This window comes from Lathyrus oleraceus, chromosome 5 (genome assembly GCF_024323335.1).
Source record: "Lathyrus oleraceus cultivar Zhongwan6 chromosome 5, CAAS_Psat_ZW6_1.0, whole genome shotgun sequence".
NCBI classification, from domain to species: Eukaryota; Viridiplantae; Streptophyta; class Magnoliopsida; order Fabales; family Fabaceae; genus Lathyrus; species Lathyrus oleraceus.
The window spans coordinates 535829504-535973682 of record NC_066583.1 but is presented as its reverse complement, the minus strand read 5'-3'; the positions used below and the strand labels follow the sequence as shown (position 1 = coordinate 535973682).

The 144179-nt window shown below is 37.7% G+C and overlaps 7 protein-coding genes and 2 long non-coding RNA genes across 11 annotated transcripts; 4 read left to right on the top strand and 5 right to left on the bottom strand.

Moving 5' to 3' along the window:
- Positions 1-40657: 40657 nt before the first annotated feature.
- Positions 40658-44307, bottom strand: LOC127086174 (protein GRAVITROPIC IN THE LIGHT 1). The gene is made up of 3 exons (XM_051026896.1): positions 44059-44307; positions 43498-43603; positions 40658-42390 (listed from the first exon to the last, which is right to left on the bottom strand). The coding sequence occupies exon 3, from the start codon at positions 42388-42390 to the stop codon at positions 40990-40992; it is 1401 nt and encodes a 466-aa protein (XP_050882853.1). The 5' UTR covers positions 43498-43603; positions 44059-44307; the 3' UTR covers positions 40658-40989.
- Positions 44308-63257: 18950 nt separating this feature from the next.
- Positions 63258-65774, bottom strand: LOC127086173 (uncharacterized). 2 transcript variants are annotated; one of them, XR_007789417.1, is made up of 6 exons: positions 65329-65774; positions 65121-65224; positions 64833-65013; positions 64038-64252; positions 63536-63938; positions 63258-63456 (listed from the first exon to the last, which is right to left on the bottom strand). It is a non-coding gene; the product is annotated as an uncharacterized LOC127086173 (long non-coding RNA). The 2 variants fall into 2 exon arrangements; XR_007789416.1 differs by having other exon boundaries at positions 63258-63938; positions 65329-65767.
- A 4208-nt stretch (positions 65775-69982) lies between these two features.
- LOC127081902 (uncharacterized) lies at positions 69983-71167 on the top strand. Its single transcript, XM_051022130.1, has one exon. The coding sequence runs from the start codon at positions 69983-69985 to the stop codon at positions 71165-71167; it is 1185 nt and encodes a 394-aa protein (XP_050878087.1).
- Positions 71168-71929: 762 nt separating this feature from the next.
- On the top strand, positions 71930-73163 carry LOC127081901 (uncharacterized). The gene is made up of 2 exons (XM_051022129.1): positions 71930-72163; positions 72549-73163. The coding sequence occupies exons 1-2, from the start codon at positions 71930-71932 to the stop codon at positions 73161-73163; spliced, it is 849 nt and encodes a 282-aa protein (XP_050878086.1).
- Positions 73164-83820: 10657 nt separating this feature from the next.
- Positions 83821-141112, top strand: LOC127086171 (uncharacterized). 2 transcript variants are annotated; one of them, XM_051026894.1, is made up of 7 exons: positions 83821-83877; positions 138514-138609; positions 139030-139149; positions 139272-139350; positions 139666-139752; positions 139966-140028; positions 140826-141112. In XM_051026894.1, exons 2-7 carry the CDS (start codon positions 138554-138556, stop codon positions 140901-140903), a joined length of 483 nt encoding a protein of 160 aa, XP_050882851.1. In that variant the 5' UTR covers positions 83821-83877; positions 138514-138553; the 3' UTR covers positions 140904-141112. The 2 variants fall into 2 exon arrangements, with proteins under 2 accessions (XP_050882851.1, XP_050882850.1); XM_051026893.1 differs by lacking the exon at positions 83821-83877 and adding an exon at positions 135394-135548.
- LOC127086172 (uncharacterized) lies at positions 95371-96123 on the bottom strand. Its single transcript, XR_007789415.1, has 3 exons — positions 96042-96123; positions 95640-95726; positions 95371-95440 (listed from the first exon to the last, which is right to left on the bottom strand). It is a non-coding gene; the product is annotated as an uncharacterized LOC127086172 (long non-coding RNA).
- LOC127081900 (guard cell S-type anion channel SLAC1) lies at positions 98435-99081 on the top strand. The gene is made up of 2 exons (XM_051022128.1): positions 98435-98813; positions 99043-99081. The coding sequence occupies exons 1-2, from the start codon at positions 98547-98549 to the stop codon at positions 99079-99081; spliced, it is 306 nt and encodes a 101-aa protein (XP_050878085.1). The 5' UTR covers positions 98435-98546.
- LOC127081899 (formate dehydrogenase 1, mitochondrial) lies at positions 99465-100247 on the bottom strand. The gene has a single exon (XM_051022127.1). The coding sequence runs from the start codon at positions 100245-100247 to the stop codon at positions 99465-99467; it is 783 nt and encodes a 260-aa protein (XP_050878084.1).
- LOC127081898 (pentatricopeptide repeat-containing protein At2g46050, mitochondrial) lies at positions 106613-108394 on the bottom strand. Its single transcript, XM_051022126.1, has 2 exons — positions 107207-108394; positions 106613-106918 (listed from the first exon to the last, which is right to left on the bottom strand). The coding sequence occupies exons 1-2, from the start codon at positions 108392-108394 to the stop codon at positions 106613-106615; spliced, it is 1494 nt and encodes a 497-aa protein (XP_050878083.1).
- Positions 141113-144179: the final 3067 nt, after the last annotated feature.

Here is a 144179-nt window from a genome sequence, read left to right as displayed (position 1 = left end):
ATTTTATAATAAACACATATATATATACTACCACGATTGGAATATATAACCATGTTGAAATGTTAAATTTATTCATGCTTTAATTAAATTGTTGTTGTTGGGTTTCGAACTCATGACCTATATATATCACAACGGTTGTTTAATATAATCGTTGTGATAGGTAGTGTGTTACATAGAATATTACAATACGCCCATGGTGGAAAAGGCCATACATACGATCACTCCTTATCTCACAACGGTTGGTTAGACGTGGTGGTATCTCTTTTCGAACCGTTGTGAGAGGGGTTTTCTATAGTAGTGTGTTCAATCAAAAATACCCTTGCAATGGAACGATGAACATGCATACCTTCACAAAAGGGCCCCACACTAGATCCAAATTACTTTTTCATCATTAGACATTTGATCCAATCTAACAGTCTTATGTATTTCGTGTTATGCCAACCTAGAGCGGTTAAAAGTGCCAACCAAATATAAGTTTAATTATGCATCGTAGCAAATACTTTTTCATCCGCTCTTGCAAAGTTTTCACCTCAATGACTTGGGCATTAGAGTGTTAACCTTGCAAACACATCCCCTTCTTACCGAATTGAGATCAGTATCGATGCATCGAAGCGCTTTGCAACCACATGTCATCAATTTCTCTTCCACGTTGTAATAGTGGCATTGGTTGTCGGAATCTTCTTCCGATTCTTACAATTTTCATAATGGATTCATCGGATCATTTTGTTGCATTGTGACAATCACTCTATCAATCAACTAACCTCTATTAACTCTCTCAACTGATATATGGTAGTTTCCAAGTTAGCTAGAATAGGCACACATTAAAAAAATATTTATAAAAAATATTTGTGTATTTAAAATTATTTTTGTAACACAAAATAAGATTTGTTATTAACCAACTTTAGTATTGTATTAACCACAAAAATATATGTTATTAACCAGATATTTTACTTATAATTCATTAAACAAGTTTATTATTTTATTAATCAATAAAGTACATAATCAATAAAATATGGAATAAAATATAAAATATAATATTAAAATATGAAATATAATAATCAATCTTTACACTCTATGAATCAATTTTATTTTTTATATTTCATATATTTTATAATTTAATATCACAATTTTATTTACTATATTTCATATATTTCATAATTTAATATTAGAACTTGGTTAATGAAGTGTGAAGACTGCTATTATATTTCATAATTTAATGTAATAAATTGATTAATATATTTTAGAGATTAATTACTATGCACTGTTGGTGTAAAATATTTTACACAATCGATTCATCAACATCACTCGTTTGCATTACTTTATAGATTTTTAAAATAAAAGTCAAACTTATTTCAACATCCAACGGTTATGATTAATTGATAGTGTAAAATCCTTTTATACTGTCAGTGTATTTCAATTAAATCCTATATTTTATTGGTTAACAAAGTAGTAAAATTAATTAGTGAGTTATAAATAAAATATGTGGTTAATAACAAATATTTTTGTTGTTAATACAACAATAAAATTGGTTGATAATAAATATATTTTCTATTACAAAAATATTTTATATAAATATTATTTTTTTTATTTTAAAAACTAGAAAATAAAACATTTTATATTAGTTAAATATTACTAAAATGCATTTTTAAATTATGTAATTCTACTAAAAATACTATTAAAAATATTAAAAACAACTGATAAAATTATATGATAACTAGTTGTCATTACTACTCATGTTTTTTTTTCTTTAATTGGTTATAAAACTCCATTGTTTTTTTTTCAAATCTATAATGATTTGATACTGTTAAACCCAGTTCTTAGACCAGAGTATTCATGTTAGTCGATGGATTTTTTTCTTTCAATTGATGGTGGTTTTTGATGTCATAATTTATCTTGAATTTGTCTTTTTTATTTACTTTTATATATTATATTTGTTTTTATAAAAAAAAAGTCATCAAAATTTTTACATTAACAAAGAAACTTAAAATCTCACATTAAATAAACTCTTTAGCAACTTAATTGATCTCTATTGTTAACATTATGGGTGGACAAGAACTGGTAACCCGGTCCAAACCACATAAACCCCAAAAAAGGGGAATAGGTGGTTTGAAATGGATAAACGAACCCACATGTGCAAAACTCAGTTTAGGGTGGTTTATAATGGGCAGGTCGGGTAAGAATAACTGAACCATGGGTACACGGACCCGCCCATACCCCATTAGTTGCACGATGTCATTTGGCAATCAGGGAAGGCAGTAGGTAATACCCTCAGTTTCACCTCACTCTTGTCTCTTTTGTCTCTCACTCTCGGTTATGAAACCCTAGCATTGTTCACCCTCTCTCTCACCAACCACTGTGACTCAACCTCACCGCCATCATCAGTCACTGTCTCTCTCATAAACCAATGTTTATGCTATTTTATCAACACGAAATCAAAGGTTGATACAATTGCATGGTAATCCTATTTTATCTATTTATCCTACTGATGTAACTAACCATGGAATCAACACGAAATCAACACGATTTTGTTGTAATATAACCTTTTTTATTCAATTTTTCATTTTTGTTTTGTTAGGGTTTGCTTAGGGTTTTGAATCTTGACCTTATGGTTTTGAATTCTAACTTAGTTGTTTTGATTCTAACTTTGTTTTCTTTATGATAGTTTAATCTTTTATTGAGTTCAAAAGTGATTTAATTTCTTCAAGAGTGATTAAGGTTAATATTTTCAACATAGGTTCATGATTTAAATCGCAGTTTTTTTTCTGATTTACATTACTTGTCCCATGATTTAAGTCACTTTTTTTTTCTAATTCATTGCCTCTTATCATAGGTTCATGATATGCATTCTAACTTCTATGGTCAGTCATAGGAAAGGTGTTATGCATTCCAAATATTGTCAAAACATAAGGTGTCCTTTTATGACATTCAAATCTTTTATGAGCTTAACTCTTACTTTTCAACAATGTTTTCTTTAGTTAACTATGTTTTCTTTAATTTGGCACAGATTAAAGGGTGATTTGGAGTTGGATATTGAAGTTAGCTCAAATATGCCCACCGAACACATTGCACACTTAAAGATACAACAGAGTCTCCACCAAACTTTATTTATCCCAAAAGGGGGAAGGGAAAATATCGATAAAACCCAAGGGGGATCAGAGAAACGGGTAAGGAAGTCGGTTATGCAAGGGGAATGTATTAGCACCCCTCACATTCATGGTACTCCATGGGAACCATTTTGAATGCTCTTGCTTGGATGGGTGTTGCTATCTGTGTATACCTGCAAAACAGAAAATGGGTTAGGAAAAGAGTGCTTGAAGAGGATTGTGGCTCTCATGCCTACGTATTCTCATGGTGCAATGAGAAAGTCAGAACCTTGTAGTTCGTGGAACTAGAGAAAGAAAAGGGGGAGAGGAAACAAGGATGGAGAAGGATGCTCGCCAAGGATTTACATCCTCGTGCCTACGTATCCTCATAGTGCAATAAGGAAGTCAGAGCTCCGTAGTTCGGAGGACAAGGACTGAGAAAAAAAGATGATTGAGGTGGTGTTTAAACCAAAGGAAAGGAAACTTGTCAAAGCCGAAGACTCACATAACAAGTGTCTTACCAAAGCACTAGGTCTAACATGGTAAGAAAGAAAAGCAGGAACTTGTCAAAGCCGAAGACTCACATGACAAGAGTCTTACCAAAGTATTGGGTCTAACATGGTAAGGAAGAAAAGCATAAACTTTTCAAAGTTGGAGACTCACATGAGAAAGGTCTTACCAAAGCACGGGGCTAATATGGTAAGGGAGAAAAATAGGAACTTGTCAAAGTTGGAGATTCACATGACAAAGGTCTTACCAAAGCACTAGGTCTAACATGGTAAGGGAGAAGTGTTTAAACTAAGAAAGGGTAATAACCGTGAAGGTGTCAACCCAAAAAAAGAGTGGGAATAACCATAAAGGTGTCAAACTAGGGAATAACCATAAAGGTGTCAACCCTAAAAGGAAAGTGATTGTAATGGTGTTTAAACAAAGAGGATAGATAAGATAACCACAAGGCAAGTTGCATGTTTGTCAGTGAATTGACTGGAATTGCATTAAAGTCTATGAATAAAAATGAATACTCTGAGAAGCTAGGGTATACATCATGTGCACAAAGATACTCTAGAGAAGGATAGGGAAGATCCCATCTCATCATTTTCTACTACTTAAGGCTCATGACATGCAAACCTAGTTAAGGACTGACAAGTTGTTAAGGCAGGTTCCCAAAGATGCTTGTGAGGATTAGTTATATCTACTGAAGAAATTTGTAGTCCAATGAAGTCTTAAACTTGTTGAGAGGTTGAAGCTCCCAAGTAACAAAGACAAGTCCCATCAAGTGACCAAGAGACTTATGGTCACTTGACAAAGACAAAGGGAAATATAGCAGATGAAGGGATCTAGTTTATCAAATGAGAATTTGATCAAGCCAAATCAAAGGAATAGGATCGATGAACAAACAAATTTGCATGATCATATAAAACTATCCTAAGGTCTCATTGTTAGGTAGACCAAGAGAAAGCCATGTATGTGCAAAGTGTATTGTCTTATGTCTCATTGTTAGGTAGCCCAAGAGAAAGTCATGTGTGTGTAGATATGTGTTAAACCTAAGCAAATGAATGCAATAACCAAGAGGCATAATAACCACAACTTCAAAAGTTCAACAGGAGCAAAGCAAGTTAAAGTATCCATAAGGTCCAAGGGTCCAAGGTCACTCCAAGTCAAGCAAATGGCCTAAATACTAAGTCAAAGTCCAAATTCCAAAGAGGCCTTCAACACTCCAAGTCAAGCATAGGGTTAAGATTAGGTCAAATTTACTTTATCATGTTTTAATTCATTAAGATTAACAAACAGATCAACCAAATAAGATAAGAAGCAACAGATGAATAAGGCAATATGAATAGAGTATAAAGTGAGATGATGATTAATGGGACATAAAATTAAGTGCATTAAGTAAATGACATAAACAAAATAACTTAAATTACATGGAAATAATTAAGTGGCAATAATGTAAAGAGCAAGAAGTAATGTTAGGAGTTAATGGTGAATTGATTATGTTGGGATAATTTAGCAATATGTTAAGCAGTCGTAAGTAGGCTTATGTAGAATCCATACCTATTTGAGGCCGGTCAATAACAACGTATGTGTCATACATGTTAGAGAGTTAACACAAAGTTAATCTCCTATAACATGTAACAATATGATCAAAGCAAAAGAAAGGAAGAGATGGGGATGGAAAGAGTGGAGAGAAGAGAATCAAGGCAATCATATAGGGATCATTCTATCCACAAATCAAAGGACTCAAAATATGGTGCATCGAGGGTTAACCTATCATTGATGCAAAGTATTTAAGATGATCCATGATCATCTATCAACAGTTTTGGATCAAAGAAGGTTAAATCAACCTCAAGTCCATCTATCAATTATTTGAGATGTGGAAGAAATCACCAACCAAACAATCAAATCAAGTCAAAACATCAAGTCAAAATCAAAAAGAAAAAAAAAATAAACATGATTAAATAATGACCAATAAAAGAAAATAAAAGAGAAAATGTCAAAGAGGTATAAAAACACAATAAAAGTCCAAGAAAAATGGAGAAATTCAACAAAATTATAAATGACTGGACCTCAAGAGTTGGGATGAAAAATGATTTAAAATGATTAAAATAAAAATATCAAAATAAAATTAAATGAAAAATAAGATAAAATATGAATTGAATGCAAAAAGAGTTTTAAAAATTATGGGAAACTTATATGTGGTAGATAATATTTTCATGAAAATATGAAAAAAAGTTGGACTAAAAAATAATAAAGTAGCTAATTAAAATGATTTTTAGAAGAAAAAGGAATTAAATGAAATAAAAAAAGAAAAGAAAATATTTGAATATAACAAATAAGTTAGGTGGCGTGTCCTAATTGGTCAGGGAATTTGAATTTGGCTACATTACGCGCGCAGGCTTCACCTTCAACCTCCGAAACTTTGATTGTGCAACTTCATGAACTTGAAGTTTTAAGCTCAAACATGCATCATGCAAGCTTCTACTTCACTCATCGTTCATGTCCCCATGCATCATAGCAATTGATTTTCTCTAAGCAAGGAGAATTTGCTCAAACTCGTGAAGAACCCTAGTTCTTATAAGTTAAATTAAATGACCAAATCAAAAGATAAATTAATGGTAGATGAGGACTTTCAAACAGTGGAACCACACGAAGAGAATGGTAACTTGCTTGAAGTGTGATTTTACTCGTAACTACCTTGTACAAATCGAAGCTCAAAGTCAATAATGGTGGAACTGGAAGCAAGGTTGCAGGAGGATTCAGACCTCGACAATGCTTCAGACAACTTTAGATGATGTTGATGAAGGATTATGGGCAAAGAAATGGAAGCAAAAGGACTCAAATCGAAAAAGAGAGTGACTAGTTTTCTAAGTTTTTGAGCTTCAGTGAGTAGTGGATTCTTTGGTTTTTCAAGCTTGGAAATGAAGGAAAATCACTCCTCTATTTATAGGAAATGAAATGGGATCATGGTTCGTGTGAAATTTAAGCTCAAACCTGTGAATCCATTCAAGAATTTTCAAATCCAAACAGTGTGAAAATTTGGTGCCAAACTCGTGATTTTTGTGCTTTAAAAGTCATTTTGTATTATGGTCAGATGCATTTGGTCATGGGAAACAATTTTGCACGCGTGAGAAGTGGTCCCAATTTGATTTAGGCATGTTTCTACAATATAAGTCACGGTGCAAAACAGAGTTCAGGTCATCATGTTCATGCTTTGGCCAATTCCAATCCCCTCGTATGTCTTCCAATTTTATTTGAGGCAAATGACCACTTCATGGAGTAGAACATGATTCAAAAATAATCAAATCCAAAAGAGATTTTAGGTTAAAGTTGCATGCTTGTGAATTTGAGGTCGTGACCTGAGTTTTAGGTTGGGCAATTAGTCAAGCAGTTTGGGGCATGTTTGGTCATTTTGAGGCCCCAAGTTGATGTCACCATAACTTTTGATTCCCTCGTGCATTTTTATCCAAACTTGGGCCAAATGATCTTTGACATAAGCTTAACAAGATTCAAAAAGAATGGGATCAAAAGAGTGCTTGAGATGAAATGGCAAGGGTGGAAAGTAGGGGTCATGGCAAGGTTTTGGCCTAGTTTAGCAACTTGGTCCTTTACACAAATGAGGTACTTAATGAATGAATTGATGTTTGACCCTTGAATCAAAGTTGTAGAGGGTACCAAAAGGCAGATTTGTCTAAAACAAGCTTAGAATTTGGATAAAAATTGAAGGAGTTATGGAGTTTGGACCAAAGGCATAGCATACTTGCAAATTAGGTCAAACCAACTTGTACCCATTTGTGCAAACTTGATGTTTTCTTCCATTTCAAGCCATAATGATGATGTAATAAGTATCTCTTGATGAAATCTTGATTAGGGCTTGAGTGATCTTGAAGATATCTTGAAGATTGAGTGATGTGGCATGGAAACAAACACCTGAACCACCTTTGAATCACATTGAGCAAATTTTCACTTCCCTTGATCAAAAGGCATTTGTCTTGCCTTGATTTGAAACATGATCACCTACATGAGTAAAAAGATAAAACAAGTACCATCTCTCAATGAAGTTTGGGTTAGTTGATAATAAAAACAAGATGAAACCATAGTGTTAAGATACAAGACACAATATGGCCATGCTTGTGATTCTATGACCAAATGCAATGGTCGTGCCTGATATGATTTAGTCTATGGGATATGCAAAAAGTAAAAAGGGAGGATAAATTTTAGGGTATGACAAATATATGGATCAAGGTCAAAGTGGAATGCAAAGAATGTTAGAGCAGGGACAATGTAATTGTAAGTGTATTCAAATGTTTTTCAATATTCTTTGTATTGTTTGTATGGTATGCATAAATGTTTGGCAATGAAAATGTCTTTTGAAATACATGTTTACATGTAGAACTGTCTTTTGAAATGAAAATGTGTTGTTGAAAATGTCTTTTTAGTTTGCTTATGTACCATTTTGGTGTTATGCTAGTTTTGAAAAGGTTGTTGTGTATGTTAGAGTCATGTAGAAGATTCTACTTAGAAAACAAAATGTTAATGTTAGTAACCAAGTTGAACAAACATGTCTTAGCTGTTTGTTACTCCATCTGCCTCATAAATTGTCTTGTTTTTAGGACTTTTTATATGTTTTTAAAAAAAATCACTTAAGAATATACCATGGTATTAGTTTTATTAGTTTACTTATGTATACTATGATATTTGAGTCACTTATAAGAAAATCGTGTCAATCATGATTGGTAAGACCTTATAAACTATCTATGATTAAGTAGTGTTTGAAATGTTAACTAGATTCCAAGAATGAAGTTTATTCTAGAGCAGTGTATTCTTGTTTATTGTTGGTTCTGAAAAAGGTTTTGAAAAGGTTGTTGTTGAAAAGATTATTACTTATGAACCCTTTAGTTTGATATGTTGTTGTTATTTCTTATGCTGGTTTTGAAAAGGTTATTGCTTGCATACCCCTTAGTTTGATATGTTAGTGTTGTTGCTTATGTCTTAGTCATGTATAAGACACTATTATTTGCACTCATTTCATCTGGTATTATTCTTGTTAATGAATAGGTGTATGTATAGTAATTGAATTATTGTGTAATTATGCAATGTGTTATGAAGTTGTGTTTCACGTGTTTGTTGGTGTTTAATATATAGTTGTAACAGGGCTTGTAAAGTGTAAAAAAATGTATATATTAATTAATAATATGTGAAAATAATAGATATTCTTAACAAGTGTTATGTGATTGAAATTATTATGTGTTAAAGTATGTTTGTAAAAAACTAGTGTGGATTGATATCAACGTGAATCAAGTGGTGTACTAAACACAATAATATGTGTTGAGTATGCATAGTACAATAATTTAAGATTAGTAAAATGATATGGAATATTAATAAATTAAGATGATTTACAATAAGTATGTGTAGTGATATGAAGTAGTGTTTCTTTTTTTAGTTGTGTATGTACACGGTTCCAATGGAATTTATTCTTGTGTGTGGTTCTAGAAGAGTTTGTTATGTTGTTGTTCTTGCTTAGTTTGCTATGTTGTTTTTGTTGCTACCTTATAATAGGCATAATGTGTGTGATTAAATTTGTAATTCTTGATTATGGCTCCTTCATTTTTTAGCGATGGGTCAACCTAATCAAATTTTACCTACTCAATCAGTCGTGAATGAAGTTGGTGGAAAGGGAACCTAATTTTGACATTCTTGTGTGGTGGAAACACAATTCAGCATAATATTCTATTTTATCTACAGTAGCTAATGATATTTTTGTCACACCAGTGTCTACTGTTGTATCAGAAAGTGCTTTCAACACGGAAGGGAAAGTCTTAGAAACTTATAGGAGCTCCCTAAAACCTGAAATGAAAGAGGCATAGGTTTTTTTCGTGTATGTTGTTGTTATGTTTCACATGATTTTCTTCTTGCTCGAGAGTTTATAGGTTTTTTTGTTGGTGTATATTGTTGCATGTTTTACATGATTTTCATATTGTTTACTTCGGCTTCACATGTTTTATTGTTGGTTTAGATATGCTTTAGGTTTAGGTTTTGAAAAAGGGTTTATCTTCCTTACGACCATTTTGACACCATTTTGACATATCCTTCTCTTAGATTTCAAATCCTTCTCTCAACATGAATCAAGATCAAGCTAGTGGGAGAAAACGTGTCCAAGATATTGAGGCTTCAAAGGAGGTTAGTAATATGTTGGAGTTATGGTTGAACAAAGCTAAGGAAGCTAAAGTTGTTAGGGATCATATTACTGTTGTTGAACTGTCTGGTGGAACAGGCTATAAGAAGATTCATATCATGAATCTTAACCCTGAAAAGATAAGGAAGGTAGGGGCTATTTTGAAGGACCTAATGAACATGGATGCAACTAATACTGAATCAGATGAAGACCTTGAGAACTACACGAGTTCAACTAGTCATGAAGGTTTAAGACTGCTCTTCATGTATCCAATAGATTGTAATGTGTCAAAGTATGATCATGCTAATAGGGGTGCATATATTCAATTGATTTTAAAATTTAAGTGTGGAACACGAAGCTATTACTAATTCAGGTATTATTACCGGTAAAAGTTTAGCATGATAAATCAATGTATCACCTAGTTAGCATGCCTTAATTTAGCAAGTGTTTGAGTCAATGTATCAATTGTGCATGCCAATTGTTTATGTTATTGTGTGAGTCAAAATAATACAATAATTATAGAATGCAATTATTTGGTTCAAGGCCATTGTGTTTAGTTAACTATATGATATTTTATATATGTTAATTATGAGTTAAACATTATCTTTGATGTAATACAATTTTTGGTATGATACGATTCACAAAAGCACAAATGTATATATAAAAAAGCAAGTGATTTCACCACGGTTGCTAAATCCAACTGTGTTTATTTGTTGGATGCTATCTAGAATAATTTAAATCTCAAAAATGGAGTTGATAGGAATCGAACCAAGGACCTTTAAACTTTTCACAACGGTTATTTAACACAAGTGTGGTGCTAGTGTAGCATCTTAAACCCCGAAACTTATATTTTAATAATTACACTACAATCTAAGGTGTCACCTGTCGCATTACGCGAAAAACCGACGGGAAACGAGAACAACAGAGCCGCCACCGTGCGTTATTTATCCCAAAGGAGGGAAAGGAAACGCTCGAAGTAAACCTGGAAAGAACATGGTCTCGCGACCAAAGAGAATGGGATCGGGAGTCGGTTATGCGAAGGGAAGGTATTAGCACCCCTACGCATCCGTAGTACTCTACGGGATCCACGCACAAAAGGAAGGAAAATGGTTGCTATAACACTGCTCACACACACACACACTGGCTGAAAGAGACACAAGAAACTGACTGAAACTGACTCGGCAGGATATCGCATCCTGGGCCTACTTAGTCTATCAGGCATAGACATCAGAGTCGAAGTAGTTCGGACTGGGGAAACGACACATGCTCGCTAGGATATCGCATCCTATGCATACGTATCTCCTTGGACGAAGGAGAATCAGAGCATTCGTAGCTCGGCTGACACGCACGCAAACAAACACAGGCACAGGCAAACGTGGAGCCCGAATGCCAATCACTGGACTTACATCAGCATCCGAACCAAAACACACACACACTGGAACCCAAATGCCACTCGATGGACTTACATCAGCTCCCAAGCACACAACAACACAACAAGTTAATAGGGAGTCGGGGACTCGAGCCTATAACTGTCAAGCACACACTCAAACAAACAGACAACAGATTGCTAAGGAGTCAGGCACTCGAGCCTAGCAACTGTCAAACAACACACACAAAAAAGAAAAAGGGCGCCCGGAGAGATCAGCTCATCTCCTGCCTACATACTTCATCTGGTATGAAGATCAGGGCGATGTAGTTCCCCTACGCAGGGACAAAGGACTAGCCTAACCAGATAACAGAGGGAGACACAACACTAGGGAGACTACGACTCGAGCCTAGATGTTGTCATGCAAAGTCGTCCCTAAGTTAAGGTTTCTAGCTAACTTGCACAGGAAGCAAGCCTATCCTAATCATGACTTGCACAGGAAGCAAGCCACACCAAACCTAACTTGCACAGGAAGCAAGGGTCTCGATTGCAACTAGGGCAAGAGAAAGGGGAGGTCTCAATCGCAACGAGGGCGAGAGAAGAGAATTAGTGTTAGTTGTTAGTCAAACTCGACAAGACATCGCATCTCGTGCCTACGTATCTCATCTGAACATGAGATTCAGAGTTGCCGTAGTTCGGCCGTTAGTCAAACTCGACAAGACATCGCATCTCGTGCCTACGTATCTCATCTGGACATGAGAATCAGAGTTGCCGTAGTTCGGCTAAACTATTCTTGTTGGTTTGTGTTTTTTAAGTGGACAACGTCACTGCACAATCTACCTGATGCTCGACCTTTGGAGACTTACTCACCTGTAGTAGAAGGAGTTAACGTATCTTTAAGAGGGGATAATGTGTTTGTGTTTTAAGAAAGCTCAAGCAAGAAAGGAAGTCCTATACGAAGGAACCGTGCTACCTTAATTGACATGCAAACGAGACTACGCGGAGTCTAGCAAACCTAGGGGATACAATCACACCACACAAGCACATACAGCGTAAAATAAACACACCAACAAGGGGGCTCAAACATCAAGGCTAGGTTTTAGTTGAGGGGTCATATCAACCTCAACAAACAAACCTCTGGAATTGGGTAGATGTTGCTCTTAACCTTGCCATTGAGGGGCTAAGGTGAAGCAGATGAAAGGTGAGTGAAGATAAGACTTCACAGCTCTTATCCCTGGCCTGGGAGAGCTCAAGACAAGAATGTGTGGGTTCAGAAAGTGGGAACCCTTCTACACATTTGATACTGACTCAACTGTACAATTGTACAAGATCTTGGGTTTGTATCTGCAATGCATCAACACAGTGGTGTGAGCAAAGCAGATGACACACAGAATAGCAGGGGATAGGTTGCATATCCCTTGGGTTCTGCCAATTGCCTCTTCACTTAGGAGGTCCTTGACTATGTACAGGGACAAGATTTAAACATACACAAACATTGCCTCTTAAGGAGGACTTCAGACAGTTGCCTGGCCAAGTAACAGACCAGGTCTTCCAGACTACATGAAGATTAGAAGTATACCTCAATGCAAATTGCTTAATAAGCAAAGCAAAGCAAAAGTTCACAAGGAACTGAGCAACTAAAAGCACCTGAAATAGTCAAGCAGACATTAGTATACAACTTCAAACAAAGCAAAAAGAAACAGACATCAACAGTTAATTAGAGGCAAATGGATGTGCAAGGCACAAGGCTTAAGGCATGTGAGCCAAGCCACCTACAAAACAAACAAGTTAAACAATGATATTCAAGCAAGCTCAATCAAAAAGAATTGGTCTCATTGGTCATTTGTTGGTCAACCTGAAAACATGAACTCAAAGGTGAGTAACAGGACCACTAGGGCAAGCCTAGGGTCAAAAAGGAATGAAAAAGTCAAAACAGCAAAGGGCAAGCATCCAAAATCATGTTCAAACAATCAAGAACCAATGCCAATTGGGTTCACATTCATATCAATCACTATCATCATTTCATGAACAATTTAGGTCAAGGTATAGCAAACAGAAGCTCATAGGAGTCAACAGAAAGACTTGAATTAAAAGCAAACTCAAACATTTCCAAAAATCAACAAATAAATCATGATCAAACACAACACATAGCATGGTAAACATGTCAAATTTCATCTCATTTGGACAAGAGGAAGGCAGTCAATGAAAATCAGAAAGGCAAAGCAATTTTGAACATGCTCAAAGAAGTCAACCAAACATGCATCAACTTGAAAAATTCATAAATCAGAGATGGCATATGATAAATGAATGGGACTAAAACCATGGCAAAGCTTAGTATGTCTAGTTATCTCATGAAAAATTTTATGTCCATCTAATAAAGTATGAGCATTTCACAAAACAAATGGGCACATGTATCACATAAGGTCAACATTTTGGTCAAACAGGGGAGAAAATCTCAAACAAATGGAAAATGCCATAAACAAATCCACAAAAAATCATATGCAAACTAGACATGTTCAAGCTCAATCATACAAAAAATCAATCCATTTGGAGGTCAATAGGCATGGCTATAAAAATCAACAAGTTACACATCAATGGTGTGACACAAATTGTCACACCCTACTTCAAAAATTCATAGCTCACAATCCAGATAAGATAAATTCATGATCTTTACACCAAAATCACCATTGAGATGTCTAGTTTGTGCTCAAAAAAATTCAAGGTCAAAGGTTAAAGCATGACCATTTCACAAAGGTTTTGGTAAAATGTGTACAATATGGATGCATGTTACAAATCAGTATGCCAAATAATATCCATTGATCATAAAAATCTGGAAAAAATATGACAATTAAGTAGAGATCATGATGAAGAGAATGCAAAAAATCCCATGAATTTTGGATAAAGCATGCTTGACTTATGATTTTTACAAGTTTGGTGATCAAAAAATGAAATTAACATGAAAAATAACAAAATCCAATGGGTCATGTGCCACGCCAGTGGCAATTTTGTAAATAGGTGAGCCACTTATCAAAACTCGGTCGTTTAGGGCAAGGCAAGGAAATAATTCTATTGGCCAATATGGATGTACAGTGGCATGCACGTGAATCTGGGCAAGGCAAAAACGAACTAGGGTTTCGCACATACAGTATGAAGCTTCATCATCTCAAATCGAGCTCAACAAAATTTTTTTCCAGAAATGGCAATTGAATATACACAAATGATCAGCAAAGCATGACAAACATGAATCCATCATCAATTTTCATTAAAACACAACATTACTCCAGAATCGAACACAAATGCAATTCATCATCAAACTTGAAAACAACATAACTTCATAAATATCCAACCATTTTCAAAAGTAAGACCATCACAAAGATCAGCATGGAGAAACCTTTCTAAAGCATGTATTGATTTGAAGAAATAAGGAGATCGAAAATTTACCAATTCTGAAGTGCAGTGTGATTCTGATGTTGTTGTGTGATGCCTTGCTAAAACAGATGTCCTGTGGCCCTCCAGATGATGAATGACGAAGATGGTTTGGCTCAATGAAGCTTGTTTTTGCTCGACACCAACTCTGCCATGGATGATGCTTTGAAGAACAGTCGAACAAATGGTGGTTTCAGTTGGCGAAATGAGGTTGCAATGAGCTCAAGATGCTGTTTGGATGATGAAACAACAATAGGTAGCTCGGGGCCTTTGGAGTTTTTGGAAGAAATTTGAAAGATGAAGAAAATGGATTTTTAAGAGCAAGAGTTTTTCTGTGATATTCAATAGCTGCTAGGGCTTCACAATGGTCAGAAAGATGGTATATATTGTCTGTTTAAGTTTAATCCATGTATGCTAATCACCTTTTAACTTAATGAAAGCAAATTGCTAAGTTGCCACATTTGTCCATGTGGGATGGTGCATAAGCAAAGGCCACGAATTTGGGCTTGCAACAAGTCAAAAATACTGTATCTGAACATATTTGGATGGCACAAGTGGTTGGAAATGCTTAAATCAAAAAGTCACTTTTCACCCTTACTTGAAATTTAAACATGATAGTGAAAAAATGCCATTTTGATCCATAGAGTTTTGGTGCATGAAAGTTACATTTTTGGAAAGAGGAGGTTAAATATGACTTGTTGGAAAAAACCTCACCAAAATTGGCCAAATGGTTTGAGAGATATGGCCTTTTGAAGTTCAAGAATTTTTGAAAATGATTTGATCATATCTTGCCAACCATACATGGGAATTGAGAGTTCTTGGACTTTTTGGAAATGGGAGAACAAGATCTTCAACTTTCATGTTGGGCAAAAATTCATTTGAAGCTTGTATCAGGATGTAAGTCTAGGATCAAGAAGTTTCCATTTTTGGCAAATTCCAATTACAGGTCAAGTTTCTATTTTTGGAAATTTCTTGTCTGGCTTCAAATTCTTCAATGCTGATGTTTGACATGATATATGAGGCCTATTTGGACATGGATAAGCTCTCTCAAACCAAATCCATCCATCAAAACCATAAAATCAATCACAATTGACCAAGTTTGACTTTTTAGGGTTTCTGACTGACTGTGCATTGACTGATGACTTCTGAACATCCAATCTTTGACCAAAACACTTCAAAAGGACCCCTAGGTCATGTGAACGTGTTGGACCAACCCTAGGGCCTTGGCTCAATGAAAAACACACTTGTTTGCTTGATTGACTGATCTCCTGATCAGTTTGACCTAATGCTTCTGACTGGCTTGCACTTGAGGCAAAGGGACAATGCAATGCTATGCAGTGGACCATGTTATGTTATGACCTAATATGAGAATGTATGTACAATGATAGGTGCAAATTTGAGGTGCTACAGCTGCCCCTATTCAATCAGCTGGGAACCCGAACGGATGATAGCAGCGGCTGTCAGACTTTCAGGGTAAACAGGGATTGAATACCAAAGAACCGTAGAATTTGCACAATGCAGGGATCCAATAATGGAAACGTCCACTGGGATCTGATACTTATTACTGGTTTTTTTTTTTTGGTTTTTTTTCAAAGGGTACGGCCACATCCAGACATCGCAACGACGATGAATGGGAAAAGAAAACACAACTAGATGCCAACGGACAACTAGGAAAAACTCAACGTTTACCAAGACCAACAGAGAGGTAACCAGACATTAATGAATAACTGGAAGGGATACAACCATCCGTCAACGGACGAAATGGGAAAAACTCAACGTTTACCAAGACTAACGGAGAGGTAACCAGACATTAATGAATGACTGGAAGGGATACAACCATACGTCAGCGGACGTAATGGGAAAAACTCAACGTTTACCAAGACCAACGGAGAGGTAAATCCACGTGGGGACAGGTACAACTAGACGTCATAGGACGAATAGGAAAAACTCGACGTTTATCGACACCAACGGAGAGGAGGACTACTGCTGGGGAGACAGAACACAACCAAATCATCAACGGATGATTGGGAAAAACTCAATGTTTATCGACACCAACGGAGAGGAGGAATACTTCATCGATCTGAAAATCGGAAATTGGCCTGAACGCCACTTCGGTCTGAATACCGGAAAATTGGCCTGAATGCCATAAGTACATCGACCTGATCGTCGGAAACTTCTTCGGTCTGAAAACCGGAAAAACATAAGTACATCGACCTGATCGTCGGAAACTTCTTCGGTCTGAATACCGGAAAAACATAAGTACATCGACCTGATCGTCGGAAACTTCTTCGGTCTGAATACCGGAAAAACACATAAGTACATCGACCTGATCGTCGGAAACTTCTTCGGTCTGAATACCGGGAAAACATAAGTACATCGACCTGATCGTCGGAAACTTCTTCGGTCTGAATACCGGAAAAAAGATAAGTACATCGACCTGATCGTCGGAAACTTCTTCGGTCTGAATACCGGAAAAAACATAAGTACATCGACCTGATCGTCGGAAACTTCTTCGGTCTGAATACCGGGAATTCATGAGACATATTATCTATAGCCGTCAAAACGTAGATAATACACTCGCATGGAAGATTATCCATAACCGGGTTGTAGGTTGTTAAATGAATAATCGACCGACAAGAAAGGCATCGGTACCAGGACTAGGTATGCAAAGATGACCAATCAAAAGAGGATAAAGTTGCTAACTCGGAGCAAATACCCAAAAAGAAGGGGAAGACCCAATGGGGACAATACTGCTTGATCAAGGCAAGTATCCAGAGGGAAAAAGAATATTAATGCCGCAAAGAGGGGATTACATCTACCGGTTTGTAGGCAGAAAACCACGGAAAAGTAACCAGTCATCGATAGGATGAGCACACAGGGTTAACTCCACCAAGGGGATGAAAGTGGGATTTTACAACTACCAGCTAGCGGGTAGAAAACCACAAAGATAGGACTTACAACTACCGGTTTGTAGGTAGAAGCCAACAAACAGAATGAACCACAAAGGTTACCTCTGCTAGGGGGTGAAAGTGGGATTTTACAACTACCAGCTTGTAGGTAGAAAACCACGACAATAGGACTTACAACTACCGGTTTGTAGGTAGAGGCCCACCAAACGATCTGCTGAGAGACAGAGTGAGAAAAAGGATTTACAACTACCGGGTAACGGGTAGAAGACCGACAAATTCCGCTGAGGATAAGATGAATGAGTGCCGGTTAGTGAGCGACTATTCATTTATGCCCCAGGGAAGCACAGGAGACAGCCAACAGGAAGCCAATTTAGAATCGATCCAAAAAGGCAGACTGAAACAAGACTCATCCTAATGAGGAAAGAACTCAATAGGGAAAACCCATCCCGTGTAGGGAGGGAACGGAAGCAACCGTCATCCACGAGGATGTATCTCAGTGGGGAAATGGCAGGAAAGGATAGACACTTTCTACTTAAGGGGTTGGCTCTACATGGAGAGATCAGACACACCCACATCTGCTAGGGAGGATCTACTGGAGAGATCTGTATCAACAAATAGCAGGAGACAACCATCAACAGATACACGGCAACAGCTGCAACATGAGTATCCAAATGCTATGATTATGCATGTATGCATTCTACCTAAAATGTATGATGAATGCTGACAAACAGACATGCTCAATACACAGATCCGGGAATCAACCATCCGGTACTACTCTTTTTCCATAGGGAAGGCCAAAAACACCAAAGTGCAAACGCGATCTGCTGGAAACCGGGATATCAGGGAACAACACCATCCTGCGGGGAGAGGAGAAGACTGCTCTGCTGGAGAGACGAACGCTAACGTCTTCAGTAAACACTCTGCTTTGGGAACTGCCCCACAAAACATTTCAAAAGCAACCTTGCTGGGAATGCCCCTCGGTAGGGCTCAAACAACCCTCTATTGGAGGTGCCCCACAATAGGGCTAACAGGGACTTGGAGGAAGAATGTTGTACTGCCGGGAACATGAAGATAAACAACTTCAACCAACACTGCACTGAGCAACTTTGCTGAGGAGAAACCAAAAGAGGTTCGACAGGAAAAAGATACAGTTATGCTCGAGATACGAACAAATGTCTTACCTGTTGGTAATCATACCACCCTCGGGAGAGCACTGCAGATCTCCTAAGTATCCCTCCATCATCGTGAATGTTCACTTTGTTTAAGAATAATTTTTGAAAAATTTGTTTATTTTGAAAATAATGATACTTTATCAATTAAAAAACATGCAAAACATTTGTTGAGTCGAAACAAATAAGAGTGCAAATAATTGGATAAAAGCTCAAATTGATGTGATGGGATGGTAGTCTGCAAAGGGCGAGACTCCATAGATCTGTACAAGTTTGAAATCGGTGATATATATTGGAGAGGGCTACATTGAACATAATGACCTTTCCTCTACCATTCCGAATTTTCGATGTATTCGGAGCTTCAGTCGATGACGAATCGAGAATTCCTGACGGATGAAAGATGTACAGCACAGTCTTGTCAAGATGCAGTTACTTGCCAAATCCCTAATTTTTGCCTAGATTGCCCCAGTGTGAGGTGCTCAATCTAGCGGGATGCGAATTCTCTTTTTTTCAATGTCTCTAACTTTTGCCTGGATCGCCCTTTCGGGTTTTCAATCCACCGAGACGCTCCTTTTTGCCTAAGTCGCCCTTTGGGGTGTTCGACTTAGCGAGCTTTTACTTTTTTTTTTTATTTGTAGGCGAAGTATTTCTTGACTGCATCGGGATTCACAGGACGAGTGAACTTCTTCATCCATTGTTGTAAGTGTCAGAACACTGCCTGAAAAGGCTCTCTTGAAAACATATGGACTTTCATAGCTTAGAGTTCACTTGCCCCTGGAATCGGGCACGAAAGACAAGACCTTCTTGAGCACAAGGTCACCTTCTCGGAACACACGAGGCTTGACCTTCTTATCGAATGCTTTCTTCATTCTCTGCTGATATAACTGACCATGACACATGGCAGTTGATCTCTTCTTTTCGATCGAATTCAGCATCAGTCAACTTGGGACTTTGAGGGTGCTATTTTTTTTGTTTCTTTTTTTTTTCTTTTGATTTCTTTTGATTTTGCACCCTCCTCTTTTCTTTTTTCCTTTTTTTTTTGTTTTGTTTTTTTTTTTATAATGCCCCAGTTGGCTGTTCTGCTGATTCTCGAGATGCAGCTGAGTGATCTTCTTTTCTTGCTCAAGAAGTCGGGAAATCTCGTCAGGAATCCCTTCAACATCATCTTCGTCCGCTTCAAATACAGGGAATTCAAAATTGGGAGATGACGTCCGATCATTATGTTCAATGGGTTTGAGAAACAACCTGCATAAAGATTTAGAGATGAAAAGCTTTTTGAAAAACAAACAAGACAATCGTTATGCAAATGAAAAGATTGCTTTTATTCCTGTTTTTAGGGTTTTTTGTGATCACCAATTTCATGCAAAAAGCAAAAAGGAAAAACAAATGGAAAAACAAATGTTCAAACATGAATTTATTTGAATGAAAATATCATTGCACAAAATGTTGCCAACAATGTCATCACTTCTCCTTTTGGCATGGGAGAAGGGTTTTTAAACAAAGTGATTATTTCTCTGACTTATGAACAACTGTAGGAAAGCCCACAGTGACCCAATTGTGATAGATCCCCCCGGGGATGACAACTATCAGTATCTCTTGCATCAGTGTCATGAACCGGGCCATGTTTGCCCTCATCTCAGCCAACTCTGCTTGAACCTGATCCATAATCTTCTAATGATTGAGTCTGGTTGAGTAACGATGCGGTCAGCGGTCAGCAATCCTGTCTCAGTCAAGACCCAAAGTGAGAAGTCGTGTCCCCAAACATGTCTGCAATGCAAGGATGATATGTGCATGATATGCATGATGCGGATGCTATTTTAATATGAATGATCCTGATAAAGGATATGCGTATGCGAGTTAACTTTTTTTCTTTTTTCATGCATTATTATTTTTTGAAAATAAATATGCTATGATGCAAATGATGTGAACATGACTGGTCAGGCTGTGCGTCTCAAGGCACAGGGTCAAAGCTTCGGCTTGAACTCTGATCACAAACATCTGAAACCCAAAGTCAATCTGATCAACTGGCATCTGAAACCAATCTGAGGAACCAAGTCACCATAAATCCGACTTGGGGAGTTCCGAAATAAACGAAACAGGAGATTGCATCACTATCATCACAGGAACATCCACTGAACGGATGACAGCCAGATCCTCTGAACAGGTACTCTCAAATTCAACCCGGGGATCCGAAATAAACGGAACCCGCTGATAAACCACGGACAGAACTCCGGCGTCCCAGAAATAAATGTCCATAAATTCGGCTGAACCAAAGTCACCATCACAGCATCACTGGCAGAAACCGTATCTATAGAGATCAAACCCTCCCCTCACTGGTAGGTTCTAAGAACAGAAGTTTGTCAGCTTCAGCCCTTCAGTCGAGAATAATACGTTTACCACTGAAGGTTTGGCATTATTACGGGATAAAAGACCTCTGCTGACTCCCCTCAACAGGATATCCTAAAGCAAGTTCCCAGTCTCGGGGTCCTCGGATTGAGCAGCGAGAATGCGCCCACCAGAGCTAACATAATCACGTCTCGGAGGAGAGGCCTCGACTGAGTTCTCGGGAAATGGTCACCAGAATCGACGATTTCTAAAGGAATATCTGTCGTTATGGAACACCCATAGGACAAAATATATCCAACAGAAACCTCGTCTGGAATGTGGGTCTCATGAACGACTTATCATAGCAACATGCCATGCAAGCCTCATGACTATCCACTCTAACACCTATGTGTACACTCAAGCCTGGGTAGTGGGCTTATTTCTCACAAAATATCCCATCCCACCAAACAGACAACCGGCAGATGAATATGAATGAATGCAAACATTAATGCAAACAATAAATGCAAACAGTAAATGCAAATACATACAAATGAATGCAATAAATAAAGCAACACAAAGCAACCAAAGCCCTAACCTAGAGAGCGCTAGGAGAGACTCGCTCGGGGAAGATGGACCAGCACAGGTCAACTTCTCTATATCCCCAGCAGAGTCGCCAGCTGTCGCATTACGCGAAAAACCGGCGGGAAACGAGAACAATAGAGCCGCCACCGTGCGTTATTTATCCCAAAGGAGGGAAAGGAAACGCTCGAAGTAAACCTGGAAAGAACATGGTCTCGCGACCAAAGAGAATGGGATCGGGAATCGGTTATGCGAAGGGAAGGTATTAGCACCCCTACGCATCCGTAGTACTCTACGGGATCCACGCACAAAAGGAAGGAAAATGGTTGCTATAACACTGCTCACACACACACACACTGGCTGAAAGAGACACAAGAAACTGACTGAAACTGACTCGGCAGGATATCGCATCCTGGGCCTACTTAGTCTATCAGGCATAGACATCAGAGTCGAAGTAGTTCGGACTGGGGAAACGACACATGCTCGCTAGGATATCGCATCCTATGCATACGTATCTCCTTGGACGAAGGAGAATCAGAGCATTCGTAGCTCGGCTGACACGCACGCAAACAAACACAGGCACAGGCAAACGTGGAGCCCGAATGCCAATCACTGGACTTACATCAGCATCCGAACCAAAACACACACACACTGGAACCCAAATGCCACTCGATGGACTTACATCAGCTCCCAAGCACACAACAACACAACAAGTTAATAGGGAGTCGGGGACTCGAGCCTATAACTGTCAAGCACACACTCAAACAAACAGACAACAGATTGCTAAGGAGTCAGGCACTCGAGCCTAGCAACTGTCAAACAACACACACAAAAAAGAAAAAGGGCGCCCGGAGAGATCAGCTCATCTCCTGCCTACATACTTCATCTGGTATGAAGATCAGGGCGATGTAGTTCCCCTACGCAGGGACAAAGGACTAGCCTAACCAGATAACAGAGGGAGACACAACACTAGGGAGACTACGACTCGAGCCTAGATGTTGTCATGCAAAGTCGTCCCTAAGTTAAGGTTTCTAGCTAACTTGCACAGGAAGCAAGCCTATCCTAATCATGACTTGCACAGGAAGCAAGCCACACCAAACCTAACTTGCACAGGAAGCAAGGGTCTCGATTGCAACTAGGGCAAGAGAAAGGGGAGGTCTCAATCGCAACGAGGGCGAGAGAAGAGAATTAGTGTTAGTTGTTAGTCAAACTCGACAAGACATCGCATCTCGTGCCTACGTATCTCATCTGAACATGAGAATCAGAGTTGCCGTAGTTCGGCCGTTAGTCAAACTCGACAAGACATCGCATCTCGTGCCTACGTATCTCATCTGGACATGAGAATCAGAGTTGCCGTAGTTCGGCTAAACTATTCTTGTTGGTTTGTGTTTTTTAAGTGGACAACGTCACTGCACAATCTACCTGATGCTCGACCTTTGGAGACTTACTCACCTGTAGTAGAAGGAGTTAACGTATCTTTAAGAGGGGATAATGTGTTTGTGTTTTAAGAAAGCTCAAGCAAGAAAGGAAGTCCTATACGAAGGAACCGTGCTACCTTAATTGACATGCAAACGAGACTACGCGGAGTCTAGCAAACCTAGGGGATACAATCACACCACACAAGCACATACAGCGTAAAATAAACACACCAACAAGGGGGCTCAAACATCAAGGCTAGGTTTTAGTTGAGGGGTCATATCAACCTCAACAAACAAACCTCTGGAATTGGGTAGATGTTGCTCTTAACCTTGCCATTGAGGGGATAAGGTGAAGCAGATGAAAGGTGAGTGAAGATAAGACTTCACAGCTCTTATCCCTGGCCTGGGAGAGCTCAAGACAAGAATGTGTGGGTTCAGAAAGTGGGAACCCTTCTACACATTTGATACTGACTCAACTGTACAATTGTACAAGATCTTGGGTTTGTATCTGCAATGCATCAACACAGTGGTGTGAGCAAAGCAGATGACACACAGAATAGCAGGGGATAGGTTGCATATCCCTTGGGTTCTGCCAATTGCCTCTTCACTTAGGAGGTCCTTGACTATGTACAGGGACAAGATTTAAACATACACAAACATTGCCTCTTAAGGAGGACTTCAGACAGTTGCCTGGCCAAGTAACAGACCAGGTCTTCCAGACTACATGAAGATTAGAAGTATACCTCAATGCAAATTGCTTAATAAGCAAAGCAAAGCAAAAGTTCACAAGGAACTGAGCAACTAAAAGCACCTGAAATAGTCAAGCAGACATTAGTATACAACTTCAAACAAAGCAAAAAGAAACAGACATCAACAGTTAATTAGAGGCAAATGGATGTGCAAGGCACAAGGCTTAAGGCATGTGAGCCAAGCCACCTACAAAACAAACAAGTTAAACAATGATATTCAAGCAAGCTCAATCAAAAAGAATTGGTCTCATTGGTCATTTGTTGGTCAACCTGAAAACATGAACTCAAAGGTGAGTAACAGGACCACTAGGGCAAGCCTAGGGTCAAAAAGGAATGAAAAAGTCAAAACAGCAAAGGGCAAGCATCCAAAATCATGTTCAAACAATCAAGAATCAATGCCAATTGGGTTCACATTCATATCAATCACTATCATCATTTCATGAACAATTTAGGTCAAGGTATACCAAACAGAAGCTCATAGGAGTCAACAGAAAGACTTGAATTAAAAGCAAACTCAAACATTTCCAAAAATCAACAAATAAATCATGATCAAACACAACACATAGCATGGTAAACATGTCAAATTTCATCTCATTTGGACAAGAGGAAGGCAGTCAATGAAAATCAGAAAGGCAAAGCAATTTTGAACATGCTCAAAGAAGTCAACCAAACATGCATCAACTTGAAAAATTCATAAATCAGAGATGGCATATGATAAATGAATGGGACTAAAACCATGGCAAAGCTTAGTATGTCTAGTTATCTCATGAAAAATTTTATGTCCATCTAATAAAGTATGAGCATTTCACAAAACAAATGGGCACATGTATCACATAAGGTCAACATTTTGGTCAAACAGGGGAGAAAATCTCAAACAAATGGAAAATGCCATAAACAAATCCACAAAAAATCATATGCAAACTAGACATGTTCAAGCTCAATCATACAAAAAATCAATCCATTTGGAGGTCAATAGGCATGGCTATAAAAATCAACAAGTTACACATCAATGGTGTGACACAAATTGTCACACCCTACTTCAAAAATTCATAGCTCACAATCCAGATAAGATAAATTCATGATCTTTACACCAAAATCACCATTGAGATGTCTAGTTTGTGCTCAAAAAAATTCAAGGTCAAAGGTTAAAGCATGACCATTTCACAAAGGTTTTGGTAAAATGTGTACAATATGGATGCATGTTACAAATCAGTATGCCAAATAATATCCATTGATCATAAAAATCTGGAAAAAATATGACAATTAAGTAGAGATCATGATGAAGAGAATGCAAAAAAATCCCATGAATTTTGGATAAAGCATGCTTGACTTATGATTTTTACAAGTTTGGTGATCAAAAAATGAAATTAACATGAAAAATAACAAAATCCAATGGGTCATGTGCCACGCCAGTGGCAATTTTGTAAATAGGTGAGCCACTTATCAAAACTCGGTCGTTTAGGGCAAGGCAAGGAAATAATTCTATTGGCCAATATGGATGTACAGTGGCATGCACGTGAATCTGGGCAAGGCAAAAACGAACTAGGGTTTCGCACATACAGTATGAAGCTTCATCATCTCAAATCGAGCTCAACAAAATTTTTTTCCAGAAATGGCAATTGAATATACACAAATGATCAGCAAAGCATGACAAACATGAATCCATCATCAATTTTCATTAAAACACAACATTACTCCAGAATCGAACACAAATGCAATTCATCATCAAACTTGAAAACAACATAACTTCATAAATATCCAACCATTTTCAAAAGTAAGACCATCACAAAGATCAGCATGGAGAAACCTTTCTAAAGCATGTATTGATTTGAAGAAATAAGGAGATCGAAAATTTACCAATTCTGAAGTGCAGTGTGATTCTGATGTTGTTGTGTGATGCCTTGCTAAAACAGATGTCCTGTGGCCCTCCAGATGATGAATGACGAAGATGGTTTGGCTCAATGAAGCTTGTTTTTGCTCGACACCAACTCTGCCATGGATGATGCTTTGAAGAACAGTCGAACAAATGGTGGTTTCAGTTGGCGAAATGAGGTTGCAATGAGCTCAAGATGCTGTTTGGATGATGAAACAACAATAGGTAGCTCGGGGCCTTTGGAGTTTTTGGAAGAAATTTGAAAGATGAAGAAAATGGATTTTTAAGAGCAAGAGTTTTTCTGTGATATTCAATAGCTGCTAGGGCTTCACAATGGTCAGAAAGATGGTATATATTGTCTGTTTAAGTTTAATCCATGTATGCTAATCACCTTTTAACTTAATGAAAGCAAATTGCTAAGTTGCCACATTTGTCCATGTGGGATGGTGCATAAGCAAAGGCCACGAATTTGGGCTTGCAACAAGTCAAAAATATTGTATCTGAACATATTTGGATGGCACAAGTGGTTGGAAATGCTTAAATCAAAAAGTCACTTTTCACCCTTACTTGAAATTTAAACATGATAGTGAAAAAATGCCATTTTGATCCATAGAGTTTTGGTGCATGAAAGTTACATTTTTGGAAAGAGGAGGTTAAATATGACTTGTTGGAAAAAACCTCACCAAAATTGGCCAAATGGTTTGAGAGATATGGCCTTTTGAAGTTCAAGAATTTTTGAAAATGATTTGATCATATCTTGCCAACCATACATGGGAATTGAGAGTTCTTGGACTTTTTGGAAATGGGAGAACAAGATCTTCAACTTTCATGTTGGGCAAAAATTCATTTGAAGCTTGTATCAGGATGTAAGTCTAGGATCAAGAAGTTTCCATTTTTGGCAAATTCCAATTACAGGTCAAGTTTCTATTTTTGGAAATTTCTTGTCTGGCTTCAAATTCTTCAATGCTGATGTTTGACATGATATATGAGGCCTATTTGGACATGGATAAGCTCTCTCAAACCAAATCCATCCATCAAAACCATAAAATCAAACACAATTGACCAAGTTTGACTTTTTAGGGTTTCTGACTGACTGTGCATTGATTGATGACTTCTGAACATCCAATCTTTGACCAAAACACTTCAAAAGGACCCCTAGGTCATGTGAACGTGTTGGACCAACCCTAGGGCCTTGGCTCAATGAAAAACACACTTGCTTGCTTGATTGACTGATCTCCTGATCAGTTTGACCTAATTCTTCTGACTGGCTTGCACTTGAGGCAAAGGGACAATGCAATGCTATGCAGTGGACCATGTTATGTTATGACCTAATATGAGAATGTATGTACAATGATAGGTGCAAATTTATCATTTAACAATGATAGGTACAACGATAAAAAACTCTAATCATTTAACAATTAACAAAACACTGCAGCAGAAATACTAACGTCAATCGATATTTATCATTGCACACTCACCTTCACTTAAGATATCATTTCGGTGGTATCTTTCCTATTTCGATTTAAATAAAACTATCACAACAAGACATTTAGTCTCAAACTTCCAATTAAAGAAAAATATTTCCAAAAACAAGATTTCTCATAAGCAACTCTCAACAATTCCAACACAAAACCAATTAAAGGTTTAAACTCCAACAAAGCATAATAATCAAATAGTGTTCTCGGCCCCTATGTTATAGAATAAGAGCAAGACTTATAACAACGAAAATTAAAGGAGTAACTCCTGGAGCTAACTTCCACTTACTGCAACAAACTTTACTCCTGAGTATCTGTAAGATGTTCATGATGGACAACATCAAAGCAAATGGAGTGAGAATACATTCAAATAAGAAATAATGCATAAACAATCAGAGTAGATTAACTACATCACAAATCATGCACATATCAATAATAGATCACCAAACATATATATTCAAAATTCACCTACATCACAATCTCATGCATATATGTACACAATGCAACTCATAACAACATCATTAACTCATATGCATGCGATATCGATCTCAATAATGGTTCTTCTTATGAATTGGGTTTCACTTGGCAACCGTCAAGCCCTAAAATCAAGCTCCAAACCTTAACATAAAGCTTGGGACAATTACGGTCCAAAGATCTGAACCTGCAGTTGCCTCTTTCACAACAACAACGATATATGATGCAAGTATGAAAGTATGCATCAGCATCACAACAACTCAACCAACAATCAATGACATTACATCAATCATATAATTTCTACCCAACATCAACAAGATAGTTTCACACAGAAACTATGAGCCTCTACTCAAATATGTCATCAACATATGACAATCACATAGCCTACGATCATGTTTGCACATTTAACAATCATCTCGTCATTGTGAAAACTCAACGGTTCGCTACATAACTCATACACATCATCACATAACTCACAATAGTAGACACATTATAACAACTCAACTATCCCACAACTAACTACCATTGTGTAGTTCAGCGTGTTAGTTTTCTAACACTTCAAACGACACATTATTTAGACTTACGAAACGAAAGTTACAGCCAAAATTGTCGGGGGATGCAATTTAAGTTAAAACAATAAATTTTCAAATTCTACCCGGCATGCATCTACCTTGAGGGAGCATGTGTCGACCTACGAGACTTATGCGTCAACCTATGGGATGTATATGTCGATGTCAAATGGATTAAAAGTCTATTTTTTGCAAACAACACAGTATGTGTCGTATGTGTCGACGCCAAAAGGATAACAAGTGTGTTTTTTTGCAATTTGTCAAACCAGTTTCAATTATCACACTCCAAATCACCTAATTCATATTTTAATAACACCAATACACTAATCATCTTATAATGAACATGAATCTACCAACGTTTTCATAAATTAATCATATAATTTCAGACTCTAAAACACCTAATTCTTCATCAAAACACCAAGAACACAACATCAACAACAATAATTCATACCACTCATGATGAACATAATTAAATCAACATACAACAACCAATTTATCATCATACTCATCAATAATCATTATAGATTCATAGATTCAATAAGTCCTATTGGAAGTTAGGGGTAACCTCTTTATCCCTTTAAGATTTAAGCATCCTTATGAGAATAATCCTCCTACCTTAGATTTCATAAGAAAAAAATCAACAAAAGCAAAGTTGATTTTGTTTATTCTTTCAAAATCTAACCGTCCTCTTCAAACTCTTCTCTTTAATTCTCTAACTCTCACGTTCTCATAAAATAAGTTTTATTCTCCTATTTTTATGAATTTATCATTTCTAAATATCTTCTCATAATCACATTTTTGGCCTAATTAATCAAATCTTTATTATTACTAACCTCACACTTCTATTATTCTCATCCTCCACCTCATTCTCATTATTTCTATAATTCTAATTAATTAATTAATTTCACTCAATTAACTAATTAGTTCTATTACTCACAAAAATATATTTAATTAAATAATTTCACACTCAATTAAACTAAATAAATAAATAAATAATTAAATGTATTTCTTTTTCTAATGATAGTTATTGAGTTTACAATAAATATGTATTTGTAATTGTAGTATTACATGGATTTCTGCTAGTGCTGAATTTTGTATTAATGCTAGATTTATGTTGAGCCTAATTAACATTATGTAAAATCACCCCTCTACATTTATACCTACCAACTTTTTTGTAAGTAGTTAGTAGCTACGTCATTGTTTTTAAGAGCTTGTCCTGTCACACCAAAATTATAGCCTCAATTCAATGCCCTTTGGCCCCCCCATCTGATCAAAAGGGTGCTTTGATAATGGTACACAAAGAGAAAAAGAAGACCAAGCCCCTTAAAATCTACCAAATAATAGCTTACATCTACCCTACCCCCTCCCTTTGCCACATCGATTAAACGTTAGCAACGGCCCTAAAAAATTGACCACTTTCCAAACTTTTAAAGACAACAACAATAGTGCTTAATCTATTTCAAACTAACCATCCTTTCAATTTTGTGAATACATATTCTAAAATAAAATAGTCAAATACACTTTATTTTTATTAAACTAATTTTTATTATAAATTTTCCACCGTCATAAATATAAAATATAGTATAATATTTTGACAATTATATATAAAATTGAGAATTACATTTATTTATTTATTTTAAATTTTGATATTAAATTATATTAGTTATATTTAGTAGGATTCAAATATGAGATCTCGAAGCTCATAAAAATGAATTTATTTGACTAGTTAAGTAGCAGTTCAAGATATATTTAATGGTTCATACCACTTTCCTTTTGAACCATGTGAGGCACAGACCAACATGTTTTCAATGACTACTTTTTGCATTGCATTAGTCTCAATCACTTGTTGAAATGCATAAAGCATTACATGAAGATGCATATCCATTGAGAATCACAAACTTTATGGTTTGCAAATATTGTCTTCAATGAAGTTGGCATCATGTGGGACCTAATTGGTTTTCCAATACATTTATTTACTGTGTTTTTGTAGTACATAACAAACAGTACTATGGATTTATGAAGTCCATTTATGATAGCATTTCTACTAGGGCAAAATTGTCATTTGGCTATTTATATTTATTTGTTTGTCGCCACACTAGAGATAGTGACACATTTTCTCATAGCTATAAGTCTATAACTATGAATGTGTTTGAATGAGTTTTCAGCATATCTCCTTAGGTGGGTTGACCAATCTTATTTAATCAGTTTGTTATAAATTTGTATATTAAGAGCTCGTTTATTTTAGTTTATTTTAATGATTTTTATAATTTATATATTTTATAAAAAATTATAAAGAATTCTAAAAAATATTAAATAAAAAATGGTATAAATAATTTTTTTATTATTTTAGATATTTTATCATTTTATTATAATTTTTTTATTATCAAAATTTTAAAAAGATTACTTAAATTTAAAATTATTTTGAATTTTTTTTCGTAAAATTTATTTTTAAGATGTATTTTTTTAAAATTATGTAGTTTTAATTATAATCTAATCTTTAATGAGGTAAATTTATATTAAAGCATTTAAAATTAATTTTTTAATTTATAAAAAAAGGGAATTAAAATATTATATTTTCATTAAAAATGATAAAAAATTATTTATAAAAATACAAAAAAAAAATATTCTTTTAAAGATAAAACAAACTGAATATTAATTAGTCTAATCTGTCTATAATTATTAATGAGTTGCAATACATTAGTTTAAGTTTTATATTAGAAATATGAATTTTGAATTCATTATTTTTAAAACTCAATAACAAAGTGAGTGAATCTTCTCATGTAACTAATCTTAACAACTTGAATTAACTAAACAGAAATAAGAAACAGTTACTTGCTTCAAATTGAAAGCTAAAATAAGTTAAATTTAATTAAGGTGACTAGAAAGTAACATTGAGTTTGTTTCAGAAATTCGGAAAAGCATTTGTTCACAATGTCTTGGTTAATGTATCTGCAATTTGATGTGCAACACAACAGGGTCATGTTGAATGCCCTTTTTCTTGGACATAACTCTTTCTCACAAAGTAAAGATCAAGTTCGATGTGCATTTTACAAGCATTCAACACAAAATTATGATATAAATGGAGGTCATTCAAATTATCACAAAGTAAATTTGGAGGGAAAAACGGATATATAGTTCCGATAATAGAGATTATAATCAAAGAAACTCATGTGTAGTGTGTGATAGAGTCCTATATTCAACTTATGCACTAGATCTAGCAACCAAAGACTACTTTTTCAAGCATCAAGCCACTAAATTGGGCCAAAGAAAATACAAGAATTGAATGTAGACATGCCATCATCAAGGTCACTAGTCTATTCACTATCATTATATGTCCTAAGAAAATTTTATGATATGCAATCAAACGCATAAACAAAATATCATGAGAAATTGTCCCACTTAAGTAACTCAAAAAATTTCTTGTATAAGTTGTATTGTCTACCAATGGTTTTGATGGTGACAATTGAACAAGAAAAAATATATTTAAAGTTTCGTTAGTAAAAAAGAAATCAGAAATGTCTTAAGTTCTAATTAAAAGTGTTAAGATAAAGTTTAAATCAAGTGTTAGATAAACTTTAATCAAACAAAAGAATTTGAAGTTGTGAATATGTGAACTTGAAGTTGTCGAGTTGTGATCTTGTCTGAAATTGCACTTAGTATTTTCTCTACTAATTTGATCAGTTAATTTAAAACGAAGCAAGACTAAATCTTGCGATACTAAAGCAATGCATACACACACAAAATATTTTAAATCTCTAATTTTTTTATAAAATTCTTTAAGTCAATCCATGTAAGTGTTTAAATGATTAAGAAACTTGTTTGATCAATTATGAATGCCAAAAACATTGTTAACCGATTAATACTTTCTTCTAATCAATTAAATCAAATTGTAAATCCTCTTAATCGATTAAGAAAGTTTATGCTGGACAAGTGACTCAGAACGCATAGAGGGTTAATTGTGTGGGTTTGAAAATGTTGTTCAAATAAAAAAACTTTGATAAAATTAATGTTTAAAACATATTTATAAAACAAATAGGAAATAAGCAGTTGAATAAAGAAAATCAAAGAGAAATATTGCAGAAGTAAATAGATAAATGAAATGTAGAGATATAAGGGAAGAGAAAGACACACTAGAGATTTATAGAGTTTCGGTCTAACCAATTGGCCTACTCCTCTCCCCAAAATTTTCTTCTTGAATTTCCACTATGATGTGAGCATTTTTTAGGTTTTGCCTGCGTACCTTCTTACAGACATACTAGAGTTTTGCAATGGTTATCCTACAAACTAAATAGGATGTTTAACCATTGTATGTGGGTGTGCGCGCGCGTGTGCGTGTGTGTGTGTGCGTGTGTGCGTGCGCGTGTGTATATGTGTGCATGTGTGTGTATGTGGGCGCACGTGCGTGTGTTTGTGTGTGTGTGTGTGTGTATGTGTGTGTGTGTGTGTGTGTGCACGTGTGTGTGTGTGTGTGTGTGTGTGTGCGCGTGTAAGTGTGAGTGTGAGTGTGTATGTGTGTGTGTGTATGGGCGCACGTGCGTGTGTGTGTGTGTGTGTGTACGTGTGTATGTGTGTGTGTGTGTGTGTGTGTGTGTGTGCGCGCGCGCGCGCGCGTGTGAGTGTGAGTGTGTGTGTGTGTGTGTGTGTGTGTGTGATTTTCCGTAATAAATTAACATCTAATTTTATACCTTAGCAGACACAGATCACGCGACACAGATAAGGAGAGCTTTCAAACTTTCTCTCTTTCACAACTTTGAAGCTTCATGTTCCTTGCTACATTATCTTAGACTTTATAGTGGAATCTTGAATCCTCTCTTTGATGAGGCTTGAGATAACTATAGGATAAGCGTCATCATTAGAGAGATTACTTGATCAGAGATATTCACTAACTCTATCGAACATCGCTTCACATTAGGTGTTTTCCTCAAAACTCAAAAGATAGGCTTTGACATGTTAATCTCCAAGCACCACAACTTAATCATAACAACAGATGAATCTTCATCTCATAATGTTATCATCATCAAAACCAAATAGGTCAACAGATTGTTCTAGTCATTGAACCTACAAGTACAAAGATCCATATTCTCCTTATTCTTATGAAGACAACGCATCTCTCAAGGGGGTGGACAAATAAGAAAACAAAGGTGATAGATTTGAGTCATTCAACTCCCCCTAAAAAATATAGAGAGTATACCCTGCTCCCAATGAGAGTATACTTCTTCCCCATTGGAATGACTAAAAAGGTAGAAAATATAATAAACAGATATGAAAGATATTTAAGCAATGATTTGGATGAAGTTATTTGATCCATAAGGCCCTTCGTAGGTTAAGGATTTACCAAAGTATGGTAACTCAAACCAGGGACGGAGCCAGAAAATTTGAGTAGTGGGGTCAATATAAATATAACATTTTATTTTTCAAAAATATAAATACAATTATAATTGTTCTCGACGGTTTTTCTTGTTATGAAAATATTGATTGATTTTCTAATTTTTAACATTAAAAAATATATATCTCAATGTAAGTAATTAAGCAATCATTTAACCATTTATCACCCATGCAATTTCACATTCGATTCTTGATAAAATTCATAGCAGAGAAAGCTCTTTCAGCTATTGTAGTTGTCACCAGTAATATCAGAGATAACTTTAAAAGCAAATATATCAATGGATACGCTACATGTTTTTTGTTGATGCACTTTGTAGTAAGAGAAAGAGAAGTAAGAGAAAGAGAAATATGGAAAGTGATTCTTTTGTCCTTTGAGAGAGTCGAAGAGAATTAATAGGAATAGAAAAAGAAAAAAATAATTTTTTTATTTTTATTTAAAGTATTTATTTTATTTATTATATAGAATCAATATTTTTTTTAAAGAAAAACAAACAATTGAATATTTTAAATGTAGTAGAATAATAGGTGTGTGTGTGAGAACTAAATTATTCAATATTATTTATTAAGTGGGGGTCATAATAAAATTTTCTTCTTAATTTTTAATACATTTAACATGTTAATATATTACTTATAATATTAAATATGGGATAAGTAATAATTGTGGTGGGGGCATGGGTTCACCCTTTCAATACACTAGCTTCGTCCCTGACTCAAACAATTTTCCAAAATTATCTCTACGAATGTGTATCTCAACACCCTTTACCAAAGATGTGTGTGTTGAGTCTTCGATCTTGATATTTGCATAGACCAATCTCACAAGCATTGGAAACATGTGATCTAAAACTTTGATGAAGAACTCTCTGAGTAAGCCTGGGATGATGTTATCATAGGGCCTGGAATCCCTAAGAAACTATGATTCCACGTGAAAGGGTTTGATCATCACCTATTTTGAGATATCTTTTTCTTATTGGTTCTTTGATGAAGATTATTCTAGGAGAGACTTGATTGAAGAAGGAAGTCCATAAGAAAAACTCTTTGTTGGAGGTATGATGATGATAATAATAGTGGCAAAAGGTAGAATCTCACACAAGAAGAGAAGAAAGATTATGAGGCAAAAGAAGGGATGAGTGAGAACCTTTGTATAGCAAAGTTTATGAAATTATTTTCGTGAGAAAGTCCATGAAATCAATGGAGATTTGGCCCATAAGAGAGAAAAATTAAAATCTTTCCAAAATGAGCTCTCTAATCAATAACAATTAGGATTTAATCAATTAGATATTCAAAAAGAATGAGATTTAGTGTGTTCCTTATAAATAAGTTGATTCGCTTGAGTTTTGGAAAAGATACATTCTGATTTCTCCTGAATATTTGAAGTAGAAGTAAACTATAATTGATTATCCATCTGGTCCAAACGAACATCATACTACTTTCAACCTTTCTTGTTTCTTTTACGCCTTGGTAGGATTTTGGGCTTGGTTGATTTCTTTGGCACCCTTAAACTTTAGCAATGCACCATTTTACCTAGATATTTCAATTTTTGTTTTGAACGCTTGCTAAAGGAATAAATAACTTAAACCAAAAATTTGTTATTGATAAAAAAATATTCACTATACATGAAGAATACCACTTGCCAGACAATTTCCTCAGAGTTTTCTGATTCAATTTCTACCAAGTATTTTACCTCTAAAATCTAAAAAATTCTTGAGAAAATTCCCCCTTTTAAGGGAACTACAAACCATTATCTACGGATTATTTAATACGAGAGTTGGATAAAAACACCATCATGAGTGTCGAGCACCACCATTAATGGCAACAAACATTAAGAGATTGTCATAATCAGTTATGGACGTGATTAGGCATATAATCTAATCGATTAGACAAGTTAAAAAATTGACCTAATCAAGCAAACAGTCCACTATGTGTGTGTGTGTGTGTGTGTGTGTTTCCGCGTGCGTGCATGGTTTTGAGTGGGGAGGATGTGAGTGTGCGTGCGTGCTTGCATGTGTGTGTCTGCGCGCTTGCATATGTGTGTGTTTGTATGCGTGTGTGAGGGGGGAGGGTGTATGTGCGTACGTGGGTGGTTGTGTGGGTGGGTGCATGCGCGTGTGTATAGGTGTACGTGCACGCTTGCGTGTATGTGTGTGTCTTTATGTATGCGCGTGCATGTGTGCTTGCGAGTTGGTGTTTGTGTGTGTGCGCGTGTGAAAAAATTATATTATTTTAATTAAAAAGTGTGTATGTGTGTGTGTGTATGTATGTATGTGTATGTTTGTGTGTGTGCGTGTATGTGTGTGTGTGTGTGTGTGTGTGTGTGTGTGCGCGTGTGTGCGTGTGTGAGGGGGGGGGGGGGTGCGTACGTGGATGGTTGTGGGTGGGTGGGTGCATGCGCGTGTGTATAGGTGTACGTTCACACTTATGTGCATGTGTGTGTCTCTGTGTATGTGTGCGCATGTATGCTTGCGAGTTGGTGTTTGTGTGTGTGCATGTGTGAAAAAATTATGTTATATTAATTAAAAAGAAAAGGGAAAGGCTTCTTTGTGTGTGTGTCTGTGCGTGTGTGTACTTGTGTGTGTGTGTGTGTGTGTGTGTGTGTGTGTGTGTGTGTGTGTGCGTGTGTGCGTGTGTGTGTGTGTGTATGAGTGTGTGCGTGTGTGCTTGGGTGCGTGAGTGTGTGCGTGCGTGCTGTGAGGGCAAAGATGCCTAGTTCGTATTTTAATGATGTCAAACTTTTCTAGTCGTCCATAACGTGTACTTTGGACGGTGTCATCATATCATAGAATGCATTCATCCCCTAACATGTTCAAAGTATAAGGTCAACGTGTCCAGCCATATAGGAGCATATCATAGATGTGAATCATGCACTTGATCATCTTCAATACTCTAGGTTCATAAGAGATTGGTTTAAATTGATCAAAATACATCTCAAAACTCATTTTTGACAATTTAAGAACTGTGAGTCGACTCATGACTCGGAGCGTAACTCTCGGGTCTGAACAGATCGAGTCACAAGTCGACTCAATCCTGGGAAAACTGAATGAGTCGACTCATCCACATGTTGCATCGACTCATTGCTTATTTCCATTTGAGCCATGTAGCCACGGGGTCTGAACAGGTCGAGTCATAGGTCGACTCAACCCTGGAAAAACTATGTTTGAGTCAACTGATCCCTTGTTTGAGTTGACTCATCGCCTGCTTCACTTGAATAATTTTGCCTCGGGTCTAAACAGGTCAAGTGATCTGTGTGAACAGGTCGAGTGGTTGCTGCTTGGACTCAATTTTATGTTGTGTAATTGTGCAAAATAATTTGGTTATGTCTGTTATTTGGTCCATGCATCATATAAATATTCTAGAGTCTCTTCTCCAAAAAAGTAACAAGAAAAGTGAAAGATATACACCAAAGTGCTCTTCATCTTCATTCTCCATTGCATTTCTCAACAAATACACATAACAATTTTTGTTGATCATTGTGCATTGCTGTGGTGATAACGTTCAAATAGGATTGTGTAATCTTAGTTTGGGTTGAGGCTTTGTGTGGGTTTTTCTTGAATAAAACCATTGGGATTTTGTCCTCCAAGAATTGGGGGTTTTTGCACTAACATTTGCTTCACATAATCAGTCGAGTGAAAAGTTTGAAGACCGGTGGGTGCAATCAAACAAGTAACGGTAACCGGAGTATTGTGAAGAAAGCGTTAGGTTCAAGCGACATGCGATCGAAATCAGTCGAGCTGAAGTTTTAGAGAACGTGGAGTTCTTGCAATAAGGTAATTGTAACTGGAGGTTTGTTCGAAGCGCTTGAAGGACTTGGTTCAACTCGAATCAATGGGAGAGAAGTGAATAGGATCTGCAACAACATTAGGGGTTGATTGATGGTGATCATTTATTCTCTTATATCAACTTTGCAACTTAATAATAAATATATCTCAATTCTAGTTTTAGAATTGAGGGCAGACGTATCCTAAGCGAGGACGGTAGGGGAACTGCCTAAACAAATCTGTTGCCATTCTCTCTTTCTCTTAACTCTTTAAATTCTGCATTTATTACGTTTTGTGTGAAATTAATAGTAAAATCAATCTCGCTTGATTGTTGTGCATAGTAGTTATTCGATAAATTGGTGCAATCACTTTGATTGCAACTAAGCAAAATTCTGCACATTCAATTTGAGTGAAATTGAGACTTGGTGAGGAGTGCTTACCAAGTGTTCGATAAAATTATTCTCACACAAATCTATTAATATTTTACTTGCTCTCTTATTGTGTTAACGCATTATTAGAGGTAACGATATCAAGGATTGTGGTAGTTAATCGATTGATTTAGATAGTGGTTGATTATCTTTATCTTAGTTATTCCATTCGGTTTCATGCATATCCGATCTTTCCATTAAAGGATCGTTTAGACGATTGTAATCTAGGGAGCTTTCACAACTGTTGAAAACAATTTTAAAAAATGCTAAATTTCAAATACTGATATATTCAACCCCCCTTCTAGATCGGTACTATCGTCTAACACGTTCGTGTGAATGTTTTTGCGTGCTTACGTGTGTGAGTGTGTGCTTGTGTGTGTGCGTGCGTGCGTGTGTGCTTGGGTGCGTGAGTGTGTGCGTGTGAACATTTTTGCGTGCTTGCGTGCGTCGTGTGAATGTTTTTGTGTGCTTGTGTGTGTGCATGTGTGCTTGTGTGTGTGTGTGTGTGTGTGTGTGCATGTGTGTGTGTGTGTGTGTGCGTTTATGGGTGTGGGTCCGTGTGTGCATGTGTGGGTATTTGTGTGTGTGGGACTGTGTGTGCATGTGTCGGTGTGGATGGGTGTGTGGGGGTCTGTGTGAGCGTGTGTGTGCGTGTGGGTGTTTGTGTGTGTGTGGGTCTGTGTGTGCATGTGTGGGTGTGGGTGTGCGTACGTGTGTGTTCGTGTGTTCGTGTGTGCGTGTGGTTGCGTGTGCGTGCGTGTGTGCATGCGTGTCTGTGTCTGTGTGTATGTGTGCGCGCGCAGGTGTGTGCTTGTGAATGAGTGTGTGAAAAAATTATGTTATTTTAATTTAAAAGAAAAGTAAGAGGTTTCTCTCTATGTGTGTGTGCGCGCGCGTGTGTGTGCTTGCGAATTAGTGTGTGAAAAAATTATGTTATTTTAATTTAAAAGAAAAGTAAGAGGTTTCTCTCTATGTGTGTGTGCGCGCGCGGGTGTGTGCTTGCGAATTAGTGTGTGAAAAAATTATGTTATTTTAATTTAAAAGAAAAGTAAGAGGTTTCTCTCTATGTGTGTGAGCGCGCGCGGGTGTGTGCTTGCGAATTAGTGTGTGAAAAAATTATGTTATTTTAATTTAAAAGAAAAGTAAGAGGTTTCTCTGTATGTGTGTGCACGTGTGAGAGATATTTATCCATACTATTTATGGAAACACCTTTGTGTCTATACAATAAATTGATCACTCAGACAAACACAATCATACGAGTTTTCACTCTTCCTCTCTTTCACACTCTTAAGCTATGTTTTGGTATTATCTTTAACTTTATCACCACACATGAACTTTGAGCCTTCTTGATGAGACTTAATATATTTTCGTATTAGTTGTCATCATTTGAGATGTTTTAAATCACTAGTGATTATAAAACCTAGTTTATCACTTGAACTCACTTTGGCTTGATTCAAAAAGATAACTTGATCTTGAACACCCATCTTGTGCATCTTTAACTGCTGGATCTTTTTTTAGTAGTTATTCGACTCAAGTGTTGTTATCATTAATACAACTTCAAATGTTGTCATCATTAAAATCATGTCATCATCAAAATTATGCCATCCTCAATATTAAGCAATTACTTTTTGAATCTTGCTATCCATGAATTTTATCATCTTGGATCACTTACCAGGAAGCATATAAATTATAAATCTGCATTCTCTCCATTTTATGATGACACATTAATCAAGTTCTAAAAAAGATCAAACTCATGTCGAAAAATAAGTATGGGTGGCAATTGGATCCATTTAGAGAAAATCCATCCAATCCATCCATCAAAAAATCCATCCAATCCATCCGGTACATAAAAAATTAAGTTAATGGATTGATCCAATCCATCCATTTATAAGCATGGATTATCCAATCCATCCAACACATTTTAATGATCCAATTGATTTTTTTATCTAATTTTAAAAAAATAATTTTTTTCAAATATTAATTTTTTTTTAAAATAAAAAATATTTTTTTTTTCTAAAAAAATCTTTTTTTTTGAAAAATAAAAATAAATTTATTTTTTCGAAAAAAAATATTTTTTTTGAAAATACAAAAAATCGTTTTTTTTTCCAAAAATTTAAAAATAATTTAAAAAATACCAAATTTTGATTTTATTTTCGAAAAATTTATTTTTTTACGAATATAAAAAAAATATTTTTTTTCAAAAAAAAAACAATTTTTAAATTTTTTTTTTCGGAAATAAAAAAATATTTTTTTAAAAAAAAATGATTTTTCTCAAAAAAAGCTGATATTGTTTTATTAAAAAAAATATAAAAAAATAAAAAAAATAAAATAAAAAAAGTGATTTTTTTCAAAAAAGAAAAATTTTAAAGGAAAAAGAAATGGATGGATGGATATCCATCCACTAAAAATATGATAATGGATGGATTGGATGGATTTTTATTCTTAATGGATGGATTGGATTGGATATTTTTAAAAAACTTTTAGTGGATTGTTAATGGATAATGGATTGTTTTGATCCATCCATTAACGATCCAATCCATATCCATCCAATCCATCCATTTTGCCACCCCTAAAAATAAGTATGTTGAAAATGAGAATGAACCTCTAGGATAGACAAGTCTATACTTGGATGACTTGCATTTAAATAGAATATTGTTGAATTCAAGCATAAATCACTACTAATAATATTTTGTTTCTACATATTCCGAGGGTCTAGCTTATTCTACTAATCACACCTCGTTGATGAGTCATATTTATTTCTAGATTTATAAACGCATGTACTTTAATGTCACACAAGATGCTAAAACCAAGCAAAGTTTTAGAATAAAGTAATAAACATTGCTAAAAGAAATTGCATAGAGCTGCTAGCACTTAAATATAACAACACCTATTCCAACATTTCATCAACAGACAAACATAACATTAAAATAACCTCAACTAAATTCAACAAAGGAGGAATAAGGCACAAAACAAGATTATAAATAATCAAAAACAAAAAGCAAAAGAGTATTATAAAATTCCTACCTATATATCATAATATTATTATATACATATTATATCATGCAATGTCTTCTACATATGCATAACAGCTAGACCACCCCTGTCACCGCCCTGATATCAACAAATTTTTGGGGGGATGTTTTTGATAAACATAAAATCTTCATAAATTAAAACAAAAAAACAAATAAAGATTCTAAAAGAAAAAGGTTGTTCCCAATACTATGGTCCACTAGCTTTTCTTTTTTCTAAAATAAACAAAACACAAAAGGACAAAAATGCCCTCGTCTTCCATGCCATGCCATGTCCTTCACCTTTGTTGTGGGGCCTATTACATGTCTTTTATTGAAAATATGAACTTTTCTTCTGCATGAGGTAAACTTGACACTGTAAAAAAGTTTTACCAATCCTAAAACCAGGAACAACAGTGAAACCAACCACAGGTTCTTCTTCTGGTTCAACAATTGTTGTTGTCTTGTCTGAATTTGCACACATGAACATTTCATCGTTCACACTTTCCATGTACACATCAGAAAATCTACACCCTTTTGAAACTTGGAAAATCTCAGCTTGTTCTTCAAAAGAGTATGCTAAACAATGTAATAGATAAACCCTTTTCGCCATTTCAGCAAACGATGTGAAAAAATCACTTTTTGGAAACTCTCCATTGCTTATAAAGTTCCTGTGATTCATGTTTCCGAAAAACGATGACTCCATTTTCGGATGAACGAGTCTCAAATACTTGTTCCTGCAGAATTTGGCAAACGATGATTGTGGTTTCACGGAGAGAAAGTCTTTAACTTTCCCTGATTTCAGCTCGTTGAAGCTCTGAAAGAACCAGTTTTGTTGATTGGATCTGTCATCCGGAAGCGACTCGTTTGGAAGATTGAAATTCGGGAAGTGAAATGCCTCGAACATTTCTTTGCAAACAAAGGATTCGATTGCGAAACACTTGTGATCTTCTATGAGGTAAACAACATTGTGTTCAATAGCATCGACAGCAGCATCGATATCCCATTTTGCAGATCTCATTTCATCGACAACTAACCTCACAAAGCTTCTAATCGATTTAACAGTATGACGAAGAATGCTAGCAAAATGGCTAGGACTTAACCCTGATATGTTAACATTATTATCTAGCGAAGATGAAGATAAAGATAACGATCCACTTTGATTCAATCTCTTCTCGATTAACTTGTTATGACTATTAGCTTCCACTAATTTCTCTTTAAGAAACATAATCTCAGAAGCTTTGAGCCTTACCTGTGACTCTAACTTCTTCGCTGTAATCTCATAGGTTTTTATAACACCTTTTGTCTCCTTCGATTCAGCTTCGAGTATCGCTTTCTCCGGCGAAGGATCATATTGTTTCTTCAAGTAACACTGCTTCAGCTCAGACAAATGCTTCAACTCAGAAACTAGTAGTTTATCAGAAGCTTCAATTCCATCAGGATCAAAAGGTGATTGAAAATGCTGTAGCTCAGCATACGCGCCTTTAACAGTCGAAACGCTGGCGAAAACCTTCGCGAGAAGTGCTTCTGTTGCAACTCTTTGTTCTTGAAGCTCTTCATCTTCATCAACCTTGTTGAACGATTCAGACCAATTAATTGGAGTTGTTTCATCCTTTGGATTTGTTTCAGATATAGTAACATTCTTCAAAAATGCTCTGAGATGAAGAACTTTGGCAAAATTTCTAGCTAGTTTCTTGCTTGGTGTTACCGCTAATGGTTTCACTGATTCCATCTGAAAAAGTAGAAAATGAAAACACAAGAAAATGAGAATTTATAATGTTTACTAGTAGATGACAATATCTTTGAAAAGGATTCACAATTTCAATAAAATAATAAAATAGTGATCATGAAGAGCATATTTAGACAAACTATTATTATTAAAAAAAAAGTAAAATGCTTTAACACATAGATCGAGGACTTTTAGTAGTTGCGGAATTTTCTTTTTATTTATAAATATATATTTACATTACCCAATAAAAAAATATATATGTATTAGTTTCAATAATATATATATATATATATATATATATATATATATATATATATATATATATATATATATATATATATATATATATATATATATATATATATATATATATATATATATTCTCTGATTATAACCCTTAGGATTCTCTGATTTATGCATATCCATTTCAGCATCTTTGAAGATCTAGCCATACAGTGACAAGCAGTGTTTGGAACATAAGCTAAAATTTAAAGTGAAATGTCTGACAGAGACTTGAAACTTTATAATCATGACAACAAAAAATGTTCCTCAAACAAACACAAAGGACGGTGTGTGTGACTGTGTCACATTACATTACACAACTAGTAAAAAAAAAGAAAAAGAAAAAGAAATTTTGGTTTATGTAAGTTAGTAGTAAGTGAGTGTAATGTCCAATGAGGGGCAAAAATGTCAAAAATATAAATATAAATGTTATTCAAGAAATGTAGGAATATTTTGTTAAGTGTAAGTGACTGTAACATATAACATCTTCCCAATGTTTATGTCATTTCAACATCCATTGTGTCAGAAGTTCACATGCCTCTTTATTTTTATTCAAAAAAAAGTCAAAAATCATACAACTTGAGATTCTCTGTCTTTGTGAAATTACCAAACAATTCACACTGCAAATTCCCAAATCCTCCTAAGATTACAATAATACTCCCAAGAAACATGTATTATTAGATATTGGTATACCTAAAATAAACATTGCAAATTTGTACTAGTATCCAACACTACCTAAAATGTAGTACTGTACTAATTGATCTTTATTTATTTATTTATAAAAAACACAAGAAAAAGGTTAAGAAACCAAAAAGGAATGAAACATACCTTGAGAAATATGAGGAGGTGAATCTGAAGGTTTCAAATGGTCATGGTGAAACGTAAATTTCAAGTTAACAGACAGAAAAATTTACTCCAACCAAATGTAACTTTCCTGCAACAAATATTCATAAGAAAATTAAAATGTTGAAATAAAGAAAAAGAAAAAAAAAGAAAAAAGACACTTCTCCAAACAAGAAAAACAACAACACACCCGAAAGGGGAAAAACACTGAACAAACACTATCAACAACAACAACAACGTTAACTAATAACAACCACATTCATAAGAATCATCGAAACACGTAATATCTAAAAAAAATTATAACATAAAAAAATTTCAGAAAATAAAATAAAATAAGAAAGGAATTTTATTTTTAAAGATGAAAACTTTTCTTCAGTGGATAACAAAAAAAACCACTTTCACCTTGAAGACAGATCAAAACAGAAACACCCCAAAAGCTACTGAATCAGCTTCTTTAAACTGCTATATGGTAAAAAAAAAATCTAAATTGAGAAAAAGAGAAAACATAAAAGGAAAAATTGGAAGGGTTATTGATATTAACTATACCTTTTGCTACAATGGTGAATGGGTGAAAAATAATTAGTTGGGGTAGGAGTGCAGGGTCTTCAATGGTGTGAGGTGTAGAAAGTAGAGATTTTGAAGTGTTGGGAAGAAAATAGTAGCGTGGGGTTTTGGTTTTACCCTTTGGCTGAAAGAGAGAGGAGAGAGAATAAAAGCTCGAGAGTAGAGAGAGAGAGAGAGAATATTTGGAATGACGAAAAACACACTAAGCGATAGCTGTCCGAACCTACTTGTGTTCTCTTGCCTTTGAAATTTTAAAACGTTACAAAAAAAATGTTTTTTAATCTCTTATCAACTTAATTCTTAAATTATTGAAATCAACTTTAAGAAATTAAACTATTATTTTATTCATCTAAAGGCTATATATAGTTGGATAATGGAATAATTTAAAAAATCTTTAAATTAATTTTAATATCTTAGATATTAAATTGGTACGAAAGTGGTAATTAAGAACGGTTAACTAAGGTTCGATTTTTTTTCGAAACATTTCTTTTTTAAGGATTAATTTTTTTTCCTTTTATAATGTTAACGAACTAAAATCTACTAGGATCTCTTAATTGTTGATTTTTGCTTTGTGATTATTTTGAATAACTTGTATTTGAAATATCAAGGTAATGTGGTGTTTTTATTTGTCAAAATTTATTAATATAGTCTTATGAGAAATTCATTAATTTTTCTCGAATAATCATTAACTCTATAATAAATTTGTTTTGTATCGGATAAAAGGTATAAGGATTCAGTGTTTTGCACCGATCAAAAGTTTAATAATATGAGATTCATCCATTTTTTCAATTTTATCAAATACACAATCTCTAATCTCCATTTTTATCGAGGTTATCTCAAATCCTAAATTGATTTGAGCATTTGAGTGTTAATCATACAGGTACCTCTCTTCTGAACTGTCGTATCGGAGATTAGTGAGTTGACTCAAGATCAACGTTTCTCATTCAATGAGCATCGTGATCACAACCTTTGATCAACGATGCCACATCGTAAAGTCGCATGCGAAGTTCCGTTCCACCATGATTTTCGCATCTCATCCATTTCACCAACTAGTGACATCTTAGTGACTCCAAATCAGTATCGCGTTCAACCTTCTGATCCGAACAAATTTTGTCGATTTGCACGTGTCGTTTGATTTCTTCGTTCACACCCTCCTAGATCTGGGAAGCAATGGGACTGGGAGTTAAGCGTAGAGGTTCGTCGGGGCCTACCCAAGCTCAACTCCATCGTCCAGATCTGCGATTTCCTCAAAAATCCCGCAGATAAGCAGGAATGATAATCTTAGGTCTGGATTTTGAATCACGCCAACTTCTGAAGGAAATCTCTAAAAAGACCAAGCATAAACCTTGTCGACCTCCAACCAGGAGAAGACGTCAGCATTTTCCACACGACTGGGAAGGTCGTAGAGACAACATCAGTCAGGTGTCACATGTTCATAGTTAATGGCACTCGGGTGTCGCAAGATCATAATTAATATCGGGCGTCGAACGAACATCGGGGAGCATCCCACGGATCTCGTAGGATTTTTGTTGGATGCATCAGGGCTTCCACCGACCAAAGAGAGAAGGAGAGGTCCACTAGCGGTGCCCGGTAAAAAATGTCACGAGCCTCTGTCGCTAAAAGACTTGTCGGCATCCATGTCTGATAGAATCTCTCAGACTTTGTTTCAGAAGGGAATTAACAAGTTGGAATACATCACCCCTAGCCTATCAAGTCAAGCAAGTATCCCGAATAAATCAAATAAGATCTGAGTCTAAAGATGTTGGCCTAATCCAACCCCGAAAAGTAGAGTCGAACGCATCAGAGGTCGGCCATTTCCCAAGCCAATAACTCAGTCCTCTAGATCAACTAACCATCAAGCCACCCGGACAACACATCAGAGGGAGAGCGATCTGAATACACTTTCGATCGACTACAAGATTTAATTTATGTTGTTGACACCAAATTTTGGATTCCAATGGTTCTCTCAAAGAGGTTTTTCCTGTTTTACTATAGCAATAAAATCCCCTCAGCGTCGAGCATGCATTTGAAGTTCAAAGATATTATCGAAGACGCTTTGCACGTACTACTAAAGCAATTAATTCCCCATAGTGCCATTGTGCGCCTCTAGAGTCCAGGGAAGTTGTCAGAGACATTTTGCACATCTGACTACAACAACAAATTCCTTCAGGGGTGCTATCAGAGACACTTTACACGTCTGAATACATCATATAAATACCCCATGTCAAAGACATAAACATAATTGTGTGTAGCTGGTGCAACCCCCCACCCCCCATCATTCGGATCTATCCAATCCATGAGACGTGAGTGATGAAGCTTAGAGAAGTTCACCTCGATCTGAGTTATACCTCGAGGAAAGGGAGGGGGATCGTCTACCCTTGGCCATAGAATGATCCTTTACGACGCGGAGCATTGTTCAAAAAGCATGGTCGCATCAAGTAGGTTTCATGTCCCTCGTTTGTAAGTATAATTCAAAATATAATCGCACTTAACTAGATTTGTGCCTCATCCATATGGATATGATTAAGGCATCGCCGCATCTAGCTGGTTTTGCACAAAATACTTACAGGTACAATTGAAAGCATGAATGCTTATAGTCGAGCTCGTATCTCATTAGTAAGAAGCCAACACGCGCATACATTAGATTGAATCATTACTTTGTATACACAACTACGTTCCAATCACGGCCATGTCTAACCAGCTCGACAGCTCATCCAGATAACACGTACATCTTAACACAACATACTCACAAACAATGCAACCATACATGGTCTTACTAAACACATGAGGTTATTTACACTTTAAGTGAATATTATTTGCTGCTCTCTATAGCACATAAATTATGCAAATTGCAGGGCTCAGAAGCAAAAAGAATAATGAGAGTAGGAACAAAAAAATCCTCCAACATCAGTGCTTGGCTTTGAAGCATTTGAACCACTTTTGGCGTTCTCTCTAGGAACCGCTATAAAAGGATCCAGTTGATCAATAATAACATTAAGGCCAGGATAAAACCCTCGCACCTGCCCTAACATTTGATCTTGGACCATATACACGACGTTCACAACCCACTAAAGGAATCTTGAGATTTTTTTCGAACAACGGCCATTTCCTCCTTGAGGCCTCTCAATGCATTGAATCGACCATCTTCTTCTACTGAAGAACTTTCTGACCCGCCTCGAATTCTCGACACACTTCTGCCACATCTTCAAAAGCCTTCGTTCAGCGTTTCTCTCCCTCAACAATAGAAGCATCCAATTTCGTTATCCGAGCAGGAAAAGTGGACGGAAGACCGTACCAATCAACCTTTTCTCGCAAAGAGTCAGTATATTTGGCCTTCGCCCGTAGTTCAACAAACTCCTTCTCAACTTCAGCATTTCCCCGCTCAAGGGCCTCAAATTTCTCCTTTAATCCATCTGGCTCCCTCAAAAGATCACCAGAGCCCAGTACATTGTTTTGGCCAGCAGCTGCTATAGAAACCAGAGATCCGACACTGAACAAGGTACAAAAATCATCTACAAAAAGAACCAGCCTATCAGTTACAAATAAGCTTCAGACAAAATCCAAATCCTCATTAGCCATAGCAACAGCAAATTTCTCCTGAGTGCTTGATATCAGGATGGAAGAATGGTAGGGAGTCGGAATAAAGAAGTAAGAGCCTCCTGATTTGCACCCTCCAACAAGTGAGCCTGTTTGGAAGAACCCTCTTCAGTAGGGGTAGATAAGATATCACCCTGACTCCTCTTGCCATGAGATGGGGACGAAGAAGGCTCGTGAATAGAAAAGTCAGTTGTCATAATAGTCAATTGTTCCACCTCGTTCATATGTTATACTCGGGGTAGCATCTGTAACTACCGTTGGGGAAGTTGTAACACCCTAACCCTGAAACTTATATAACAAGCATTATTCGCTGATTAAAATGTTATCAACTTCAAAACATCTCAACTTTATTTAAATAGCAACGGAAAATCAAATAAAAACACTCAACCAAATCATGTTTGTTCTCAACTTCAAAATAACGTCATAAAAACTCCTCAAAACAATATTTTGAATTCAACAACTAAACAAATGTCCTAGCCTCGAGGTCACATAATCGTAGCATAATCACTAACTAAACAACGAAAATAAATGGAAATAACTTCAAAAGTTATCTTCCAATCACAATAATAACTTCTAAATCCTGATAATATGTGAGGTGTCCATGATGGACAACATCAAAGCAAAGGGGGTGATAATTCCCGTCAATAAATTAACAGAATAAATTGCAAGGTAGAATTCAAACATCCACACGTTCAACAACAATCGCACATCATTCTCGCACTTAATCCATCAACACACACACACACAACAATCATATTTCATCATTTAATTATACAATGAGAATCTCAACTTCAACTGGACTCATATGCATGTGGTACCAATTAATGAAGGTTCTTCATACGAACCGGGTTCACCCTCTTAGACCTCGAACCCACCCTTCTAGATTTGGGACAAGTCATTAGTCCATCCTTCTAGACTTATAACTTGCCTCTTTCAATAATAACAAAGACACATTGGATGTGTGTCACAACACGTTAATGCAACAACAACATAATGTTTAAAGTCCCCTCATGACAATAACCATAACATGAATTGACCCAACGATCATAGTTCTCCTCCCGAACAATCATTCCACAACTACATACTTATCATTTCAACAACATAAATCATGCTCATACAACATTATATCATAATCATAATTCACATCAAGTAATACAATATCATCATTTATTGTGCACATTGTAAGACCTCAATTTTGACCCTAAGATCCCTCATGTAATTTCATCATAAGCATTAGCATTGAGATCATACCTTGGCATCCTCCTTACCCCTCTTTAATTGGGTTTATTTTGGGAGAGATCACCAAGCATTATGTGATTGTGTCATACTTGTATTTTATCATTTTACTAACCAAAATACCAAAAATATGTCTTTGTATTTGCCTAACTCTTTTGTAGGTAGGGCATGATCACCATTGATCTATCAAGTTCATATCTAGGGTTTGAGACCCTCATGACAAGGAGCATAGCCATAAATTTATCCAAGAATGTTTATGAGCATCATATATGAGTTCCATTGATTCCTACATGTTATATTTATCAAGTTTTCTTCAAGAGTTTGGAAGTGATTTGTTTTGGAAACCCTAGTTTGACTGGGTATCTTAAGTAACTTCTCCAAAAAGCTATCTCACCAATTGATCAAATTTCTCAAGGGAAACTTCAAAATTCATCATGTTATGCATATATGATCTACCAAGAGCCTATAAAGTCAATAGAATTGAAGGATAGCAAGTTGGTTAATGGTGGTTGGCTAGATGAATTCATCTGATCAAAATTGGGTCTCCCTAGACCATATCTCCTACAACTTTCACCATATGAAAATGATTCCAAGATCAACGCTGCTCTAAATAATATTCCAAACAACTTTTATGTTGAGACCTAGAGCTAGGTTTGCTTGGAAAATCATTTTCTATATTGAAACATTATAGGTCATTTTGTCTAAACCCTAATTTGAAAGTCAATTTCCCAAGGCCATAACTTGCTCAATTTTTATGAGATGAAATATTTCCAAGTTGAACAATCAAATTCAAAATGTCTAATTCAACTTTGATGTTTAGAGTGATAGCTAATTCAACTTTTATGAGCATGTGATATGAGGATACATTATAGGTCATTTTTGACCTATACCATTGAACAAGTGATTTTTCCAAACTTCAAAAATGCATAACTCTATCATTCCAAATCCAAATGACATGAAATTGGTGACCATTTTGAAGGTATTTAAAAGGTATACAACTTTGATGAAGACAATATTCTCATTTGAAGCTCATATAAAAAGTTAAGCAAGGTGGAATATTGAGATATATGGCTTGACACTTAGAAAAAATTTCCACATGTTGAAATTTCCAAACTTCCACCTCAAAATTCTCCATGTTCCAAGATCCAAATGAAAAAGTGTTGAACATAAAACTTGTTCCTCTTGATCTAACCTTTCTAAAAAGTCCAATTTCATCCTTTTTGGACAAAGATTGCTAGGTCTGTGCATGGCTTTAACAGGGTTGCATCATTGGAAAGAATCAATCACACAAACTTCAGTTCACAATGCCTTGCCATTCAAGCTTCATTCAGACTTCAATTGGAATCATTTTGTACCTTATTGAATGCATCATGGGCCTGTACATTCCCATGCACTCGTGCCATCCATATTGCCAATTTTGGACAGATTTTGAAGTGTGCAAATATCATTCCCTTTGGCTATAAATAGAAGGCCTTTGAGCTCATTTGAACAGGACTTTGCGCGCCAGCTTTGCCCCCCATTGAAACCCTCTCATTCTAAAGGAAAACTTGAGAAATTTCAATTTGAAATTTGAGTTTGAATCTCAACTGTTGGAGATCAAGAACTCCAGGATTAAAAGCCTTGCAACCTCTCTAATCACTTCCTGCTAGCTTCTCAATTGTGATAAGATCGTGTTTGGAGCAAGTAACATCAAGAACTGCATAGCATTGAAGGTGATTTTCAGAAAATTTCATCTCTTAGATTTTCACTTAATTCTCTTATATCTTTGGTTGTCTTAAGTCCTACAAATGTATGCAAGAAGATTGAGTTGCTTAGAGGTCAAATCGAAGCAACTCAATTGACACACCTCAAAATTCAACTAATCATATCTTTCTATATATGTGGAGTTAGTTAAAATTGAGGTTGGGTTCGTGCTCTACGCCATTTTTTCTTTCAGATCATGTCCTCCCTTTTTATTTTGGTGATGGTTGAGGGTGGACCAGTCCGGTGAGGTCCACCGGAGAAGAAGACCGGAGCTCTGGCTCCGGCGATGTGTTGGCATCTCTCCAAACCACATGATCCTTTTCAAATGTTTTAATCTCGTGCCTTGGCTTTGCATACCATCCCTGCAGGGTATTGACTAATGTCCATTGTAGAACGCGCACTGAGGACCACTTGATCTGCCACCTCAATTAATGAGGGAGATCAAGTGGTCCACGTTTTTTGCTATTTTCTGATTTTTATTTTAATTCTTTTATTTTCATTAATTCATATTAATTTTAATATTGATCCAAAAAAATATGAGAGTTATACCAAAAAAATTCAAATAATTTCCTCTTTCATATTTTGAATTAAAATTATTTTTTGGATCATTATTAATATTTTTCCTGATTTAATTGTTTTTGTGATTATTTTTAATTGTTTAAAAATACTTTTAAGTCTTTAAAAATTCTGAACTTTTTTCTCCAAAGTCCTTTGACCTTGTTTTACCTATGATAAATCTCACGGTCATTTCTTTGGTGTTTTGATGAGGTTTTAGGAATTTGACAAACCATATATAATTTAAATGCCTTATTTTAGTATTTTTAATTTGAATAAAGGCCAATTAATTATGTTGACCACTTGTAATGACTTGTTTGAGTTTGACTCTTGTTGTTGGGTCTTGGTCAAGGTTGACTTGACTTTGTCAAGTTAATATCATTGGATTTAGGGGATTGATAGAATGTACATTCCATCTCCCAAAATAAATGGATCATATTAATTTGGTAAAAGTCCTCCTTTGACTAATTTGAGTTTTGATCCATTCCCCTCCCTCTTCATCTCATTCCCCCTTCTTTATGCATTCATCTCATTTGGTCTATGATATCTGAAAGTCCTAAGGCTAGTTGATTGAAAAATCAACATAAGTATGAATGAGATTAGGCCACCTCTTTTGCATATTCTTTTTGTGTGTGGTATGTTTCATGAGCATAGTTCATTATACTATGTCTCTAACATGCATTAACACAAAAATTCTATTGCCCAATCTCAAATAGTTGTGATTTCTATATAAGTCCAATTACGATTGCTTAACATAGCGCTAAATTTGTGACATAAAAGGCATAGCATTCTAGTTAGTGAGATTGTAAGTCTTCCCTCTTTCATGGTATTGTGTGGAAACTTGGCCTTTTTTCCTTCCTTTGGAAGATGTCTTGGTTCAAGGATCCATGCTTGTGATAAGTGGGTTGAGTGTTCTCCAAAGAATGACTTAAAAATGAAAAGCAAAAGCAAAACAATACTAACTTCTAACTCATTAACAACTAACTTTTAATTTCAAGCCATTTACTTTAATGTCATTTAATTTTAGTCTTTATTCATTTGCCATTATTCATACCATTCTAATTGTTTATGTTAATGCAATTTTCACTTTGTCCATTTGGACCATATTGTGTGATATATCTTATTTGTGTATACTTTGCCTGTTTGTGTGGTCTTTGACCATTAATGTACATAATTACAACAAAGACCCTAAAAAAACATTTGTGTGGACTGTTGGCTTGATCTTGGACAAATGGACTTAGAACTTAGGCAACATTCCTATGCTAAAGGACTTGGCCAATGCCAACTTTCTGTGAAACCAAGGGCTTGCAATTTGAAACTTCATCTGATACATCATTCAAGATCCCTCAGAGTACATCTGCAACATGATCATTGTGAAGCTATTATTTTGAACCTGTAACTTGTGGAATTCATTTGTTACATGGGCTAATTTGAAGAAGATCATGGAGTTGCTAAGCTTGGATATGGCTATCTTTATTTGATGCCTTGCTCTTCAAGATAATATAATTGTGCATTTGTGTGTTGCTTGATTCTAAATGTCCAGGGGAATTTGGGTTTCTATTAACATTCTTGTTTATTGGATTGTTACCCATTGGTCAGATCTTTCCAACTCTTAACTTTTAATTTTGTGTATAGCATTAGTCTCTTCATCTTCTCCCCATTTATTTAATTTCAAAATCTATCCCTCCTTTTTAAAACTTTCTTTGTTTGAACTTATTTTGTTCTAAACTTTGACCACTTTGTAAAAAGATAGAAACTTTGGCCTTATGCCATTGCATTTCCAAACTTCTTTTCTTAAATCAAATTTGTAAATAAACTTAACTATACTTGACTTAAACTTTCAGAAAAGCCAAAAAGAACAAACTCATTCAAACCATTTTTAGGGCTTTGTGTCTTTCAAACTTAATTTTTGTTAAAAGCAATGCATCCACTTTAAAATTTATATCACGAACTACGAGGTTTTGATTCCTCATTTTTATGTTGGTGCGTAGGCATAAGTCTGAAGGTCTTGTCAAACACACAAAATATAATTAATGAATTCTCTTCTCATCCCCTCATTCTATTTGTTTGTAAATATCATTTTTGTACCAAATACATATGCACACAAAAAGGGCTCCCTAGGAGTACCTAGGACACTTTGGGTGCTAACACCTTCCCTCTGTGTAACCAACCCCCTTACTTGTAATCTCTGATATTTTATTAGTTTTGATTTATAAACTTCTTACTTTTGGGTTTTGTTCGTACTTTTTCCCTTTTCCCTTGGAAACAATAAAAGCGCGGTGGCGGCTCTGGTTATTTGATGTCTAGCTTATCCGTAGCTTGATGATCATGAATTTACTGCTACAAAAATTAAGTGGCGACTCTGCTGGGGAGTAGTCTCCAGTGGGTTTAGCCTACTTTTTGTGTGTATATATTTGTATATATGTGATGTTTGTATATATGTATGTGTGATATAATTTGCTTGTTGTGCTTGGTGATCTCTAAGTGGTGAGATAAGTTCTAACCCGAACTTGAGTGCAATTAAGATAGGAGGATGGTATAGTCATGTTCGACTTGTGTGGAGTAGTCCTTAGCAAGTTGGATTGAGATCCATCTACTTAATGGAGACTCTTTTGGATTTGGAAATGTCACACAAGTATTTGTGGTTAGGCATTACTATCTCTAATTTGGATCCGAGAAGGTGAAGACCGTAGAACATTTACCCCCTCTTGGCCTATTTAGGACGTAGTGCGGAGACTATTCAAGTGTATACTTGATAACAGTTGTTACATGATACTACACTCAGACGAGTTTCTCTTGAGAATATTATGGGTCCATGAGTCAGTCATCTTAACATGTAATATCCGATAGATGGAATTAAGACTCTGGGAACTTTTTAGAACATGATCTACAGGTTTTTATCCTTAGTTCACTTCTTTGGGATGGTTCTTACCCAGACTCCATGCTCGTGACTTACAACAAACCCTTGATTCTTGGTTGATCCAATCAAGTCTTGTCAATATCAATGGAACTTGGGTGTTGATAAGGTGTAAACCATAATCCACCAAAATGGATGATTGATCTTGACAATGACTTGATTCATCCCTTGACCTTTGTTTGCCTTGTGTGTGATCCCTTATTTGTGATTGTTGCATTCATGCATTCATGCGCATCATAACATTCATCACACGAAAATTTCAAGGAACTGAGGTATTATTTGCAAACGTTTTCAGACCATGGATTATGGACGAAGGAACACTAAGAAGTTCAGTTTCAGATGTCCCAACTTGAAAGAGTTAAGGAAGCTAGCATCTTTTGTATTAGATCCCTTGGACTTCAAACAACTTCATGGGAAGATTCTGTCCATCTTGTCAGCTGACGTGGTTGAAGGACTTTTGAGTGTATTGGTGCAGTTCTATGATCCTCTCTACCGTTGTTTCACTTTGCCAGATTTTCAGCTTGTGCCTACCTTGGAGGAGTATTTTCATCTTTTGGGGATACATGTTTCTAGTAGAGTACCTTTTAGTGGATTGGAGGAGATTCCCCGATCTAGTATTATTGCTGAAGCTCTTCACTTGAAGAAGTCTGAGATAGAGGCCCATTGGGTGAGGAAATGAGGATTGTTTCGGTTGCCATCTGATTTCCTCATCAAGGAAGCTACTACTTTTGCCCAAGCTGGTAGTGTGGACGCTTTTGAAGCTATCTCGGTGTTGCTCATTTATGGATTAGCTTTGTTCCCTAACATTGACGATTTTGTTGATGTTAACGCCATTAGACTCTTCTTGATTGGGAATCCTGTGCCTACTCTATTGGGTGATATGTATTTCTCTTTGCATCTAAGGAATTATAAGGGTGGTGGAACTATTAACATTGCATTCCTCTTCTGTACAAGTGGTTTATTTCGCACTTGCCTCAGACACCTGCTTATATGGAGAACAAACAATGTCTAAGGTGGTCTCAGAGACTTATGTCTCTCACTAATGATGATATAGTTTGGTATGATCCGTCTTTGAGCAGTTTGGATATTATTGATAGTTGTGGTGAATTCTCTAATGTGCCTCTCATTTGTACACAAGGAGGAATTAACTAGAACCTTGCTTTGGCTCGTCGACAACTTAGGTTCCCCTTGAAAGACAAGCCTAATAACACTTTGTTAGAAGGTCTTTTCTATCAAGAGGGTAACAATCCCCAACATTTGAAGTAGAAGATTGTGCATGCTTGGCATAATGTGCATAGGAAAGGAAGATCCAAGCTTGGACCGTGCAATTGTGTAGCTTTGGAAGCTTACACTCTTTGGGTGAAGAAGAGAGCTTTGAAGTTGAAGATGCCCTATCCTTGTGAAATACATATGTATATGGTTGTGGTTGAGCCATTAACTTTCCCTAACCAAGATGTAGAAGAGTTGGAAGACGCGCTCGTCAAGATGAAGCAAGAGAGGGATATGTGGGAAGAGCGTTTTCGTGCTTTGAGCAAGAAGTATGAAGAGTTGCAGTTGGAGTCTAAGGAAAAAGATGCACTTATTGAGCTACTTGAAGAATGAGTGACAAATAGACAGGGAGAGCCAGAGGTTTCATCTTCTAGCATGCCTCAGCCTTCCGTTGCTTAGAAGAAGATTGTTGATCAACTTGGCCTCGAGAAGACTCAGATGAAGGCTTCTTTTGAGACCGAGATCCGTCACATTCGAAGGAAGTACGCACCTTCAGCTAGGTCTTCTGACATTGTTGTTAGGGATCCTTAGGATGACTAGTCTCCTTTTCTCTTGTATTTTTCATTTGGTTTCTGAAATTATACTCAGTGTGATCCTTTCAATTATATAAATGAAAAGAGATTTTTGGTCATATAAAAATTATTGCAATTGTTGATATATATATATATATATATATATATATATATATATATATATATATATATATATATATATATATATATATATATATATATATATATATATATATATATATATATATATATATATATATATATATATATATATATATATATATATATGAAAATGATATAGTAAGTTCCTTGAAAATAAAAATAAATAAACAAGCATTGCATTTCATGCATCATGTGCATAAGCAGGTTTCTCTTTCGCCAGATGTCTCATTGGTGTTTCTTCTGTGCTTTAGCCAAGCTGACTCATTGGTACAACCCCCACGCCAATCATCTCAAAATTATGGAGCATCTAGAGCAAGAGAACAGAGAGCTGAAGGACGAGATCGCCCGCCTGACTGCCATGATGAAGTCAGTTCTTGGATCTCAGAGCCAAGCTTCTCCAACGCCTGCAACTCCTCCTCCTCAGAGGACAGATATTTCAGAGGTGGCTACCTCTACCATGCTTGCTGCTACCGCTCACTTTGTGCCCACTATGCCTGCCGGATTCCCATGGGGAATGCCATCCAACTTTATGCCTGAAGGCTTTGCGCCTACTTTTGCTTCCATGTCGGCATCTAGCCCGGTCATGTCTGTGCCACCTCCCATTGTGCATACCTTACCTTCTGTAAAGGACACCATTTATCACTCCGAACTGTCTGAGGGTCCGGATATTTACGAGAAAATGGATGAAATGAAAGATCAGTTTCTTGAGCTACGCAAGGAATTGAAGATGCTAAGGGGTAAGGACTTGTTTGGAAAGAGTACTGCTGAGTTGTGTTTAGTGCCCAATGTGAATATCCCGGTGAAGTTCAAAGTGCCTGACTTTGAAAAGTATAAAGGGAACACTTGTCCACTGAGTCATCTATTGATGTATGCTCACAAGATGTCTACTCAGACTGACAATGATCAACTGTTGATTTACTACTTCCAAGACAGTCTGACCGGTGTTGCGCTCAGATGGTATATGGGATTAGACAGTGCATGCATTCGTACTTTTAATGACTTGGGAGAGGCTTTTGTAAAGTAATATAAGTACAACATAGATATGGCACCTGATAGATACCAGTTGAGGTCTATGTCTCAGAAGGATAAGAAGACATTTAAAGAGTACGCACAGAGATGAATGGAATTGGCTGCCCAGATCACTCCTCCTTTGGAGGAAAAAGAGATGACAAAGATCTTTTTGAAAACTCTGAGTTTATTTTATTATGAATGAATGATTGCCAGTGCCCCCAGTGACTTTACCGAAATGGTAAACATGGGGATGAGGCTTGAGGAAGGAGCCCGAGAGGGACGTTTGTCGAAAGATGAAGCATCGTCGAGTAAGAGGTATGGCAACAATTTTGGGAAGAGAAAGGACAATGAAGCGAATGCAATAAGCAGTGGGAGGCAGAGGAGGCCTCAGATCAGAAGGAATCAACCATCCCGTCAACATCATCATCAAGTATCTTCAATTATCCCTGTGTTTTCTAATCAACAATCAACACCAGTTCAACAACCACAACATCAACAACCGCAACAACGAGCAAACACCTACAATAACAACAATACCAACAATTATCATCAACAAAACTTCGAGAGGAAGAAGGTCTCTTTCGACCCGATTCCTATGTCTTATACAGAATTATACCCGTCTTTGGTTCTCAAGAACCTAATCCAACCAAGAAACCCACCACAAATTCCAGAACCACTTCCATGGTGGTACAAGCCTGAGCTCAGTTGTGCTTTTCATCAAGGAGCACCCAGGCATGATATAGAGAATTGTTATCCGCTCAAGTATGTGGTTTAAAAGCTGATGAAGAGTGGAATGGTGTCCTTCGAGGACCGTGCGCCGAATGTGAAAGCAAATCTATTGCCCGCTCATGCGAACTCTTTTATGAATATGGTGGATGGTTGCCCTGGCGAGTTTAAGGTTTTTGATGTGCATTTTATCCGAAGATCCTTGGTGCAGATGCATAAGGACATTTGCTTGGTAAGTGATTATGAGCATGACCGTGATGGTTGTAATGTTTGCAGTATTAATTCACGGGGTTGCGAAGTTGTGAAAAGGGACATCCAACGACTGATGGATGAAGGCATGATTCAAATTGTTCAATCCCGTCATGTAGATGACGATGTAAATATCATAGTTCCCATTTTCAAGCAGCCATAGAGATTGGTAATTCAGTACGATAGCAGCAACAGTAACAATGTCAGCAATAGATCAGTATCGCCGTTGGTTATACGGTTAGCGGGCCCAATCCCGTATTCATCTGATAAACCTGTGCCGTATCAGTATAATGCTACAATGATAGAAGGTGGTCAAGAGGTCTCGTTGCCTATGACTAGCTCTATGGTGAGCATTGTTGATGTTACCAAGGTGACCCGCAGTGGTCGTGTGTTTGGGTCAGTGTTCCCAAAGGATAAGGAAGAATCAGTTGTTGGAAAGAAGGTGGAAGTGCCTGTTGTAGATCCAGTTGGTGCTTCAAAAGGTAAGTCTGGTGAATCCAGCGATTTGAAGGCTAACGATGATGATGAGATACTTCGGTTAATCAAGAGAAGTGAGTTTAATGTAGTGGAGCAGCTGCTCCAAACCCCCTCAAAAATCTCAGTGTTGTCTCTGCTCATGAATTCTAAAGCGCACAGAGAAGCACTACAAAGAGTTCTAGAACAAGATTTCGTAGAACATGATGTTACAGTGGATCAATTCGATCATATCATGGCTAACATCACTTCGTGCAATAATCTTAGCTTCTATGATGAAGAACTCCTTAAGGAGGGCAGAAATCATAATTTGGCTTTGCACATTTCTATGAATTGCAAAGAGGATGCTTTGCAAATGTGCTTGTTGACACCGGGTCGACACTGAATGTGTTTCCGAAGTCAACTCTATCAAAGCTATCATACCAAGGAACGCCTATGAGGTATAGCGGTATAATCGTCAAAGCTTTTGACGATTCGCGCAAAATAGTTATTGGTGAAGTGGACCTTCCAGTTAAGATAGGTCCGAGTGATTTTTAGATTACTTTTCAAGTAATGGATATCCACCCGACCTACAGTTGCTTGTTGGGAAGGCCATGGATCCATGAGGCAGGAGCTGTTACTTCCATATTACACCAGAAACTCAAATTTGTAAAGAGTGGGAAGCTTGTGATTGTTGATGGGGAGAAGGTGTTGTTGGTTAGCCACCTGTCATCTTTCTCTTATGTTGAAGCTAAGGATGAGGTTGGAACTCCGTTCCAAGCCTTGTCTATTGTTGTTGGAAAGAGAGTTAGGGGCACATATGTCCTCATTGAAAGATGCTAAGAAGATTGTAGAAGAAGGCAATGTTGATCAGTGGGGGCGCATGGTAGAGGTCTCCGACAACAAAGGCAGAACAAGTTTGGGGTTCCAAAAAGGTTCATCAACCGCAAGGTCTGAAGATATGCAACTTAGCTTCCGTAGCGGAGGGTTCATTCATGGCAATGAACAACACTTAGCTGTTGTGCTAGAGGATGACGAAGAGGAAGACTGCACCAATTTTATGACACATGGAAAGGCTTGCAACAATTGGATTGTTGTTGATATTCCTGTTATTTTGCATCGATCTAAGTAATTGCTTTTATATGTTTTCGAAATCCTTCTCCTATGCCTAAGGGAGAAGTGAACATTGTTTGGGCATTTTCAAATTGATCATTAATAAAATTAATTCTATTCATCCACATCTATGATGTTTGTTTTTACTTTTTGCTTTATTCTGAAAATGGTAATCACAAAAAACATAAATAAATAATATAATTGTCCATCTGCATAATACTTGGTCACAAATCCACTTCTCTAAAATCAAAATATCAAATCATTATGCAGGTTGGTTCCTAACCCCATTAAATACAATGATCTTTATCCTTCTCTAAATTTTGAATTCCCTGTGTTTGAGGCCAAGGAGGAAAGTGATGAAGAAATGAGTGATGAATTATCTCGTCTTCTTGAACAGGATGAAAAGACCATTCAGCCGTTCGAATAGCACATTGAGCTAGTCAACTTGGGTTCCGAGGAGGATGTGAAGGAAGTCAAGATTGGGTCTCGACTGTGTTCAAATGAAAGAAGGGGTTGATTAATCTTCTTCGAGAGTATTCATATGTGTTTGCTTCGTCCTATCAAGACATGCCTGGTTTGGATTCTGAGATTGTGGAGCATAGATTGTCGTTGAAGCCAGAATGCCCGCCAGTCAAGCAGAAGTTGAGAAGAACACATCTTTATATGGCTGTGAAGATCAAAGAGGAAGTGCATAAGCAGATTGACACCAGTTTCCTTGTGACCGCTAAGTATCCGCAATGGGTGGCCAATATTATGCTTGTGCCGAAGAAAGATGGAAAAGTCTGCATGTGTGTTGATTATAGAGATTTGAATAAAGCCAGTCTGAAAGATGATTTCCCTCTGCCACACATTGATATGTTGGTAGACATTACTGCTAAATTCAACGTCTTTTCGTTTATGGATGGATTTTCCGGATATAATCAAATCAAGATGGCACCCAAAGATATGGAGAAGACCACATTCATTACGCCTTGGGGAACATTCTATTATAGAGTGATGCCTTTCGGTCTAAAGAATGTTGGTGCAACTTACCAAAGAGCAATGATTACTCTTTTTCATGATATGATGCATAAAGAGATTGAAGTATATGTCGATGACATGATTGCTAAATCAATTGATGAAGAGGGACATGTTAAGCATTTGTTGAAGCTATTCCAGTGTTTGAGGAAATATAAACTCTGCTTGAATCCCAATAAGTGTGCTTTTGGTGTTCGTTCTGGTAAGTTGTTGGGCTTTATTATCAGCGAGAAGGGTATTGAAGTTGATCCTGCCAAGGTCAAAGTAATACAAGAGATGCCTGCGCCCAAAACTGAGAAGCAAGTCAGAGGTTTTCTCGGCCGCTTGAATTATATTTCCAGATTCATTTCCCATATGACTACCACATGTGCGCCTATATTCAAGCTTCTTCGGAAAGATCAGTCTTGTGATTGGACCGAAGACTTCCAGAAATCTTTTGACAGCATCAAGGAATATTTGCTTGAACCTCCGATTTTTGTCTCCACCTGTTGAAGGAAGACCTTTGATCATGTATTTGACTGTGCTTGAAGACAGTATGGGTTATGTTCTAGGTCAGCAAGATGAGACTGGAAAGAAAGAATTTGCAATTTACTACCTCAGTAAGAAGTTTACCGACTGTGAGACTCGGTATTCTATGCTTGAGAAGACTTGTTGCGCATTGGCTTGGGCTGCTAAGCGTTTGCGTCAATATATGCTGAATCATACCACTTGGTTGATATCCAAAATGGATCCGATCAAGTATATATTTGAGAAGCCTGCTTTAACTGGGAGGATTGCCCATTGGCAGATGTTGTTATCAGAGTATGATATCAAATACCGATCTCAAAAAGCAATCAAAGGTAGTATCTTGGCTGACCATTTGGCTCACCAACCGATTGAAGATTACCAGTCAGTGCAGTATGATTTTCCCGATGAATAGATTTTATACCTGAAAATGAAAGATTGTGATGAACCATTGCTTGAAGAAGGGCCAGAACCTGGTTCCCATTGGGGCATGGTATTTGATGGGGCTGTTAATTAGTATGGTAATAGCATTGGGGCAGTGATTATTACTCCTCAAGGCACGCATCTACCATTTACAGCTAGATTGACTTTCAAGTGTACGAACAACATGGCAGAATATGAAGCTTGCATTATGGGGCTTGAAGAGGCCATGAATCTCATAATCAAGTATTTGGATGTCTTTGGAGATTCTGCTTTGATTGTGAATCAGATCAAAGGTGATTGGGAGACAAATCAACCCGGTTTAATACCATATAGAGATTATGCAAGGAAGATTTCAACTTTCTTTACAAAGGTTGAATTTCATCATATCCCTCGAGATGAGAACTGGATGGCAGATACTCTTGCAACATTGGCGTCAATAATTGTAGTGAAGTATTAGAATGAAGTTCCCAATTTGTCTGTGATGCGTCTTGATAGGTCAGCTCATGTGTTTGTTGCTGAAGAGATCAAAGACGAGAAGTCGCGGTATTACGACATCAAGTGTTTCCTCCAAAGTCAGATTTACCCGTCTGGGGCATCTTTGAAAGATAAGAAGACTTTGAGAAGATTAGCCAGTAATTTCTACCTGAATGATGATGTTCTGTACAAGAGAAATTTCGATATGGTTTTGCTCAGATGCGTGGTGTTGTACCCCAAAATTTGCCCTCCCTGATCCATATTTTCATTCAATCCTCAATTGAAGAATAATCCCGCATATCTTCATGCTCCATGCATATACATTCATATCTGGTGATTGATCCTTTTGGATTCAAAGATATGGATTTATGAAACTAGGATTGTGGAGTGGATGAAACTCTAGACCCTAATGACCTGATCTATGAAAACTCAAGTTCTATCAAGATGGATCCAAACCATAAATTTCTAGTAGCGGTGAGTGAAGCTGCGTGTTCAGTTGCGCCGACCTTATTTGGACTTCTAATACCCTGGTTTGAGATCTACTTCCCACTTTGATCATTTGTCAACTTTTTGGTCAAAAAGTTGACCAAAGTCAGCCAACATCCATAGTCCATTGCATTTCGTTGTCAGGATGTTATGTTTGGCAGATTAATCCTACTACATTTATGATTTTATTTCCAATTAAATTTGGAAGCCGACTATTTTAAGTTTGAAGCTGATTTTATCAATCGAGTTCCGAAGTTGAGTTGAATTAATTCTAATTAATTCCAGTAAAATCTTGGAATTGATTTCAATTAAATTTTGAAGTTGACTTTAATTGGTCTTACTATATTTTAATTCCAATTAAATGTTGCATTGTTATTTCAATTGAATTTTGAAAATAATTGAATCCAAAATTCGGTTTTAAAATCGACCTTAATTAATCCCAATTAATTCTAGAGTTTATTTTAAGCAGGTTCAATTGATCCTAATTAATATTAATTTAAATTAATTTTTTATGCTTCATTGGAATTTGGTCTGTGATACTGTAGTTCCATAAGTGGAGTGTTATAATCCTGGAGGATATTTGTCCAAGTCTTGAAGCAGATAGTGGAATACACTCCGAATCACTATCGTGCCACTCTTCCTTTATCTTTTGGCCATATGTGGGTTTTTTTTGTTTCACAAGTGACACAAAATAAGCATGAAAATTTGATTAGAGACAATTGAAATGCTATTCCTTAATTGCAAAGAGCCTTCCATTTTGAAGCAAAGTGTTACGTGGTTGTTAGAATACATTTCAAACAATACAAGTTACAGTGCAATTCAATCATAATTATGTCTCTTTGCAGACCACGGTACGAATCCAACAACAGCTGGTATGGAGTTCGCAACGCGCCAAGCCATTTTGCTTTGCTTTGAAGACTCGGAATCCACGACCTGCATAATAAAATCGGTTCCATGGTAAGTTTCATGACAGCAGCAACCTGTAACATCCTGCAATGCGCCAGATGCATACCAACGACTTTGCTTTCCCAACAATTCGTGTCGTATATCACCTGCAAACATCTTACAAACCAGTTGGATAGAGAACTAGCGGTTCATTCCAATAGTTTGTTCACCAACATTTTGATTTAACACGAAATCGATTCATCATCGCAGAAGCTAACATTCATATAGCCGCATCTAATCATTCATTCCTTAGCTACCACATAACTACACATATTCATAACCATAATGACAAAATAAAGCCAGTCACCATCTACTTCTAGTGGGGAAGGCCAGAGTCGAGACAGTCCTGCAACAAACGCAACCGAGACACCAGTTCACAGCTATAACCTGCAGCCATCAAGCAGTTCAATGCCAATTTCAGCGCGTGAATTCCAGACCCGGCAACCATAACTCGCATATAAAATGTTAACCTACAACATAGCATCACATTTCACTCATACTCAGTTGCAATACAGATGGTTGATTCTGTTCATATACATTGGAAAGGAATTTGCCGAGATTGTTCTAACCTTCTTATGTTAGTCCATGTTGTGTCGCCATTGCATATAGACCATATGAGGAAGAAGTTTCAACTGTCATTACTTATATCTTCCAGAATATTAAGCACTCAGGAGGTGCGGTTGATCCATCAAAGTCAGAGCATTCTCATGCCATATGGAACATAGGATTAACATCATCGAGCACCGAACTTCACACGCGACGAACGCAGCATATCATGCAACGCCTACAAAAATCAATTTCAGAAGCCCGTCAATTTACAGTTGAACTAACAAACATTAACACACCTGTGTAAAGAAGAAAACTGTTATTAATTTCAATCTAACCTTTTAGCGGCTTAACCGTTTGCTAACTGAAAAAACTAACTTACTGAAGCTAACCAATTTTTTTCCCTAACAGAACTCAGCACAACTAACTTATAACAAGCTGAAATTAATTCTAACTGAGTTAACTAACTGAGTTATCAGTTAACTCAGTGAGTCATCCCTAACTAACTCCAAGCCACCCTCAACTAACTACATACCTAAATCAAAAGCTAAGAGATTCCCAAGCCTAAACTCTATTTAAGAGATTCATCACTCACACGTTGAGGCCCTTGCATTTTTTGGCTTGAACCTGCACTATCTCTCTCTTGCAACCTCTTCCCTCACCAGAGCTCACTCTATCTCAAAGAAGCCATTGAAGCTTCGCATAGAAGCTTCAATTCTCCTTGAGCTAGGCCACTTCAGTCTCTTTTCACCGTTCTCAAATTCAGAAGAAGAAGAAAGAAGAAGTTATAGAAATCACACAAAGAGAAGGAAAGTCACCTGTGAACGACATCGACGACACCGGAACCTCCGTGTCGCTTCATTCTGGTAACTTGCTTCAGTTTATCGTAACTCATATTCTTGGTGTCATGATTTCATTCCATTACTTGATGCAAATTGCTAGCCTCGTTCCCACGTTGTTCTTGATATCCGTTGAAGTTTCTTGGCCTTAAGTCCGTTACTTTGATGCGAAGGGAGTGGAATTAGGAATTAAAAAAAATGTCAGAATGTTTCACCAAATTCAGATTCACATTTTTCAAATGATGCGCCTCGATTCTGCAACTATACCTTACATCTCAACTCTGTAATTCGATCCCGCAAATGAATTCCACTGGATTCTATAACGAGAGTTGAACTCTGCATTTGGTTTTGCCATCCTGCAGCCAAAGCTCCTTCGCGCCGCGACCATACACATATCAAATTGAAAACAGAAGGAAGTAAATCAATAATGAATCGAAGAAGGAGAAAGGAGATTCGAGATCGTAGCATTCCTTACCTGAACCCCAGAGTTGCTCCGAGTTCATACGCCTTGAGTTTCGACCTGAACTTCTTAGGAGAAATCAAAGATCGCCATTATCAGATTCGTGTTCAGCGAGGACGCCAATTCTCACCAAACCGCCATCAGAAACTCGATCTGGTCTATCTTCAACATCGTTTATAGGCGGGCGATACGAGCCATCCCATGGAATCTTCCAAGCCAGGAGCCTACAAATCGCTACACGTCCAAACACAGACAAAATCACACAAACGAAGTGGATACGGCGATGATGATGACGGCACGACGATGTAAAGAACAGAGTGACGTGCCGTAGGATTTTACTCGTTTCCTCTGTTGTAGCTCGATGTGAAGAAGAAAGGATTGTATCCGCGAGGTCATGTTTGGACCGGGTTTGGACCGCCATCTGTGCAGACCCGTTCTCCCCACTACCATTCCTGCCTTGAGGCCCATTCTTTTGGGCTTGGGGTTTCTTTTAGGTTCTGGTTTGTTTAGAAACAGGCCCTTTTTTAGTTAAGATTTGAATCAGGATTAATTAGGGATTTAGGGTAATTAGATTAAGTTTTAGGATTTTATTAGAAATTTAGAATTGATTAGAATTATTAGTGATCAATCAGATTTAGATTAAATTTCAGATGATTAGACTCTTAAGATTTCATTAGAACTGATTAGATATATTGGAGATTAATTAGGATGTTGGGATTCTTTTAGAATTTTAGTTAGATAGAAGTAGAGTTGATTAGCTATTAGATTTTAATTAGAAATTAAATTTAGTTTTAATTAAAAATCAGGTAGGATTTAGGCCAATTTTCAATATTAGGTTAAACCCATTTTTAGGACTTAATCATTTTAGGTTTTAGTTAGATTTCGATTAGAATTGATGTATTTTGTTAATAACCATTTTACCCTTTAGGGGTGATTTTGATGTTTAACCATATAATAACATGTTCCCTTAGGATTTTTACATAGAATTTTTAATCAAGATTTGTGATTAACCATAACGTGCTCCACTAGAATTTAACATAGAATTTTCAATCGACTTTAATCAATCATAACATGTGTCCTTAGGTTAGTGTGACTTAATTTCTCACCATTAGATTAGGATTAACCTAGTTTCTTAAATCATTTCAAATCCCCCGATTAAATTGATCAAAAGAAATTTTGATCAATTAAATCCTTTGAACTTATATAATCCCACAGTCTCAATTGAGTGACCAAAAGACCCTTTGTCACTTAATAAGACTTTTCTTCCAAGTTGTTGAGCTCAAAGCATCAAGATAAGATCTTCAATCAAGGCATCCTCAGTCACACCAAGCAGTGGATTATACAAGATAAATCAAAGGTCAACACTTGGTAAACCCGATTCAAATTGTACGAAACGTGCCTTAAGTAACGAGGAATGATGAGAGGGAGTCTCTCCTACCCTTGTCTAGAGCGACTTTGCGTATGGGGCGTATGCCCCAAATATTCAAAGCGTTCACCCTTATTCATAGACTTTAGTACAATACGAATCGATTAAACTACGTGGTCTTCCTCTTCATACAAGTTCAACATCAACACAAGGATCAACAACAAAGGTTCTTCACCAGTAACTTGTCAGTCAAGAGAAGTATCATGCACTTCAAGTCTTAAGTAATGAGGAATGATGAGAGGGAGTCTCTCCTACCCTTGTCTAGAGCGACTTTGTGTATGGGGCGTATGCCCCAAATATTCAAAGCGTTCGCCCTTATTCATAGACTTTAGTGTGATTCCTATCAATCGACTATCGAGTCTCTTATCACTTCCCTCTCCACTCCATTCTAATCAATTCAATCTCTATCATACATTTCTTCTTGCCTCCAATCATTTTCTTTTCAGCCCTAGTAGGCTGAACTACGAAAGCTCTGATTTCCTCATTGCACAATGAGGGTACGTAGGTAGGAGAACCCTGTTTCTTCGTGAGCTATCTTATTTATCAATCTATCTTCTCTATCACATGGATCATTCTCCACTCATGCAATCTCACCATCTTTTTGAGATCAATCATCCTTCTCCTTGGATTCCATTCACATCCTTTTAGGACGCCTAGTGAATAGTCCGTCTTGTGAATCGAGAGTTGTTTGACTTGTACCCAGACGTTTAATTCCTTTGTTTTTGCTTATTCCGCTATAGTGATACCATGCCTTGGGCCCCTCACTTGTTGGTTTACCTTTACTCTTCGGTTCAGAGTTTATTCCTTCATGGACCCAAGATACTTCTTCTCTTTGATCTCAAATTGCTTGTTCCCCAACAAGTGATATATGTTTCCTTGTGCCAATCAATACTTCCTTTTGGATTCCATATTCACCCTTATAAGACGACCTAATGAAATGTTCATCTTAGTATCAAGAGTTGTTGGTTTATTGCCATACAGTTATTTCTCTTTGTTTCCAGTCATTCAACGATAAATATACCATGCCTCGCGCCCCTCACTCGTCGGTCTGTCTGTTTACTCTTTCATTCAAAGTCAGTTTGCCTTTATGGATTCCCATGTTACCATTCTATTGGTGCAAGTTATAATCTTCATCACTGTATATCTCCCTTCCTTTCTTTTCGTAGTTCTGAACTACGATTGCTCTGATTTTCTCATTGCATAATGAGAATACGTAGGCACGAGGATGCGAATCCTTGACGAGTCATCCATATCTTTCGCCTTAGGGCATCATCCATATCTTTCACTATCCATTATCTACCTTCAGTCATAAATCGTCCACCTAGTGACATATTATACCTTTGACATCGAAATACACTCTCTTTGGAATTCCATATATATACCCTTTTATGACGCCTAATGAATATTCCGCTTTAGTACCTAGAGTTGTTTGGCTTATTGTCAGACATTTAATTCCTTCTTTTTCGGCCAACCATATAGTGATACCATGTCTTAGACCACTCACTTGTGGTTCATGCCACCTTTCCCTCTATGGTACAAATTCCATTTCTCACGTGGATTCCGATATATCTGACTTTTGGTTTCAAACTATACCTTTTCAGTCACTTATCACCAGATACTCTATTATGTGACTTAGGTCACTTCACTCCATTCATCTCCATGATACCTTTGTAATCTACCTTCGCTCACTTCATGTGATATACCTTATTCTTTAAGTCAAATACATTATACCTTTGTGCTCCATCTTGTACCCCTTTTTGTGAACCAAGAGCCGATTTGTTTGTTTTGTTAGACCTTGTAGCTTAGACAAACATCTCCTTACGTACTTTGCAACCGTATTTAGGCAACCCTTTCTTTTCGGTTATTCCAATACAGTGACACCATGTCTCAGACTCCTCACCTGTTGGTTCATACCAGTTTTACTCTTGGGTTCACATTTTCACCCCTTGTTGGAGGTCAAATCATGAAATTCTTTGGCTTAAATCATACCTTCTATCACACTCCTTTCCACCTCCTGCCTCTAGTTCCTTGAACTACGAAGCTCTGAATTCCTCATTGCACTATGAGGATGTGTAGGCATGGGGGCCCTAATCCTCACCGAGCACTTTATCTATTTCCTTTCCTTCCCCTTCTTTTGAGAGTAATCTTTAGATAACACATATTCGAGCGAGAACAATCAAAACGGTTCCCATGGAGTACCATGGATGTTTGGGGTGCTAATACCTTCTCCTTGCATAACCGACTTCCTTACCCAGTATATCTATTCCCCGGGGTTTTTTCGATGTTTTCCCCTCCCTTTGGGGATAAATAAAGTTCGATGGCGACTCTGTTGTATGTTTGAGCGTGCGATACGTTCGGGTATATTTCCGCTAGCTTCAGCTGGCGACTCTGCTGGGGAACTTCGTTACTTGGAGTACTTCCTAGTCGTTAAGAGGAGTCGAGCCTAGTTTAGGTTATTTTCTCGCTAGTTTCTAGGTGTTCATCTTTATACCTTACTCGCTTTATTTTATTTGCTACTTACTTTATTATTGCATTCTGGCATCTTGGATATCTGTATGTGCTGTTTGGGTATGTCACACCTAGAGTAGATCTTTTTGGGAGTATCATTGTCTGACGAGTCATTCGTCCAAGACAATGGTATCTCAAATTGGGTCGTTGACTCTAGAGACCTTTTAGGACCACCCTTTGAGGATAGTACACACCTGTAAGGGGATAGGGGTATTTCTTGCAGGAAACCAAGACTATTCATACCCGTGTTCTTGTGTATACGTCGAACCTTTGAACCTGCAATAAATAGATTGTGCAGTTTATCCAACGCATGCCAGAATTCTGATTATATGACATCCTGCCATCATTGCATCACATAACATCATTACATTAACCATTACATGTTACATTTGCATTTTTCAGGGACCTACTGTGCCAGTTGCTAGTGTCAGTGCAGCCATGGATAAGACCAACCGAAGAAAAACCCATCATTACAAATTGAGAGACTCCAAGGTCGATGAGTTGAGGAAGCTCAGCGAGTGCCTTACCGAAGATTACCGAGTAGCCTTAAAGCAAGCTTACGGCAATCGGTTAGGGGTTTTAAACACCAAGGAAGATTCAGGGTTGATGTTCACTTTCGCACAGTTTTATGACCCCACTTTACACTGCTTCACGTTCCAGGACTTTCTTCTAGCTCCCACACTAGAGGAGTTTGCCCATCTACTACAGTTGCCAGTCAAGAACTAAGCTCCCTACATGATTGATGAAGACTTCCCAGATTCCGCATATATAGCTCAGGCCTTGTGCATGAAAAAGGATCTAGTCGAGGCCACTCTCCGAATCAAGGGTAACACGCAGGGTCTACCGTCCAAATTCCTATTCGAGAACGCCATTATGTTTGCCAACAGTGGAAGTTGGGACGCATTTTACGCCAGCTTTGCATTACTCGTCTATGGATTGGTGTTATTCCCGAATGTTGAAGGCTTCGTCAACAAGGCTGCCATCACCATATTCATCTCTCAGAATCTGGTCCCCACCTTACTAGCTGATGTATTCTTCTCCTTCCATTGGAGAAATATTAAGAAAGGGGGAACCATCAATTGTTGTATTCCTTTGCTGCAGAAATGGATTGTGTCCCATCTCCCGAAGAAAGGGCCATTTGTTGATAATGTGGGTGATCTGAAATGGTCACAAAGGTTAATGTCATTAGATGCTAAGGACGTCGTCTGGTTTATTCTCGATTACTTGAGAGTGGAGCGAATATTCCGATGTGGGGAGTTCCCAAACGTTCCTCTTGTCAGCACAAAAAGGGGTGTGATCAACTATAATCCCGTCCTCACATTACGTAATTTGGGATATCCGCTCAAAGAGAAACTCGATGATCGTATGTTGGAAGAGTTGCTTTTAGCCGAAAGGGTTGAGAGTCCAGAGATGATGAATAAAGTGCGTAGAGCATGGGGCAAAATACAGCGAGTGGGAAAGAAAGATCTAGGCAAGCAATTATGTACCGTGACTACCTCCTATGCTGATTGGGTGAAGCCAATGGCCAAGATGATCAAACTGTCGTACCCGTGGGAACCTTCCATGTGTATCAAAACCCCCAAGCCACCTGCCGCCATCACTTCTGAAGTGGATCGCCTCAAGGAAATCATCAAGAAGTTGGAAAAAGAGAATGTCGGTTTCCGTTCCAGCCTGATAAAAGTCACCTTAGAAAAGAACACCCTGAAGGCCATCCTCAGTCAGAAGAGGGAAAGGTTCAACAAAGCAGATACTGATATCCAGATTGAGCAAAACAAAAGGAGAAAGGTGGGAGATGCTCTGAAAGGGTCTTTTGAGACCATTGCGAACAAGAAGAAAGAGTTGGCCGAAGCCCAGAATCGAGCCTGCAAGCGAGAGATTGACTACCAAGGTCAAATCAAATCTCTACAAGACCTATTGTAGAAATCGTAGAAGGATTTGAAGGACGAGCAAGACCGCGCCAAGAAGCTAGAAACAACCCTCACACAACTCCAAAGTGACATCGACAAAAGGTTTGAAGAGATACGATCTTTGAATCGCCAGGCCCATCGAAACTTGGAGGAAAGGAAACAACTGCAAGAGGAAGCTACCCAATGGGAGATTCAGAGTCGTCACTTGCAAGTTCTCCTGGACCAGAAAGAAGAATTTGTGTAAGACATCTTGAATGGACCGAGTCTTTACTTGATACATAACCTCATCAGGGATGCCCAGTATTGGACTGATAGACATGCCCGCTTGGCCGAATTTGCTAGCCAATCACTTGAGAACCTTCCTGGGTTGTTGAATAAGGCCTATGCTGACATGTTTCCTCACAATACCCTGAAGACTGTTTTTCATTTCATTTATGTATGTAGGGTTGTTATGGAAAGGAACAAGTTTGATCTCCATGCTAGTGCATCAAAATGACCTCGAGTTGTAATAATTTGTACTGTTTGGCTTTCAAATAAATAAAAGAGATTTTGTTGAAATACTCCTGTTGTCTTATCCTTGTTCACAGTATGACTATGTATGCACACTGGCACACTGGCACCCTAGAAATAATATTTTTTCTACTTGGTAAACATGCATTTATTACATTCATAGCATAAAGCTGACAGAAAACAAAATGCTTACCTCCCCTGTTTTGCCGCAGCAACAACGACGACTCGTCATCCATACTACACAAGTTCCAGCAAATATAGAATCATGGCCAAATACGAAGCCGACAACGCTGTTGTCCGTGAATCCCTTGCCCAAGTGCAAGGAGAAATGAACTTGTTCAGGGGGAACATAAAGACCATCCTCGAGATCCTTCAGTCTCAGAGGAACCCTGCCTCTGCTACTGCCAACGTCACCCGTGATGCTGGGGTGACCGTTCCTGATACTGTTGTTGGCACTACCGTCGACCCTCCGGTAGAAACTGTGGTGCCTAACCGTCAGGTGGTCCCCATGGACCCTACTAGGCTTGTTGCTGCCTACCCCATGGGGAATGTCCCCACATCTTGCTGCTAGCCTCGCCAGTGGGGGGGGCTTTCTCCCCTCACCCGACTCTTGTTGCTGCTGCTGGAAATGCTGGTTTCCCTTGGGTTCTCCCCACTCTCCAAACTACCCTGGTTAATGTTGCTGATCCGGATGACAACCAGGGTCAGGTCCCTGACGACCTCCCTAATAATGAAGAAGATTACTGAGGCCCGCGCCTCCACTTTTAACTTCCTAATCAGACTGCTCGAGCTGCGAGCATTGGTCAGGTCCCGACGTTCCTTTCGGTTACCTAGAGGCAAGTTTTGTGCCCATGATGACGATCCTTTCACCCTAGTATGTGCAGACAGGGGCATCTCAGGCCCCCAATGCTCAACCTGGGATGCAATACTTTCAGCCTGCTACTGCCGCTCAGACCGTGCCACCAGGTTTTCTCTACCCGCCAATGTGGTTCAACCCGAATATGCCCGCACCAATCGCTCCCGAAACTTCTCGACCGGCCAGTCAGGTCGCTCCTCCCGCTGTTGATCCGGCTAGACCCGCGGATTACCAGCTTTTGGACGACAGAATAAGGGACATTGAGGGCTTCTCTTATTTTGGCATAGATGCTCGAGACCTCTGCCTGGTCCCGAACGTGGCGTTGCCCCAAAAATTCAAGGTGCCTGGCCTACCCAAATACAAAGGCCTTAGCTGTCCCCGCAGTCACCTCACTATGTACTGCATGAAGATGGCTTCGCATATTGATAACGACAACCTCTTGATTCATTGCTTCCAAGATAGCCTGACTGGGGCTTTCTTGGACTGGTACATGAGTCTAGAGCACTCGAAGATCCGATCATGGAGGGATCTCTCAGAGGCATTCTTGAAACAGTACAAGTACAACCTTGACATGGCTCTGACAAGGCTTCAAATACAGAACCAGTCGCAAAGATCTAATGAAACCTTCAAGGAATATGCTTAACGTTGGCGCAAAATGGCGTCTAGGGTTCGGCCAACATTATCTGACAATGAGTTAGTAGACATCTTCATGGGTACGCTGCAAGGACTATATTCCGAAAAGATGATTGACAGTTCATCGAGAAATTTTAAAGACATGGTTACTATTGGGGAACGTGTTGAGAGTGGGCTGAAATCTGGGAAAATAATAGACACGACCACACAACACACAATCAACAAGAGGCCGCATGGGGGCTTCGCTAAAAAGAAGGAGGGGGAGGCAAACACTATCATAGCGAAGGCTCGCCCCCGATATCAGGTTCCGATGGCCCCTATGTCGTATTATCCATATTTATATGTCACCGCAGCTCAATACCAACAACCGCCTTTCCAGTATCAACCACAGAGAAGCAATCAACAATCAACTCCTACTAAGAAAGATCAGAATCGACAATACAACCGTGACAATAGAGGGCAGAATAATAGAGGAAACTATGGCAGACGCGCTCAGTACGTTAAGATCCCAGTACCATATACTGACTTGGTACCATATTTGGTCCATGTGGGGCCATCGTGCCAAAAGAAATCCCTCAGGCCGTACCGCCTTACCATTATAAACATAACCCCAACGCCTCATGCGCCTACCACGCCGGCCACGTGGGACATTCCATCGAAGATTGTTGGCCTTTAAAGAACAAAATAAAAGACTTGATTGATAGGAAGATCTTGACCTTCTCGGAAGAAAAGCCTAATCTAAAGACGAACCCCCTGCCTAATCATGATGGTCCTACGGCCAGCGTCGTCATTGAAGAAGAATTCGCAGAACCTGTGAAGTGGGTTGATAAGGTGAAGACTTTGTTATCCGTCGTGTTGAGAAAACTTGAAGAGTTTGGGTTTTTAGAAGGAGTGCATAACGATTGCTCACTGTACAAGTCTGATCTGGATGGTTGCAAGCAATTGAGAAAATGCGTGCAAGAATTGATAAATCAAGGGTTAGTACAGTTCTCCAAGTCCAAAGCAGAAGAAGAGATGACAGTGATTGAACCGATAACAATTGTATATAGGAAGAAGAAGGTTGAAGCTCCTCCCAAGAGGATTCAACCGATTCATTTCCGTGTTCCAACTCTGTTTCCGTATCAGAATACCAAGGCAGTGCCTTGGAATTATGAGACCACAACGTATTTGGGAGGGAAAGAAATCCGCATTCCTGATACAGAAATAGTCAACATTGCTGGAGCGGGAGGCATGACTCGAAGCGGCCGTGTATTTGCTCCTAAATACACTCCTAGGGTGTCTCCAGCACCCACAATTGTCTCGCCTAAAGAGAAGGCAACTCCTACGCCGACTCTGCAGGCAGTGGCAACTTTACTCGCCACTCTGACCATGACGACTGCTCCAGTCTTGACGAAAGTTATTGACAATGATAAGGCTGCCGAGGCCGAAGCATCCAAGGGTAAAGGGCCGATGGTTGAGAAAGAACATTCTAATGATCACAAGAAGAGTATCACCTTTGAGGAAAGTCGGGAATTCCTCAAACTGATCAAAAAGAGTGACTTCAAGATTGTTGAACAGTTGAACTAAACGCCTTCCAAAATATCAATTTTGTCTTTGCTGATGAGTTCTAAGGCTCACCGCAAAGCATTACTGAAAGTTCTAAATATCGCTCACGTGATGCAAGATATCATGGTCGATCAATTTGACGACGTGGTTGCAAACATTACCACCAGTAGGTATCTGGGATTTAATGAAATAGAGTTACCTCCTGAGGGAAGGCCAACAACAAAGCACTACATATTTCGGTCACATGTACTGGCTCTCTCTTATCCTGAGTCCTTGTTGATATTGGATCCTCACTTAATGTACTACCAAAATCTACATTAAGCCAGTTACAGTTCAAGGGGCCTGAAATGAGAACTAGTGCATTGATTGTTAGAGCTTTCGACGGTTCCCGAAGGCAGGTAATTAGGGAGGTCAATTTTCCTATTTGTGTTAGACCACACTAGTTCGATATCACTTTCCAAGTCATGGACATCAGCCCAGCCTACAGTTGTCTGTTGGGTAGACCATGGATTCATGCCGCTGGGGCAGTCACTTTTACTTTGCACCAGAAGTTGAAGTACTTGATAGATGACAAATAGTTAATTGTGTGTGGGGAAGAAGATTTGTTGGTCAGTGAACTCTCCTCCTTCAGATATATTGAAACAGATGAGGGGATCGTCGAGGTTCCGCTCCACTGTCTAGAATTTGAAGATGTCAGTTCCGCCTCCACCAACAACAATCAATCATCCGCTACCATCTTATCCTCATCGAAGAGTGCCAAGTAGACATTGGAGAAAGGCTCGCTTCCCGGTTGGGGCAAGGTCGTTAATGTGGTAGAAAAGCGCGACAGGTTTGGTATCGATTATCACCCGGCAACATGCAAGGTGAGTCCGAAGAAAAAGCAATTCAACCCGGTCAAGTTCAGCAGCACCGACTATCAAAGTGAGCATACCGTGGCGGTCATTGGAGAGTCCAGTGGTAAGAAGCTAGGGGCACCCGACCTCGTTCGCAGATGTCCACCAGGATTCAAGCTTCCCAATTGGACGACCACCGTGATCCCTATGGTGTACTCGGAAAAAACGTAATGCACTTTGTTTTCTCTGTCCCTCGTCCCTTCCTGAGACGAGAGGATAGCTTGTAAGGACCCCCATGTTTAAAAGTATTATGTGAATAAATAAAAGTACTTTTTTGCATGCAAAACTCGTGTTCCTTTTCTTTCAGTTATTTTCCGTTTTCACTAAAAAACAACGAAATGGCAAAAGTTTTCTTTTCCTTTTTCCATTTTCTCAAAAATAAGCATACTAAAATAAGCTCATCATATGCAGAGCAAATAAAAACATTGATTACGACATGGCTAAAATCAACTATGAATTTGGACTTCCAATCAACCAAGCTGAAGACTACAGTGAGGAAGATTGTGAATTACCAACTGAACTAGCAGGACTCCTTGAGCACAAAGAGAAAGAGATTCACCCATACAAAGAACCAGTGGATGTCATTAACTTGAGTTCTGAAACTGAAAAAAAAGAGGTAAAAGTTGGGGCATCTCTTGCCAAGCATGTACACTTCGAGTTGGTAGATTTGTTACGTGAATATGTCGACGTCTTCGCTTGGTCATATCAAGATATGCCAGAATTAGACAACAGCATTGTCGAACATCACCTACTGCTCAAGCCCGAATGTCCCCCAGTCAAACAGAAGCTCAGAAGGACCAAACCCGATATGACACTCAAGATCAAGGAAGAGGTTAAAAAGCAGCTAGATGTTGGCTTCTTAGCCATTTTTGAGTATCCGCAACGGGTTGCTAATATCGTTCCAGTTCCTAAGAAAGATGGTAAAGTCAGAATGTGTGTAGACTATCGAGACCTCAATAGAACCAACCCAAAGGATGACTTCCCTTTGCCTCATATTGACGTTTTGGTCGACAGCACAGCTCAATTCTCATCTTTTCTTTCATGGATGGGTTCTCTGGATACAATCAGATAAAGATGTCACCAGACGATATGGAGAAGACAACCTTCATCATACCTTGGGGAACTTACTGCTACAAAGTCATGCCATTCGACTTGGAGAATGCAGGGGCAACATATCAGCACGCCATGATAACACTCTTTCACGACATGATTCATGAAGAGATTGAGGTTTATGTGGACGACATGATTGCCAAATCCAAAACTGAGGAAGATCACTTGGTAAATCTGAGAAAGTTATTTGTCAGACTCCGAAAGTTTAAACTGCGTCTGAATCCGGCTAAGTGTACTTTTGGAATTCGATCAGGTAAACTTTTGGGTTTCATAGTCAGTCAAAAAGGTATTGAGGTTGATCCCGACAAAGTTCGAGCCATCCAAGATATGTCAGCTCCCCGAACAGAAAAAGAGGCCCGAGGCTTCCTTGGGCGACTTAATTACATCTCCAAATTCATATCTCACCTGACAGCTACCTGCGAACCGATTTTCAAATTGTTGAGAAAGAACCAATCGATTGTGTGGAACAATGATTGACAAGGGGCATTTGATAAAATAAAAAAGTACTTGCAAGAACCACCAATCTTGGTACCACCGGTTCCAGGTAGGCCACTCATTATGTATCTCACAGTGCTGGATGAATCCATGGGTTGTGTTTTGGGTTAACACGACGACACAGGCAAGAAAGAACATGCTATATACTATCTCAGAAAGAAACTCACTGAATGTGAGACCCGATACTCACTTTTAGAAAAGACTTTTTGTGCTTTGACTTGGGCGGCTCGACGCCTGAGACAATATATGATTTGCCACACTACTTTATTGAGATCCAAGATGGATCCGATAAAGTATATATTTGAAAAGCCTGTTGTTACTGGTAGAATTGCCCGGTGGAAAATGTTGTTGACCGAGTATGATATACAGTATGTGACCCAGAAAGCAATAAAGGGGAGTATTCTGTCTGACTATCTCGCTCACCTGCCTGTTGAAGGTTACCAACCGTTGAGGTTTGACTTTCCAGACAAAGACATCATCTTTATCAGAGACTTTACTATGCCAGGCTTCGAGGTAAGCCCTGAGGAAGGCCCAGAACCAGGATTGCGATGGACGCTCGTGTTCGATGGTGCTTCCAATGCTCGAGGTCATGGTATAGGTTTTGTTATCACTTCTCCAACTGGTTTCCACATTCCCTTTACCGCTAGATTGTGTTTTGACTGCACCAACAACATGGCAGAATATGAAGCATGTATATACGGGTTAGAGGCGACAATCGACTTGAAAATCAAAATCCTTGAGGTATTCGGTGATTCAGCTCTGGTAATCAGTCAGGTGAAAGGCAATTGGGAAACTCGGGATAACAAGTTGATACCCTACAAATAGCACATCAGAAAACTGATACCCTATTTTGATGAAATCTCCTTTCATCATATTTCTAGGGAAGAAAATCAGTTAGCAGACGCTCTAGCCACGCTAGCATCTATGTTCAAAGTCAAATGGAAGAATGAAGCACCATCCATCCAAATTGACCACTTAGATGAACCAGCACATTGTCTAGCAATTGAGGTTGATCCTGACGATAAGCCTTGGTTTTACGACATAAAGACGTTTCTGGAGAAACAACAATACCCCAAGGGTATATCCATTACCGATAAGAAAGCTCTGAGAATATTCTCTTCCAAGTTCTTCCTAAATGGTGATGTACTATACAAGAGGAATTATGATTCCGTACTGCTCAGATGCGTGGATAGACACGAAGCTAGTACAATCATAAGATCCATACACGAGGACTGCAAGGGTGTACATGCAAAGGGTCCTGCTATGGCCAAGAAGATTCTTCGGGCTGGTTATTATTGGACGACAATGAAGGTTGATTGCTACAACTTAATGAAAATATGCCATAAGTGCCAGATATATGGTGATAAGATCTTTGTGCCACCAACTCCGTTGAATGTTCTAACTTCTCCATGACCTTTTTCTATGTGGGGCATCAATATGATTGGGATGATAGAGCCCAAAGCTTCCAATGGACATCGATTCATCCTAGTCGCTATTTATTACTTCATGAAATGGGTCGAGGCTGCTTCATATGCTAATGTCACTCGACAAGTGGTTACCCGGTTTATCAAGAAATAGATAATCTGCCGCTATGGAATACCTAGCAAGATCATCACTGACAACGCCAGTAACCTCAATAACACTATGATGAGGGAGTTGTGCAAAGAATTTAAGATCGAGCACCACAACTCTTCACCATACCGGCCCAAGATGAATGGCGCCATAGAAGCAGCTAACAAGAATATCAAGTGGATCGTCCAGAAGATGGTCAAGACATACAAGGATTGGCATGAGATGTTACCTTTCGCCTTGCATGGTTACAGAACCTCAGACTGCACATCCACTAGGGCAACTCCGTACTCTCTGGTTTATAGGATGGAGGTCGTCCTACCGATCGAAGTCGAGATTCCTTCACTCAGGGTCATCATGGAAACAAATCTGGATGAAGTTGAATGGGTTCGATCTCGGTATGACCTAATCGAAGAGAAGCGTTTGATGACCATCTGTCATGGTCAGTTATACCAAAGATGTCTCAAACAAGCTTTTGATAAGAAGGTTCTTCCTCGTGCATACCACGTTGGAGACCTCGTGCTCAAGAGGTATTCTGCTATTCACTCAGACCCGTGAGGCAAATGGACTCCTAACTATGAGGAACCTTTCGTAGTCAAAAAGGTCTTCTCAGTCGGGTCTCTAATCCTCACAACAGTGAATGCAGACATAGTCAAAAAATATTATGCCTAAAAAGAAATGATGAAAGCCCGCTAGATTAACCTCCGCAGGGTGAATCTAGGCAAAAATGGCTATCCCGATGGACCAAAAAATGATTTGTCCATGCAAAATTTAGGGAACACATATTAAGCTCGCTAAGCCGAAAACCCGAAAGGGAGGCTTAGGCAAAAAGGAGCATCCCGGTGGACAAAAAGAATTGAAAGATCCAGGCAAAAGTTAGGGATAAAGGCATTGACTCTGATCCTTGAGTCTACACGCTACAAGCTAGATATCAGAGGGTCAAGGACTGATCCAATCACCGTCAACTGAAGCAAGGTCTTGGGATTCATATTATATGGTAGACTAAGGCCAATGTCGTAATCAATGGAGAAAATCATACAAAAATATTTCCCATTGCCATTTCAATTATTATTTTTTCAATTTTTGCAACGTCCTCATTAAGGGCGTCTGCATCTTTGTACTCACAATATGTACAAATTCTATATCAATAAAACTCAGTTTATTCCACCAAATGTGTTTGTTCTGTGTTTTGTATGCAAAATAACTGGCTTGTCTTTCTCACATAATGCTTTAAAATTTTGGGGAACAATAAAAAGCTACATTAAAGAGAAACATTTTGCATTACCGTTGGAACCCGATAAACCTGGTAGGCGATCGGTGACTCAACAGTAATGTTACTTGAATACTTGTGACATTCAATCGACTGGGGCACCATGGGGACTCCAGCCTTTCAGTGTTCCTTAACAGGCAAGGGATTTCGTGATGGCAGCATTGACACCAATTAAAACTTCTCGGCAATCATGTTCTAATTCTCGATGACGAGTCGGAGTTCACACCACAATAAAGACTCATCCTTACATACGACAAGCAAGAAAAAACATGCATCATAAAAAAATAATAAGCATACATCATGCACTGCATAAAACATACCCTCCACACTGGTAATAAAGCCAATCACCTGGTCCGGCAAATTTCGGGCACGTAGGAATTTAATCCTCTTCTACCTTGAATACATGAAAAGCTTCCGCAATTCCTGTATTCAGGTCCAAGAAGATCAAATAGGGGCAGCTGTTGTACCCCAAAATTTGCCCTTCCTGGTCCATCTTTTCATTCAATCCTCAATTGAAGAATAATTCCGCATATCTTCATGCTCCATGCATATACATTCATATCTGGTGATTGATCCTTTTGGATTCAAAGATATTGATTTATGAAACTAGGACTGTGGAGTGGATGAAACCCTAGAGGTTCAGTTCGAGTATTCATTTAGTGGCAAGAGATGCAAGACCCTAATGACCTGATCTGTGAAAACTCAAGTCCTATCAAGATGGGTCCAAACCCTAAATTGCTAGTAACGGGGAGTGAAGCTACGTGTTCGGTTGCGCCGGCCTTATCTGGACTTTTAATACCCTGGTTTGAGACCTACTTCCCACTTTGATCATTTGTCGATTTTTTGGTCAAAAAGTTGACCAAAGTCGGCCAACATCCATAGTCCACCGCATTTCATTGTCAGGATGTTATGCTTGGCAGATTAATCCTACTACATTTATGATTCTATTTCCAATTAAATTTGGAAGCCAACTATTTTAAGTTTGAAACTGATTTTATGGATCGAGTTACGAAGTTGAGTTGAATTAATTCTAATTAATTCCAGTTAAATCTTGGAATTGATTTCAGTTAAAATTTGAAGTTGATTTTAATTGGTATTACTATATTTTAATTCCAATTAAATGTTGCATTGTTATTTCAATTGAATTTTGAAAATAATTGAATCCGGAATTCGGTTTTAAAATTGACCTTAATTAATCCCAATTAATTCTAGAGTTTATTTTAAGCAGGTTCAATTGATCCTAATTAATACTAATTTAAATTAATTGTTTGTGCTTCATTGGAATTTGGTCTGTTATACTGTAGTTCCATAAGTGGAGTGTTAAAATCCTGGAGGATATTTGTCCAATGTACTCACAAGCCGTCCAAACCTATTCTGCATTCAGTCTTGAAGCAGATAGCGAAATACACTCCGAATCACTAACGTGCCACTCTTCCTTTGTCTTTTGGCCATATGTGGAGTTTTTTTTTGTTTCACAAGTGACACAAAATAAGCATGAAAAATTGATTAGAGACAATTGAAATGCTATTACTTAATTGTAAAGAGCCTTCCATTTTGAAGCAAAGTGTTACATGGTTGTTAGAATACATTTCAAACAATACAAGTTACAGTGCAATTCAGTCACAATTATGTCTCTTTGCAGACCACGGTACGAATCCAACAACAGCTGGTATGGAGTTCGCAACGCGCCAAGCCATTTTGCTTTGCTTTGAAGACTCGGGATCCGCGACCTGCATAATAAAACCGGTTCCATGGTAAGTTTCATGACAACAACGACCTGTAACATCCTGCAACGCGTCAGATGCATACCAATGGATTTGCTTTCCCAACAATTCTTGACGTATATCACCTGCCGACATCTTCCAAACCAGTTGGATAGAGAACTAGCGGTTCATTCCAACAGTCCGTTCACCAACATTTTGATTTAACACGAAATCGATTCATCATCGCAGAAGCTAACATTCATATAGCCGCATCTAATCATTCATTCCTTAGCTACCACATAATTACACATATTCATAACCATAATGACAAAACAAAGCCAGTCACCATCTACCTCTAGTGGGGAAGGCCAGAGTCGAACAGATTGAATTGTTTTCAAACTTTTTGGCAAGGATCCTAATGATTTCCCTGTTGTTCTTCGATCACAGATCCTTAGCTGGTTATCTCACAGTCCGACAGAGATAGAGAGCCATATAAGGTCGGGCTGTATTATTTTAACTATATGTCTCCGCCTAGAAAATTCGGCATGGGATGAGCTATGCTATAATCTGGGATCTAGATTGAGAAAGCTTCTAGCTGCATCGAATGATTCACTTTGGAGAACAGGATTGATATATACAAGAGTACATAACTCTGTAGCTATTCTGTATAATGCTCAGGTGGTCTTGGATGTGCCATTGCGTCTTGGAAGCCCAGATAATTGTCAGATTTTGTGCGTTAAGCCCCTTGCTGTTTCTGCGAATGCAGATGTAAAATTTTCTGTGAAAGGGTTAAACCTTTTCCTGTCTAGTGCAAGGTTGCTCTGCGCACTCGAAGGAAAGTATTTGGTAGAGGAATAGTGTCATGATTTGATTGATGGTGCTGATGCAGCCACTGGACACCATGAGCTTCAGAATCTCAGCTTCTCTTGTCATATACCAAATATGACTGGAAGAGGGTTTATTGAGGTCGAAGATGATAGTCTCAGCAGTTGTTCCTTTCCATTCATAGTTGCAGAGCCTGAAATTTGTTCCGAGATATGTAATCTAGAAACTGTCATTGAAGCAGCAGAGACTGCTGATGACATCCAGATAAAAGCTAAATTAATGGAAGAAAAGACTCAGAGCAATGAATTTCATACAAGAAATGGGTTGGCTCCTTCATAGAATTCGTGTGAAATTTAGGCTAGGGCCAGCAACACCTGTTCAAGATCGCTTTCACTTTAATCAGTACACATGGCTTGTTGGCTTCTCAATGGATCATGATTGGTGTGCCGTGATGAAAAAACTCTTGGACATTATATTTGAAGGTGAAGTTGATACTGCAGAACATACCTCTCCCGAGCTTGAGTTGTTAAACATGGGTCTTCTACACAAAGCTGTAAAGAGAAATTGCAGGCCTATGGTAGAATTACTGTTGAACTTTATGCAAATTAATGCGTCGGATGGTGGAGACAATAAAGAGATGCAAGTCAATAAGCCCCCTGACAGATTCTTGTTTAGACCCGAATGTGTTGGGCCTGTTGGAGTGACGCCCCTTCATGTTGCAGCAAGTATGAGTGGTTATGAAACTGTATTGGATGCTTTGACCGATGATCCGGGAATGGTTGGAATTGAAGCATGGAAAAGTGCAAAGGACAATACAGGTTTAACACCCCGTGATTATGCATCCCTTAAGGGCCATTGACACCATTGAAGCCAATGCTGAAATCAGCAGACCTAACACATCATTTCCCTTGGATAATTCAGTATGACAGTATGCAGGTTTTGCTTGACGGTCGGATTCCCAATTGTATCAACCTGCTGAATTGCTACGAAATTAACAACAAGACCGAAACAGCTATCAACTACATCAACAATATGCACGCATAAACAGTCTGAGGTAGAGCTGTCAAATAAGCCCTATATTTAAAAGCCCCAATTATTAAGCCCTATTAAAGCCCCAATATAATAAGCCCCTTATCATTGAGATTTATTTTAGGCCCTTTATATAATGCATTTTTTTAGGCCCCATTGAGGGGCCTTATTTTATTCCCAAAATTTGGACGTTGAGTTTATCACTCCATTCATGTTCTGTGCAAAGCTTCCGCCACCGTCAACCAATTACACCGCCGTCGATTTTTCTCTATCACAGAAATAAAGGTACTCTTCTATCTCCATTTCTCTTTAATCTCTAGTTTTCTTAATATCAAATTTCATTTTTTTATCTCATTTGAATCAACATGTTTATAATACTGCTTAATATGTACACTCACAAGCTGTTTGTGGAAATGCCTCAATAACTTTATACATGATATAAATTTGATTAAAATGCAATTTTGATGGTAAAGTTTCGATGATTAATTTGCCGTGTTTTAATCTTAGTGGTACTTTGAGTCATTCTGTTGCAAATTTAGGTTCTTTAGTTGATATCAAATTGGAGGGTAATCATATCAATGGCGTAGTGCCTAGTAATTGGACCAGTTTGATGAATATGAAATTGTTTGATCTGAGTAGAGCATTTTTAACAAAATTTAAAACACAAACTACCATCTCTGATCTTCATGTTCTGATATCTACATCATTTCACCCTGCCTATGTTACTGCTGAAAGAGTTAAGAAAGCTAAGAATTTAGAGTTACTTTTGACTGCCGGAATTGGTTCTGATCACATTGATCTCAATGCTGCGGCTGCTTCTGGTTTAATTGTCGCAGAGGTCACAAGAAGCAACACAGTATCTGTTGCTGAGGATGAGCTCATGAGAATTCTCATTATGGTGAGGAATTTTGTGCCTGGTTACCATATCAGTCTATTACAGGAGAATGGGATGTTGCTGACATTGCACATAGAGCCTATGATCTTGAAGGAAAGACGATAGGAACGGTGGGTGCTGGACAAATCGGGAAGCTTTTACTCCAAAGGCTGAAACCTTTTAACTGTAACCTTTTATATCATGATAGACTTAAGATGGAGCCTGAATTGGAGAAAGAAATTGGAGCTAAGTTTGAAGAGGACCTCGATACAATGCTTCCAAAGTGCGATGTAATTGCTCCAACAAAGTTATTAAAGTACTATGTGGAATGGAAGAATCGTCATTTTTGGACCGAATGATTAGTCATCTTCGGGGAACTTGCAAGTATGTCCATGTTAACTACTGGTGTCATTTTCTCTTAATTGTAGCTTTATTAATCTTTACTACTGATTCTATTTTCTATCATTCTGTAGTAACTACAATAATTCTTTGTACAGCAATACTTATTTTTCTCTAGGCATTTTTTTCGTAAATTAAATATTAGAAACTAATTATTGTCATTTGATTGAAGAATTGTTTAGTCATATCGATAAGTCTATGGAATCTCATTTCAAATAATTGAATATTAACGACAAAGTTCAGTAACCCGTACTATGGTAGCATACTTTGCAATTTGCATGATATAATTTAGATGATAGATACTTTGCACAATTCCCTGGTGCATTTGTTGAAAGTATATTTCGTGTCGGGTTTTTGTTATCGTATCCACAGGGATTGTAAGATATCACCGCCGTTCGATGGTTGTATTAATCTTAGCTCAATGTAACAATAGGGTTTTGGTTTTAATCAAGTTATCTTGCATAAAAAGTAATAAATTGCGGTAAAAGTTTTGGTTTGAATAAATGAGAAAGATTGCCAAAGTTAGGTTTCAATGATCACTTTGCATGTATTTGCTCGGTCAACAATCTTATAAACTCCTTTAGATGATAGATCATTTCACAAAGTCCTCTCAATATGTTTCTCTCGAACACACATTGTGAGTTTTGCCATTTTGATCCATTGTTTCTCTCGAACACAATCTATCAAAATGATAACTTTTTGGTTCAACCTTATGGTGAACAAAATCATTCATTACTATCTCTAGCTAACAAACAAGTTTGGATGAAAACCTAGGTCAAGAGTCGGTAAACATCTCTCGATCATAAACCAACACAAAGAGTTTTAAATAGAAACAAAGTTTTCATCATATATTTACCATTAAAGAGTTTACATATGAGGATCCTTACATTTACACACAAAGCTAGTAATCACTTACATCTAACCTTGACAAATGGATGACTTAGCTACTCATTTTCATGGTAGCTTGGTCGGCAAGTAAGGAAAGAAGGTTGATCAACATCCAAGTCGGATAATCGAAGTTGGATGGGAATCCACCTTCTTTTTGTAGAAGATGATTCTAAGATGAAGAGAAATGAAAATTAGGGCATAAAAGATCCCCTAGAACAATGCTGTAAAATATCTCTCCAAAGTACAAAAGTGGAAAAAGTTGGTAAAAATGAGGTATGGTGCTCAAAAGTGGCACCTGCTACTTATAGACCTCTGCTGGGCTGTCATGCTCGCTAGGCGAGCAGAATGGCTCGCCTAGCGAGGGTCTAGTATGGGCACATAAGGCACCTGCGCCCAGAGAAACAGGGTCTGCAGAACTGTCATGTTCGCCTAGCGAACATACCTTCGCCTAGCGAAGGACACGCTTCAACCTTCGCCCCAGCGAGGTTGAGAGGTTTTGCTACTGGAATGCTCGCTGGGGACTCGCTAGAGCTTCGCCTAGCGAGTGAGTGCTGGCTGCGCTTTTCACCAAAACAGAACGAACTCGCTACCACCTTCGCTGTCAGCTCGCCTGGCGAATTTATTGACAATTTACTGGAGCTTTTCGCTTGGCGCTCGCCTAGCGAACCAGTGCTTCGCCACAGCCCTCGCCTAGCGAGCAGGCTGATGAATGCTTGTTTGCTTTGGTTCCTTTGCCAACTTTCTTGTGTCTTCAATTTCAATTATTTCATGCCTTCTTTCTGCACAATAACACACAAATCAAAGGCACCAAGCTTGTTTTATCAATGTAATGCATTTCATCAAAAACCAAGGTGATTTTGACAATTTTAGCAGGGAAATAGAGTGAAAGATGCCCACATATGATAGCTCAATTAAGCACTTTTGGGCATCTAACAACTCTCCCCAACTAGATTCTTGTTTGTCCTCAAGCAAAGTATGCCTCTTGAAGGACAAGAGGATTTGCATTAAGAAAATGGTTTCTCCGAAGTTGGATAAACGGCTCAAACACAAGCGAAATCAGCAAATACAAGTTTCCAACGGTTTGAATAAAATAATACACAAGAACTAAAACTTAAATAGCAATGCAAAATATTTATCTATCTACAACAGTACTATTCTGAATGAATCATCCTATCTCTCCTCTTCGAATAAGGAATGAAGATTTTACGCGTTTGCAACCGCGGGATTAATCTCACTCTCTAACAAACAATGAAGAAATCAAATAGATTCATACAATGTCTAACAATTATAAATGGTATTGTGGAAGCATAAAGATCACTAAGGGCTTTTCGGTTGAAGCTTGGTTAGGTTAACAAACAAGGGTCATTTCTAAGGCCATTGAAACGAAAGTGCCGATGCAAAAGAGACATTCACAGTATTATTCACACTACTCGACTTTGTTTCATTTGTTTCTTATTTGAAACCTTCACAACACATATTCCACAACTCAATTTTTATTTTTCAGTATTTTTCTTCCAAGCAAGCATTCATTTTCATTCTTTTTATTTTTGTTCTTTTCTTTCACATCATATATACAAAACAGATGTTTCTTTTCTATATTTTCTATACATATATTTTTCTATGCTTGCTCGGTTTTTCTTTTCTTTTTCAAGAGTTGTGGTACTTACCGATTCTTTTTCGTTCTCCCCAACTTATTTCTTACTCACCCTAAGTGAATGCTCTTAACTTTTTACGGCAAAAGAACAATAATCAAGATTTTCCGGGTTGTAAAAAAAAGATTTTTGAGATCTCGCTTTATTTCAAGCCGAGATTCAACTGTTTAAGCTCAAAGGGGTTAACAAATACTCTCTCTGCTCACAGGTAAGTTGTTTTTGGATGTAGTTGTGCTCAAAAGAAAACAAGTGCCTTGATCATTTCTAATTGCTTCCACAATTTCACAATAATAAAAGACAAAGCATGAATCTCATGAATCAACAAAACTTATTAGAATCCAGCATTTAAGTGTACAATGGAGGTTTCCTCACAATTTGTGGTTTTAAGTTCTAGATGAAACATTCATTCAATTATGTTGCAAAAAGACAATATTCAATTTACCAAAAAGAGTAAAGTTCCTAATGCATTCTAAAATTCTAGCCGAAGGTAACCATGTACCTTAGCTTCATTCACTTGTTTATTCTTATCATTGCCATCCAAGCTCGGATGCACCTTCATTGGGTACTTCTTGAGGAGCAACCAATCTAGAAGGGTTTGCCACTCAATCAACCAAAAATTTATTAAACACACAAAATTAAAAACATAAATAATTAACATTAACTGAAAATATAAATTTGTTCATGGGGGACAAAACACCCCAATAGTACAACACCAAAATCAAGATACAAAATCCGAAAATACAAATAGAAATGACATAAAAGCTGAAAAAATACAAAAACTTAACCCACTAAGGGCTCAGGACTCCTCCTCGCTACCGGCCTCAGAACCGGTAGCCTCATCATCAACATCATCATCATCATCAGCATCAGCGCTCACCCCCTCACTATAGACAGGCCTGTCCACAGGCCAGTTAGCGTTAAGCAGAAACTGCTCACGCGTCATCAAAGCATGAGCACCACATGCAAATGAGAGATTGTTGAGTGCTCTGTAAAAATTGTTCTCAGCAGGGTTGCAAGACAGCAAAGTTGAGTTAGGGCAAAAATGAGTGCCCTGCTGAGTTTTTAAATAAGTGCTGTCATGCAGCGCTCGCTGCTGCTTCGCCTAGCGAGCAGCTAGCGAATTAGCTCGCTACTGCCTCGCCTAGCGAGCAGCTAGCGAGCATGACAGCAAGTGCTTTTTCAAAAGCAGCAATTTCATGTTCATCCAGAATGGTTAGCACAAGGAAACCCTACACAACACAACACAAAAAACAGTAAATACTTACAATGTTGGGGTGCCTCCCAACTAGCGCTTGTTTAACGTCGGCTAAGCTCGACGGTGTGATGCTCACAGAGGAGCATCAAGCGGAAGTTGTGCAGCTTCCGCGATCCACTTTGTTGTTTGAGCTACCGGGATCCATTTTGTTGAGCAACTTTCTCAAGGGCTTTGTTGTCTTCACGAGGTTCTTGATGAACCTTCGATAAAATCTAATACCACCCTTTTTCGGAACTATTTGCACAACGCTCACCCATTCACCGTCGGCGATAGAACAATTCATCCCGGCCTCTACCAGTTTGACAACCTCTTTCTTCTTCAGCACCCGCATCAATTGATTCTCTTCATTTGTGGACAAATTATTGCTAATGATCACGTGTTTAGCACAGTTATCATCAAGGTACACATATTTCAAATGTGGCTCCAGTTTTGGCTCCTCCACTATATTAGTCATATCCACGCCTTCCCTTGTCTCTTTATGATAGACAAGTTCTCCACAAGCTTCTAATTCGTGCAACAATGCTTCCATGTTTTTTTCTTTATTTTTGGTTGAACCTTTGTATACTCCGATAAGAAATCTTTCGGAAGGATTAGAAACATGAACCTGGTTTGCGACCTCCACAAGTTTCTCCTCTGTGACATCAATTCGGAAAGAATCATGTTTATCATTGAGATGCTTTTTGGCTTCAAAAAGATGGAAGTCTACCTCTTCATTTTGGACCCTTACCTTCATCAAACCGTTATCTACGTCTATCATCATGCGCGCGGTTTTCATGAATGGTCGGCCCAGGATGAGCGGAGCATCATCATCCTCTTCCATATCAATAATAATAAAATCAACCGGGAAGAAGAATTTATCAACTTTGACTAACATGTCTTGAGCCACTCCATATGGTGCAGTGGTAGATTTATCAGCAAGTTGCAAAGTCATCTTCGCAGGTTTGATATCAACATTTCCCAATCTTTTGATAATGGACAGGGGAATTAGATTGATGCTAGATCCCAAGTCAATCAAGCCATTACCCATGTAGGTGTCTCCGATGGTTATTGGTAAAACAACTCGTCCCGGATCGGATTCCTTTCTTGGGAGAGTTTTCTGAATGATGGCACTACATCGTGCATCAAGCAAGATTGTCTCTGGTTCCGTGTATCTCCGTTTTTTTGTAAGTATGTCCTTCATGAATTTGGCATACTTTGGCATTTGCTCCAAGGCTTCAGCAAACGGAATGTTCACTTTCAATTGTTTAAAAATATCCATGAACCGGGCGTAATGCCGTTCATTCTCCCTTTTGGAAGGAGCATGAGGATAAGGAAGGTTTTGGATAGGAGTAGCGCTCACTACCTCCTTTCCCTTTGCAACTCTAGCACTCTTCCATCTCGGCTTTTTCACTACCTCCCTTATTACCTCATCACTTGTATTTTTCCCCATCTCCACACCTTTTTCTTTTTCAACTTCACCATTATTTTTATTCTTTTCACTTTCTTCACCCTCACTCCACTCTCCTACTTCACCATCAACATTCTCTTTCAATATTTCCTCCTCAATTTCTTTCTCTTTCTCTCTTTGTTCACTCTCAACTCCTTTTTTATTCTCACTACCCAACTCCCTCCCACTTCTCGTCATAATCGCCTTACAATGCTCCTTAGGATTTGTTTGCGTGTTTGCCGAAAAGGAAGGACCGGTTTGTTGTTCCGCGAGTTGCTTGGCAAGTTGCCCAACTTGAGTCTCGAGATTCTTTATGGCCGCGTCATTGCTCTTTTGATTGGCCATTGACATTTGCATGAATTGCGTCAATGTCTCTTCCAATTTAGAATTGACGACCGGCGGTTGTTGAGATTGATACGGATTTTGGGGAGGGTTTTGACGGCTAGAAGAACCACCTCCGTAACCTTGGTTATGATAATAGTTGCTTCTATGTTGGAACCCTTGGTTCCCTTGGAATTGTTGTTGTTGTTGTTGTTGTTGTTGAGGGTGCGGTTGATAAGGTTGTTGTCTCGGTTGATAGTCCCGTTGATTGGCCATGTAGTTTACTTCGTCAAAACCGGGAGGTGGACAAAATCCGGTGTCATGTTCACCTTTACAAAGTTCACAACAAGCTATTTGTTTAGCTTTTGACGGTTCTCTTAACTCTTTGATTTGTTGCGTTAAGAGTTCCACTTGTTGTGAGATGAGCTTGTTTTGGGCAAGGATGGCATCGTTCGTCCCTAGCTCAAGCACTCCCGCCTTCTTCAAAGAATTTCCTCGACTTTGACTCTGAAGATCATTCAAAGCCATTCGATTTATAATGTTCGTGGCTTCTTCGGCACTTTTTGACAATAAAGAGCCACCAGAGGTAGCATCCAACAACGTTTTGCAGTTTGGTTGAAGTCCATTTCTGAAGATATGGATTTGAGTCATTTCATCAAATCCATGCCCTTTACATTTCCGAAGCATGGACTTGAATCTTTCCCACGCTTCATTCAAAGATTCACTGGTTCCTTGTGAAAACACCGAGATGGCCGTCTTGGATTCCATGAACCGGTTATGGGAGAAGAACCTTTCTATGAATTTCTCTTCGAACACGTTCCAGTCTGTCATTACGGCTGGTGTTTGATCTAGGTACCAATCCTTTGCTTTACCGAGCAAAGCGTGGGGAAATAATCGTCTGAACAACGGAAGCTCCTGAGCCTGATCCACTCCGGCAGCCAATGCTATCTCATAAAATTTTGTGAGAAAAGCAAATGGGTCTTCATGGTCCATTCCTGTGAATGGACTTCCATATAATAGATTTAGAGTTCCCGTTTTCATCTCAGCTTGCCTTCCGGTGTGGTTGGCAAACTGAGTGGTGTTCCTTGGACTATTGATGCATGGAGTAGAAATAGGTGGTGGTGGTTGTGGCTCCATGTTTGGTATGAATGGTGGTGGATTTGTGGTTGAAGAACTTTCTCCTTGCTCTTGGCGTTGTCTAGCCTGTTGCCTCCTACGTCTCGTTTTGCTATTGAGCCTCCTTGCGGTTCTCTCGATCTCAGGATCAAAAAGAAGTTCGACCACAGGGATTTGCCCTCGCATAAAACGTAAGCTGCACACTAAACCAAACAAATTACAAGCACAAGTCAAAAATTCACAAGCTAAAACTTAAACAACCATTGCGATGCTCGCAATATCAATTTACAATCCCCGGCAACGGCGCCATTTTGTTGAAAGTATATTTCGTGTCGGGTTTTTGTTATCGTATCCACAAGGATTGTAAGATATCACCGCCATTCGATGGTTGTATTAATCTTAGATCAATGTAACAATATGGTTTTGGTTTTAATCAAGTTATCTTGCATAAAAAGTAATAAATTGCGGTAAAAGTTTTGGTTTGAATAAATGAGAAATATTGCCAAAGTTAGGTTTCAATGATCACTTTGCATGTATTTGCTCGGTCAACAATCTTATAAACTCCTTTAGATGATAAATCATTTCACAAAGTCCTCTCAATATGTTTCTCTCGAACACACATTGTGAGTTTTGCCATTTTGATCCATTGTTTCTCTCGAACACAATCTATCAAAATGACAACTTTTTGGTTCAACCTTATGGTGAACAAAATCATTCAGTACTATCTCTAGCTAACAAACAAGTTTGGATGAAAACCTAGGTCAAGAGTCGGTAAACATCTCTCGATCATAAACCAACACAAAGAGTTTTAAATAGAAACAAAGTTTTCATCATATATTTACCATTAAAGAGTTTACATATGAGGATCCTTACATTTACACACAAAGCTAGTAATCACTTACATCTAACCTTGACAAATGGATGACTTAGCTACTCATTTTCATGGTAGCTTGGTCGGCAAGTAAGGAAAGAAGGTTGATCAACATCCAAGTCGGATAATCGAAGTTGGATGGGAATCCACCTTCTTTTTGTAGAAGATGGTTCTAAGATGAAGAGAAATGAAAATTAGGGCATAAAAGATCCCCTAGAACAATGCTGTAAAATATCTCTCCAAAGTACAAAAGTGGAAAAAGTTGGTAAAAATGAGGTATGGTGCTCAAAAGTGGCACCTGCTACTTATAGACCTCTGCTGGGCTGTCATGCTCGCTAGGCGAGCAGAATGGCTCGCCTAGCGAGGGTCTAGTATGGGCACATAAGGCACCTGCGCACAGAGAAACAGGGTCTGCAGAACTGTCATGTTCGCCTAGCGAACATACCTTCGCCTAGCGAAGGACACGCTTCAACCTTCGCCCCAGCGAGGTTGAGAGGTTTTGCTACTGGAATGCTCGCTGGGGACTCGCTAGAGCTTCGCCTAGCGAGTGAGTGCTGGCTGCGCTTTTCACCAAAACAGAACGAACTCGCTACCACCTTCGCTGTCAGCTCGCCTGGCGAATTTATTGACAATTTACTGGAGCTTTTCGCTTGGCGCTCGCCTAGCGAACCAGTGCTTCGCCACAGCCCTCGCCTAGCGAGCAGGCTGATGAATGCTTGTTTGCTTTGGTTCCTTTGCCAACTTTCTTGTGTCTTCAATTTCAATTATTTCATGTCTTCTTTCTGCACAATAACACACAAATCAAAGGCACCAAGCTTGTTTTATCAATGTAATGCATTTCATCAAAAACCAAGGTGATTTTGACAATTTTAGCAGGGAAATAGAGTGAAAGATGCCCACATATGATAGCTCAATTAAGCACTTTTGGGCATCTAACAGCATTATTCTTGGAAATTCACCTCATCCCGTGCTGTCTATTAATGGGAAATATCAATTTGTTGGAATTGTTTTGATAATATTAGGTACTATACTGGTTATCCAAAGGATCTTGGACCATCATGGGTTGTTCATTTCACCTCCGAGCGTGAGTTTGTCAATCTCCTTCATGAAGGGTTTCCCGTGGTTGTTGCTTTTACTATCAGGTGATTCGGTTGCAGTCGGCTCTTGAATACTCTTACTCTAAAGCTTATTTAGGTGTGAATGAAAAAGAAAAGAAATAAAATGAATTAATTTAGTAATGACTTCTTATTATTCTATAATGCAGGGGGAATTACACAGAACATCTTGACAAAGTATTAGAAGAAGCTGCTTCTGAGTTTTATCCACATGTAAAATTTATGCGTGTAAATTATTTTATTAATGATCTCTTACTACTTGTTTGTGTTGGCACTTGGGAGTCATACCTATGTATATTTTTACTCACGATGAAGCATTGCAATCGTCTAGTCTGATAGAGTCACAAAAACATACACAAATGTGCTCATTACTTTGCAATGAGTTGGAGTTTACTAATAGGAAAGTAGGCACTAGGCTTACAGTAGAATTTATCTTTTATCGTGTTCCTTTTTCTGTACCTTTATTGCTTGTTATTGTCTACGCACTCTGCAGCGTTTCTATTCCACATTGATGATTACATGATAATTTTTTGTGCTTTGCAGGTTGAGTGTCCAAAGTATCCTGGGTTTTGTATAAGTCGGCAGAAAATGAGTACCCATTCATGGAAATATTTCATAGTCCAACACATGTATGGTATTCCTTTCTGTTTGCTAAGCCTCTTAACCTTAATGCCTAAATTGCTAATAGGATAAAATTATAATAAATTTTCTTCTGATGGCATGTTTAAGTAAACCCAAGAAGCACAAATTTTATGACAATAATTTGGTTTTTAGTAATTGGTTGATCTTTTCATTGACTAAATGGAAATGTAGTTACTTGAGACATGTGTTTCTTTTTACAGGTGGCTAACCAGGGTAGGGTAGCTGATCCAAATATTACTAAATACAATGTGAAAGTCATGCCTGTAAGTATCCTTCCTCCTGCTTTTCAGGAAAATTGTAAAGCATGTAATACCGGCCATGATTATTTTTATTTTGAACAATCCCCCTTAAGAAAATATCAAATACTGAAAATGTACCCTTCCCAGGTATTAAATCTAGTAATCAACCACTAAGATCAACTTAAGCACGTGTTTCTTTTGGATCAAGCGCTAACCACTAGGCTAAAAGCAATTGCTGTTAATGAGGGCGCAACTTTATTCTCTTATAGCATAGAGCCCTCAAGGGGCTGCGCCCAGCCCATACTAAACGCCATGGGTTGAGATGTTAAACCCATCGAATCCCTAAGGGTGATGCTGGATTAATAAATCCAACAGTTTCTTGATATGAAGCCATTTAGGTTTTTACCAATGAAATTTGTCTACTTTCCATGGAGGGTTCCTCAAAGTTAAGATTTCTTCCATTTCAGGCCAGTAGATGGCAAATCATATATTTAAGGGTTGAGACGTCAACAAAACAGGTAATTATAATTTGCCATCTACTGGCCTGAAATGGAAGAAATCTTAACTTTGAGGAACCCTCCATGGCAAGTAGACAAATTTCATTGGTAAAAACCTAAATGGCTTCATATCAAGAAACTGTTGGATTTATTAATCCAGCATCACCCTTAGGGATTCGATGGGTTTAACATCCCAACCCATGGCGTTTAGTATGGGTTGGGCGCAGCCCCTTGAGGGCTCTATGCTATAAGAAAATAAAGTTGCGCCCTTATTAACAGCAATTGCTTTTGGCCTAGTGGTTAGCGCTTGATCCAAAAGAAACATGTGCTTAAGTTGATCTTAGTGGTTGATTACTAGATTTAATACCTGGGAAGGGTACATTTTCAGTATTTGATATTTTCTTAAGGGGGATTGTTCAAAATACAAATAATCATGGCCGATATTACATGCTTTACAATTTTCCTGAAAAACAGGAGGAAGGATACTTACAGGCATGACTTTCACATTGTATTTAGTAATATTTGGATCAGCTACCCTACCCTGGTTAGCCACCTGTAAAAAGAAACACATGTCTCAAGTAACTACATTTCTATTGAGTCAATGAAAAGATCAACCAAATTATTGTCATAGAATTTGTGCTTCTTAGGTTTACTTAAACATGCCATCAGAAGAAAATTTATTATAATTTTATCCTATTAGCAATTTAGGCACTGAGGTTAAGAGGCTTAGAAAACAGAAAGGAATACCATACATGTGTTGGACTATGAAATATTTCCATGAATGGGTACTCCTTTTTCTGCCGACTTATACAAAACCCAGGATACTTTGGACACTCAACCTGCAAAGCACAAAAAATTATCATGTCATCATCATTGTGGAATAGAAACACTGCAGAGTGCGTAGACAATAACAAGCAATAAAGGTACAGAAAAAGGAACACGATAAAAGATAAATTCTACTGTAAGCCTAGTGCCTACTTTCCTATTAGTAAACTCCAACTCATTGCAAAGTAATGAGCACATTTGTGTATGTTTTTGTGACTCTATCAGACTAGACGATTGCAATGCTTCATCGTGAGTAAAAATATACATAGGTATGACTCCCAAGTGCCAACACAAACAAGTAGTAAGATATCATTAATAAAATAACTTACACGCATAAATTTTACATGTGGATAAAACTCAGAAGTAGCTTCTTCTAATACTTTGTCAAGATGTTCTGTGTAATTCCCCTTGCATTATAGAATAATAAGAAGTCATTCCTAAATTAATTCATTTTATTTCTTTTCTTTTTCATTCACACCTAAATAAGCTTTAGAGTAAGAGTATTCAAGAGCTGAATCCAACCGGATCACCTGATAGTAAAAGCAACAACCATGGGAAACCCTTCATGAAGGAGATTGACAAACTCACGCTCGAGGTGAAATGAACAACCTGTGATGGTCCAAGATCCTTTGGATAACCAGTATAGTACCTAATATTATCAAAATAATTCCAACAAATTGATATTTCCCATTAATAGACATCACGGGATGAGGTGAATTTCCAAGAATAATGCACCAGGGAATTGTGCAAAGTATCTGTCATCTAAATTATATCATGCAAATTGCAAAGTTTGCTACCATAGTACGGGTTACTGAACTTTGTCGTTAATATTCAATTATTTGAAATGAGATTCCATAGACTTATCGATATGACTAAACAATTCTTCAATCAAATGACAATAATTAGTTTCTAATATTTAATTAACGAAAAAAATGCCTAGAGAAAAATAAGTATTGCAGTACAAAGAATTATTATAGTTACTACAGAATGATAGAAAATAGAATTAGTAGTAAAGATTAATAAAGCTACAAATAAGAGAAAATGACACCAGTAGTTAACATGGACATACTTGCAAGTTCCCCGAAGATGACCAATCATTCGGTCCAAAAATGATGATTCTTCCATTCCACATAGTACTTTAATAGGTGAACTGTATATCTAGTACCTGCATCATGAACAAATTTTACTTCTAGGAGTTGATTACGATAATCTCATCTACTCTCTCATACATAGATAATAACCAACTAAACAGCAGGTAAAAATCTCACAATTTACTTTGCATCACTAGCTCAAAATCAAATAACCAATTAAGCAGGCAATAGTTATGACACTGCACTATCAATGTCACTAAAACCTATCTTGGTTCATTTTATCTATGACAAGTGTTTCCTATTCACAAAGTTCGGTTGAAGCATTTTATCAAACAGAAAACAAGCATTACACCATGAGACACAACAACAGCAAAATCATTCAGTTTTATCAACGGAAACATCTTAACAATGGAAGAATTCAAATCAAAGCTTTGTTACTAATTCAATATCAAGACAAACGAGAAGCACTTGGTTGAACACTTCATGGCAACAAACTAAAACAAATGAGAACTCAAATGGAAATAAGACAAATAAAAGCTTCATTATCATAATGAGGATTGAAACCCACTGTGGGGAAATTAAATTACCCTTAAGCCTTGGAACCGAGCTTCAATGGCGAAGGGAAAACAGAAAAGGAAGAAGAATGGATTCTGTGTTTTATGAGAAAAGGAAAGTGGAAAGGAATTGCATACGAGAGTGAACAAGACGGTTTTCAATACCCAATACCGGGTTTGTGGTTTGATCGAATTAGTTCGTTTGAACCGATTTGTTCTATTTTCTCCCGGTTTACTTTGTGATTAGGAGTAGGCATGATTAACGGTTCACGATTTTTAACTCACCAAATTCAAATTCAAATTCTAAAATAATCTATTTTTTTGTCCCAATTTCATCAAAAATAGAGAATTAAAACTCAAACAAATTGAGGTTGGGTATTTCCGCTCCGACATCATTTATTTAATAAAATTATTTTTTTAAAATTAAATTACATTATAAATAATAAAAATAAAATTTCATACATATATTTCAAATATTTTAAATAATAAATACAAATCAAAATATCAAAACATTAACAATATTTAATATTCTAAATTATCAAAACTAAAATAATAAAGTACATAATAAAATAAACAAAGTCGGTTCGAAGACGAGTTCAAGGTGGGTACTAGGGGTGTTCAAATTCAAACCGATCCAAATTTTAAACTGCAAATCGATAAAAAAAACTGAAAACCGCAAAAAAATTGAATAATATTGGATGTGTTTGGTTGTTATTTTATAAAAATTACTCGGTTCAGATCAGATTTCTGATTGATTTTTTAAAACCGATCTAAACCAAATCGAACCGCATGTATATATTTTTATACTTATTTGTTTTTTATTAGTATGATATATTGTGTTAATTTATTTTTAAATGATATTTATTTTTTCATAAATATAGTTTATGTTATATATTATATAAAAAAAATTGTTTATTAGTATTTTTATAATATTAATAAATAAAAAAATTGTAATTTGGATATCTAAAAACGGATCTAAATCAAACCGCGTGAAATTTGATCGAATCAGATCGAATTTTTTAAACTTATCATCCAAAACTGAACTGGAACATGTTTTGACTGGGTTTAAGTTCGGATTTCCCCATCAATGAATTAATGATTGGTGTTGAGAGTGCTGACCAGGATAGATGAGTCACAGCAGTGGTTGATGACCAATAGATGAGTCACAACAGTGGTTGATGACCAATAGATGAGTCACAGAAGTGGAACCAACTTAGGAGGTTTGAATCCTGCAAATAAGATTGGTTTGGAAGGACAGAAAAGAGATTTCAGTATCTTTAAGACGAAATCCACTCTCAGTAAACAGAATTCTTTGTTGCCGAGAAAAATCGAGAAGGAATTGGAGTCTCAGAAGATTAATGGCACTTCTGGTGTGGATGATGATTCTGTTAATGCAAGTGTTCCTGCTGGTAGATACTTTGCTGCTCTTAGAGGACCTGAGTTAGATGAAGTCAAGGTGAGAAATTGCTACCTAAGTTTTAAATTTTTACCTCAAAGTTGCATGAATGCATGCATGTTAGCTAGATATATGCTATATATCTTTCCAAAGACTCAATCACAATTAAAAATTATGGGATTTTAAAATGATGTTTAAGAGAATAGTTGATCAGATATTTTTATTTTTAAAATAGTTTTTAAATATGTATAAATGATCAATTATAATGTTGTGCATACATTTGACACAGGACTATGAGGACATCCTTCTCCCGACAGATGAGCAGTGACCGTTTCTCCTTCGATTTCCTATAGGATGTTTTGGTATCTGTCTCGGCCTAAGCAGTCAAGCGGTTTTATGGCATAATCTGGCAACAAGTCCTGCCACAAGGTTTCTTCATATTACACCAAATATCAGTTTTCTAATATGGTTGTTAGCCTTAGCAGTGTTGATAGCTGTTTCCATCACCTACATTCTGAAATGCATATTCTACTTTGAAGCAGTCAGAAGAGAGTATTTCCATCCGGTTCGTATCAACTTCTTCTTTGCCCCTTGGGTTGTCTGAATGTTTTTAGCAATCTCTGTACCCTCTAAACTAGCCCCACAACAAACCCTTCACCCTGCCATTTGGTGCACTTTCATAGCACCTTATTTTCTACTTGAACTCAAAATCTATGGCCAGTGGCTTTCTGGAGGCAAAAAGCGTCTATCTAAGGTTGCAAATCCCTCTAACCATCTCTCTGTATCTGGTAACTTTGTTGGAGCAATTACATCGCACTTTGGAAGCATTGTATCGAGGTCCTCTTCAAACTTAGCTCCAATTTCTTTCTCCAATTCAGGCTCCATCTTAAGTCTATCATGATATAAAAAGTTACAGTTAAAAGGTTTCAGCCTTTGGAGTAAAAGCTTCCCGATTCGTCCAGCACCCACCGTTCCTATCATCTTTCCTTCAAGATCATATGCTCTATGTGCAATGCCAGCAACATCCCATTCTCCTGTAATAGACTGATGGTAACCAGGCACAAAATTCCTCACCATAATGAGAATTCTCATGAGCTCATCCTCAACAACAAATATTGTGTTGCTTCCTGTGACCTCTGCGACGGTTAAACCAGCAGCAGCTGCAACATTGAGATCAATGTGATCAGAACCAATTCTGGCAGTCAAAAGTAGCTCTAAATTCTTAGCTTTCTTAATTCTTTCAGCAGTAACATAGGCAGGGTGAAATGGTGTAGATATCAGAACATGAAGATCAAGAATGGTAGTTTGTGTTTTAAATTTTGTTAAAAATGCTCTACTCACATCAAACAATTTCATATTCATCAAACTGGTCCAATTACTAGGCACTACGCCATTGATATGATTACCCTCCAATTTGATATCAACTAAAGAACCTAAATTTGCAATAGAATGACTCAAAGTACCAATAAGATTAAAACACGGAAAATTAATCATCGAAACTTTACCATCAGAATTGCATTTTAATCAAATTTATATCATGTATAAAGTTGTTGAGGCATTTCCACAAACAGCTTGTGAGTGTACATATTAAGCAGTATTATAAACATGTTGATTCAAATGAGATAAAAAATGAAATTTGATATTAAGAAAACTAGAGATTAAAGAGAAATGGAGATAGAAGAGTACCTTTATTTTTGTGATAGAGAAAAGTTGACGGCGGTGTAATTGGTTGACGGTGGCGGAAGCTTTGCACAGAACATGAATGGAGTGATAAACTCAACGTCCAAATTTTGGGAATAAAATAAGGCCCCTCAATGGGGCCTAAAAAATGCATTATATAAAGGGCCTAAAATTTTAGGGCCTAAAATAAATCTCAATGATAAGGGGCTTAATATATTGGGGCTTTAATAGGGCTTAATAATTAGGACTTTTAAATATAGGCTTATTTGACAGCTCTACTCTTACATTCATGATGATACTCATCCTCTTTTTTTTTTTAACTTGAATGATAAAATAAGATTACAATGGTAAAAATGATATGATTGGGATCTAAAAGAGGTGGAAAGAAGAAGATGAATTGACACATCCAAAAATCACGTGCATTATTTATTAGAATAAAATACACTTTTTTGTTGTTGCTTTAAACAAAGTCTTTTATTTTGTTTTAGTAATTTAATTACCAGAATTTTACTCTTTAAAAGTGAAAAAATAAAATGTTATGGGTTTGAAATCATGCTCAACATTTAGATATTAATAAATTATTATTTTAACGAGACTAATAAAGCCTTATATTTTAATTTCATCTTAATTAATGAAATAAATTTAGTTATACACTTGATTCCAATAAATAAATCATAATACATATATTGCTACTACTTTTTAATTATAGAATATAAAAATGTCACAAGTAGTTTGTCAACTATGCATTTTTGAAAAAATTCACTATATTAAAAATAAAAAGAAATCGGCGCTATAAAACTTAATATACATTTAAACCAATAAGATATGTTATTACTAATATTTATATTCAATACACATTTAAGAGACTAAAAGACTTAGAAATTGAACCCATGCGCAAAGAATATCCCTGTACATTTAAGAGTGTTAAATTACTTATAGGATAATACTAACTTGTGCCCTAGGGGTATCCTAGGGACACAAGTTAAGAACTAAATAAAGAAATATTATTTTTGGGAATTGTGTATTGGTTATATTAAAAATATAAAATTTAATTTTTTTCATTTTTGTTTTCAATACAAATTTTCTATAAATGAGTTTCTTAACTTGTGTCCCAGGGCACAAGTTAGCATTACCCTTAGTTATATATAAACAATAATATTATATATTTTTTCAATAAGAATTTTATAATTTACCTTTATATGAATTTTAATGTATAAATTATAAAACTAATAGTTTTATAGTTTTCTTCTTTCTAAAAGTTGATCATATATGTTGTTTAAGGTAATATTAAAAAATCTTATATATTGAAAATATGTTTGAAAAACTCTCATTTAGTAGGAGCAGAACATAAAATATGTTGAAAAATAATAAATCTTTAAAGTATTATATTTTAGAATTAGAAGTTGAATATAATTGTTCTATTTAAAAGTTTAATGATTTTGTTGTCTAGTAAAAGATTTAATATTATTGTAGGTTATTTTTGCATATTAAAAATGTGTTTGAAAAACTACTGTCGCAACCTGAAAAATACAGTGGTGCGAAAAAACAACCGGCGAAAGAAAAGAATGACAGAAGAGTCGCCACCGTGCGTTATTTATCCCAAAGGAGGGAAAGAAAACGCTCGAAGTAAACCTGAAGAGAGGAAAGGAAAAGACAAGGTCTCGCAACCAAATCTTGGGTTCGGGAGTCGATTATGCGAAGGGAAGGTATTAGCACCCCTACGCATCCGTAGTACTCTACGGGATCCACTTTTGTTGTTCTTGTCTAAAGGGTGTGTGTTTATCTAATGTACTATTTACTAAAAGGGTCAAGAGAAAAATGACTCGCACAGATATCGCATCCATTGCATACGTATCTCATCTGAATATGAGAATCAGAGTCTTCGTAGCTCGGGTACCTATGGGTGAAAGAGATGTGTGTGTGCTAAGACATCGCGTCTTATGCCTACGTATCTCATCTGGAATGAGAATCAGAGCAAAACGTAGTTCAGCTAACTAAGGGAACAAGGGTCTCGATTGCAACTAGGGCAAGAGAAAAGGAAAGTCTCGATCGCAACGAGGGCGAGAGAAAGGATCGCAACGAGGGCGAAAGCAAACAAGGATTAGTTGTTAGTTGTTAGTCAAACTCGGCAAGACATCGCATCTTGTGCCTACGTATCTCATCTGAACATGAGAATCAGAGTTGTCGTAGTTCGGCTACATAGGGGTTGCCATCTGAACATGGACTTACAAAGGAGGACACCAGTTGTGTCAAAGGAGAGTGGGCAATGTGTTCTCGTCCTAGCAGTAGGTGTCGCAGCTTGCTGAATCGAGTCTTAGGCAGTTACCTCTTTGCAATAGAACGGACTACATGCCACAAGATCGGAGACGCTCAGAAAGGTCTAGAAGTGGGGGAAGCTCTGCCCTAGAGTTGTCATGCAATATGTATTTAAGTGTTAGAATTTACAAATCTACACTCGGAAAAGCGTCATCTATCTCTACTCAACAATCGTGGCTGAAACAATGTTTTATATCTCTTAAGACAAGATATCTTTCATTTTAAAAGGTTTTTTGATTGGTCGCACGGCGGCGAGAAAAAGAGTTTGATTGGTTGGATGTGCTTCGAGTGATGGCGAGAACTAGGATTGGCGAGATATACATCTCGAATCCTAGCCTCAGGAGTGCATGGTATACACCATGTTCCATTTCCATCTTTATTTGCAAAAGTGTTTAATAGAGAATTAAGTGTTTTGAATTTGATTGAGAAAGGGTTTGGAGAAACCGCATTGACAATTTTAGACGATGGCGAGAGCTAAGATTGGCGAGATATACATCTCGAATCCTAATCTTAGGAGTGCATGGTATACACCATGTTCCATTTCCACCTTTATTGAAAAAAAAAGTATTAAATAAGAGTTAGGTATTTTGAGTTTTGTTGTGAAAATGACTTGACCTAGATCAAGTATTGATGGACGTTTGAGAAAGATTTGAATGAGTGTTTGATAGAGCAAAGTGGGTAAATTGGATGATGGCGAGAGCTAGGATTGGCGAGATATACATCTCGAATCCTAGTCTCAGGAGTGCGTGGTATACACCACGTTCCACTTCCATCTTTATTGAAAAAGTCTTGACTTATGAATTAATATTTTTTGAGTTTTTATTAGAGAAAATGGCTTGACGTTGAATCAAGCATTTGATGAAAGTTTGAAAGAAAGGGAATAGAATAGGAAGGCGAAATGAATTGATTTGTTTATTGAGAAAATACTCGACGTTGGATCGAGTCATATTTTTTGTATTTTTTCAGAAATGGTGGATTTTACTCTTGTGTTAGTGTCTAAAACAAATAGAGAAATAAAACAATACAACATTATATACACATTGGGGAAGTGGGGTACATTTTGTCAAATGGGGATTCAAAATCATGAAATAATTAGATCAGGCCCAAACAACAAATGATGCGAAATATGAGTGTAAGTGCAAGAGAACCGACTCATTGTAAGAAAGCCCAAGAGTAAGCTATGTGAGGTTGATGGCGACGCTTAAAAAGCAATCGACTTACAAGGGTATGGAAAATGGGCTCGACATTAAATCGAGAAAAATATGATTTTTATAGTTTTAAAATGGTTTTGAATGAATGATGAAATTAAAAGAAAACAAATCTATGTTATGATAATGAAACTATGAAAATAATAAAGCATAAACATAACAAAAAAAGTTAAAAAGAAAAGAAAATGCTACATATGGGTATTGAACTCACCCCACTAAAGACTATGATACTACCCTTCTCCACCAAACCACTCATGATTATTTATTATTTTGATGCTACTTTAAATATATAAACCAAAATAGATTAAACATTAGAATAAAAACTAAAATAAAAAAAAGTCTGTTGGACTACCAGTAGTTAAACCCAGCCGCTTGGCTGTTGGGTTTTTTAATGGGGATAAGTTGAAAACATAAAAACAATTATTAACTAAACCTAGGAATTCTAAGCAAAACCTTTAATGTTTTTAAAAAACCTATTCTGTTTAAAAATAAATCAAGGAAAAGATAAATTGGAATAGTAACAGACTCGTTCTCTCCCCATCTCACGCTCTCGGCAAGCTCGCTCTCTCCTCTCACGAACTCGCTCCCAAACTCGAAGAATCTCTCTCAATCGCTCTCGTCGCTTACCCTCAGCATCTCTCTCAATCGCTCTCGTCGCTTACCCTCAGCATCTCTCTCAATCGCTCTCGTCGCTTACCCTCAGCATCTCTCTCAATCGCTCTCGTCGCTTACCCTTCGCTTACCCATCGCTCAACCTCGTTAACCAGAGAGAGTGCAAACCCATGGTTTTAAAAAGAGAAGTCAAGCGGGAATCTCACCTTTGGCGTCGACAATGAATCAAGTGAGCTTGAATCTATCTCCTCTCTTCCAATACTGGCCTTTTACTTTGATTTCTGGGATTTAGGGTTTTTGTTTTGCTTTTAAGTTTCAATTCCGCCTCCAGTGTTTTTTTTTTGTTAATTCATCCCCCTTACTGATTCGTTCTCTATTTATGCTTTACAAATTAGGGTTTCAATTGGTGTCTTTGGTATTCCAGAAGAGTAATTCTGCAAAGCACTTTGGATGTTCAGAAATTGGATTGACCTCTTTGATGCTAGGTTCGAAAAACGGTAATATGGACTCATACTTTTCTTTGAATTTTGTTTCTATTCCAATTTGGGAATTTTCTGGATTTTCAACTGACTTGCCAATTGCTTTGTGTTTTGTTACTGCAGTAAAAAAATGAAAACATGAGGAGCTCAAACACGGTTCTTTTCACGTGGCCTTGGCTTTGCTTGGATTTGTTGCTACTTTTTCTCCTTTGTTTTTTGGATGATTTACCCTTCTTACTACCTTTCCCTTCTGGTTGTGTAGAAGATGACTCTTTATTCTGTGAGGTCTCGACAGGAATGCCTAGCTCTGAAAGTGAGCTCTCAAGTGCTGACTTAGATTGAAGTTTTGCCATCTGTTGGTCATCGAGAATATGTCCTTTAGACTGCTTAGTTTCGAGCATCTCAATCTGCTGCAACTTCTTCCTTATAGCTCGAACTACTTTGGAGATTTCACTATCAGGATCATCCTTGGGCTGTAGAAAGGAACCTGACCTTTGAGCTTTCTCCAATTTCAGTGCAGATATTTTCATGGGTTTGTCATAGGTCTTTTATATCAGCCCATGTCAATTTGAACGTAAATATGCCACAGCCAGATTTGATCTTAGGGATACTCGTGACCAAATCAATGAAGCTTGTTTGAGCAACTGTGGTACTATCTAGAAGATCAATGGAGCTTAAGCAGAATGGTATTCCGTCCTTTGAAATTTGAACAGGACAGTCAAGAACGTCCGCACCATCTGATATGGCATTGTTATACACTAAGTTGGTACAAGCTGGATAATCTCCACTTGCTCCAAATTTTGAGATAATCAAGGTTTTATCTCTTCTCGTAGCATTTGTGCCTAGGCGGGCAAAGCAATCAATTGCTTCTGATGGAGTTATGGGAAAATCAGTCAGCACACCATCCACGGAGAAATCACCGTTATCAATGAATTAGAGGTACTCAGCAAGAGGATCATAGCTGTAATTAAAGCTTGATACAAAATCATTTGCAAAATCTGATGCATCAACTTCAAGCCCCGCTTTATGTGCATCTGAAACCAAAGTGGTATGTGGTTGCAAATAACCAGCAGCATCTATTGGCCATATATATCCTTTGGGAACAAGAATTCCAGAAGCAAAAGTCTTGATAAAGGTGAGATTTATCCATTAGCTCATGCCTTTGGATGATGGAATATGATGGTGCATCATTTCCTTGTTTCTGTTTGAGGTTTATGGCAATGTATCAATTGGTTTTGCAGGCTGTTGCTGCTGTTTGGTGGTAGGCTCATGTTGATGCAGGATTGTTATGACATGATGGATCACTACAGTAGCAGGGCATGCATTTCCAGGGTTTGGTTAGATGCTTGGTCCAAGGACATCTGCAAATTACTCCCAACTTCCTGCTATATGGCCTTGCAAAGATGTTATGGTCTTGACTGGATTGCTTGCAGGTCTAAGGCCAATGCTTTTGGTTGATTTCATGACTTGGCATTACATGTGTGACATGAGCTGTTTTGATGCCTTACTAGATATGTAACCTACTGGCTTGCTATTTTAGTGTGGTACCAAGCAATGAACATGGTTACAAGCTAACTTGGGTTGATTTGTACTTTCTTGCAGGCTGATGTGAATGATATGCAACCTTGCTAATCTCAACCAGCTTCTTCTGCCATGGCCATTTACTGATGAATTTGTGGCAACATTCAGAAATGTGTAGGCCCTTTGTCACAAGCCCGCGATGAGCACAAGCAGTGAGAACGCCGAGAAAAGCGATTTTATCCGGTATTATGCCACGAGATAGCATCTTCTCAAACATCTCAGTAGCTTCTTTGGCTAGTCCGTGGAATGCATATGCACATATCAATGAAGTCCAAGTAACTAGATCAGGCTGTGAAGTTAATTCAAAGCATTTAAATGCACTAGCAATGCTACCATTTATCAATGAATTGGAAAATCAGTCAGCACACCATCCACGGAGAAATCACCGTTATCAATGAATTGGAGGTACTCAGCAAGAGGATCATAGCTGTAATTAAAGCTTGATACAAAATCATTTGCAAAATCTGATGCATCAACTTCAAGCCCCGCTTTATGTGCATCTGAAACCAAAGTGGTATGTGGTACCAAGCAATGAACATGGTTGCAAGCTAACTTGGGTTGATTTGTACTTTCTTGCAGGCTGTGAAGTTAATTCAAAGCATTTAAATGCACTAGCAATGCTACCACATTTGGAGTAAGCACTGATCAAAGAATTGGCAACAGATAAAAAATCATGACACGATAACTTAACCGCAAAAGCATGTGCTTGAAGTGTTTCGGTAATGGCAGAAGCGTAGCCACATGAACTAATAACGCTGGAAATAGTCAATTCATCGGGAAGAAACCCTTCCCGAAGCATCTCTCTGAGAAGCCTCATAACTTCATTGCCATCACCATGATTTCCACACCCAACAACCATGGTGTTCCATGCCACAACATTTCGAATCGACATCTCGTCGAATACTCTACGTGCATCAATTATATTTTTGTTTTTGGCATACATGTTGATCAATGCGCTAGCCACTAAAACATCTGAGTCAAACGACTGTCTCAGAACAAGACTGTGAATCTGTTTTCCAAAATCATAATATCCCAAAGCATCATCACTTAGTACACTCAACATGCTACTAAAAGCCTCTTCTGGTAAATAATTGAAGGTATAGCAAGAAATCATCACATTCCACATAACCAAATCTTTAAAAGGAGCAACACAAAACACCCTCCTAGCATTTTCAACAAAACCACATTTCGCATATAAATCAACAAGAGCACAGCCAACAAAACAATCCAAATCAAATCCAACTTTCACTATAAAACAGTGCAACTGAATTCCCATCTCAGCATCATAAAACCGAGCACAAGAACAAATCAAACCATTTAAAGTTATATAATCAGGAACCACCATTTCCAACAGCATCCTTTTAAAATAAGAAAAACACAGCTGCTTACGATCCAATTCATTTTCATTGTCGCATGATCCAACAATACCGCGAATCATAATATTCCACGACACAACATTTCTCACAGGCAATCCATCAAACAGCTTCTCTGCATCTTCAGTTTCTTTACATTTAAGATAAACACTCAAAATCTGATTTTGCAAGGAAAGAACATGACAAAATCCAAACTTTATTAAACGGGCATGTAACTGTTTTCCTTCAGGAAGATAACCCTTTTCGGCTGAGATTTTGAGGGCGTTGGAACAAAACAAACGAACAGTGTCATGGTCTTCGAAATGAGTTTGATCAGGAATTGACATAGAAGCTCTGAGTCTGCTTGTGGAGCTACATGGATGATGGGGTTGGTAGGAAGAGAAAGTGCCCATGTCAAGCTTGTATACTCGGAGCATGAATGTTGAGTTGCAAGTTTTCCACAGAGTTCCCAAATAGGAACCAACGTTGGACATCCCAAGATGTCGTTTGCTTTAATATTTTCCACTGTGTCCATCTAAGTTTAAAGACCCATTAGTCAAATGAGAAGAGATTTCATCTGTGTTACCATTGAATTATCTATTAAAATCCATGCAAATGAACGATGACCTTCGGCCACTAGCTTGATTCCGACGATAACCAGGCTCGGTCCCTCTTAAAAAACTCACATGATAATGACTCTCCCTTAAAACATGGTAAACCACTGGAATCTCCTTGAATCAAACAATGTCCATCAAAGCTTTTCATGACTAATATTTTTGACCACATACTCTAATCCAAACACAATAATCCTCGAATTCCTTGATTACCACCGACGCGGAATGCGCCTATGCATATAAATATGTTGACGGTAGAACCTCGCCTTGAATGCGCACAACACAACAAGGTGCACCCATAACAGAAAAGGAGACCACTTGATGCTCATGAAAAAGGAGTACCATAGTAGAGGAACAAAATCATGAGTAGCAAATAATGAATGAAATAATGATATGAATATCAGGGTCAAAATCGGGGTGTGACAGTTGCCCCTATTTAAGCGTCTTCAACTAGAGAATATGAAGCAGGACGTTCTTCATATGATCATAGTGGGAGATGGTTAAATACTAAGAAGACCCGGATTTTGATCCTGAATCCCTATGAAATAATTAACAATGCCTGTCAGAATTGGCAAAGAAGCAATCTCAAAAGAAGAATCCGTCTGGTACGGTGAAAATCGGCCTGAGTACCGAAACAGAAAGTTGACCTGGATACCAAAATAAATGGTAACACAGGAATACCCATGGCCTGAACGCCGCACATTAGTCTGAACACTAAGCATCGGAATATGAGAGTATCAATGTTGGTCTGATCATCGGAAATCTGGTTTGAACACCACTTCGATCTGGAAATCGGAAAACTGGCCTGAATGCCACAAGTACTTCGACTTGATCATCGGAAACTTCTTCGATCTGAAAATCGAAAACTGGCCTGAATGCCACAAGTTGCATCGATCTGAATGTCGGAAACTTCTTCGATCTGAAAATCGGAAACTGGCCTGAATGCCACTTCGGTATGGATACCGGAAACTGGCCTGAATGCCACAAGTTGCATCGATCTGAATGTCGGAAACTTTTTCGATCTGAAAATCGGAAACTGGCCTGAATGCCACTTCGGTCTGGATACCGGAAACTGGCCTGAATGCCACAAGTTGCATCGACCTGAATGTCGGAAACTTCTTCGATCTGAAAATCGGAAACTGGCCTGAATGCCACTTCGGTCTGGATACCGGAAACTGGCCTGAATGCCACAAGTTGCATCAACCTGAATGTCGGAAACTTCTTCGATCTGAAAATCGGAAACTGGCCTGAATGCCACTTCGGTCTGGATACCGGAAACTGGCCTGAATGTCACAAGTTGCATCGACCTGAATGTCGGAAACTTCTTCGATCTGAAAATCGGAAACTGGCCTGAATGCCACTTCGGTCTGGATACCGGAAACTTCATGCCTGTCAGCATCGGCAGAAATAGGGAACAATAATAATTGAGGTGGCACGTGGGCCGACGATCCATGTTGGGGATAATAAGTCATGAACAACCTTCAGTCTGAGCACTGGAAACAAACTTCTGGCTTATCACTTGGGATACCGAGAATGTTTTATGCTTACATGCGTATGTTTGAATTTTGCGATGGCGTAATGCTCCATGAAAATGGAAATGCTACGCAATTTGGGAGGATGCAATGCAATATGATTCTACATGCAGGGATGCGAAATGTTGGGGAAAATGCCAAGTTGAAGCAAGGAATCCTGTTGGGGAAATGATCACAATCTTCTGGACCCTGACAAGACTGTTGGAGATGCACAGCGCAAAGAACTCTGTGGGGAAATGACCCGCCACTCGGTGTTCTGGCAATGACGAGATACCGAGACTCTGACTGGGGAGAGAATGGCGCTGGAAACCTGTTGTTGGGAGAAGCGATAGTGGTTCTGGCAACCATAATCTACGAGAGATGACTCAGCAGGGGGAAGCAAACACCGATACGGTATCGAGGTTATGCTTCCAGGAAGGAGATCATCGATCTGGGATTGAAATCCTCAATCTGGCATCGAACTCTGAGGAGCAGCTGCTTCTGCTGGGAAGATACAGTCTGGTACTGTCAACTCCGCTGGGGAGTGTATAGTCTGACACACATGCTTAGGAAATGCCCCGAGGGTATCTGTTCTGAATAGATGATCCAAAGCACTTAAAATTCACAGCAACTTTAAATGTTTATTAAGCATATACCTGTAAAGCCCTTATGTGTCATGATGCAATGTTTATCAAAAATTCGGACGTCATTTTTGCAAACAAAACAGTAAAATGAAAATGAAAACAGAGATATACTGAGTAACATGATCTATTGATTGAATGGCCTCTGAATAGGCGTTTACATCAGGAAGCAATCCCTGGAAAGAGGTAATCGTAGAAATTAACCTAATGGCAATGTGAAATGGATTTCTATTGGATTCCAATTCTGCTATGACTTGCCCGTCTTCAAGATCTTCCAGATGATCAGCCTTCTGAAAAGGTGATTAGATTGTTTTCTTCCTTTTGAAAGTTTCCAGTCATCGACATGAGATGAGATTCAGAACTAACTCAGAACGCAGTCATTCGCTTAATCCCTAATTTTTACCTGGATCGCCCTTTCGGGTTTTCAATCCACCGGGATACCCATTTTTGCCTAAGTTGCCTTTTCAGGTTTTCAACTTACTGGGTGTACGATCTTTTCATTTCTAAATCCCTAATTTTTGCCCGAACCTTTTCATTTTCTTGGTTCGTCGGGATGCCCATTTTTGCCTGGACTGTTCTTTTTACCATCCAGCGGGTCTATTTTATGCGAAGTATTTTTTAACTGCGTCTGAGTTTACCGGGGAAGTGAAGTCTTCACCATCCATCGTTACAAGCATTAAGGCCCCACCATCGAACACCTTGGTGACGATATACGGTCCCTCATAGTTAGGAGTCCACTTGCCCCTGTGATCCGTCTGAGGAGGAAGGATCCTTTTCAACACCAAATCTCCGACTTGGAAACATCGAGGGCGCATTTTTCGATCAAAGGCTCTCTTCATCCGACTCTGATACAACTGCCCATGACAAATGGCTGCCATTCGCTTCTCTTCGATAAGACTCAACTCATTAAACCTTGTCCGAATCCATTCAGCTTCATCTAGCTTGACATCCAACAGGACTCTTAGGGAAGGAATCTCCACTTAAATAGGTAGGACTGCTTCCATACCATACACCAGGGAGTAAGGGGTCGCCCCGGTCGATGTACGTACTGAGGTGCGATACCCATGCAAGGCGAAGGGTAGCATCTCATGCCAATCTCTGTACGTAACGACCATCTTCTGCACAATCTTCTTTATGTTCTTATTTGCTGCCTCAACAACACCGTTCATCTTAGGACGATAGGGGGAAGAATTGTGATGCTGAATGTTGAAGTTCTGGCACAACTCCCTCATCATTTTGTTATTGAGATTGGAACCATTATCAGTAATGATTCTTTCGGGAATCCCATAGCGACAGATGATTTCTTTCTTGATGAAACGGGCAACCACATGTCTGGTGACATTCGCGAACGACGCTGCTTCGACCCACTTGGTGAAATAGTCGATGGCAACAAGGATGAAGCGATGCTCGTTGGAAGCAGTCGGCTCAATCTTTCCAATCATGTCAATGCCCCACATAGCAAACGGCCACGGCGAAGACATCACATTCAGAGGATTCGGCGGTACATGCACCTTATCAGCATAAATTTGGCATTTATGACACTTCCGAGCATACTTGAAACAATCTGATTCCGTGGTCATCCAGTAATAACCCGCCCTTAACAATTTCTTAGCCATTGCATGTCCGCCGGCATGAGTACCGAAGGAACCTTCATGAACTTCCTGCATTAACATGTCCGCCTCGTGTTTGTCCATGCATCTGAGCAAAACCCTGTCGAAGTTCCTCTTATACAGCACATCGTCTTTGTTCAAGAAGAAACTGCCTGCCAATCTTCTCGAAGTCTTTCTGTCATTGTTGGATGCCCCTGCAGGGTACTCTTGATTCTTCAGAAAGCACTTGATGTCGTGATACCAGGGCTTGTCATCAACCATTAGTTCAGCGGTAAACACATATGCGGCCCTATCGAGGCGCATAACATCGATCCTAGGAGCATGGTTCCACCGAACCACCTTGATCATGGAGGATAGAGTAGCAAGAGCATCTGCCATTTGGTTCTCATCACGAGGTATATGATACAGCTTTACTGTTGTGAAGAAAGTCAACAGCCTTCTCGTGTAATCTCTATAAGGGACCAGATTGGGCTGGAGCGTATTCCAATCACCATTCACTTGATTAATCACCAGAGCTGAATCTCCGAAGATGTCCAGAGTCTTAATTCTCAGATCAATGGCTTGTTCAATACCCAAGATACAGGCCTCGTACTCAGCTTCATTATTGGTGCACTCGAAAGTCAGACGAGCGGTGAAAGGCATGTGGGCACCTTTTGGAGTAGTAATGACAGCGCCAATTCCACTTCCTTTGGTGTTGACGGCCCCATCAAACGTTAAAATCCACTTTTCATCTAGATCAGGTCCCTCCCCAACAACTGGCTCTTCACAGTCTTTCATCTTGAGGAACATGATGTCTTCATCTGGAAAATCAAACTTCATCGGTTCATAGTCTTCAATCGGTTGTTGAGCAAGATAGTCTGACAGAATACTCCCTTTGATGGCTTTCTGGGATGTATACTGGATGTCGTACTCTGTCAGTACCATTTGCCAACGAGCAACCCTTCCGGTGAGAGCTGGCTTCTCGAATATATACTTGACTGGATCCATCTTGGAGATCAGTAAGGTTGTGTGAGTCAGCATGTATTGTCTCAATCGCTTAGCAGCCCATGCAAGTGCACAACATGTCTTTTCAAGCATTGAGTATCTCGACTCGCAGTCTGTGAACTTCTTACTCAAGTAGTAGATGGCATGCTCTTTCCTACCTGTCTCGTCGTGTTGACCGAGAACACAACCCATAGAATTGTCAAGTACTGTCAAGTACATAATCAGCGGTCTCCTTGGGACCGGAGGCACAAGGATAGGAGGATTCTGCAAATACTCTTTTATCTTCTCGAACGCCCTTTGATAGTCATCATTCCACCTGATAGCCTGATTTTTTCTCAACAATTTGAATATTGGCTCACACGTGGCTGTTAGGTGAGAGATGAACCTTGCAATGTAGTTCAACCTCCCTAAGAAACCACGGACTTGTTTCTCTGTTCTTGGCTCAGGCATTTCCTGTATCGCTTTCACTTTGGCTGGATCCACCTCAATCCCTTTTCTGCTAACAACAAAACCCAGCAATTTTCCAGATCTCACCCCGAAAGTGCACTTGTTCGGATTAAGCCTCAGCTTGAATTTCCTTAAACGCTCAAACAGTTTCTGCAGATTCACCATATGTTCTTCTTCTGTCTGAGATTTGGCAATCATATCGTCCACATAAACCTCGATTTCATGATGAATCATGTCATGGAACAGAGTCACCATAGCTCGTTGATATGTTGCCCCAGCGTTTTTCAGACCAAACGGCATCACCTTGTAGCAGAAGGTCCCCCATGGGGTTATGAAAGTTGTCTTCTCCATGTCTTCTGGTGCCATCTTGATTTGGTTATAGCCAGAAAAGCCATCCATGAAGGAGAATACCGAGAACTGAGCCGTGTTATCCACCAAAACGTCGATGTGAGGTAATGGGAAATCATCTTTAGGGCTAGCTCTGTTCAGATCCCGGTAGTCAACACACATCCGTACCTTTCCATCCTTCTTAGGTACTGGAACGATATTTGCAACCCATGGCGGATAATTGGTAACTGCTAGAAACCCTGCATCCAACTGTTTTTGCACTTCTTCCTTTATCTTGACAGCCATCTCTGGTCTTGTTCTTCTGAGCTTCTGCTTGACCGGAGGACAATCCTCTTTGAGAGGCAAACGGTGTACCACAATGTCTGTGTCAAGCCCTGGCATGTCCTGATAAGACCAAGCGAAGATGTCAACATATTCTTGCAGCAATTCAATCAACCCCTTCTTCACATCATCTTCCAAAGCAGCCCCTATCTTGATTTCTTTCTTGACGTCCTCGGTGCCAAGATTAATCACTTCAGTAGACTCTTGATGCGGTTGAATGACCCTTTCCTCCTGTTTTAATAGCCTGGCAAGTTCTTCAGGGAGTTCACAGTCTTCATCACCCTCTTCTTCAGCTTGGAAGATTGGGTTTTCGAAGTCGAAGCGAGCCATAGCAGAATCGTTATCAATAGGATCCGGTGATGTGCATCTGCATGAGTGATGGTGTGTGCTTATGAGTGTAAACAGTGAGTGAAAACTAAACAAAACATTGCCAAATATTTTTATTCTTTTGAAATTTTGAAAACTGCAAAAATAGAAAGACAGTGAACAAAAAATTTGAATGCAAAAGACGTCCTTCATTTATGATAAACAATGCAGGTATTCACATAGATGAGCCCTACAATGAGTCATTACGCCCTGGGAGGAACGTAAGACTTGGACATGCATGAATAAACAAAGAAAAATTTCTCCTCTAGAAGAGTGACTTTGACAATTTCCTCGGAAGACCAATTGTTGATGACTTCACCAGGGATCCTCGGACGCACCCAGTTGTCGATGTCGCAATCACTATCTCCATTTTCATCGTTGATCGCAGAGATCTGGCCATACTGAATGATGCCAGCGCTGGAGAAGGTAATCGGCCCCTGGCGAGTCTGAGGTGCTGAAGTTGTAGAAGTCAGCGCTGGTTGATACCCAATCCCGAACTTGTCGTCTTTCATTGGTAACTCCAACAGACGTCCCCAACCGGGAGCAACACCTGAATCCACCAAGGCCTGTGCCTGCTTGAAGGATGAGATAGAGGCACCTGCTTTAACCTCTTCCACCGGAGCTGCATCCTTGATCTGAACTGACTCAAAGGCCTGACAGAGAGTCTCATGAATTTCACCTTCTACCTCTACATACTTGAATGTAGACAGGTTACTGACCAGGATGTCCTCCTCACCACAGACAGTGATAATTCTTCCATTGACTGGGTATTTGATCTTTTGATGTAAAGTTGAAGAGACTGCCCCAGCATTGTGACATGTTATGGGATATGCAAATGCACTAACATGTTTATCAATTCCAAAAGGCATTCTACCCCCTTGATTCCAGTCTCACATTTGATAAACGGTGTAAGAAGAAAATCCCGACTAGAATCAAGAAGAAGATATGAACCCCTGGGGATAGATAAACATGTGTTAAATGATATGAATGCAGAATGATGTGATGCAATGCAGTGACATGGAAATCAGGACTACTGTATCTGCTTGAACATCTGTCGGGTTGCACTGTCTGAAAAGAAACCCACTGAGGAATGTAATACAAGACCAAAACTCTGCTCCAGAAAATCGGGTTGGTTGGAGGTTAAGGTTCCCTGAATTTAGCCCACCCCTCACTGGTAGGTTCTAAGAACAAAAGTTTGTCAGCTTTAGCCCTTCAGTCGAGAATAATACGTTTACCACTGAAGGTTTGGCATTATTACGGGATAAAAGACCTCTGCTGACTCCCCTCAACAGGATATCCTAAAGCAAGTTCCCAGTCTCGGGGTCCTCGGATTGAGCAGCGAGAATGCGCCCACCAGAGCTAACATAAACGCGTCTCGGAGGAGAGGCCTCGACTGAGTTCTCGGGAAATGGTCACCAGAGTCGACGATTTCTAAAGGAACGTTTGTCGTTATGGAACACCCATAGGACAAAACATATCCAAAGAAACCTCGTCTGGATGTGGGTCTTCATGAACGACTTAACGCAGCAACATGCCACACAAGCCTCATGACTATCCATTCTAAAACCTATATGTACGCTCAAGCCTGGGTAGTGGGCTTATCTCTCATAAAACATCCCACCCCAACAAACAAACAACCCACGGAACCCACAAATACAACAAACATATGTACATGAATGCAATAAGATAAAGCAGGTAAATGCGGAAAGTAAACGACTGTACAAAAGCATAAACACCCAACAAACAAGAAATCTACAAAAGCTAGGAGGGACTCGCTTAGGGAAACCAGAGATTCTGGGTTCGTTCCCCAGCAGAGTTGCCAGCTGTCGCAGCCTGAAAAATACAGGGGTGCGAAAAAACAACCGGCGAGAAAGAAAATGACAGAAGAGTCGCCACCGTGCGTTATTTATCCCAAAGGAGGGAAAGGAAACGCTCGAAGTAAACCTGAAGAGAGGAAAGGAAAAGACAAGGTCTCGCAACCAAATCTTGGGTTCGGGAGTCGATTATGCGAAGGGAAGGTATTAGCACCCCTACGCATCCGTAGTACTCTACGGGATCCACTCTTGTTGTTCTTGTCTAAAGGGTGTGTGTTTATCTAATGTACTATTTACTAAAAGGGTCAAGAGAAAAATGACTCGCACAGATATCGCATCCATTGCATACGTATCTCATCTGAATATGAGAATCAGAGTCTTCGTAGCTCGGGTACCTATGGGTGAAAGAGATGTGTGTGTGCTAAGACATCGCGTCTTATGCCTACGTATCTCATCTGGAATGAGAATCAGAGCAAAACGTAGTTCAGCTAACTAAGGGAACAAGGGTCTCGATTGCAACTAGGGCAAGAGAAAAGGAAAGTCTCGATCGCAACGAGGGCGAGAGAAAGGATCGCAACGAGGGCGAAAGCAAACAAGGATTAGTTGTTAGTTGTTAGTCAAACTCGGCAAGACATCACATCTTGTGCCTACGTATCTCATCTGAACATGAGAATCAGAGTTGCCGTAGTTCGGCTACATAGGGGTTGCCATCTGAACATGGACTTACAAAGGAGGACACCAGTTGTGTCAAAGGAGAGTGGGCAATGTGTTCTCGTCCTAGCAGTAGGTGTCGCAGCTCGCTGAATCGAGTCTTAGGCAGTTACCTCTTTGCAATAGAACAGACTACATGCCACAAGATCGGAGACACTCAGAAAGGTCTAGAAGTGGGGGAAGCTCTGCCCTAGAGTTGTCATGCAATATGTATTTAAGTGTTAGGATTTACAAATCTACACTCGGAAAAGCGTCATCTATCTCTACTCAACAATCGTGGCTGAAACAATGTTTTGTATCTCTTAAGACAAGATATCTTTCATTTTAAAAGGTTTTTTGATTGGTCGCACGGCGGCGAGAAAAAGAGTTTGATTGGTTGGATGTGCTTCGAGTGATGGCGAGAACCAGGATTGGCGAGATATACATCTCGAATCCTAGCCTCAGGAGTGCATGGTATACACCATGTTCCATTTCCATCTTTATTTGCAAAAGTGTTTAATAGAGAATTAAGTGTTTTGAATTTGATTGAGAAAGGGTTTGGAGAAACCGCATTGACAATTTTAGACGATGGCGAGAGCTAAGATTGGCGAGATATACATCTCGAATCCTAGTCTCAGGAGTGCATGGTATACACCATGTTCCATTTCCACCTTTATTGAAAAAAAAGTATTAAATAAGAGTTAGGTATTTTGAGTTTTGTTGTGAAAATGACTTGACCTAGATCAAGTATTGATGGACGTTTGAGAAAGATTTGAATGAGTGTTTGATAGAGCAAAGTGGGTAAATTGGATGATGACGAGAGCTAGGATTGGCGAGATATACATCTCGAATCCTAGTCTCAGGAGTACGTGGTATACACCACGTTCCACTTCCATCTTTATTGAAAAAGTCTTGACTTATGAATTAATATTTTTTGAGTTTTTATTAGAGAAAATGGCTTGACGTTGAATCAAACATTTGATGAAAGTTTGAAAGAAAGGGAATAGAATAGGAGGGCGAAATGAATTGATTTGTTTATTGAGAAAATACTCGACGTTGGATCGAGTCATATTTTTTGTATTTTTTCAGAAATGGTGGATTTTACTCTTGTGTTAGTGTCTAAAACAAATAGAGAAATAAAACAATACAACATTATATATACATTGGGGAAGTGGGGTACATTTTGTCAAATGGGGATTCAAAATCATGAAATAATTAGATCAGGCCCAAACAACAAATGATGCGAAATATGAGTGTAAGTGCAAGAGAACCGGCTCATTGTAAGAAAGCCCAAGAGTAAGCTATGTGAGGTTGATGGCGACGCTTAAAAAGCAATCGACTTATAAGGGTATGGAAAATGGGCTCGACATTAAATCGAGAAAAATATGATTTTTATAGTTTTAAAATGGTTTTGAATGAATGATGAAATTAAAAGAAAACAAATCTATGTTATGATAATGAAACTATGAAAATAATAAAGCATAAACATAACAAAAAAAGTTAAAAAGAAAAGAAAATGCTACATATGGGTATTGAACCCACCCCACTCAAGACTATGATACTACCCTTCTCCACCAAACCACTCATGATTATTTATTGTTTTGATGCTACTTTAAATATATAAACCAAAATAGATTAAACATTAGAATAAAAACTAAAATAAAAAAAAGTCTGTTGGACTACCAGTAGTTAAACCCAACTGCTTGGCTGTTGGGTTTTTCAATGGGGATAAGTTGAAAACATAAAAACAATTATTAACTAAACCTAGGAATTCTAAGCAAAACCTTTAATGTTTTTAAAAAACCTATTCTGTTTAAAAATAAATCAAGGAAAAGATAAATTGGAATATGTCGCATCCGCGAAAAAACAACTGGCGGGCTGAAACAAAAAAAACACACAAAGCCGCCACTGCGCGTTATTTATCCCAAGATAGGGAAAGGAAACGCTCAGAGAAACCTAGAAAAAGCATGGTCTCGCGACCAAAGAGAAAGGGTAAGGGAGTCGGTTACGCAAGGGGAAGGTATTAGCACCCCTCACGTCCGTCGTACTCGACGGGATCCACGTTCTAAAAGAAAGAATAGGTTGCTAAAATAAACAGACAAACATCATACACACACACCGAAGACAACACAGGTGGGGTTAAGAAGAAGAGAGCTCGATAGGACGTCGCATCCTATGCCTACGTATCTCGTCTGGAACGAGAATCAGAGCTGCCGTAGTTCGGCTCACGCACGCCAAACAAGCAAACATAAACACAGGCAAACATAGAGCCTGAACGCCAATCCCTGGACTTACATCAGCATCCGAACCAAAACACGCACAAAACGGCAAACGTGGAGCCCGACCGCCAATCATTGGACTTACGTCAGCATCCGAACCAAACACACGCACCCTGGAACCCGAAGGCCACTCGATGGACTTACATCAGCTTCCAAGCACACAACAACCAACAAGTTAATAGGGAGTCGGGAACTCGAGCCTATAACTGTCAAGCACACACACAAAAAGAAAAAAAAAAGTGCCCGGAGAGACCTCGCACGGTCTCCTGCCTACATACCTCGTCTGGAACGAGGATCAGGGCGATGTAGTTCCCCTGAAAGGGAAATAAAATCTAGCCAGAAACCAAGGGAAGACACACTACCAGGGAGCTGGACTCGAGCCTAGTGTTGTCATGCATCATTGCCCTACGTTGAGGTTTCTACCTACTTGCACAACTGCAATCTAATCCTATCCAGGAAGAAAGCAAGCATACAAGCATACAAGCAAACAGAGTAAACAAATATTCACAAAGCACACACTATAGCCAATCAAGTGAGGCTCAAACAATGGGTTTGACTGCCGAAGCAAGTCATCTGTACATGGGTAGTATTCGCTCTTAACCTTGTCATTGCGAGGCTAAGGTGAAGCAGATGAAAGGTGAGTGAAGATTAGACTTCACAGCTCTTATCCCTGACCAGGGAGAGCTTTAGACAAAAGAGCGTGGGTCCAGAATGGAGAGACCCTTCTACGCTCAAGACTCTGACTCGATCGTGCAACAACACAAGATCTTGGGTTTGTATCCCAATGCATCAACACAATGGTGTGAGCAGAGGGACGACTCACAGAATAGCGGGGGATAGATTGCATATCCCTATGATCCACCAATTGCCTCATAGAGGTCTTTACCTGCTTGGCACAAATGTAAACAACCACAAACATCGCCTCTTAAGGAGGACTTCAAACAGTTGCCTGGCCAAGTAACAGGCCAGGTCTTCCAGACTACATGAAGTATAGAGAGTCTACCTCAACTGGTTTAAAAACCAAGCAGCAGCAAGCAAGTTCTTAAAGAACTGTAAGCGACTAAATGTACCTGAAATCAATCAAGTATCATCAGTACTCAGACAAATCAACAGTAAACAACAAATGTTAATCTATACAGACAACACAAGTCAAATGCACACAAGTACAAGCTATAAGCCCAAGCTCAAGCTTCCAATCCTACAACACAAAATAATGTTAGTGGACAACATCAACCAAACTCAATTCAAATTTCCTTGAAGCAATCTCCTTAAGCATTGTGCATTTCATCCTGAAAATCCAAACCAAATGTGAGAAACTAGACCACTAGGCCAAGCCTAGGGTCCAAAAGGTGATAAAAAATTCTAAACAGCAAGAAAAACCAATCCAAAATCACATTAAAACAATTCAAAAGCAAATGCAATTGGTCTCATGCTCATATCATTCACCAATATCAATTTATGCACAATATACCACAAACTAGGTCAAATACAACACCAAAAGTCCAAACAGAATGACTTCAATCAAAGGCATACCAAAACAATTCCAAAAATCCTCAAATAATTCACACCTAAACAGGACACAATCAAGAAGTAGCATGTCAATTTTCAGCTCAATTGGACAAAAGGAAATAGGCCAATGAAAATCAAGAAATCCAGACACAATTATTCAAGCCAATTCAAGGCATCAACACAAGCATCCACTTCAATAATTCATAAAACAGTGACAACACATTAGAAATGAATGGGATCAAAAGCATAATGTCCTACAATGTGTCTACAATACACATATCCAATTTCATCTTCATCCAGTACCATATGAGAATTTCACAAAAGATATACAAACATGTGTCACACAATGTTACCAAATGAGCATACAGTGAAGAAAATTATCAATCAAATTGAAAACTCCATCAAAAATTCCAGAAAAAATCACATGTTATCTTGACACATCAATGATCATTCATGCAAAATTTCCACTCAATCAAACAATCCTAGGCCATGCAAATAAAATCAGAAAGTTGACCTAGCTTGGTGTGACACAAATTGTCACACCTCTATTCAAAAAATCATATCTCCATCACCAAGTATCCAAAAATCATAAACTTTACATGGAAATCACCATCAACATGTCTAGAATAAGCACAAAAATTTTCATCCATTTCTTTACAAGGTATGAGCATTTCATGTTAAAAATGACAAAGTGTACAAAAATGTGACACATTCTACAAACCCTAGGCTCATTATTTTTCCATACATGAAAAGAATTCACAAAAAATATCATTAAATTCTACACATTCTCATGAGAATAATGCAAAAAATTGCACTCAATTTGGATAAAAAATGAATCCTATAGGAATTTTCTAAGTTCAAGCAATTAAATGAAATAACAAAAGAAAATAAAAATGAAATAATATATAATTTAATGTCACAATGGCACGGTTGTAATTTTTAAACATCCAAGCGAAACGACGCCGTTTTGAGACACGGCCATGAAATATTCTCATTGGCTAATACGCGCGCCAAACAGAAATTCAAATTGGCATTGCAAGGAAATGGATCAAACACAGCTTTCTTCATCGTTCTTCATCAACTTTTTCCAGAAAAGTGCAGAAAAACATGAACATCAAATTTTCACTAAAATTGGCAAATGGATAACCGATCAAACCGTCTGAACACCAGGATTTCAAATATGTAACCTATTTAACCTAATTCCTACTGTGTAATCGGGATCGGGCAAAAACATAAACATATATCAAACTAAAAATCAAGATGACTCTCTCTATAGTCAATCAATTCACAAACCAAGCATGGCATAATGATCTATGATGAATGAACTTCAAAAAGCACATCTCAATTCAAAGAATAATGATGTTCGAATTTTGGTACCTTGAATAGAGCAGTGATGAATTTGCGTGTTTCTTGATGCCAAAGTCCAAAACAGATCAAGGAGAAGGCTTAGGAAGTTGATTGGAACTCGTAGCTAAGCTCAAAGTTGATCCAAGTGAAAGAAATCTTCAAATGCCATTGATGCACATACTTTGGACAGCTGCGATTTGGAAGCTTTTGGCAATGGAGAAGTCAAAACAGATGGAGATCTTGATCCAAGGAAGGTGAAGCAACAAGAATTTCGTGAAATGATGAAGAATTGATGAAGTTTCAATGAATTTGGTTGATGAAGGTTCTTGATGAATTTTCACTTTTGGAGGGAAAAACAGTTACAAGCTTTTGTGAATTGTGATTATGATCCAAATTCAGTTACAATTAAAGCTTTATACTCTTGCTTAATCACCTTCTAATCACCAATTAACCAAAAATGCACTTGATTAGCTTAATGTGGAATTTTCAATGCAAGGGCAAAATTGGTATTTCACATAAGGGCTCATGACAGCTGTATGACAGCTCAGACATCTTCCAAATATCATTTGTGATGTGTTGGCTTTGGTTTCATAGCAATTGGCATTGTATTTCTCATTTTCCATATGCTATGCTAAAAAAATGCATTTTAAGTGAATGTTCAAAAGTAGCCTTGCCAAATATTGAACCTTGAACACTTATGACAGTTGAAACAAGTCACATTTGGTATTTGTGATGTGTTGCAAAAACTCCCATTCCAAAATTCCCATTATTTCTCAACTTGGACCATTTTGCCCTTGACTTTTTAATTGTGCACTTGAAAATTGACCTTTTGCATTGACCATTTTTGATAAATTCCAATTATGCACCATGAAAGTACATGTTAAATGGAGTTTGCTCATAAAAAGATCACTCATTTTGGACACTCCATGTGAAAGTTATGCCACTTTGATTATGGGTCATTTTTGAAATTGAATGGACCATAACTTGTCAACCATACATGGGAATTTCAAGTTCTTGGACTTTTTGGAAAGGTGAGATCAAGATCTACAACTTTCATGTTGGACAAATTTTCATTTGAAGCTTCCTTGGACATGTAATTTTGTGGTCAAAAACTTTCCATTTTTGGAAACTTCCATTACAAGTCACTTTCTATTTTTGGCAATTTTTGTTCTGACTTTATTTTCTCCATTCTTGAGCTTTGAAAGATCAAATAACACTTGTTCCAACATGAATGAAGTATATCCAACTCACTCCCACCTCCAAATCCATAAAATCAAGCACAGTTGACTTTTTCAGTTGATAGATGAACCTGGCAATGCACTGATCAATCTGAGCCCCAATCTTCTGATAAAATGGCTCAAGGATGAAACCCTAACCTCCATAAGCTCAATACAATCATGAAATGATCCCCATATCCATCATAGACCCCATCTCCTTGCTATGCCCTGATTGGCCCAATGCAACTGATTAGGGTTGACCAGTGGTCAAAACCCTAATCTCAAGGTGTCTGCTCCAACACTTGATGATGACAAACCATGATGATGATGATGAATCATTTCAATCAAGATGAAGACCAATCCCCTTTGAGAACCACAAAACCCTAATTTGGACCTCCACATCCTCAGATGATTAATGACCAGTCCAATGAAACCCTAGCTTGCACATAACCTCTCCATCTTCTGATCAAGACTTGGGAGAATGGCTTGCACCATGTAACCACATGATATGCAATATGCAATGCCTAATGACCTAAAAAATGATATGTAATATGTTAAGCTAGTCCCAAGAGAGGAGGGCAAATTTTGAGGTGTTACAGAATAGTAACAAACTCGTTCTCTCCCCATCTCACGCTCTCGGCAAGCTCGCTCTCTCCTCTCACAAACTCGCTCCCAAACTCGAAGAAATCTCTCTCAATCGCTCTCGTCGCTTACCCTCAGCATCTCTCTCAATCGCTCTCATCGCTTACCCTCAGCATCTCTCTCAATCGCTCTCGTCGCTTACCCTTCGCTTACCCATCGCTCAACCTTGTTAACCAGAGAGAGTGCAAACCCATGGTTTTAAAAAGAGAAGTCAAGCGGGAATCTCACCTTTGGCGTCGACAATGAATCAGGTGAGCTTGAATCTATCTCCTCTCTTCCAATACTGGCCTTTTACTTTGATTTCTGGGATTTAGGGTTTTTGTTTTGCTTTTAAGTTTCAATTCCGCCTCCAGTGTTTTTTTGTTGTTAATTCCTCCCCCTTACTGATTCGTTCTCTATTTATGCTTTACAAATTAGGGTTTCAATTGGTGTCTTTGGTATTCCAGAAGAGTAATTCTGCAAAGCACTTTGGATGTTCAGAAATTGGATTGACCTCTTTGATGCTAGGTTCGAAAAACGGTAATATGGACTCATACTTTTCTTTGAATTTTGTTTCTATTCCAATTTGGGAATTTTCTGGATTTTCAACTGACTTGCCAATTGCTTTGTGTTTTGTTACTGCAGTAAAAAAATGAAAACATGAGGAGCTCAAACACGGTTCTTTTCACGTGGCCTTGGCTTTGCTTGGATTTGTTGCTACTTTTTCTCCTTTGTTTTTTGGATGATTTACCCTTCTTACTACCTTTCCCTTCTGGTTGTGTAGAAGATGACTCTTTATTCTGTGAGGTCTCGACAGGAATGCCTAGCTCTGAAAGTGAGCTCTCAAGTGCTGACTTAGATTGAAGTTTTGCCATCTGTTGGTCATCGAGAATATGTCCTTTAGACTGCTTAGTTTCGAGCATCTCAATCTGCTGCAACTTCTTCCTTATAGCTCGAACTACTTTGGAGATTTCACTATCAGGATCATCCTTGGGCTGTAGAAAGGAACCTGACCTTTGAGCTTTCTCCAATTTCAGTGCAGATATTTTCATGGGTTTGTCATAGGTCTTTTATATCAGCCCATGTCAATTTGAACGTAAATATGCCACAGCCAGATTTGATCTTAGGGATACTCGTGACCAAATCAATGAAGCTTGTTTGAGCAACTGTGGTACTATCTAGAAGATCAATGGAGCTTAAGCAGAATGGTATTCCGTCCTTTGAAATTTGAACAGGACAGTCAAGAACGTCCGCACCATCTGATATGGCATTGTTATACACTAAGTTGGTACAAGCTGGATAATCTCCACTTGCTCCAAATTTTGAGATAATCAAGGTTTTATCTCTTCTCGTAGCATTTGTGCCTAGGCGGGCAAAGCAATCAATTGCTTCTGATGGAGTTATGGGAAAATCAGTCAGCACACCATCCACGGAGAAATCACCGTTATCAATGAATTAGAGGTACTCAGCAAGAGGATCATAGCTGTAATTAAAGCTTGATACAAAATCATTTGCAAAATCTGATGCATCAACTTCAAGCCCCGCTTTATGTGCATCTGAAACCAAAGTGGTATGTGGTTGCAAATAACCAGCAGCATCTATTGGCCATATATATCCTTTGGGAACAAGAATTCCAGAAGCAAAAGTCTTGATAAAGGTGAGATTTATCCATTAGCTCATGCCTTTGGATGATGGAATATGATGGTGCATCATTTCCTTGTTTCTGTTTGAGGTTTATGGCAATGTATCAATTGGTTTTGCAGGCTGTTGCTGCTGTTTGGTGGTAGGCTCATGTTGATGCAGGATTGTTATGACATGATGGATCACTACAGTAGCAGGGCATGCATTTCCAGGGTTTGGTTAGATGCTTGGTCCAAGGACATCTGCAAATTACTCCCAACTTCCTGCTATATGGCCTTGCAAAGATGTTATGGTCTTGACTGGATTGCTTGCAGGTCTAAGGCCAATGCTTTTGGTTGATTTCATGACTTGGCATTACATGTGTGACATGAGCTGTTTTGATGCCTTACTAGATATGTAACCTACTGGCTTGCTATTTTAGTGTGGTACCAAGCAATGAACATGGTTACAAGCTAACTTGGGTTGATTTGTACTTTCTTGCAGGCTGATGTGAATGATATGCAACCTTGCTAATCTCGACCAGCTTCTTCTGCCATGGCCATTTACTGATGAATTTGTGGCAACATTCAGAAATGTGTAGGCCCTTTGTCACAAGCCCGCGATGAGCACAAGCAGTGAGAACGCCGAGAAAAGCGATTTTATCCGGTATTATGCCACGAGATAGCATCTTCTCAAACATCTCAGTAGCTTCTTTGGCTAGTCCGTGGAATGCATATGCACATATCAATGAAGTCCAAGTAACTAGATCAGGCTGTAAAACAGTGCAACTGAATTCCCATCTCAGCATCATAAAACCGAGCACAAGAACAAATCAAACCATTTAAAGTTATATAATCAGGAACCACCATTTCCAACAACATCCTTTTAAAATAAGAAAAACACAGCTGCTTACGATCCAATTCATTTTCATTGTCGCATGATCCAACAATACCGCGAATCATAATATTCCACGACACAACATTTCTCACAGGCAATCCATCAAACAGCTTCTCTGCATCTTCAGTTTCTTTACATTTAAGATAAACACTCAAAATCTGATTTTGCAAGGAAAGAACATGACAAAATCCAAACTTTATTAAACGGGCATGTAACTGTTTTCCTTCAGGAAGATAACCCTTTTCGGCTGAGATTTTGAGGGCGTTGGAACAAAACAAACGAACAGTGTCATGGTCTTCGAAATGAGTTTGATCAGGAATTGACATAGAAGCTCTGAGTCTGCTTGTGGAGCTACATAGATGATGGGGTTGGTAGGAAGAGAAAATGCCCATGTCAAGCTTGTATACTCGGAGCATGAATGTTGAGTTACAAGTTTTCCACAGAGTTCCCAAATAGGAACCAACGTTGGACATCCCAAGATGTCGTTTGCTTTAATATTTTCCACTGTGTCCATCTAAGTTTAAAGACCCATTAGTCAAATGAGAAGAGATTTCATCTGTGTTACCACTGAATTATCTATTAAAATCCATGCAAATGAACGATGACCTTCGGCCACTAGCTTGATTCCGACGATAACCAGGCTCGGTCCCTCTTAAAAAACTCACATGATAATGACTCCCCCTTAAAACATGGTAAACCACTGGAATCTCCTTGAATCAAACAATGTCCATCAAAGCTTTTCATGACTAATATTTTTGACCACATACTCTAATCCAAACACAATAATCCTCGAATTCCTTGATTACCACCGACGCGGAATGCGCCTATGCATCTAAATATGTTGACGGTAGAACCTCGCCTTGAATGCGCACAACACAACAAGGTGCACCCATAACAGAAAAGGAGACCACTTGATGCTCATGAAAAAGGAGTACCATAGTAGAGGAACAAAATCATGAGTAGCAAATAATGAATGAAATAATGATCTGAATATCAGGGTCAAAATCGGGGTGTGACAACTACGTTATGGTTTAGTAGGAGCGAAGTTTGCTTTTGGTTTCAATTTCACATATAAATTAGCTATAAACAATTTTTAAGTTTCCTTTGTCTCATGTTCTACTAGATTTTTGTTATGATTGAGAATATTAATGATATTATAATGATTCATAAGTCATTTAAATATTTAATTTATTTTTGTTATTATATAAGTTTAGAAGTTTGTAATTATATTTTAATTTTGTATATTTTATACTTATTTTACCTTAATAATAACTAATTTATATAATTTTTGTTATTATAGTATGGATATTTATATAATTTATATTTATTTTACCTTAATAGTTATATGACTATTTAAATTAGAGTAATTATTATTAAAATTGTTTCTTCTTATATTTTATGATAATTTGGATATAATTAATTTTATTATCTATTTTTTTAAATAAATTTATGTCATTTCTAAAAATAATACAAATTTATTTTTGATGACTAAATTATAATTTTATTATGTTTAATTTTTAAATAGATTGAGATTCATCAATTTTCACTTAACAAATAAATTTTGCAATAAATTACACTTATATATTATTAGTGAACACATTATATGCAACAATTATATCCATGATGTTATGATTTTTAACATAATTTACGTGTGTATCCACCGTTCCCATAAACTGTCAGCTTTGTCACTGAGATTCCATAGGAGTTTCAGCAGAGTTACCGTATTCCATATATCAAGGTTAATTATATTCAGTCCTCCATTCTTTTTAGGCATACTAACCGTGCTCTATGCAACCGGGCTTTTGCGGTTGTTCCCCTGTTTTACCAGTCCACAAGAATACGCGACACACAACATTAATTTTGTGAACCACACACTTTGGGATCGGCAAACATTGCATCCAGTAGTTTGTTAATGCAAAGGTCACGCTTTTTACGAGTAGTAACCTGCCTGCGTAAGACAACAATTCTGACTTCAGCCCTGTTGAGAGAGAGAACACATTATATGCAGTCATCATCAGCCTTACGGATTCCACATAACTATTGTATCTTCTTTGGGGGTGTGGACCAAACAGGTAGGGAAGATTTAAAGAATCTTACTGGTTTTGCTGAAGAAAATCTTCCTTTCCGCTATCTCGGGATTCCTATGTCCAACAAACGTTTGAGTGCTCAGGCTTATGACAACTTAATTGATAAAATCATGGGTAAAATCAACCGTTGGAGCTCGAAGTTGTTGTCTTACGCATGCAGGTTACTACTCGTAAAAGGGTGACCTTTGCACTAACAAACTATTGGATGCAATGTTTGTCGATCCCAAAGTGTGTGATTCACAAAATTAATGTTGCGTGTCGCGTATTCTTGTGGACTGGTAAAACAGGGAACAACCACAAAAGCCCGGTTGCATGGAGCACGGTTAGTATGCCTAAAAAGAATGGAGGACTGAATATAATTAACCTTGATATATGGAATACGATAACTCTGCTCAAACTCCTATGGAATCTCAGTGACAAAGCTGACAGTTTATGAGAACGGTGGATTCACACGTATTATATTAAAAATCATAACATCATGGATATTAAAGTGACGACAAATGCTTCATGGATTGCGAAAGCAGTTTTGAACCAAAGGGACTGTGTTAGAGGCAGAAGTTGGTGGGGGGATATGCTGCACCAGGACAAATTCAAAATGAGTAAGATTTACAAGGAATTGCTAAGAGATGTGCCACAAGTTCCTTGGAAATCGTTGTTCTATGGAAACTTAGCGCGACCAAGGGCGAAAACCAACCTATGGTTGCCATGTAATGAGCGCCTTGCTACAAAATCAAGGTTGTATCGCTTTGGGATGGTTGACAACCCCAATGTTGTTTTTGTTTAGAGGAAGAGACTCAATCCCATTTGATGTTTGATTGTGTGGGAACTAAAGATATTTGGATGAAGGTGCTTGAGTGGTTACAAATCCAACACATTCCTAGTGGATGGATGCAAGAAATGAAATGGATTATTCATAAAACTAAAGGTAAAGGGGCGTGTGCGAAAATCCTCAAACTTGCAACAACGGAAAGCATATACGAGTTATGGAGGTATAGGAGTGATAAGTGATTTAGAAATAATGTAAATGCACATAAAACTTATGATACCATTATAGACACTATAGTTTATAGAGGTTGGGAAAATAGGAAATTGCGATCTTACGTAGCTAAGCTAGTGCTTTAGGTCTCTTTTGTCTGATGGATGTTTTTGAGTTGGATCCGCCTTGGATCGCTTTTGTTTCTCTTGTTTTATTGAATTAATCAAAAATTTATTCTTGATTAAAAAAAAATATAAAACAAAAAGTATTAATTATTTTGTTGAAAACAATATAAAACAAAGATTTTTTTTCAAAATAACCATTTAAAAAAAATCGAAAATAACCAATTATTCAAAAAAATTACCAAAATAACCGGGTTTTGAAGAGGATGCGCCAGATGAATTGGCTCATCCCCAATGCATGAAGAGGAGGCGCCAATAGAATTGGCGCATGCATTGGGCTCCTCATGAGGAGGCGCCAATGCTAGTGGCGCCTATGTGCATTTGGTTGGTGTATGCGCCAATTCATCTGGCGCATACACCCCCTCCTATTCTTTTTAAATTTTTTTAAATTTTTTTAAATTTTTTTAATTATTAATATTTAATTCGTATTATTTAATAAATAATAAATAGTAATGAAAAAAAATCATTGAAGATGTAATAATTGGTTACATTGGACTAACAATAAATTAATGACCGGCCCGATTATAACGTCCCCCTGTTCCACATCCCGGTGCGTTAGTTTGTCTCCGAGGTCTCCCACGATTTCTTGAGGTGTTTGGGGTCTTTGTATGCTGACCTGATCGAGCGATGGCTGGTTGGAAGGTCCAACGGAAGTTCCAGCGATATTTGACAGATGTGTCATCATTTACTCCCAATATTCGGAGGGGCTCTGGCCAACGACGCTTCCGTAATGGAGTTCGGTGCCCATGTCATCGTAGTTAGGGCATTGGGGTTGGGTGAATTGGGGACGATATAGTTGCCCAAATTGGGCCATTGAGTCGTTTTGGAAACGAAGCAATGGTTCCTGAGGCGTACTATAGTTAAACAATGGTTGGATGTTCTGTTGATGGGATGTTTGGGTGGTCATTGGTGGGGGGCTACGACAAGGGAATGACAAACTTCAGAAAGCATGTGAGGAATCTCTTCTAGGCGCATGTGAAGAAACCACATGCAAGGGAAGAGGCGCCCTTCCTCTTGGCGCCTACATGTGATTCTTCACATGCAAGGAAAATGCGCCCTTCCTCTTGTCGCCTTAGTGTAGGGCAATGGGAAGGGGCGCCCTTCCTAGTGGGCCAAATCATCTATAAAAATCCGATTTGGTTTGTAGAAAACCAGGTAAAATTTTATCAGAAGAAGATTCGAGATGATGATGTTCAACATATGTTTGTTAGTCACGAACAATCCAGTTACAACGATATAGAGTTGTATATATTACCACATCAATAACAGGTGTCTCAGTACATTGATCAGTCACAAGTGTTTTGTGAGATTGATGACGAACAAGCTGAGGTGAATGTTCCAGATGACGAAGAAGAAGAAGCTAAGATCATGGTTGATTCGATGGTGAATGCTGAAGAGGAAGAGGAGCCAATACCAGCAAGTCATGTATACGACCCACACCAACACATGATAAGGTTGAATTTGGGTTCAGATGAACCTTCAGCAGATGTATGGTACAATCCTTACGTGCAGATGCAAGGATCTTTGAAACAAGGAGACACATTTCGCATAAAAGAGGAATGTGTAAAAGCCATTAAGAAATTCCACATGCAACTATCAGTTGATTTCAGAGTTAACAGAACTGACGCATCGAGGTATAAAGTTTATTATCCGAATGAGCACTGCCTTCTTAGGTTGTCAGCTTCGTACCGGAAGAGGAGCGAGTCTTGGGAGATTGGATCAATGGGTCCAAATCACACATGCATGCTGACAAATCCAATGCAGGATCATCGTAAATTAAGCTCTCAGCTAACATGTGATGAAATATTGTCTGTCATTGGCGACAATCCTTCGTTAAAGGTGAGTACAATAATCTCGCATATTAGGGCATAGTACGAGTACACTCCATCATATAGGAAGGCATGGATAGCTAGGACAAAAGTTGTTAAAAAAGTGTTTGGCAATTGGGAGGAGTCTTACAAACAACTTCCAAAATACCTGTTGGCTCTAAAACAATATGCTCCCGGGACAATTGTCAAGATGGAAACATTGCCCGCCTATACACCAGATTGCACGTGTGCTGTTGGAAATAGAATATTTCACCGTCTATTCTGGGCGTATGAACCATGTATCATAGGTTTTTCTTTTTGTAAACCAATTATACAAATTGATGGTACATGATTGTACGGAAAATACAAAGGAACATTACTGATGGCAGTGGCATAAGATGAGAACATCAATATTTTTCCAATCGCCTTTGCCCTAGTTGAAGGGGAGACTACCGAGGGATGGAGTTTTTTCCTAAGAAATCTCCGATTGCACGTTGCACCTCAGCCTAACTTGTGTTTGATCTCCGACAGACACCCTTCAATCATCAGTGCATATAATAACATTGACAATGACTGGCAAAATCCTCCTTCGACGCATGTGTTATGTATTAGACATATTACTCAGAATTTCATGCCGGAAATCAAAGATAAGACGTTGCGGAAGAAGGTTGTCAATGCATGTTACGCATTATCAAAACCTTCTTTCAAACACTACCGCGAGGAAATAAGATTGTCAAACGAAGATGCGGTACGGTGGATCGATAGTATTCCATTGGAGAAGTGGACTAGGGCATACGACAACGGTCAGCGTTGGGGCCACATGACAATAAATCTTGTGGAATCAATGAACTTTGTCTTCAAAGGCATTTGTAACCTACCAATAAACGCTTTGGTGCAGATTACATATTTCAGGCTAGGGGCGTTGTTTGGAACCAGACGCTCAAAATGGAGTTCAGTGTTGCAATTTGGGCAGTTGTTCAGTGATGCTTCAATGTAATTCATCAGACACGAAGCTGTCAAAGCAAACACACACGTGGTTACAGTATTTGACCGAACTAAAGGTTGGTTTAGTGTTGCCGTCCATGGATCACAATGAGGGCATGCCGATGGGACAATATAGAGTCGAACATATAGAGGTTGGTGCGACTGCGGAAAGTTCCAAGCCTTTCGTACCCCCTGTTCCCATGTCATTGCGGCATGCTCAAAGGTTCGAAGGGATCCATCTTACTTGCTATCTGAAGTTTACAAAGTCGCTACCCTTTCAAATGTTTATAAAATTAGTTTTTTCGTAGTGGCAAAAGAGGATTATTGGCCAGAATATCAAGGGGACATCGTCTGGCACAACGAAGTTATGCGAAGGAAGAAAAATGGTCGCCCAAACAGCACCCGGATTTGAACCAAAATGGATACGGCGAACAAAATGGTTAGACTATGTAGTTCATGCCGTCAGCCAGGTCACAATCGTAATAACTGTCCTAGTGTTGGAACGAGCACAACCAGATAAATTTACATGTACCTCTATTGCAATATATGAAAAACTAAATTTATTTCATATTAGACGTCTGTGATGAAAGTACCATTACATAAACAGTAACACAATTAATTATAACAAATACAATACAAGAACTATGCAATTACAACCATTAAAACAATTTTGAACATGTAATGCATCATCCTATGAGCGTCTTAGTCGGTCTTAATATCCACCCATTCGCACACTTCTCCGTTTTGGTTGAACGTGGACACAAGCCATTGTATTCTTCTAATCCGTTCACCCTCTCAAATTTCTCCCTCTAACCAACTGTACAACGTCCGATTAAGACGTTCAAACGTATATGTGTTCCAAAGTCGAATCTGTATCAGAGCCGCAACGACGGAAAATATTACATTAGCATTTCGTTTCTGAATATATGCAGACATTGTTGAAACAGAGAAAATTGAAATTGATGGTGGTTGAACTAGACAAATCATGGTATTAGAAGATGAGTTTGAGTGAAAAATATTGTATCCAAGCCGTGGTATTTATAGAGACGGAACATCAATTGTACAAAACACGTGGGTGCCTGAGGGATTGACGTCCACACAACCAAACACACATAGGCGTCAGATGAATTGGCGCCCACACAACCAAACACACATAGGCGCCACTAGCATTGGCGCCTCTTCATGAGGGCCCAATGCAAGCGCCACTAGCATTGGCGCCTCCTCATGAGGAGCCCAATACATGTGCCAATGCTATTGGCGTCTCCTCTTCGTGCATTGGGGATGCGTCAATTCATCTGGCGCATCCTCTTCAAAACCCGATTATTTTGGTAATTTTTTTGAATAATTGGTTATTTTCAATTTTTTAAAAAAAAAATGATTATTTTAAAAAAAAATTCATAAAACAAAAGTATTAATTATTTTGTTGAGTAGTCTAAATTTTAGACAATGATGTGCATCTCTATCTTTCTTTGAATTAATAAAATGATAAAATAAATATAAATTTATAAAACAAATCAAAATTAAGATATTTTTTAATGAATTATTTATTATTGATTAGGGTGAAAATAAAAGTTATGTCAAATTAAATTTAATATTATATTAATAAAATGACAATATACTTTAGTAAAATTGTAAGTTTATAATATATTAATTAATTATTTTGTATAAATATAATATCCACAAAGTTATAATTAAAAAAAAAAGAGATCAAAGGTTGCTGTGATGGAAAGAAAATCTAAAAAGAAAATAGAAAATAGTAATTAATAAAAAATATAACAAAATCAGTTTATTAACTAAAACTTATATAATATAAAAAGTGGTAGTTAAGGTTGGCGTGGTGAGAAAATATATTTTAAAAAAATAATATAAAAATAACCACTGATAAAAAAAGTAACTAAACTAATTTATATTTAGCATTAATATAATGAATAAATAAATCTCATATATAAAATAAATGTTTAAATTTTATGATTTCTTAAAATAAAAATTGAGATAATTTCTTAAAATATAAATATGTGTAATTTAATCTCACATATTATAGACTAAAAAGTAATTTTTTTAATTGATTGTCTTTCACATTAAAAAATTAATAATTTAATTACAAAAATAAATTAAATGACCTACAAAATAATTTTATATGTAAAAAAAATTAAATATCAATAAATTATAAAATAATGTAGTTTTATTTTTAATATACCCGTGCTTGCACGGGTGGACATTCTAGTAAAAATCAAACATCTCTAAAAGATGATTAACTAATTGTGGTTATCAATTTAATTTTTATTATTTTTGTTTTTAGAGGAAATTATAATAATCTCTCAAAAATAAAACTCAAACACAATAGTGGATATTAGAGTTTAAACTTTGATATAATGACTTCCAATTCACCAATATCAATTTTTTCTAAGTTGAACTAAGATTCGGAAATTTATTATTTTTATTCTTAATTTTATAATATAAAATTTTGTAAAAGAAATTTAAATATTTTAATATTAAAGTCCGTTTCAGTTGAAAGTTGTGCATATAAGGTGAAAAAAAGTAGTAGTATTTACCTGGTAAGTTTGGATATTATTAGCTTTGATTAAAAACAAAATAAAAAGTGGATATTACCCGACCCGCACTCCGCTTATCACTACCATCATCTCCCGGCACCAGCTGCTTACACCTCCGCACGCATCTTTCTCTTTCTCTCAGGTTTTTATCTCTCTCTCATTAACTTAGCTTCTTTTCAATTCTCATGCTATTTTACTCTTTAAATTCTTCCTTACTTTATTCCTTCTTTGATTTTGTTGTGATTTATTTTTCTTCGACATGCGCAAGATTCGAATTTCACTTAGGATTTCGAAATTTTCTCTTGCAGGATTTATATTACTTAATTAGGGTTTTATGGGAGACTATTTTGATTTCGTTACTTTACAACACACTATACCATGCGTTTCAAATCGATGATTTTATTTTTCTGAACTAGTTGCTGAAAAACCCTAATTTTTTCAAGTGGGGTACATTGATTATTACGATTTTGGAAGAATGTGAGTTGTTGAATGTGAGTAGTTTGCCCAAATTCCTTGTTGTGTGGACAATTCATAATAGTAGCACTTTATAAGATAGGGTTCACTCACGCCCAATTTCGGTAGTGTAATAGGAGTTGGAATGGTTGAAATTTAAAATACAATGATATCTTTTTCTGTCAGTGAAACCAAATTGGTAATTAATATGATAGAACTGGACTAGAGTAGCTGAATACCAATGTTATCACTGATGTTCTACCACTTCTATCAGTGTGATATCAATAATTGTGGTAGGCTTGCACAGAAACAGTAGAAAAAATAGATTTCCCTGGTTCCTCCCACCCACTCCCATTCTCTTCCCAATTTCTCCCCCTTCACTCCCTCCCTTTTGCTGCTACTTACCAACCAAAACAACCCAATACCTGCTCTCACATGCTCATTTACGTGAACAGGAAGTTATTTTTAGAGTAGGGGATGGGATCATGTGCAAGGACTATGTTAACTTAAGGGCCCAAATGCTAGGGAGATTAAAGAACAATGATATTTTCGGTATGGAAAAGGATGGGTATATTGTGAAGGAAACTTATGGATGATATGAAAAATAACTTGTACTTTTTGCACTTGCACCACCAAAGGTGTACTTATGTAGCAGTCTTCTTTTTTCTTCCTATCTCTTTTTCGTTGTTTCTCTCCTGTGTTATATGAAAAATTGTCAACTAGTATTGTGTTTAAGAATGACGTGGAAACTTAAATCAAATGAAAACTAGTGATTGCTGATTATTTTAATTTATTGAGTGGACCGCCTCTCTCTTCGATGCTAGTTGGCACATTGATTTCATCGAAAGTTACAAGTAATTCTCACCTTTTGTTGATGCTCAATATCTTTTTGGAAGTTAAAAATTTGGAAGACAAACACGTTGATTCTCCTCAAATTTGAAATATTAATTTTATTTAACTAGTCCCTGCGCCCCTTATTATAAGACCCTCCAACAAAGTTTACATGTATTAAGGAAAGTAGATGCAGTAATATATTTGTCAAAAATTTGTGTAACTTTTACATATTTACCCGTACAAATTGTTGTTACCCTAGGAGAGAAAAATACTTTACCCGTAATTTAAAAAACATGTTCCAGTTCAGTTTTGGATGATAAGTTTAAAAAATTCGATCCGATTCGATCAAATTTCACGCGGTTTGATTTAGATCCGTTTTTAGATATCCAAATTACAAATTTTTTATTTATTAATATTATAAAAATACTAATAAATAATAAATTTTATATAATATATAACATAAACTATATTTATGAAAAAATAAATATCATTTAAAAATAAATTAACACAATATATCATACTAATAAAAAACAAATAAGTATAAAAATATATACATGCGGTTCAATTTGGTTTAGATCGGTTTTAAAAAATCAATCATAAATCTGATCTGAACCGAGTAATTTTTATAAAATAACATCCAAACACATCCAATATTATTCATTTTTTTTTGCGGTTTTCAGTTTTTTTTTATCGATTTGCAGTTTAAAATTTGGATCGGTTTGAATTTGAACACCCCTAGTACCCACCTTGAACTCGTCTTCGAACCGACTTTGTTTATTTTATTATGTACTTTATTATTTTAGTTTTGATAATTTAGAATATTAAATATTGTTAATGTTTTGATATTTTTATTTGTATTTATTATTTAAAATATTTGAAATATATGTATGAAATTTTATTTTTATTATTTATAATGTAATTTAATTTTAAAAAATAATTTTATTAAATAAATGATGTCGGAGCGGAAATACCCAACCTCAATTTGTTTGAGTTTTAATTCTCTATTTTTGATGAAATTGGGACAAAAATATAGATTATTTTAGAATTTGAATTTGGGGAGTTAAAAATCGTGACCCGTTAATCATGCCTACTCCTAATCACAAAGTAAACCGAGAGAAAATAGAACAAACCGGTTCAAACGAACTAATTCGATCGAACCACAAACCCGGTATTGGGTATTGAAAATCGTCTTGTTCACTCTCGTATGCAATTCCTTTCCACTTTCCTTTTCTCATAAAACACATAATCCATTCTTCTTCCTTTTCTGTTTTCCCTCCGCCATTGAAGCTCGGTTCCAAGGCTTAAGGGTAATTTAATTTCCCCACAGTGGGTTTCAATCCTCATTATGATAATGAAGCTTTTATTTGTCTTATTTCCATTTGAGTTCTCATTTGTTTTAGTTTGTTGCCATGAAGTGTTCAACCAAGTGCTTCTCATTTGTCTTGATAATGAATTAGTAACAAAGCTTTGATTTGAATTCTTCCATTGTTAAGATGTTTCCGTTGATAAAACTGAATGATTTTGCTGCTGTTGTGTCTCATGGTGTAATGCTTGTTTTCTGTTTGATAAAATGCTTCAACCGAACTTTGTGAATAGGAAACACTTGTCATAGATGAAATGAACCAAGATAGGTTTTAGTGACATTGATAGTGCAGTGTCATAACTATTGCCTGCTTAATTGGTTATTTGATTTTGAGCTAGTGATGCAAAGTAAATTGTGAGATTTTTACCTGCTGTTTAGTTGGTTATTATCTATGTATGAGAGAGTAGATGAGATTATCGTAATCAACTCCTAGAAGTAAAATTTGTTCATGATGCAGGTACTAGATATACAGTTCACCTATTGAAGTACTCTGTGGAATGGAAGAATCGTCATTTTTGGACCGAATGATTGGTCATCTTCGGGGAACTTGCAAGTATGTCCATGTTAACTACTGGTGTCATTTTCTCTGAATTGTAGCTTTATTAATCTTTACTACTGATTCTATTTTCTATCATTCTGTAGTAACTACAATAATTCTTTGTACTGTAATACTTATTTTTCTCTAGGCATTTTTTTCGTTAATTAAATATTAGAAACTAATTATTGTCATTTGATTGAAGAATTGTTTAGTCATATCGATAAGTCTATGGAATCTCATTTCAAATAATTGAATATTAACGACAAAGTTCAGTAACCCGTACTATGGTAGCATACTTTGCAATTTGCATGATATAATTTAGATGATAGATACTTTGCACAATTCCCTAATGCATTATTCTTGGAAATTCACCTTATCCCATGCTGTTTATTAATGGGAAATATCAATTTGTTGGAATTGTTTTGATAATATTAGGTACTATACTGGTTATCCAAAGGATCTTGGACCATCACGGGTTGTTCATTTCACCTCCGAGCGTGAGTTTGTCAATCTCCTTCATGAAGGGTTTCCCGTGGTTGTTGCTTTTACTATCAGGTGATCCGGTTGGAGTCATCTCTTGAATACTCTGACTCTGAAGCTTATTTAGGTGTGAATGAAAAAGAAAAGAAATAAAATGAATTAATTTAGGAATGACTTCTTATTATTCTATAATGCAGGGGGAATTACACAGAACATCTTGACAAAGTATTAGAAGAAGCTGCTTCTGAGTTTTATCCACATGTAAAATTTATGCGTGTAAGTTATTTTATTAATGATCTCTTACTACTTGTTTGTGTTGGCACTTGGGAGTCATACCTATGTATATTTTTACTCACGATGAAGCATTGCAATCGTCTAGTCTGATAGAGTCACAAAAACATACACAAACGTGCTCATTACTTTGCAATGAGTTGGAGTTTACTAATAGGAAAGTAGGCACTAGGTTTACAGTAGAATTTATCTTTTATCGTGTTCCTTTTTCTGTACCTTTATTGCTTGTTATTGTCTACACACTCTGCAACGTTTCTATTCCACATTGATGATGACATGATAATTTTTTGTGCTTTGCAGGTTGAGTGTCCAAAGTATCCTGGATTTTGTATAAGTCGGCAGAAAAAGGAGTACCCATTCATGGAAATATTTCATAGTCCAACACATGTATGGTATTCCTTTCTGTTTGATAAGCCTCTTAACCTCGGTGCCTAAATTGCTAATAGGATAAAATTATAATAAATTTTCTTCTGATGGCATGTTTAAGTAAACCCAAGAAGCACAAATTCTATGACAATAATTTGGTTTTTAGTAATTGGTTGATCTTTTCATTGACTCAATGGAAATGTAATTACTTGAGACATGTGTTTCTTTTTACAGGTGGCTAACCAGGGTAGGGTAGCTGATCCAAATATTACTAAATACAATGTGAAAGTCATGCCTGTAAGTATCCCTCCTCCTGCTTTTCAGGAAAATTGTAAAGCATGTAATACCGGCCATGATTATTTGTATTTTGAACAATCCCCCTTAAGAAAATATCAAATACTGAAAATGTACCCTTCCAAGGTATTAAATCTAGTAATCAACCACTAAGATCAACTTAAACACATGTTTCTTTTGGATCAAGCGCTAACCACTAGGCTAAAAGCAATTGCTGTTAATGAGGGCGCAACTTTATTTTCTTATAGCATAGAGCCCTTAAGGGGCTGCGCCCAGCCCATACTAAACGCCATGGGTTGGGATGTTAAACCCATCGAATCCTTAAGGGTGATGCTGGATTAATAAATCCAACAGTTTCCTGATATGAAGCCATTTAGGTTTTTACCAATGAAATTTGTCTACTTGCCATGGAGGGTTCCTTAAAGTTAAGATTTCTTCCATTCCATGTACAAGGAACCATTTCCTATCATTTAAAAATAAATTTTCTTACTCAAAATTGATATTTCATTTTGAAACAAAATTAATTAATAATTAGAAAGTATAAAAGTGTAGATTGCAAGATTGCTTAAAGATTACTATATCAATGGAGCAAAATGTATATTGAGTTGCTTAAATATTATGTGGCATAGTTGAAATTGAGAAGCTCTTAATAGCTGCTACACAACTAAAAGTTTTGTAACCAGTAAAAGTGGCTGTAAAACCTATCAAGCATTTTTGAACTTCTATGACATATGTCAAAGGCTTTGGCTTTGAATATTTTTAATAATCTCATACTTCCATTTGCTTGTGTGCAATTGCAGTTCAACTACGATATCAGTGTTTACGGGTTTAGAGAAATCTTCAAGCGCTATGGGATCCGGGCATCAGATATGAAGTAAGGCTCTAGTAGGAAGGTTTTATCTTTCAAATAATAAGGAGCCACACCAGATTATACTACCTATTTTATCAAATTGTAATTGTATATCATCATAAGTTACAACTTCAGGCCAGTAGATGGCAAATTATAATTACCTGTTTTGTTGATGTCTCAACCCTTAAATATAATTTGGTTCAGTCCAGTCATGGAAATGTTCTATTCATTCCTTCATTTTGGTTGTTTAAGTTGTATACTAAAGTTAATTGATGTAGCTTTTAGGTTATGTCCTCATTGGGTTGAGTCTTAATTGACTGTTTCTTTCTAGCTCTTACCTAGATAGATGCTTTGAGTCTCCTAAGAGCTTATTACCCGTAACTGGTAATATTCTTCTTAGTTTGCAGTTTATTACTTATTGCTCAATACCTGGCAAGAGTATCCCTGTTTTCCCAGCAGTGGAGTTCCTAGTGGATTCATTTGTTTCTGATTCCCCAGAAAGTATATCCTTGATATGTTCACCCTAACCGGTGACGAATATCTTTCTTTCCCCTGCCTGAGTTTATCCTTGATATGTTCATCCTAACCGATGACAGATATTCTCATCCTTGGTATTCTACCCAGTAAAAGGGTAGTTGTAATCCCTATTTTCCTCCCCAGAGAGTTAATCCTTGATATGTTCATCCTAACTGATGACAGGTTTCCTTCTCTTTGTGGTATTCTACCCAGTAATTGGTAGTTGTAAACCCTACTTTCTCCCGCAGAGTTTATCCTTGATATGTTCATTCTAACCGGTGGCGGATTTTCTCTTCGATGGTATTCTATCCAGTAACTGATAGATGTAATTTCTATTTTCTCCCCTCTCATACTCTATCCTTGATATGCTCATCTTAACCGGTGACAAATTTTCTCTTTGATGGTCTTTTATCCAGTATTCGATAGATGTAATTCCTACTTTTTATTCAGTTGGTTTATCCTTGATATGTTCATCCTAACCGATGACGGGTATCCTCCTTGACAGTCCCAGGCAAGTCTATCCTTGATATGTTCATCTTAACCAATGGCGAATTTTCTTTCCTGTTGAGTCTATCCTTGATATGTTCATCCTAACCGATGATGAATATTCTCACCTTTGGTTTTTTGCCCAGTAGCTGGTAGTTGTAAATCCTATTTTCTACAGTTTTCCTCAGCAAGGTTATTCTTACCCAGTAATCGGTAATGAATATTCCCTCTTGACCATTCTCAGCGAGTCATCCTTGATATGTTCATCCTAACCGATGACGGATGTCCTCTCTGTTAGATCTTTATTATCCCCTTACCCAGCAACAGGTAGTAGATAATAGATTTCTGTTCCTCCTGTGTTGAAGTTTATTTCTTCCACAGTCGAGTTGAGTGCGTGTTTCCTTAGTGAAATCGCTTTTCCTGCATGATTCAAGTACTTTTGTTTCATCCTGACTTACTCGTACCCCTTGCAGATGTTGTTGTTCCCCGACTGAGTCTTTTTCATTTTTTTGGTATGGAATTCCTCGAGTCCCTCAGTAGTTTTAAGTCGTAGCCTGGCCTGCGCATAACTCATTTTATCCCTTAGAGTCTCTGTTTCCCCAGTGAGTTTTCCTTACGGAATACATTATACTTTTGTGGACTTTCGGTCTCTCTGATTTCTTTTCCTTTGTGGCAATATTTCCCCACAAAGAATTTACTTTTGCATTCATATCATTTGCATCATGAGGTCTCTTAGGGACCAAAATTTGTTTCTATGTTGTTATTTAAGCCCATTCTACTGAGTAGACATGAAGATTTTAACCTTCGTCTCCTCAGGTAGAATGTCCTTAAATAGGGACAACTATAAGACCCCAATTTTGATCCTAAGACCCCTCATGCAATTTCATAATAAGCATTAGCATTGGGATCATACCTTGGCATCCTCCTTACCCCTCTTTCATTGGGTTTGTTTTGGGAGAGATCACCAAGCACCATATGATTGTATCATACTTGTATTTTATCATTTTACTAACCAAAATACCAAAAATATGTCTTTGTATTTGCCTAACTCTTTTGTAGGTAGGGCATGATCACCATTGATCTATCAAGTTCATATCTAGGGTTTGAGACCCTTATGACAAGGAGCATAGCCATGAATTGATCCAAGAATGTTTATGAGCATCATATATGAGTTCCATTGATTCCTACATGTTATATTGATCAAGTTTTCTTCAAGAGTTTGGAAGTGATTTGTTTTGGAAACCCTAGTTTGATTGGGTATCTTGAGTAACTTCTCCAACAAGCTATCTCACCAATTGATCAAATTTCTCAAGGGACACTCCAAAATCCATCATCTTATGCATATATGATCTACCATGAGCCTATAAAGTCAAGAGAATTGAAGGATAGCAAGTTGGTTAATGGTGGTTGGCCAGATGAATTCATCTGATCAAAATTGGGTCTCCCTAGACCATATCTCCTACAATTTTCACCATATGAAAATGATTCCAAGCGAAAAGCTACTCTACATGATATTCCAAACAACTTTCATGTTGAGACCTAGAGCTAGTTTTGCTTGGAAAATCATTTTCTATGTAGAAACATTATAGGTCATTTTGTCTAAACCCTAATTTGAAAGTCAACATCCCAAGGCCATAACTTGCTCAATTTTTATGAGATGAAAGATTTCCAAGTTGCACAATCAAATTCAATATGTCTACTTCAACTTTGATGTTTGGAGTGAGAGTTAATTCAACTTTTATGAGCATGTGATATGCGGTTACATCATAGGTCATTTTTGACCTATACCATTGAACAAATGATTTTTCCAAACTTCAAAAATGCATAACTCTATCATTCCAAATCCAAATGACATGAAATTGATGACCATTTTGAATGTCTTTGAAAGAGTTACAACTTTTATGAAGACACTTTTCTCATTTGAAGCTCACATAAAAAGTTAAGCAAGGTGGAATATTGAGATATGTGGCTTGACATTTAGAAAAAATTTCAACATGTTGAAATTTCCAAACTTCCACCTCAAAATTCTCTATGTTCCAAGATCCAAATTAAAAATTGTTGAACATAAAACTTGTTCCTCTTGATCTAACCTTTCCAAAAAGTCCAATTTCATCCATTTTGGACAAAGATTGTTAGGTCTGCGCATGGCTTTAACAAGGCTGCATCATTGGAAACAATCAATCGCACAAACTTCAGTTCACAATGCCTTGCCATTCAAGCTTCATTCAGACTTCAATTGGAATCATTTTGGATCTTATTGCATTGCATCATGGGCCTGTACATGCCCATGCACTCTTGCCAT

What these genes read in the sequence shown, in the direction of transcription:
- LOC127086174 (XM_051026896.1), bottom strand. Translation starts at nt 42,390, where the DNA reads ATGGAATCAGTGAAACCATTAGCGGTAACACCAAGCAAGAAACTAGCT.
- LOC127081902 (XM_051022130.1), top strand. Translation starts at nt 69,983, where the DNA reads ATGATTGATGAAGACTTCCCAGATTCCGCATATATAGCTCAGGCCTTG.
- LOC127081901 (XM_051022129.1), top strand. Translation starts at nt 71,930, where the DNA reads ATGGCCAAATACGAAGCCGACAACGCTGTTGTCCGTGAATCCCTTGCC. An exon ending in CTGTGGTGCCTAACCGTCAG is followed by an intron (nt 72,164 to 72,548) that starts GTGGTCCCCATG and finishes TAGTATGTGCAG; the next exon opens with ACAGGGGCATCTCAGGCCCC.
- LOC127081900 (XM_051022128.1), top strand. Translation starts at nt 98,547, where the DNA reads ATGAGTCACAGAAGTGGAACCAACTTAGGAGGTTTGAATCCTGCAAAT. An exon ending in CTGAGTTAGATGAAGTCAAG is followed by an intron (nt 98,814 to 99,042) that starts GTGAGAAATTGC and finishes CATTTGACACAG; the next exon opens with GACTATGAGGACATCCTTCT.
- LOC127081899 (XM_051022127.1), bottom strand. Translation starts at nt 100,247, where the DNA reads ATGATTAATTTTCCGTGTTTTAATCTTATTGGTACTTTGAGTCATTCT.
- LOC127081898 (XM_051022126.1), bottom strand. Translation starts at nt 108,394, where the DNA reads ATGGGCACTTTCTCTTCCTACCAACCCCATCATCCATGTAGCTCCACA. An exon ending in TTGAATTAACTTCACAGCCT is followed by an intron (nt 106,919 to 107,206) that starts GCAAGAAAGTAC and finishes TTAACTTCACAG; the next exon opens with CCTGATCTAGTTACTTGGAC.
- LOC127086171 (XM_051026894.1), top strand. Translation starts at nt 138,554, where the DNA reads ATGGAAGAATCGTCATTTTTGGACCGAATGATTGGTCATCTTCGGGGA. An exon ending in CACATGTAAAATTTATGCGT is followed by an intron (nt 139,351 to 139,665) that starts GTAAGTTATTTT and finishes TGTGCTTTGCAG; the next exon opens with GTTGAGTGTCCAAAGTATCC. An exon ending in TATTTCATAGTCCAACACAT is followed by an intron (nt 139,753 to 139,965) that starts GTATGGTATTCC and finishes TTCTTTTTACAG; the next exon opens with GTGGCTAACCAGGGTAGGGT.